Below are 121,896 nucleotides of genomic sequence, written 5' to 3'. Positions count from 1 at the left end.
GCAGTATGTAGGAACTACTGTTTTACTCATTTTTTTATGAAACTGCTCACAAACAAGGTGTGTGGATTATCTTGAGGAAAGACACACTGCTGTTGAACAAAACTATCGAGATAGATAAACAGAACTACAGGTCAGAGGAAAAATATCTATATTTGATGTTTGGGTGAAGTCTCCCTAAGGCTGATGGCAGTATGTTAGGAATAAAAACACTAGTGAATTTTCAGAAATATTGTAGTTTCTTGCAGTACTTGAACATTGAAGTGGCCCCTCTACGGGATTATAATACCATCAGTGGCCCCCAACCAATGTAACTTTGAGACCCCTGGTATAATGTGTTACCAGTAATACAATTTCAATTCAATTAACAAGAGCTTTATTGGCACTGGAAACAGACATTTACATTGCCAAAGCAAGTGTGAAGAGAACAAAAAACGAAACAAAACCACCACCACAACAAAAAAGTACATATTCAAAGTAAGTGTGACATTAAAAAAAAAAGCACAAAAAATATACAAAACAGTATTTCAAGTGATGTACCGGTGTGTGTTTCAAGTGAGTTGTAAAGCCCGGACAAAACTGGCTCGGATGGACATTCTTAACTGTAAAGCCCGTGAAAAATCGAAGCATAAATGAAACTTTATCTAACTTTTCCCCCCGTCTACAACTGCTGGATAGAGTTAGCCCGGCCCATCTGGTGCAGCAAATGGCCCAACTCACCAGGGAGCGAGGGGAGTGAGAGAGAGAGGAGGAGATGGTGGAGGGGGGGGAAGGAGAAAGAAAGAAGGGGGGTCGGATTGAAAACAGATCAGCAGCAGCCTGAAGATCTCAACACCACCGCATGTCTCTACCACGACCGCCGAGTGAAGCCGAGCCGCCTTCAGTTCCAAACTTTTTACGCGTAAAGTCGAGAAAAGAAAGAAACAAAGAGCGCTTTTACGCATCATGTTAGTTTGCTGAAAAGCGCGCAGAGCAGAGCGCAGCACCTCTCGGAGAAGATGGATTGTAAGAAAAAGTTCCACTCGACTTGTGCTCCGCTCTGAGTCGCTCTCCGGGACAAATGCCGTGCAAACTTTGAGTGTCTCCAAACTTTTCTCAACTCGGTTCATGGAGTTTCTCGTCGGTTTGCGCGCTGTTGTGCGTTCGACGGTGCCAGCTCGGTACTAGTTTACGGGAATCAGACTCCAGGCAAAGTTTTCCTCGGACAAAAAAAAAAGAGAGAGTGGAGAGAGAGGCTCCGGGTGTGGAAGTGAAAAGAGACGCAGCGAAAGGTAAGGACGGAAACTTTGTGGGGATGCTGACAGCAGCGGGTTTGGGAGCAGTCGCTTGAATTTTTTTTTGCTTCTTTGTGTTTCAGCTCTTGTGTTCACACTTCAGGGTTCCTCAGAGTGTTTTACTGCTTGGTTTCTCCTCCTTTCCTTTCCTTTCCTCTCCTCTCTCTTTTTCTGTCTCCTTGCGTGTCAGCGGCAGATGAGGCTCAGGGCAGCTTCACATCTCATTTGCACTTTGAACTTATCTGACACAGGAATCCAAAAAATTTTTCTCCTGCAACTTGATCCATATGGGAAGAGATGCGATCAGAATGCTCGGCGCCAAAGCCTCCACAGAACTTTTAACAGTTCAACATAAACTATTGTAGTGTTTCCCACTCGAGCCTGCAAAGACAAGCTGTTTTTACGCGTAAATCTCACGTAAAAATCCAATAAAAAAGCTTTAAATGCAACTTTAACATTTAAACACATGTCAACATGACGTGTAACACTTTCGATTATTTTTCCTTGTATAAAAAACTACTAAAACAATCACCCACATGCTTTCCTAACTGTAGTTTTTTAATCTCCTAATGCTACAAAGCAGAGAAACAAACATCAGCAGTAGCAGCATGGACACATGAGTGGCTGTGACAGGACTGTGGGAGATGTGTACTTATTGTTGAAAGATTCAAAGTTTACTGTTTGCTCTCCAGCCTGAGCAGTCAACAAACACTTGACGCCTTTGTGGGGCCCTTAAGCAGCTATATTTGCTGTTGGCTTTTACCCCTATCTAACAGGCACTGCTAATGATCTCCAAACTCATGCGTGCACTTATGAGCCCCACTTTTTTTTCTTTTGGTTGTTTTGGCCTACATATAACTGAAAAGAAGCTGGTTTTCTTAAGGCTTTTTCCAAATAATTCACAAAATCAAACGGGCGCCCTGCTTGGATGACATTTTTTTGCATGCTGATGAGACCTAGAAAAGTTTAAGAGCTATAAAAAATTTTTAAATGATAACAATATGTGTGATCTTTAATCGAGTGAGAGTGCATGCATGTGTGTTTTCCGCCTCACATGATAACAAGCCCCAGTCAGGGCTGAGGTGATTTGCATGAGAAAAAAAGCAAAAAGTTTTAGTGCATTTGGCCATTGTGAGGAATGAAGAGTTCCAACAGTTAGGGCCTACGGAGAGTGAAAGGAGTAAAGAATGGATGAGCCTATTCAGCTCATTCAGCCTCAGTTCAGGGGCTCCGCTCTGCAGCGTTCAGAGACCCATAGTGGCCATGTCACTTTCATCTCCACAGCCCCGGCCCCTGTACGCTGCTGTAGCCCCGTTTTCACACACACATACACACACATGCACACAGGCCCCACTTTATTGATCTGGCTCCTTTTTTTTCTGGAAGTCCGCAGAAAATTTAATGAACCAAATACTGGAAAAGGAGTGTGTGTTGTGTGTTGGAGGGGTATAGACTAAGGAGGAGGAGGAGGAGGAGGAGAGGGTGGGAGAGGGGGAGGAGGACGAGGGGGTGCAGCTTTTTTTGAAAGCAAATACCGATGAAGTCTAGCGTACAGGGACAGAGAGGAGGGTTGGAGGAGAGGGTGAAGAGGGTGAAGTCTGAGTGACTCTGAGGAGAAGGGGAGGGGGGGGGGGGCAGAGCACCCCACCACCAGCACCACCCTCCTCCACCACAACCACCCACTCCTGCTGAGTAAACTCAAAAGTTGGGGAAAAAAGACAGAGAATGGCTTCAGACACTGTACTGTACCGATGAAGCCATTCAGCCGCCTGTCACCTCAGACTGTAGCCCTCAGTGCGTGCGTGGGGATGCGGTAGGTAGGTGGGTAGGTGGGGCGTGGGGTGGTGCCTCTGAGGCCTTGGTGGTTCGGTTGAAAAATGTTTGCGCTGGAATTTAGTGGCTGGGGATGAAGGGGAGTTGCTGCCTCTTCTCTTAAGCACTGTGCAAACCTCCGAGCTGCTGCTAAACATGCTGCAGGGAAGAGTTAGAACTTATCAATATAGCAATATATCAATATTATATTATGATTAGGGTTGCATGATTCTTGCTAAAATGTGAATCACGATTTTTCTCCTTAAGAATCGAGGTCGAAATGTTTTAGATCTTAAATTTACAAGAACGTGCCTGAGATGCTTTCTGTCTAGAGGGGGCTTTAAACAGACAACATAATGAATGTGAAAGTGTCTTGCAATAAAAAAGAACCCCAAGTCTTTTTTCCTCTTACTTTACTAAAGGGGATAGTTCACACAAAAATGAAAATTCAGTCATTTTCTACTCACCCTCATGTCAATTAAAGGCCAAGTTTAGTTTTTTAGTCCACAAAACAGTGGTTTTCCTGTTTTACAGGAAAACAGTCTTGCAGAATTTCCCAAACAATTTAGTTTTCAAACAAAAGATAGCGACAGAATAAAAACATAAAATGCCTCCATACTGCTCGTCTGGTGAAATTCAGGTCTCCTAAAGCCCCAACATGCCAACTTGATTTTAAAGATGTCATTTACACCATGTTTTTTTAGCTTAAATCTTCACTGTAGATCCTTAACTTGAAGCCACATTCATGTGTACATGCTCACCATCTGAGCTGGTTGTGCACGCAAGTGAGCGGCATGTCGGGACTGTAGGAGGCTTGTATTACACCAGATGAGCAGTATGGAGGCATTTTGTTTTGTTATTTTATATTTAAAAACTGGTCACCATTCACTTAAATAGTTTGGAGGATTCTGCAACCCTGTTTTCCTTGTTGACTAAAAAACTAAACCTGACCTTCAATCAGCATGAGGGTGAGTAGATAACCAAATTTCCATTTTTTGGGTGAATTATCCCTTTAAATGCTGCTGAACATAAAAAAAATAAAATGCTAATCCACTGTATAACATTTGCGTTATTTTTGTTCTATAGGAACGTGTGAATCAGTGAGAGTGTTCTTATATTGTGTTATGGCATACGTGTTGTCTTTTCCTGGTTTTAAAGGCTGCATAAGTCTAAAGTGATGTAATTTTTTTGAACTTATATCACACTGTTCTAGCTGATCTATTATATGCCTTTACCCCGAAGTCATCATACCCACATTACTGATAATTATTAATCAGAAGATCTCACTGAGTTAACATTTTGTAGTCATTGTCACGATATTGACAGAGGTATTCAACTTCATTTATCACCTCAGCAGCTCACACCCTTCGGAGTGTACGATATATTATTAGTCACAGCCTACAGGATCAATAATTATCAATACTGATTGATATGAAACTTCACTATCGTGATAAGCTTAGTCAGGTTTCTACAATATACAACAAATAGAAAGTCTTATCACTGGTACACATTTATTCTCAAGTCTTGTCATCAGTGTGTTTGATAAAAGCTATCTTGTGATGAACTGTTGTTTTGGTGGACCAACCTCCAGGTAGTTGATTTCCGACTTTTCCCATAACTGAGTGACTGTATACAAAGCAGAGAATTGAGGTAGCTGGGGGCGTATGTACAGCAAGGGGTTTTTCAGTCTGAAACAAACAAGTGCCTCAAAGGTTTGCTGCAACGTGTCTTCTGGCTTGATGTAGAACTAAGCATCTCTTTGTGATCCAAGCAATTAACGAAAAATACCAAACCAATCCCTGTGAATTCACCACGGCCTTGCAGTTTTGTCTGATTGTTTCTGATTCTGCACTGCCTGTCGCTGTTTGAGAAAATGTGGTTTGCATTTTTACTCCATCTACTCTCTGGCAACTCTTTTTGTGTCCCAACCCTAAGTTCTGGAAACACTGGACAACAGGGCTGGGCAGTATATCAATACAATGTCGATATCATGGTATGAGACAAGATATCACTCTGGATTTTGGATGTATGGCATAAGATTTATCTCTTCCTGGTTTTAAAGGCTGTATCACAGTAAAAATTTCCTGAACTTATCAGACTGTTCTTGCTGTAATGTTATTTGCTTTTACCCACTTAGTTTTCTCAGTCAAAATCATCGTGTTATTGATGTCGAGGCATTTGGTCAAACATACTGTGATGCGTGATTTTGTCCATATCACCCAGCCCTCCTGCGTGGTAATATCAGTATCAGGAAATATCACAAGGTCTTGAAACTTTTGGTGTGTCAGTCTCTTTACTTTTAAGAAAAACACAATCCCGTACAATTCTTAAACACATCACTTAGAAATGTGTTTTGAGTGACATTGAACTCATTATGTATAGTGATAAGCTTTCTTACTGGTCATATTTGATGGTAAATAATGATTATTTTCTTTAAAAATCAATTTGATTCATGTAAATATTATTTTTATTCATTGTTTGATTTTTAAAATGACAATCAACAATTCCCCCAAATCTCATTAACATATTAGATGTCAGAAAACAGGGGTTCAAAGTTTCCCTGGTATTGTTTTCACAGTTAATTGTTTTCCCAACTAGAAGTCCAAAACTTATAAATATTTAATTGCAAATCATATAAAATCGAGAGACTCAAAGTGTCTTCTCTGCATTTTTGATTATGATGTGTCAAAATTGTTAATTTTCTGATGATTGACTGATCAGCTAATTTACTAATTGTAGTAATCTGTAATGCAGTGTTTAAAATTTATTCATTTTGTCTGACAATTAAATACACAGTGGTATTCAAATTAAAATATTAAGAAATTTAGCAAAGCAGAATAATAAAAACTGTAAGTGACAAATGTTTGATACTTTTACTCAATAATTGACTTTAACAAACAATAATTAATGCTAATAAATATTCGTCTATCATCAGGGATCAGAGTGGGACAGGCTGTCACGGTGTCCTCTTTGCTCTGTGAGGCCTGCAGCCCACAGAGGCGGGCTGAAACTGACTCATGTCCGGGGATGAATTGATGAGACTTTAATGGCCATTTAGGGGGCTGTAAAAAGGCAGCTATGTGTTGAGCGATGCCACCGCCATCCTTCACAGTCAGCCTGCACTTCAGATGGAGGGAGAAGAGATGGCCGCTTACATTCAGCTGTAGAGCCCTTCACTGAATCCCGTCTCCTTTGCTTTTGGCATGAGGACGGCACAGGACAATCCCCGCTTGTTTTAACGCCTCCTTGTTCCACTCCCCTCCAGGCGTCCTGTTCATTCTCCCTCAAGTGTGTGAGGTTAAATAGGCTCACATCATATCTGGGTTGCGGAGTGGAGGGGGGGGGTTGAACATTTCACCCCCTCCTGCCTCCACCTCTTTACACTAGAGCAGCTATGAGTGGGCACTCGAATCCCAGAACAGAAAGTGAGGTCACGCTGGATTGTACCACTGCCGTCAGAGGAACACGCTCACACCGTCTGGCTTCTAAAAACGCATCTGATGTGCATTTCACAAGCTACTTTAATGTGTGGACAGTTAAATGACTGACGAGCTCACTGCAGACACATTGACCTCACCAATCTTTGGAGGCGCTTTCCAATTGCAGCGGAAATCATGTCTCAGGAAAACTGTATTTCCAAGTCACGCAACAAGGTCTAACAACCCTCTTCCTACGCCCGCGACTCTGCCATTCTTAAAGGGACAGTTCACCCCAAAATCAACAAGGGCATATTCTTCCTTCTCCCCGTAATCTTTTTTTCCCCATCTAGATAGTTTTGCTGTAAGTTGCAGAGTTTTGGAGATAATGGATGTGGTTTGAAAATCCATGCAGAGGTAAGTGTTCATTTACTCATGAGAGACTGAGCTGAGGAGGACGCTGTTAATGTTTATATCCACGTTGTCACAAGCATGAGCCTCTTGTCCATGACTAGATGCGCACTTTCCTCTGTGTGGTGATACAATTGGTGGCTGCAGTTTGGTGGAACGTTGGCTGATATATTAAAACTGTCCAACCTGCTACTGTCAGCCCATCAAGTGGTCATTGCTGATATATTCGTGACACCCTCCCCCCTGAGAGTCAATACACACATCAGGAAAACATAATATCTGAATATTTTCTATATTTTCTTACACCCCTACCTCCGTCCTCCTCTCCTTCTACAGTCTCAGCTGGGAGATGTTACGTACACTTGCATTAGTCCCTCAAATGACTGAAATGTTCTGGCCAGCCAGTAATGATCCAACCTATGATGATTACTTGAAGAGTAAAAAACAGTTATAAAAGCCAAAACTCAAAGAAAATCAATCATAATATCACATTTGAGACAAATATTTGCTCCTTTTACTTCATAGAAATTCTCAAAACTGTTTTTTTCTGTTGGTGTTTAAGTAAGATCTATTTTTTATTTCCTCATCTTTCTCCTTTCCTTTCTTCTTCTTTTTTGTTTATTCATACTAACAAAAGAATAACTTGTATATGAATGAAACTAACAGTTACCCTTCATAGTATTTTCATTCATTGATTCATGCGTCAATTATTTCTCAATGAATGGTTGTTGTTTAGTCTGTGAAACGTAAGAAACATGAACTAAACTAAAGAAAACCAGCGATCATATATTTTTGAGAAGCTGAACTGGAGAATCAAATTATAAAATATTTTTCTCTAAAATTAATTAATTATCAAAAATGTTGCTGATTAAATTCCTGTTGTTTGACTAGATGATTAATTGACTAATCCACTGCAGTTCAAAAGTTGTGATTTCATTTAGAGATGTAACAATTAATCTGTTATGACTCAATAATTAGATTAATTGCCAACTATTTTGAAAATCGATTCATTGTTTTAAGTAATTGTTTAATTTTAAAAAATCTAAATGATCCAGTTGCTTGTGAATATTTTCTAGTTTTGTTTCTGTTCTATGACAGTAAACTAAAGATCTTTGGGTTGTGGGCAAAACAAGACATTTGAGGACATTATCTTGGACTTTGGGAAACAGATATTGACCATTTTCTGACATTTTGACTGATTGATTAATGGAGAAAATAATCACCAGATTAGTCAACAATGAAAATAATCATTTGCAGTTGCAGCCCTGGTTTCACTGCGTGTTCATTCAGTACAAAGAGGAAAATGGACACAATTTGCACCAACTGTCCTTCTGTTTCTGGTACATTTCAGTGGCCTTTCAGATTTAAAACAACAAACAACAGTAAGTTAACCACCACCTTAAGAGAGGTGAAGACAAATAAAAAGGTTCAAAGTGTTGGATTTAAAAAAAAAAAAAAAAAAGAAACAAGCTGTCACTCTCCATTGTGCAGAGAGTTTATCTTGTGTGGAGATAATGAAATTAGCTGCACCACCCCCCCCCCCCCTCCTACAAATGAACTGACCCCCCGTGACCTGGGCAGGGTTTCCCCAGAAGACCCCCGATCTACGACCACCATTGTTCCTTTGTGAGCCGATGGACAATGATGATGTTACTGCCGAAACGCTTTTGGGAAATTGGGTTTCCGATGAGTCAGTGTGTGAGTTGGGGAGTGTGTGAAGAGGTGATGGGAAGATCTGTGAACTGTGCTGCTGATGACACATCATGCATCACACACACAGTTCTCTGTATATAGAAGCCAATCTGTTGAAGCCTTCCTCCCTTTTGGAGATACCAGAGCCAGCTAAGGTCTCGTGCTGCTGCTTCTTCTGCAGTTTAAAGGGACAGTTTACAGATTTTTCCTCTTACTTGAAGTGCTGTGTCTTCATCTAAATAGTTTTTGTGTGAGCTGAGAGCTTTCCTCACTCCATCCTCTGCTAAATTACATCCTGGCTGGCTGTCGTAAAAAGATGATCAGCTGTTAGTGGAGATTTCCCTTCACTGTGTCATTATCACTTCCTCATCAAACACCAAACAGGCTGTTCTGTGTGACTGCAAGCTATTGAGATAGACTGACACAGACTCACAGACAATGGCGTATTGTCTGCGATGTTTGCCGCAGGCCCTAATCTGATGCAGAGGCAGGGACTGGGGTCTGCGCAGAGGCCACTGACAACAACATACAGAGAAAGAGGGAGGAGAGGGGAGTGGGATGTGTTTGTGTTTCCAACTTTGGGGTTTGTGTTGAGGGGAGGGGAGAGGGCGAGGAGTTTGTAAGTTATGATTTACGCTATAGGCCCTCCCATAGCTATAAAGTGGACGCAGCCTCAAGGGCAGGGCGGTTGGGCTCCTTTTCTTTCTTATGTTTCCATATGACGGGAGATATTAGATTCAAATCGCGCTGACTCCGTGCCAGGCCACTGTCTCCTCTCAGATAGAAGCTGGAGACGAGAGACAGAGAATCAGAGCTGAGCTTGGATATAGAGACATGTGGTTGTCTTTAGCAACAAGCTCCACGACCTTCCCCCTCCTCCTCCGCCTCCTTCCTCCTACATCACAACATGTCTGCTGCTGCCATCATCATCTCTCTCTTTCTTCTCCATCTCTGGCTGGGGGCCAAACTGATGGTTTGCTCATGTTTTGTAATCAGCTCATCAGAGAGAAAGTGGGATGAGTTTAGTTACGTGCAGGGCCATCTTCACTCGGCTGTTTCACGTGCAAGACTCGGTGATGTCAGGCTGCTCTCAGAGTGAACTCAGTGGTGTCAACAGGTGGTCATAGCGTAGCAAAGCATTCCAGGGACAAAAGATGGTGAAGACAGCAGAAAATCTACAGACATGTCGTTCTTACTCTCATTGAGGAACGCTGTTCATATGTTTTCTAGCAATGAGGGAAAGTTAAGTACAGAACTGCAGGTTGAAAGGTGCATGCTAAACATTTATCTGATCCTTGTATGTAGAAGTGGTTTTAATGCAGCTGCTGATTGATTTCATAATATTACCTCAAGCCACATGTTTCTGCTTAAGACCACCAAAACCAGCTGTATTAGAACATACAATTAAAGGGGCGCACTGCTGTTTTTTACAATTAAAGGCAGTTAGCAGCACCCTGATGTGTGATTCAGATTGCCACAACAGAAAGAAAATGTTTAGAAAAGTGTTACATTAAATTAAATAATTTATTAATATGTTAAATAAATACAATTTAAATGGTGCTATTCACTATACAGTTTCAACTGACAATTATGCTCATTGTCACTTTGCTTTACAAAATGTCAGATAATGGTAAAAAAAAAATATGTCACTCAGTGTTTCCCAAAGACCAAGCTGATGTCCTAAATGTCTTGTTTCGTTCACAACCCAAGGGTATTCAGTTCACTGTCATAAAAGAGTAAAGACATTCACATTTAAGAAGCTGAAATCACAGAAGTTTGACTTTTTTTTACTTTAAAAAATTACTTTAACTGATGAAGCAATTATCAAGATATTTGGAGATTAATTTAATGATCAGTTAATACTTGATCAATCAATTAAATTACTGCATAATAATATTTAATAATAATAATGTCCTAAATATGGCCCCCCCAAAAGGAAAACCCATCTCTGTTATGATTGCCATTAATTTGTTTTAATATGACCAATCTTGGGCTGTAAACTAGGTGAACTATATTTCCCACGCTGCTGCACTCAGATGTTGTTCAAACCTCAGTTTTATGACCTCATGGTGATGTGTATCACAAAATGAACAGAAATGCAGGTTAATGATAACACCTGCATAGTGTGATCAGTTATGCTGACATTTAAAATGAGTGATCACAGAGTGGGTTAACCCCAGCGTTAATTCTAGAGGGTTAGAGGTGGCAGATTGTCGTCTTCCTAACTTTACTGCTTCATAGCCGTAAACCTATCTGAGCAGGCTGGTGTTTCAAAATGTATCTGCCGGGATGAGAAAAATGGCAGCTTAGTGAAGACAAAAATGCAGAAAAAAAACAAAACATGCATTTTCAAAGGTATTTAGTTACCACAAGATCTCACCTGGTTACATGCTCTGACAGCTGCTACTGACAGCTTACAGGCCAACACTAACACACACATATACTGACATCCCCCCAGACCTCAAGGGAAGTCCCCCTCCTGTCACTAAAGGCCTGAGATGTGATTGGGCATAGCAGCAGCTGACTCGTATAAGCCAGCGACGTACGACCACAGACACAGACTGTCAACCATCATAAGCACTACTCCTGGAGCGCTGAACTCACCGCAACAATGTGGAAGTTGCACCACAGTGAAACCTGAGTGTAGGAAATGCCAACTTTGATTTGGCCAAATCTTTATACTCTGGCTTGTAGGTATATCCACTGTGGTTCTGCACAGGAACACACACAAACACACACACACACACACACACACACACACACACACACACACACACACACACACTACGCCTAAGTAGTTGCTGAGGTAATTGACAGCTGAAGCAGTCGGGAGTGAGTGCTAACAACACATTTAGGATGAATGACCCAGTCCAAATGCTTTAGAGAGGAAGCAGGCTCAACACAGCAGTGTGCAATGTGGCACTGGTGACAGCTGTGAGTTTTACACACACACACACACACACACACAGACACACACACACACACACACACACACACACCTCCATTACGTGCTTACAGGGTCACTTCTATGTTAATTCAGCTGTGATATGTCAGCAATAAAAACACTACAGTTTCAACTCAGGACTGTTTGTCCTCTACTGTTGTTATCAATAGGGCTTGATCAATACTGGATTTTGGGGTATTAGTAGTATTAATATTAATACTAATTACATAGTATTACTAGTTTTTTTTTTTTTTAATAATTACAAATAACACCAATAAAACAGCTTTTAAGAAAAAGGATCACATATAAAAATAAATAATAATCTGGATCATGTTCGGTGAGAGAATATCATACAACATATATCCAATACCAATGTAGATCATTACAGCCGAACTGGGCCAATAACATTGGCCTCTAATTATCATGGAATCTGCCTGGTAAAGTCCACAGAATTTGTCCAAGCCATTCGTAAACGCATCAGGATGTCAGATACCAATGTTTTAGGTTGGTGAAACGTCCCAAGCACAGCAAAACAATGAGAAAAACTGAGAAATTGAATGCAGAGGACAGTCTCTGCAGATTCAGTCACTACCACACACTTCTAGTCAGTCATAAATGATGATTGAAAGTTATTATGTAATCTGAGTATATACTTGTTTTTTTAGGAAAATGTTGCAGATTATACCTTTAAATTTCAGATAGTTCGGAATATTAAATGTTTGAAAATAGTAGAAAATGCACCTCAAACCTTCACAAAGCAAAGCTCACATATAGCTTGTTTTTCAGTTTACATTTAAGTCTGAGAAAAACAGCAAATGCTCACATTTAGCATATTTAGCTACGTTAACCACATAGCTCTACTCCACTTGGTTCCAGACTGTAATAATCAACTAATAGTGAAGAATTACTGGATGTATTTGCCATAAAATTTTGCACACAGCGTCATGGTTACCAGAGTTTAAAGCCCACTGACTTCGGAAATTCCCTGAAATTTTCTCTAGTCCCACCATGAGCACGATTTTCATGTTTCTAGATTATGATAATAATATAATATTATAATAATATATAATAGCATTCCCCTGAGTTTCAGATATGATTAGAATAATTTTTATAAGTCGTTTCTTAGTCCCACAATGGAGAAATTGCATTATCTCATGCTAACATTAACTTTACCCATTGCTATGGATAAGCATAGCATCATAGATATGCTTGTGTACAGCCATGTAAGAGTAATATCATCTTTCAGATATGATAGTTGTTTAGTGGTAATTAGCCAATATTAGCAACCTGAGATGTAAATGAAGATGGTGACCATGCTTAACATATGCTACCTGGCAAGTAGCATTGCTATTGTGAGCATTTTCCCATGCTAACAGTACAATTTAGCTTAGCCTGTAGCATACTCCCATCAGGATCTTGCATGGCTTTAGATTCAGTCTTGTTGCTCAATAACTGAACTCAAAAATAGACCTAACTTATCATCAAAGTCATTATCCTTTTTTTTTATGCTTAATTAATCAATTAATTTTTTTAACCAACTGTTCACACCTCCTCCTGTACCCATACACCTGTCTGAAATCTCCTCATTTGTAAGTTTATTCTACAGCCTTGCATCAGTGCGTGCTCATTCACTGTAGTTATTTGATTCTCTGAAGACAAAAAACCCAAATTGCATCCGTGTAGATTCCTCCCAGCCCGGGACTGTGTAGGCCATGAGCTCCACATCTGTTTTCTGTTGGTTGAGGGAGACGAAGAGATCAACCACAGGATATTGCCTTTACTAGCAGGAAAGGTCAGGTTCAGGGGTGGGGTAAGAACTCATCCACGGGGCTTTTCTCTGCTGTTTTAGATGCCTTTTATATTACATCAGTTGTTAGCTGCTCATTACTCTCTATCTTCTACAGTCCACTGGGTGGTTGGGTTTTGGTCAGGGATTTGAGTCCCCATGTGCAGTCTGTAGATTCTAATGGTTTGGATTGGACAGGGGATTAATAAAAATCTGGAATGTGGTGGAGAAAATCTTTGTTAAAAAGCCCTAATTTACGTGACTACATGATTAAAAAACAGGATTGATATGAGCAATCTCGGTTTAGGTCAATATGCTAAATCACTTGAAAATAACACAGGTTAAATTTCCCTTACTTTCTTATTTCCTTTAGTTGCTCAGCCAACTGAAGCACTTAAAAGACCCACCTAGAAAACCCGAACCTTGGTTTGAGAAAGCATATTGTGGCATTACTCACGTTCCCCGCTTGAGTGACCTGACTCTATACATGTGTGGCACCCTGTAGTGATGTTGTTTCAACCTCTGAATCAGACTAATGGCTAATGTGTTGCTGTCAGACCTCTCACAATCAACTTCATGACCTTCTAGACCTGAGTGTCAAATCCTCACAGGGAGACATTTCTCCAAAGACAAGTGATTCACCCATGGAGAATGTGCCCTGTCCTAGTCCAAACTTGTCTTTTCCCAGAGATCTCTTTGAAACCTGCCCTCTATTGCAAGTGTATCATCTGTCAACAAAAGCATTGCTTTGTGATGATACCATGCAAATTTTGCAGGATTTTTACATTTTAGAACTTTTTGAACATAAGAAGGCATCAAATTTTCTTTCCTTGCACTGAAGAATTTAGTATTTTTCACTAAAGGTCTTCAAGCCTGCAATAAGTCATTTTTTTGATGGCAGTGGAAACAAGCTGTAAACACAACATGGTATGTTGTCACCAATTGCATGAACTTTTTAAGCATACAATCAATACTTGTTTTAGTTGTTTTGTTTTCAAACTATCACTAACTTCTGAGGAGAATGTTTGGCTCTTAAGCTGCTAAATGCTCCTCTACATTCATCAGCTAGTTGCGAACATTGTCTGCCATTTGGTACATGAGCAGTGGGTTTTAAGAGTTGTTTCACTGAAAACAGCTGCCTGCTGGGGCTGAAAATGAGACTGTGGGATTAAAGTAAACTTGTGGGTCATAAAACCAAAACAGTTAGCTGAAAGATGCGAAAACGCTCCTTGGATCTAAAAGGAACTCCGCACGAGGGTGATAATTCTCTGGAGTTTGTTTCTATGAGCGACACCTTTCACATTGCACTTAATCATTTGATCCATTGTTATTAAAATGTTAAGTTAATAAATACTTATTGTAGTTGTTTTAAAGATATATTGCTTAAGCTAAAACTGTATTTTTTGTCAGGCAAATCCAAAGATACAAGTGTACTTGGTAAACTTCTTGGAATAAGCCCAATGTATGGGTGCAATAACATTAAATACGACATATGAAGGTGAAAAGACACTGCACACCAATTTTATCCCACAGTATAAACTTGAATGGAGTACCAAGAATGCACAGGATTAAGTAGTCTAATATAGGATCTTGGTTTGTAACCAGCTGCGTTACACTGATTTTAAAGTGATTAGAGCAGAGCTCTTGTAAGATCCTCTGAGTTTTGTTTCACCTCACTGTGACCCAAGACGCCTGTTAATATTTCTTCTCTTTATCCCTGACCAAAAAAATCCAGAAATCAAGAAGTTAAAACATTTAAATGAAAAGGAAGGAAGCTGGCAGGAATATGCCTTTAAATGTGGTAAACCAAAGGTGAAAATTTTCGAATGTGGCTTAAAACTAAAGAATGCAATTTCTTGGGAAATTGTGGTGTGAATGCTGGCGGCTGAATAGCTGACAGAGCTGAGCAGTATTGCTGAATGGAGCCGGGAGCTGAACTCCATTGCAAGAAAAGCCAGACTATAGGTGGACTGTATTGCTTTACCTGTATGAAGGAGCAGCTGCAGTAGTATTACTGGTAATTTCCACCAGGCGCGGTGGAAATCCTGGGTTAGGAGTTGGAATAATGGGAAGGGGATGACATGGTGTAAGCAAGTAAGCACTGCCATGTGCTGGAAGGGGATGAGGTAGTATGTATGTTTGAGTGTGTGTGTATAGAAAAAAAGTCATCCATGACATGCTTTGTCTGTGTGTGTTTCTGTGTGTGTGTGTGTGTGTGTGTGTGTCTGTATGTGTGTGTATAAACAAAAAAGTTAGTGAGATTTTTATTTTGAAAGCTTTCAGCATGCAATGAAGCCTTTAGGATCTTTTATTTTGAAAATCCAAGGTACCTCAGAGCCCCCTTGTAAGCTCCTGTTACTGTTGGAGGCTTTTGTTTTGAACACCTAGCTTATTCCAAAATTAGGTCCTTGTTCAGAACGTCCATGACATGCTTTGTCTGTGTGTGTTTTTGTGTGCTTGTGTGTGTGTGCGCGTGCATGTGTGTCACGTCAGTTAAGAATCCACCAGCTGCAGTTAACTGCCAAGTGACTCCTGGCTCAGACTGGTCACAAAGTAGAGATTAACATGAGAGGGAGGACTCGAACTGCAGCTCACCGCTCAGAGGAATACTTGATGAAACAATTTATTTTAGCAGTGAAAGGAGTTGACGGAGTTGTTGCAGGTTAAAACGTTTGTGGATAACACCTGTGTTGTGCTGCCTTGAAGCTGCTCAGAGATAAAGTGTGCAGCATGAGTTAACATGGAGTTAGTGGGGCACTTGGTACTCCTGTCACTTCTAGACTCATATACTGGGAAGTGTTTAAGTCTGTTTGCTTAGATAGTTACATTGTTTAAAAGTGCACAAATATTTCTAGATTTTGCTGTAAAGCTAGGTCTAAAATGAGCTGTGTTGTGTAAGGACGGAAGTATTTGGTTAGTGAATAGAGCTCCCATGGAGAGAACATTTGGGAAGTTAAATTAAAGGTTTCTCATGAAACTGTCGCAGAGGGCCCGGCCAAGGTGGTTAGGGCTGGCCATGAGAGGGAAAAAAACAGCTGTATTTTGTCTGAATTATGTGAGGAGCTCTCTGAATCTTGGTATAGTGAAGGTGCAACCGAGGCACAGAGAAAGAAGAAGCCTGTGTGGACACTCTCACACCTGTCCACCTGTAAATTAGATGTGACGTTTCCAGCATTCTTCCTCATTGTATCATTGTGTTTAACCTTTTGCCCACATAGGATGCATCTTCAGAACGGGTTAAAAGCCACAGCAGTGCATTAACTGGATGGCAAACAGTTTCAAGTCTGCCAGTTGGTGGTGTATTTACAACAAAAAGTACATTATGGCCCTTAACTTTAAAACCATAAGTCAAATCTATCCATATAAACCACACTAGTTTGCACCTAAATGGATTTTATGCTATTTTGAATTTTCACCAAATTTTTTTGCTACTCATGCAATTTTCAAGCAGTAATCTCCAATTTTTGTGCAGAGCATCTATGGACTGATCAGGAAAAAGTCACTTTTTCAGATTTTTTGTTATTCCATATTTTTGTCCCTCAGTGCTTGCTCAAATGCTGTCGACAGCGGTTATTGAACAAAAAGGTAATATATCCTGAATGCTTTGTGCTATTACAGTCTTATTTGATAGACAGTCTTATTCAATATGATGTCTGAGTGACCATTGCATATTTGTTGCCATTTGGCCAACAGGTGGCGTTGTAGCAGTATTATCTAACTATTAAGAAATTAATCTGTCAGTATGTAAGTGTGTATGACTGTCCTTCACATCTCTTGAGAACTGTTTGTTTGATCAACTTCACACTTGGCAGGTGTATTGCTGAAGGTCCAAGGGAGTGCAATGTTGAGTGTCAAGTTGACAGGATTAGTGGTTCTCGAGAACGCTGCAAGCAAATCAGAAGTTCTAGGGGTCACACAATCTGCGTTATTATAATATTATAATATTAAGATCAAGGGAATTTTAATACTTTATATCTACTGTTGGGTAGTTATAGTTAGCTGTCAGTTATAAAGTGAAAACTGTGATCTGCAAAGTAACAAGTAATTTAAGATAACAGATGAAAAGAAGAAATGTAAAAATATTTTCTTCTGAAACTGTGTTGAGGTACTGTCTCACTACAGCGCAAAATAATCTCTGGTAGCTCTGAAGCACACTGGAGAAAAAACAGTTGACAATACTATAAGCAGAACCCCCCAAAAAATCTTCACCAGGTCTCAAAAACAACATGTCAACATCATGTCTGTGATTAGGACACAAAAGTATGTAAAACAAACCATATTTTGACTTTTGGTGCTTGTTATGTTGACCTGCATGAGTGTCACCATCAGAAACTTGAGAAGAGAGGTCTGCAGGTGGCATAGGGGCAGGAGACCTCACCTATCTATCTCTCTTGTGTTTGCCAAGTGAGCAGAGTGAGGGACAGCAGTTGGTGAGCCTGTGTGCGAATTCACTGTGTGCACCCGTGTAAATGTGTGTGTGTGTGTGTGTGTGTGTGTGTGTGTGTGTGTGTGTGTGTGTGTGTGTGTGTGTGTGTGTGTGTGTGTGTGCTGCCAGGAAAGAGAGCCTACCAGCATACGGATCACATTGACTGAAAGATAGGAAGGAAGAAAGTAAGAAGAGCAAAGCCTGGAAATCTTCAAAATGAGAGGGCCTCTTTTGATGTGTGTTTGCATTCCTTTCAGTGTTGGTGAAAGGCGAGCTGTTGAACGGTAGTGGTGGAGAGGAACACTTGAAACTGATCGAGGCGCTAAGAAAAACACACACCGGGTCTCATAACAAAAGTCTGAGGTGGTGGGGGCTGAAGGTAAATTAATAGCGAGGGGAAGACGAGTTCAAAGAAAAGACCAGACAGGGAGGCTGTCTTCTTTAAATCCAAGTAAATCTGCAAATGGAGCAAGATAATTATTGAACTGAAACGTAAATTCATCAGTCAAGTGATTCTTGTTCCGATATAAAACCCCACAAACAAGTGACTCTGCTGAGGAGACAAGTGGAATTATCTGAACAGCTTTTGGTTTTAAGACTGACCCTGGCAGAAGAAAACATAACAGTGACTTTCCCCATTACCTCAGTCTTTTTCCCGTGCCTCGTGTGATTAAGTGGCATGAATGGTCGATCAGAGCGAGGGCTGGGGGAGGAAAATCAGGATGTACAATCTCTGCTGTAAACTGTACTCGTCCCTCGTTAATATCTGCCATCCTGTGCACTAACCCAGCCCAAAAAGCTTCCTATTTTATCTGAATCATTAAATATAACAATTTACACATGACTCAAATGAAACTTGAATTTATTAAATACAAGACATATTATTTAGCATCTGTGTTCACTTCCAGAACAGTCAAAGCGGAAGTCTTACACAAAAAAATAAACACATGGACACAGATTCTTCACCAAACCTCACTTTGAGTGTTTGTGAGATAATTCACTAAAGGCAAAGATATTTTTCAATGGAAAAAAACATCCAGTTTTGTGGCTGTGTGGCAGGAAGGAACAAGAACAAAGCAGCCTCACTGTAAAACTGGTTTCGGATATGGTTAGTCTAGCCTTACCCACGAAAAAAAAATCCAGTTTTGCATTGAAATGAGCTAAATAAATCATTTAAAGCCGCAATCTGTAAGATTCTTGTTTTGGGATTTTGGGTGCTTTTGCTCTGCACTTCCCAGAAATCATTTGGTAATCAAGCAGTAAAGCCGATCCTGGGCCATCTTTCTACTCAATCCCAAATGTTTTAACTTCTTCAAAAACCACTTCCTGTGCCTGGTCTTATTATCAAATCTGACATAAGATGGAAGATTTATTTATGTAAAAATGTAAAAATCATTTGATTTCTTGGTTTGTGTGGTGGCTGTGTGTGTTGTAAGTAGGGGGTAATCCTGCCCCGCTATCTGAAGTCCCCAGCCTGTGGTCACATGGCACAAGACGGTGGGGTAAGGAAAAGGGAGGTGTGGGGGTGCTTATCCTGTTCGTGCCGCAACGGGCTGCCCAGCCAACCAGAAGATGAGAAAAGAAGTGCACCCTTGTTGTTTGTTCGCCTTTGGCCCCTGCCATCTGTCCACTTGGTTCCTGACACCTGTACCAGCCTGTCAGAGCTGGGTTTCCCTGTCATCAGGGGCAACGTGGGTCTGGCCTGTAGGGAGACACCGGGGTAGAGGGGGGGTAATGTAGCAGCTCCTCAGAATTAAGGAAGGAGGTGGGTGGGGGTGTTAGGGTGAAGTTGGGGCCACTTTCTAAGAAATGGAGTCAAAGCTGGCAGTTTTACTTAGTTATTACTTAGAATATTAATATCAGTACATTTATATATGGCAGCATCAGACACACTGGCAGGGATCCCACAGCAGAAGAATTAGATCTCATTAGATCTTGGTACAAGTATGGTCCCTGCTTAATGGCTCACTGATGCTGATGAGATTCACTCCTTAGGTTTTGAAATTTGGTATTGAATGACAGGGCATTTTTCAATAATTGATAGTACTGAAGCATTTCTGTCTGTGCCATAAAAGTATCAAAGTTACCAGCCCTAGCTAAACGTGTGTTGCAGTATGAAGTTCCAGAAAAAGCAACATGATGTCCCACATCGACCCGCTATTCTGGTCACTTAAGTGGCTTCAAATGAGGCTTAATATTCACACAGTTTCTCCTGTGTCCCTCAATATTACAATATTAGTAAAAACATAAGAGTTTTCCAGCTGTTGTGGCGATTTATGTAGAAAAAAAAAAAAGTTAATCCATTGGGTTTTCATGTAATCAGATGCGGGAGTAATGTCAGATGAAAGCTTTTGTGTTGGTTCTTACAGCAAACAACAGAGAAACTGGCGCGCTTTGTTGGCACTGTTACCTTCCACATCTGTTACACAGTGTGCATCTTCTACCAGAGTCACGGTAGCAAAGAAAATAGTAGTTAATGGAAGAAACTCCAGGTCTGTGAATTGAGTAGAGGCCTCTACCTGCATGTTATCACACCTACAGTAAAGATCATTTGTTTTAAAATGCTAAAACGGTAATCATGGTAAGGACTAGGCTGTGTATCAGTGCTCAATACCTTTAAGGTATCAAGCGAAATATACCAAGAAGCACTGAAACTTCTCCAAGCAAACAATACCTGCATTCAACCCTTTTTGTACCCAGATCTACAAAAACCATACTATTTGTCAAGCTTTTTTTTTTCAGACTATCACCACAAGTGTTCAGCCAGCATGCAGAGATGCCACAAAAATGAAAGAAAAGGTGTCAGGTGAAGAACTGTGTATTGTGTATGTGTATTGGTATCAGTTTCACGTTAAGGGCACTGGTATCAGAATTTTTTACATGATACGCAGCCCTAGCAATGACGGTATTGCAAAATCCATGTAACGAGCAAACGTGTAACCAGTGATGTTGACGTCACTGATATACTGCTCAGCATTATAACAGTCCACTAACCTGCACCTGCTGATATTTTTTAATTTAAGGGTAAATGACCTTTACAGGTGCATGTACCCCAAACCTCTCTTCATCAAAATATTGGCTTGAGGTTCAGAGGCAATTGGAAAGCAAATAGTTGGCATGCTGTAAAAGCATGGAAACAGCTATTAATGTGGTGCCAGATGTTCATCAGACGCTGATGTTAAGGGGAGGATTCTCAGTTATTTTTAAGGGGCAGGCTGCTTGGAAGCCAAACTCCGTTGCTGTGAGCGCTGGTGTGTTCATGGGCACATCTTATCTGGGCCAAGAGGGTTCACTACCAAAAGAGAGCCTGTTTTCTGGCCAACTCTGAATAAGATAAAAGCCCATGAAAAAGCACATTAAATTCTATCACAAAGGTGATGTCAGAGTGACGGAGTTCTCCAAGACGAGACTCGAGGACATTTTGGCACCAGAAAAAAAAGAAACAGATGCAGCCTAAACCTGTTAGTCACCCACCTCTAATCGGCTTACATTGGCTCAGTGACAGGCGACTGGCACCTCCGAAGGGTCACAGACACGGCTGCTAATACACACACCTCACAATAAAGGATGACATGTTGGATATCCACATGAAACCAAAAACAGCACTTCACACATTCGGGTAGCGGTAACCAGATCACTGAAGAATTACCTTTTCCTTTCAATGACAGTATCAGTCTTAGCACAGTAATTGTGTATTTGCATATTCTCACACACCAGTATTACAAAGAGTGTGTTTTTTAATGGGTTCCTTTCATCCTTTAGAATTTTTTTGTGGTCTTTCTTACAGCCAAAAATCACATTTGTTTCCCTGTCTTGAGTGAGAATTAATTTCCGGATTGCTGTTTCTGGGTGTTGTTTGTATCCTTTGGGCACAAGTCAAGTCATAAACACTTTTGTTTTATAAGACTTGAAGCTGCAAAATTATTTCTTTGGTATGTTCGTGTAAAGTTTTAATCAACTGACTTCCCGTAGCTGCCAACAGGTGTGAGGACTGAACTGAAGAACTTCATTTGGATGCCCCAAAGCTTTCAGATGCATTCACAATGTTGTGTTTTTCACTTTCCCAAATATGGAAAGATGTCCTTTTCCTTTTGCACGTGTGAAATATGAAGTCACCCCGTCCGATTGCGTCCAGTTGCTCGGCTCTGCCATAATGTCATCTCAGCGTTCTGTCAAAGCGCACAGACATTTTCTCACCGGTGTCTGAAAGCAGGTGGAAAAGCGATGACCACAAGCCTGCGGGAGAGTGTGGAATGACCTCTCCTTCCTTCTCCAGGCTGAGGCAGCGCTTGTGTTTGTTCTTGCCGGAGGATGATCTTGTAGGTCCCACCAAGTCAAACAAGTGGCACGTTGCCAAGTCATCGAGCCATTCACGCAGACATGAGGAGGTATTGACACAGCGTGTGCGGCTAAAACCTCAGCGCTAAGAGCCACTCACATTTACAATTGGAACAGAAGGCCACTGTGAACTCATTACATCAAACTGAGAAACCTGTGTGTGTGTGTTTAGGGTCTGACCTGACATTACTTACACTGACAGAATAAATACATGCACACCTATGGAGAAATCACAGTTTAAACATTGTAATACACTGCAGTTTTTCTCACCAGGTCAGAAAAGATAATATGTACTTCTAAAATAGTTATTTGAAAAATCCTTAATTTAGTTTAAATGAGGACTGAGAAATGTGTAAAGATGCAAAATGGTGTGATATAAATTTTCTCTATTACCAGTTTTTGTCAAGATTCCTTGCTAAAACCTATATCAGGCATACAAATAATTTTGTGGCTGAAAAGCATAAAACCTACTAAATATTATTTCAAATGCAAGTTTGAAATACTATTGTGCAGCAATCCTAACTTTAAAGGTGCTGTATGTGACATTCACTTTTACTGGAGATTCCAGTACCAGGTATCAGCATTTCAGACCAAAACAAATGCAGTGAACACAAATTCCTCACAAAGCTCAGATCAAACTGTCAAAATAGTCAGTGTTGATCAAATATGGATGAAGATTATGTTACCACATGGCCTATTTCTCACCTAAAATGTTTTCATAAACATATTTTTGTAAGTATTCTGTAATATGAGGAAGATTGTGGCCATATGGCTGCTGTTTTGTGCCCAGCTTCCAATGGAGACTTTTGAAACTGTCAAACTAGGCAGTGCTGATCAAGTATAGATCAAGATTCTGTTACATATTTGAAAATGAAACATGTGCCTGGGGTTTGCTATGCCTCTCGAAAATAAAAAATTAAATGGTTCCTTTGTTAGCATGCAAAAAACTACAATTCCCATGAACCTTTACTAGTGTGTCCATGTGCCTACTTGTGTCATGATTACATTTTTTTTAAACACAAGGTTAACTGGGTAGTTAGGCACATGCATACATATACATATCTATATACACAGGATGACTTACATATTTGTTCAATATACAGGCAATTAAATGTCATAGTTACTTGGTTTATTCCATATCCATGATATCCACCAACACCATAATGTAACTTTTCCAACTTTATAGCGTTTCTTCCTGTTGCTACACTGATGTTATTGCAGTCATGTTCGACTAATCCTGGTCCCTTAACTCAAAGTCAAAGTGCAATTTTAAATGAACAAAAATATTAGATTATTATTTTCATGTCAGTCTTTATCAGGTCAGCAGGTGAACCACACAACACACTGGAAAGGCTGTTTTTCTGTAAGATGCATGATTACATATGTTAGTGTGAGTTTTTCTTTTCTTTTTCTACTTGTGGAACGCAACCACATTAGTTCTGTTGAGGTGATGCTCTTTGTTTAGACCTGTTGACAGTCACCACTACTAATAACTATTTATTTCTCACTCTAGTTGCCTCATATAAGCCTATAAACTGTTTTTTCTGCCTGAAATGTAAAACGCATTACTTTATTCGACTGCGCAGTCACAGCCAACATCAGATATTTAATCTCGCATTGGTGTCTCTCCAGGTTGTGACAGAAATTGGAGAGCAGCATGGATACTTCAGCTCCAACAGCCACTGAGAAGAAGGAGTGTAAGAGTTCAGGCCTGGATGGAAGCAGCTTCTCAGAAATCCCAAAGAAGCCCTCGCCCACCACTTTGACCAGAGGTACAGCTGTTTTCCAATGCTCTTCTTTTCATTTACCCCTTATACCAGATATTTGACACAGGCTGCATGTACAGTAGGTATTACACATCATCGCTGCAGAATATTATGGTCATGTTGTAATTTGATGAGCAACCAGCAGCACTTCAGTTCTGTTCAATGTAAATGCTAGTAGAAGAGAGCACTCTTTTGTTTTTCTGTAGGATCATGTACTCTGCAGTGCAGTGAACTGAAACATTATGGCTACTCACATAAGTAGCTGGGTGGCACATGAAAAGAGTTAGACCAAGAGATGGGGGCCGCATGTTTCAGAGATGTCAGAGAATGGGTGATGAAAAAATGTTATAATGAGGTCGAAAGACCTTGTTCTCACCTCCCGAGTGTAAATTTCATGAATTACTAAAAAGGGCTGGCGTAGCAGTGGACAACATGGTCTATCAGAGGCCCTGGATAAAGGCTGGGAGGAGGGAAGCACCTTTGAAATGCTAAGAAGATGTCGTATGACATTGTGGCGTTAGCGGTATTTCTGCTTAATGATGGGCTTGGTGGCCTGCCACGAGAGGAGCCATGAGCATTAATTGTTTAGGGATGCGGGGTGAGAAACTAGGACGTTTCAGTGCACCCTCCCTGGCACCTCCACAAAGAGGCCACAAGTTTTTCAAACCAGCAAAGAATTAAATATTGCACTTGCCATGACATGAATTATGCAGTCATTTACACAGTTATGACCATTGTGTGTCACATAGGCTGTGGGGGTAGACTGCACCAATCAGGGGTTATTTGTGCTTGTAAGGTAGCACACAGGGTGCAGGCTGTGCAAGATTTCTACTATAAAGGGGTCATAATTAAAAGATGAGAGCTCATGTTTTCGTTAGTGAATGTGTGATGAAGACTCCTCATAACGAGGTTTGAGGACCTTGTTCAGGCCTCTGAGGTATCCAGTGTTATAAATTACTAACGGCTGCTGGTGGAACCGGCTGGTGGACACTGAAACCCCTCAGGAAGACACACGCTGGCATCATCCAAGGGGCCACTGCAGGAACATATCATTCAAGTAGTTTTACTGTTTGATGAAGGGCCTGGTGGCCTGCCATCACAAAGCTCACATTGTCGCACGGGAACAGTAAAAGTAGGACGTTAGTGTGTCGTTAGATAGTTTTAATGCTCTGCTTTTGTTTTCAATTTGATTATTCCGCCTTTTCATTTGAACTGGTTCTCAAATTAGTATGCATGTGGAAACATGAATATGGGGCAAATGTGAATAAATCAAGTAGCCTGGAAACATTCTTTGTAAGATGTCACAAACTGGCTCACTTAAAGGTCCTCCTTTGTTACTATTTTTTAATTTGAAACAGAGTTGCAAAGTACTCCAAACCATGCAGACTGCGTAATCATTTTTTCAAAGCCTCTGGAAATTTGGCTTGAAATCATAAAAATGCATACATGATATCAAAGTTGAGTGTCTCATTAAGTGTCCATGAAAATCTGAGCTAAAACCCTAGTGCAGAAAACAGCACATTTTGCTGCATAGACCGTATCTCAAGACTGTTTTGGCATGGCGGATCACATTTTGACTGACATCTCCATCAGGAGTACCAGCAGGGAAGCTAAGCAATGTACCGCACTGGACAGCAGCAGTTTAAGTGTGGGCTATATTTAGGATATTTTTACTGCTTTACTTTGCCATCTTGTTTGGATGGGACAGTTGACATTGTGAATTTTTCTATGATTGCTTTATATTTTATATGCTATATTTTGTAATAAATGTCAGAGCATAAGCATGCCAAAGTCAAACTCAATATAAGTATAATAACAATATAATTTGATTAAAACTAATGAATTATAAAACTAATTCTAATACTTTCTGGATCCTTACTTTTATGTCCATAAGACCCTAAATGACACAATCACAAGGCTCTTGTGGATTTGGGTTTCCAGTGGCCTTAACATGACTATGAAACCACACAAAACAATAGTGTAACATAAGCAGAAACATCCTGAGAGCATCTTGTTCGCCCTAATCCTTTGTGTCAGCTGGCCCCGAATCTCATAACTTGTTTCATGAGAGCTCACTTTGCTTGAGTTTCATGGAGACATGCCTTGCCCTGTTGAACTCATCTGTGTCTCGGAGTGTGAAGACATAATGCGAGTCTGTCTGGCCGCTAATGCAGAGTTTGATTCAAGGTCCGAGGCGAAGTAAAGGAAAGAGGATGCAGGCGCAGGTCGGGTTCAGTCCACATGATAGCAATCAGGCTTCTTTCTCAGGACCTTGTTAATGGTTTTAAATGGGCACCCACATTCGGTGTGACAGCCTGCATCTGTCTCGCAGCTACAAGGCGTGCTTCCACAGGCTCGGCCCTTGCAACCCGACTCCCAGGCCCCCGGGATTTACGAGTCTGTGTCGGCTTGTGCTTTACCATGTCAGAGTAACATGTGTTCAGATTAGGTGCCCGCTACCAGGACTGTAAAACATCTCACAGTTTCAAAGGAATACCTGTGATTGATGCACCCCCTCCTCCTTACTTCACACCAGGACCTAAGCATATGGACGCTCAGATGTGCTGCCTTCCACTGGCCTCGACTGAGGAAGAGCGAAGGTTTCAAACACAGATCTGCCAACTTGTTGTTTTACGGCCCTTATTATATTCTGAGAAAGTTTGCCAAAGAGAATTTTTCCGTCATCCCTCACTTTGGTGTTGACTGTACGAGGCCAGTGGAGCAGACAAGCTCGGTAACACTGATTATTTCTGCCTAACCGGTGTGTTGTATTCATCTTTCTCAGGGTTTGGCCGTAGCTTGCGATCTCCCAACAAAGATTGATGTTCTTCAGCATAAAAAAACACGTTGTCCACAGATAGCTATTCACAGCTTTGATATATCAAAGGAGGAAGCCAATGGAGTTGCCACAAAAATACGTCATCACCTTTGTCAACACTAGCTTTCTCACTTGCATTCTAACGAGAACACAGCATTAAATCATCCGACCTCTAGCTTTTCCCCGTGCAAATGGATCTGCCGCAAGTCTGACTGCGAGTGGTCACTGTAGATGGATGAAGAAGAGGAGTCTGGTATAATTAGTCTTGCAGGGAGTAGAGCATGGCTTTGCGATAAGGAGCCAATGTTAATCATGGCCATCATGGGGAAGTCTTAGACGTAGTTAGAGCCTGAGGGGTCTCCAACGGGGTCTCTGCACTGGCCACAGGGCCTTTATTTTTTCTGGAGGGTGCTCTGGAGCGGGTCGTGCCTCCCCCTCCCCTGGCAGAGAAAAATGTCCCAGAGAAAAATAGACCCCCGCCTCTCCCAGCGGCCCTCCCCGTCCACAGGCCTACTCCAAAGGGACAGCCACTAATCTTCCTGAGAAAGAGATTTCTGCCTTTCTTTCTGTGTTCCTAAATGAGGCTCTTACGCTGCTGTGGTTCCACAGGCCGGGTGAGAGGTGGAGGAGGGGGCGGCGGGGGCTTGCTGGCCAGGGTTATGCAGTGATGACCGCATTCATGCCAGACCCCTGTGCCCCCTTTTTCGTTTAACTCTTTGGCCCTCCACCTTAAGTTGAAAGAATTCATCTCCTGATGCCTGAAGCAAAAAAAGAGGGTTTAAGTGTGCAGTGCAATGACACTTTATGTATCTTTCCTATTTAAAGAAATCCTGTAGATTAAGTTACAAGGCTGTACATACAAGAAACATCTCCCCTGGCTCCAAACCCTCCAAACATGTCATAGATTTCATTTTTAACAGCCCAAAGTACATATTCGTGTCCCTAGTGTTGAGAAAGGATCGGCTCTATCAGGTGTCATCTACAGTAACATTTTGTAACAGCATATCAATAATTCCTTTCCTGATACTTGAGAAGACCTGTGAGCAACAAGCTTACAGGAAGGCCTATTGACCAAGTCCCAATGTTGTTTATTTTACTGTCAGGGTCTATAGCTGCACACTATCAGGAACTTGCCGCTGTCCTCCAAGAATGACTTCAAGAGAGGCCGATATTGTTTCTGTCCCGGAATGACTTTCAATTCATGGCCTTCAGTTCTCAAACTTATAGCTTTATCATCTGCAGAGTCAGTTTACACCTAGATTCTGTGCTTGATATGCCAGTATGTGCCCAAACTTGGGACTGGACATGTCATGCAACATTACATCCTTTTTTGTTCATTTTTCTGGAGTGCACATCTGCACCTAGATGGGAACAGGCACATGGCAGCTATTTGGCTATTCATTCACCCCATGCTAACCCCCCACTAGTTTAGCTATAAAGAGTGACCAAGTTGTGTAGAATGACTCAAACACAGGACTCTCCCCAGGAGATAAATACATTGTAAGACTCATTTTAGTTATTATTTTCAGTTTGTTTGTTTTATCAGTATTATTTCCAGTTCTCTGTCTAAGTTTGGCTGGGTTCAGGAAACAAGACTACTTGAAAAGATTAGGGTTTGTCTCTGTCATGCAGGTGTAAATAGCCACACTGACTATTTACACCCTAGGGACAAAAAGCATTGTTGGCTATTGATACTTGGGTACTTGTCTCTGCCATGTAAGGCTGTATACACCTGGGCATAAATAGCCACACCACTGTAAAATTTAAAAAGTGGTGGAAACTCAAATTTTCAAGGCAATTTACTTCAATGGATTTTTGAGTTTTGAGTCCAACTCAAATTCTTAAATTTTGAAAAAGTTTTGCGAAATACAGATTTTTTGTTGAGATAATTTGATTTTCTTTTTTAGGTAAAGTCAAATCTTTGAATTTTCAAAACTAGCAACCCATTTACTTTTCGGGCAACTAATAATGTCCAATAAGGCTCATAGCTCACTGTGACCAATTGTTGAAATACACATTTTTTTTCTTGAGTTTCTAAACTTCAAAGATTTAAGTTTATCTAAAGAAGAAAAGAAAATGATCTCAACTAAAGACTATAGGTTTGATTTGTTGATTTGATTGTTTTTTTTTTCCTTTTAAGTTTATTTCAAAACTTTCGAGGTTGACTTTGGCTCAAAGCTCAAAAATCTGTTGCAGGAGGTTGTCTTGAAATTTTGAGTTGTTGTATCTTCTTTGTTTTTTCAGTGTGTGGCTACTCCACCCCAGGTACAAATAGCATCTGCTCTTTTTTTTATTTACATTGTCACATATTCTGAGCCAGCCTGTTGTATCTCGAATGGCTGACTGGCTATCTGTCTTCCAGTGCTTGCATTAATTCATGTGGCTTCTATAAACAGTTAACTTGGTCGCTTTCCAAGTCACCCCCAGCTTCCATCCGCACATCTCTTTCTCTGCTTGTCTTTCCCTCTGCCTTATCTCCAGTTCCATTTTGTCCACTGGCTGGCCAAGACTGGATTTAAAGATTAGATATGCTAAGTGAAAGCAGAAGGGGGACGTCTTGTTTTTTCATTGTTTTTTTTTTTTTTTTAGCCTGACTGATTGCTGTGTAAAAGCCAGAAACACAGGTTATTGAACCTCGTACTACTCGCTGAAGTTGCTGCCTTTATCATCACTCATTACGGGCCGTTCTCATCACAGAAGTGCTGGCCTACATACTAAGAGAGGAGGAGTGCAGCAGAAGGCAGTGCTCTTCTCCTCTAGTGATTGGTAGCAATTGTTCACAAGGGTTTAGGAGCGTAATATACTGTACATACATGTAGTATCATTACTTTTCTTAACATTTTATTTAAAACTGAATTATGCATAAGTTCCCTGGATTCTTTTTTATGTTTACTTTAAATCCGTAAGCAAAGAAACCCCAGGCTGAATCCAAGCATCGAGTTCAGAGGAATTCTTAACAAGTTGAAAGCACCATAGAGATTTGTCTTGCTAGTTTTGAAAAAGAATTTCTCAAGACAAATGTTTATTTTAGTGAATGCTTAGAAGACAGTCATGAAGGCAAATATTAAGCAGCCTAAGTCTTCAAATTGTATTTTCTGAGCCAGTCTTTCTGTCTATCAAATGCTGACTGAATGGAGGACTGACAGTCTTTGGCAGGTCTCTAATGTGGTTATGAAACATAAATCAGGCTCAAATGAGAGGACATTTCTGATATTGGTTGTTTCTTTGGAACGCTATGCCTTTGCTTCAAAGCCTCCAGAGTTAAAAAAGTAACATGGTATGCTTTGGGCAATGTCTGCAAGTATAAATCTCTCTGTACCAGAGGCGTCTACACACACAGGGCCCAAAGACAACATGTTACATTCCTCGCCGTTTACAAGCAGTGGGAGAGGAGGTGGAGGCAATATATGGATGCTTTAGGGGATTAAGCAACACCCCGTCAGCCAGCTTTCTCTCCCTATCCCTCGAGTCTCTCCCTTCTCCCTGGCTTGTACTTCCCTTTCTCTTTTTGTGCTTCATCCTCTCTTAAACAGAAAGCTCTTTCCCAGCATGCCGAGTGTAATCCATGCCCCTGCCTCTAAGACACTTCCTGCCTGTTTTGTTTGTTGGACTGATGGGAATCAGCCCAATAAGGTGCCTAGCGCTCTCCTCTTCTTTAAGGTGTCGCCTCAGGCAACCGCTTTCTTTTGACGGGAAGACGCTGCATGTTATTAAAGAACTTGTTGAGAGTCCATGCCTGTGCATTTCTGAGCTGCGAGCTCTCAATCTCCCTGACCCAGCGTAACCCTTGGTGTCCATCAGCCTCCAGCCACCAGTCCGCCAGCCTCGGCTACTTTCATCTGCTAATGTAGCCCCAACACTCACAGTTCAAGTGAAGCAAAATAAACGTACGAGGAGTTTAGACGTGGTAAAACAAAAATGTGTGCTAGCTGTAAACACGGGCGGGAGGCGCTTATGTAAACAGGCCTGGTTCCTATGGCTGAGTTGGTCTAGAGGCGGACAGTTTGTGGTCAGGCTCTTCCGGTTCGTATCCCCTCACCCCCACACACACACCACCACCACCACCACCCCTCTGCCTGCAGACACAGCTGTGGTCTGCCCTCGTAGGAACACTGCTGGAGGAAAAGAATTAATCACAGCGCTGCACAGAGCAAAAAAGCCCACTCACCCATGATGAGGAGTGCATGTCTGCAGTCACTCAGCATTCAGTCGAGAATATTTAAAACAATATACACAGGACTGCTGCTGACCATTTCAGTGCCCTAAGTGCAATAAGTATACCATGGCCATTTTCATGCTCAATTATGTCTCTTATGACTAAGTTTGGGTTGCTACCATTTATTCCACAGGCTTGGTGCAAATTTAACTATTTTGACTACTAAAGAATCGATAAAAAATAGTCAAAATCCCTACAAAATACCATATTAAGACACCATGTGGGACACCATAGAAAAAAGTCATGCAGTGATTACTATGAATATAGTTAAGGACCGCAGTATTAGGGCTGCATGATATAGTAAAAAAGTCATACTGCAATTATTTTGCAGTTTTAATTTGGATCTGGTTCTGCAATTTGGATATTTCTCTTGGCCATATTGTGATTATAATAATATTGCAATTAATTGTGCAGCCCTACCCAGGATGGAAAAAGCAGAGATCAGGCTTTGCCTTGGGTCTTGACTGCAGGTTTTAGTTGAAAGTTGTATATGCATGGTCTGATTTATTTGTTAAAACCATTAATGCCATTGGATGTAAAAGGTCCTGTCTCAAATGTAACCATATTGAATCATAACTAATTTGTTTCGCCCCACTTCACATGCACTCCAAGAAAGTGAAGAAATTGTCCAGCTAGCTATCTAACATATGTTAGTGCTTGTGATGGTGAGACGGGCCCTGTAGATAATATACATTAATGTTAGCTAATGTCAGCATCAACATAAACGCTACATGCTGTGGTCTTATTCTTGGTGTCACACTACCTTGGTCTTGGTCATGACTTGGTCACAACACATCAAAGTCTTAGTCTTGTCTTGCTTTTGATACAATTTGGTCTTGGTCTTGACTTGGCCTCAGTTTAGGTGGTCTGAATATACACCTTGAGAACTGTATCAACACATATTCCTCTTGGGAGAATGTTAGTGTGTTATGTTAAATGTTCTGGACCCGCAACACCTACAGTTCAGTTGTGTCTCAGCCTTGGTATGCCAGTGGACAATAGGTGTCTTTTCAATTAATGCCTTCTGTAACTGTGTTGTAGCTGCCCCAGAAAACAAGAGAAGGAAATTGATTTTTGCCATCAGTGAAATTCTTCCTGAGGGAAAACCCTGCTTCTTGTAATTACAGATCTAAGGTTTCACTCTCAGGCCTCTGCTAGCATTTAGCAATTAGCCCAGTCACTGAGAGCTCAGGGGCACAGTCACATAGAGCCAGACCTGTTCATACATATCACCTGCCAGCCAGTGTGTGACCTAACTTGGTTCAAACTTTTAAATAAAATGGTTGCAGCCAGAAACAATAGCAAATCCTGCCCAGTCAGTGGCTAAGCTTGCAGCAGAGGCGGAGGAATTCCATAAACATTTATGAAAAAATAAACTTTTACAATATATTTTCATGGCCACATCTCCAGGAGTCTGAGTCTTTCTCCAGACGGAGTGTGCGGCCGCGACACCGGCCATCCCTGATGGCCTCATTCCAGGGGCAGAATGCAGACGAGTCACAGTAAACCATGCGACCAGCAAAATAAGCAGATGAGGTTGCTTGAGTAAATACAGTGGACGCAGGTATAACAAACAAAAGCTGTCCCTGCCCACAGTTCGGTGGCTCTTGGAATATGTCCTAAAAACTGGATTAGAGAGGAAAAACTGAAAGGCTTCTCAAACAAATCCCACATAGCAAACTAGGTGTCATTTTTTCTTCCACTCATTTATTATTGAATGTCTAATAGGTAAATTTTACTACAATTTAAGCCTGTTATAAAATCAAAGATTAGAGGCAGAATGTATGACAAAATAATCTTATTTCAAAGATCAACACAGAGATTTTGACTGCATTTCACCGTCTTCTTCATCAAATTGAGCCCAGATTTCATCACATGACCTGTGGAATGTTGTCACATGATAACAAGGGGACACCAAAGTTCATGCTTGAACATTTTGGAAAATGTGCTTATTTGATTTCTGCCAGAGTCACATGAGAAAACTGATATCACTCTCATCTCTGTGTAAAGTATGAAGCTAGAGCCAGAGAGTGATCAGCCCAGCTAAGCATAAAAACTGAAAGCAGCAGGCAGCCTAGCTTTGTCTAAAGTTTAAAAAATACATCTACAGAAATGCAAAAACAACAATTTGTGGTTTTAGGGGGAGTTGTAAGTATTTCTAGCATACAACAGCCAGGCACAGTGACTCCAGGGGTCTTTGTCGTCACTGTGAGATTGCCAGGCAACTGGTGGCAACCACTGCAAAGAAATGGGGAGGCGGATGTTGTTAGTGGTCATGAGATACATGTTTATTAGTGAGCTTTAGAGGTGCTGGTAGGTGTATTTTTGAACAGAGTTAGTTGCCCCTTCCTCCAGTCTTAACTCCAGACATCAATATCACTCTCAGAAAGAAAGCCTTTCCTAAAATGTCCAACTTTAAGACTATATTGGACACCTTATGAAGATCATGAAATGCAGTTGAAAGCTCCAAAAAAAAGCTTTATTGAGATTATTTTGTCACACATAGAATAGAATAGAGTGCTGCAGGGATGATGCATTTTAGTAAATTAGCATCCCGCTCGTTCCCTCCACAAAAAGCCAATGGGATTTTTTCCACTGGATTTTGTTTTAGTGCAGAACTTAGCTCTGTGACAAGATAACCATCACAAGCGAACAGTTCTTTTATGATTTTTGAAACACAAATAAGACATTTAATGTCCACAACAACTTCTGACGTCTCAGTTTGCTACTTGTTAGCGACTGCCATTTTAAAGACTTTTTAAAGCTTCACAATTCACAAATTGGGTATTTACTGATGCATTTTATGTCATCATCACCAAATGTGAAATTTCAGACACCTCATTTCAGACATCTTAATGAAAAACCTATTCAAAAACCTCACAAACTTTGAAATAAGGGAAGTGCTAACTTGCTAACTCATTTTCTGGTATTAGGACTAATTCCTGCAGCACTCTTTCAATATCGCTAACAGTATGAAAAGAAAAGAAAAACATTTCAACCACATGTCATGGTCTTCCTCAGCGAATGGCTCTGCATAATGGTCTGCAGTGCATATTTGTTAAGTGACCAACATATCACATTTATGACACCCGATGAAGACTGTGAAATGTGCCTGCTAGCTCTGATAAGCTAGTAGTTTGTCAGACATGAAATGGATAGAATTGAGAAGGCATTGGAGTTGGAGGCTGTTTTTCCGACACAGTTCCTCTTGTACCCTTCTTTGCTCCGGGATAAAAAAGGATTTTCTGCCAGCCATAAGCATCCATTTGCTACAGCGTCATATTTTTTGTGAGAAAGTGCTTCAGGACTGCACTGCTATTAGTTACACTGCTCTGTAATCACAGCAAATCCTGTCATAAGGCCATTGTATGGTTGTCATGGTCCCACAAAAAAAAGCAAACAAAATGCTGCCATATGGAAAACTGATTTGTAATGTCATTCATCATACAGCTGCAGAAACTATGCCGGGAGAAACAGGAATAAAGACAGTCACTCTGTAACAGCTGGGTAGCAACAGATGATTGAGTGCTATCCCTGGCAGGCTTTGGCAGGGTAGTTTTTTTTTTTTTCAGGTTGAAAGAAGCCACTAGAAACAGGATGTCTGAGATTTGAATCTTAAATTCTCTTCATGTCACTTACACAAACATTACATTTGCCCCTTGGCTGATACTTTCACCTAAAGTGCTCTACAGTGCCATTTTTAGCCATTGGGTCTTTTTATGTTTTGGTCCAAGGGAGTCTTTGCACTCAAGACCCAAGTCAAGACAGGCAAGTCACAAGTCCTAAACCTTGAGTTCAGAACTTAAGAAGTCCACACAGATCTCACAAGATGTAAGAACACAGTTGAATAACGTTGTTTTTGTGATTACGTTTCCCATTGGTAAGGATATGTAAAGATGGAAATTGCCTCGTGAAATTAAAAGTAACACAAAGGGATAAATGTTGCAAAGAGGAAATTTGAACAGAGTAATAAAAAAGAGAAATCAGAAGTCTTTTCCCAAGGAACTGTAATATTTTGGTCTAGTTGCAGATGAGCATATGATATTTACAGTCATTCATCCATTCATAGGTACAAACAATGAAAATTCCCTCAAACCCTTTTCTGTCAAACAAACATCCACAACTGCTGAATTAAGGTTTTGCTCTATGAAGATATAATTATACTCCAAGCCGCAGCGCTTTGTTTTAACTTCATTACGTAAGTATAAGGATGTGGCTGTCTAATAAACATTCTACGTAGTTAAACGGTTTGTTGATTGAAAACCTATGTGTGTGCGAGTATGCATGTATGTGTGTGTGTTAGAGTAGCGTGTAAGCCTGTTGTCTTTTGTTTGCCAGGTGATTTCCCCGACGGTGTTAGCTAAGCCTAAGAATTTTTGGCTCCGTCTTCAAAGAGCAGCAGGGTCGCCCCCCTCGCTGCAGCGAATACAGACATGTTGACGGCAGACATGAATCTGACAGGCAGAGCACTGCAGAGAGACCATTTGTCAGCTTGACCACCGTCGTCCCGCATTTTGAATTTGTCCAGTGGTTTTTTATTTCAGAAAGAGGCTGTATGACATGTCTCAGCACTATAATATGGGCACTGAAATGAAAACCTATTCCTATCATTCCACTATTCCACATTTACTCTGTATTGTCCCATAATCCCATACACTTAATTGTCAGTAATTTACATTCAAGTCACTGTTCAAGCAAAAATGCCTAACTTTCTCCTGTTCTAGTCGCTCAAATGGGAGAATTAGCGCCCTCCCCTGTTTTCTTATCATTGTAAATTGAATGGTTTTTGGGTTTTCAACAGTCGAAAACAGTCGGGGTTCTAAAACAATTTTACTGGGGGGCGCTGAAATAGTAATAGCGCTGAAAAAAAACAATATAAAATGCTGTGATTGGTATTTGTTTCAGTAACAATCACAAATGGTCCAAACTCACTGTTACAGGGGCACAGGCCCCTGTTGGCCACCCCACCACCGCCGCTGGTCGAAAATAAAATGAAGCATTCAATATGAGACGCACTGGCTCTGGGAAACTGTGTTGGTAATTTTAAGATTACATCTTCAGAAGGGCATTTTCAGAACAGATTACTCAGTAATGAAAACTGTCATTAGTTTCAGCCCTATACTTACACTCAGACACATTCACAATGTACACAGTAATACCCTCTAAGAATACATTTACATTTGACACAAGGGGGTTGTAGCCTCTTGAGAGTACCACTGTGAGACTAAATGAATGTATTGCATGTGATCCAGCCATATTCTGCTTTAATTATATTCCCTACAGTAAATATTTTTGCATATTCTTGGAATAGTTCCCTTAATTGACTGCCATTCAAGACAGTCAATTAAGAGAACTAGGGGTCCTTTTACCATTTTGCATCTTAAAACACATTACAATAGGTGTTTGTTTTTGGGCCATGGACCACCATTAAGTTTCAGTTTTTTAGGGGGTGCAGCCCTCTCAGTTCAGTTTCGCCCCTCTGATTAAGCTCTGTGTATCTATAGAAAAAGAGCAAAAACATCAACATTACTGGCTACTCCCCTCGCCCTGATTTCATTCAAAAATCTGCTAGTGCTATGTTCTTATGTGAGTGCTCTCATTGATAAATATAGTCTTTGATTTTGAAACGGTAGCCTTATTGTGTTGTTATTTAGCCCTTCTCAGGCTGTTGCATGCTTAAATCAATAAATTTTATTTTATGAAAACAATCTACCCCTCACAGTTTTTAACAACCCCTCAGTCAGTTCATCCTGGCGTCAGGCCTGCCTCCAAGGAAAAAACTTTGGACACCCCTGCGTTACACCCAACTACAAATCTATCATCTTTTTCTCTTTAATTTTTGGCCTTCCATCCACACTAAGCCAACGTTTTTCCGATTTAACCATATGAGGTGCAGCAGAATACCTGGTGTGTCCCACTCCTTACCAGATGTGTGCTGTGATGCACAGTTTATTGGTCAGGCCTTTCAGTGTGGACAGAAGGCTTTATGACAGCAACCTGAAAGTGTAGTATGGATGGCGTCTTCAAATTAAGCCGACTTAGTGTGGATATATAGTCTCACAAACACCTCTTGACTCTGGTGGCTTAAAGCAGCCTGTCTCCAGATTGTTGTCTTATCAGAGATTATGAGGTTGGCATCAACTGTCATGGTAAAAGATTGTGCTGTCTGGCGTGTTGTGGCATGGTGTTTCTTCAGCAAACACAATCTAATTCCTACTTTTTCAAAAGCCTAAACACTTTTGATACCCACTTGGTCATTGGTCAGGTACATTTTATTATCATATTTATTTGCCACCATCTTGAGTTTACAATAAATGCAAAGCAGCGCAGTAGCATGTGTAGCTCAGCTTAAACTACTGAAAGTTTTATAAATGTGTGAACTGGTAAGAATGTGTGTCTATCTGTGTGTGCGTTTTGCATGAGTGCAGAGCACATTCTCTGATTGTTAGCTTTGGCAAAACAGGTTTGAGATGCTTAAGCAATAAAGGTACTGTAAATCCTCTTTATTCAGCGGAGTTGTAGTCTTAGAGAGAATCTGGCCCATCTGAAATTCCCACGGAACAAAGAGGGAGACGCAGGGGAGGGAGGGGGGGATGACGGAGATAGAGCGGGTACTCAGCTGAAGAGGGGGTATTGTTTACATATCAAGACACTTCCTCTAACTCCCAGGAAAAGCAGTAATTTACCTTGCAAGGTTTTACAGTTTAATTTCTCCATTGTGCAGGGGGATAACCCCTTAATTATAGAGGAGGAAGTAGGCCTAAGCCCCGGACAGAGGGCGAGGGCTCACAGAGAGCCTCAGCGAGTGTTGGACCCCCTCTTCGCCAGCCTCGATCTGGATTTCTCACTCCCCCTTTGCCGTGGCCATTTTCCCTGTTCATTAGCACTTGTGGGGTGTCTGGGTGCTTGCCAATTAGCGCTCAGCTCCGAATAATATTTCCTTCCGTGAGGCCAGACCAGCTCCGCCAATGGAGACTTATAGGCGTCTGGGCCCGGAGGATGGAAGACGAGGGGGGGTTGGGGGTTGGCACAAGCTGCCAAAACCATGTGGACCCTTTACAGACTGAAAATCACTTCATAAAGTCATCCAAACTTGTGGAACATTTAATGCAAAAACCATCTCGTAACAACCTTGGTAATTAACATCCAGACTGAGTGCTTGCACAGTCAGCCAAAGTGACAGACATGAGCAAACATTGACCTAAGTCATAAATGCTCCAAGAAATATGCAGGGTCAAATATATGGATACTGCAAAAATATCCATCAACAAGTTATTAAGTTGTGTGTTCAGTCTGGAGAAATGCAGAGGGTTTTGGCTTTTTTCACTTCCTTTGAATGCACTTAAAGCACAACTTAAAGTGACAAGTGGCAAAAAAAAAACCTTAATGGAAGTTCATTTTTCTCCATATGTTTTCACATGATTGAGGAGAAACTCTGACACTAGTTGGGTTTTATGGCAGACGAGAGGTAAAGGTCCAGTGTATAAGACCTATAGGGATTTATTGGCAGAATATGGCAGAAATGAAAAATAATATTCATGAGTATGTTTTCATTTGTGTATAATCACCTGAAATCGTTGTGTTTTTTGTTACCTTAGAATGAGCCGTTTAGATCCACAGAGGAAGCAGTTCCGCTTCCTCAGAGGCCGTCATGTTTCTCTCAATGTTTCTGAAGAAGCCCAGAATAGACGAACCAAACACTTGCTCGACAGGCGGCCTTTCACTTTTTCTTAAAGTTTCACAGCCCCCGTAGGTTATCTCATCTGCTTGGGAGGGGACAGTGAGGTGCTTGCAATTTGGTTGTTGTCTTGTTGGTTGTAACAAGCAATCTGAAAACATCATCTTGGCCTCAATATAATTGTGATGGGCATTTCTTACACTTTGTAGACCAGACAACTAATCGAGGAAGTAACAGATTAGTTGATTATGAAAATAATCATTAGTTCCTACCCAAACAAAATTATCTGTGATACCATTTTTTCCATCTAGAGCTCAGTTGTGTAATGGTAGGTCTTCATTAGCTGATTTGGGAAATGAAGGGAAATTAATTGATTTATGGATTCACACTTTTTAGTCTTTGCCTTTGAGATAAGGCATTGAGCTTCTGAAGTGAAGTTACAATATCTTTCTTTTGATTTTGTCAAATCTAGTCTTAAGTCATCAAATTTGTGACTGAAGTCCATCTCAAGTCCAAGTCATGTGGCCACACCTTTGGCATCTTGTAAGGCATGATATTGCATTGTCAGAATGCACTAAATCATACAAGGGAAACTGCAAGAGAGCTGTTTTTGCAGGTGTGCATTAAGTTAAGTCAATACTAGGCAGCTTGTGATTTTGTGAAATGAGCCCTGTGCATCTGTGTGTATGTGTGTTACACCGACTGGTTAGTGTTTAGCTTCAGCAGTTTGTCACAGCTGTAGAGACAGTGTAATTGCCCCAGAACTTGGCTGTGTGGCAGATGGAGTAACAACAATAATACAAGGTTTTCATTTTGGGTGACTCACCTCTCCTCACACTCGGACAGGCAACCAGAGCAGCTTGTAAAACTGACCTAGTTATGAATATTTATTCATCATTTCTTGCGGTATTTTGTGGAAAATTATATTTGTGTTTGAGCTTAACTGTTGCCTTTGCTACACACTTGTAACTCAATACTTTTTACACACTAGTAATTTGTGTTGATCTTTCCACTCCCAAAGAGTCTGTACTGGGAGATGGAACAATGCTTTTAGGTCCAGTGTTGAAGGCATTGTCAGATATTTTATTTAAAATCAAAACTTCCAAAGCATTTAATGCTAATGATTCATTGTTTCTTTATATGCTGCCAATGCAACACTATCCTTCCTTTGCTCTCTCCTCTACTTGTGCCTAATATAGACATTGCTACAACTCTGATCTTTGTGAAAGACAAGCATCTGTAAACTTATTAACCTCTGTCTTTCTCTTTCACTCTGTTAACATTCTCTCTTCCTCCTCCTCCCCTCCCTCTTCACTCTGCTGCCACACAGTTACTAGCACCATTAGACTGTCATAACACGGCACATATAACCTGAGGTGATTCCAGGACTGAGTGAACTGAGCGTCCCTGGGGTTCGAGGCGCTGCGGCGGCCAAACAGGATTGCTACCTCATGGTCTGGGGTGATGGGTACCACATGTAAGCAGAGGCAACCGCTGGACCTAATAGGAGCTGACAAGTGGCGGTCTGACAGGGGGAGATCAGATGTTGGGCCAGCCTATCGCTATAGAAACAGAGCTCCGTTTCTATAGGCCCTATGGCGGAGTGGTTTGCTTTAAATAGAGTCTTTGTACAGAAGAAACACTCAATCATGGCGCCCCTCCTGCTTGGTCTCTCCATCACTCTAGACCTACAGTGCCTTGATAGACACATGCTGGAATTCATGTGGCCCCTTGTCATTAACTAATCCTTTTAATTAAAGGCCCCAGTGGAGTTGTAGACCTCTAGTGAGGCTATGGAGCTGTTTTTCTATGAATAGGTCCCTCATTTTTTTTTATCTCGCACATTCACATTGCGTGACCCATACACCATCCTATCAGTGGTTTCACACTATCCACTAATCTACAGGTGGCAGTAACACACCAAGATGTGCAGCAATGGATGAACAAAAGCAGAGAAGAAGACTCTAAGCTTGTAAAGGTGGATGTAAATAGCACAAGATTTAAAACATTCAAAAAATATGCTTTGCAAATGTTTTTTTGAGGAATCCATGAATGTTTGTAAGACCTCAAGGTTATACACAAGGTCTTGTGGTGACTTGTAGCTGTTCTTCATCTCTGCCCAAGGCTAAATTAGCCACTACTAGCATAGCACACCTGAATCTCCAACTGAACTGTTGGCAATCAAGTTACATTGTGGGTAATGGAGGCATCAGATATGGCAATTAAGAATGAAAGAGAAAATCTGTTTTTACTGGATTGATTTTGATTTGACAGAAGTGTCCACTGCCATGAGTGCAATGCTAAATTGATTGCATCATCTTGTGAAAGGGCAAACACACCTGTTGTCACATAGATACGATGAACGCTGTTTGATGCTTGTCATGAACAACAAAGCCAACCAATGCATATGTCAGCAAGGCCACTGTATGATGCATTATAGCTACTGATGTCCTGGCGCCTGAGCTCAAGTCCCCCAAACCAAGCAACAAAATATGCCAAATGTTTTATATATTTTTTTTCTGATCTGGTTAAGGTTTGGTTAAGTTTAGACACTTCTTAGGGAATGATAGTGGTCATGGTTAAAAGAAACCAGATTTGACTGTTTTGATGAAATGGAAAATTAACAGTGGTCTCCAGTGTCCAAGTCATACACTGATCCATCCTGCACAACCAAGTTTTTCCATGTTCTTCCTTTGTCATTGTCACAGATTACATCACCATAAAAAGTCTTTGTCAGGCAAACATACGTAAGTCACACTAGGCAACAAATGACTAATGCTTCTCTTTCAAGGACAGTCTCGTCAGTTGTTCCCTCTTCTAAAGATAAAATCTATTTTTATACAATGTCACAGAAATGTCTTATTCTGAAAAGTTATCTTCATATTGCTGGGACTGTGGCAGATGCACATCCACTGAACTCAAATAAATGTTTCTTCTCACCCACAGTGACACCACACAAGAAGACATGCTATCACCAACCCACAGGGGAAAGTAAAAGACTCACAGCTTTTATAGAGTGTCAACTGGTATTGATGGCAGGAAATAGGACAGTGTTGCTTTCTGACATGGTGCATCTCATGAAAATGCACTTGGATGATGGTGTGTGGGCTCAGATTGGAAACAGTAGTATGTACAACGAATGTGTCATATGCAGCTGGTGCGTTTGAACCATAGACAGTACCACAGCTTGCTTCTTTTAAGGTGAACAACAGAAAAGATCTCATGTCCGAGATATGCAGGATGAACAATTGTGTTGAATTGTTGGTGGGTTTAGAGAGACGGGTGGAAAGTTAGTGGTTCCTTACTGGTTATGCATTCTCCCTCTGAAAATCTACGCTGGAGATGAAGCCGCCAACATCGCAACTGTCTTTATAGCCCTTTTCTGGGGTCATGATTCATCCCCCTTCTCCGAAAACCACAGCATACAGTCCCACTTCACATGTTTGTTGTGAGCGCTTAATGTGGTGCATTTAAAGAGAAGATTAAGAATAATTCAGTGGCAGCATGTGGCACTCTTTCCCCACAGCCAGAACAAGAGTTAGTTGATGAAGATCACAACTGTGCCACATGTGGATCATTATCAAGAGCCAGGCAGGGACTGTTACAGTAAAAAATCAATGTGCTCTTAGACTGGGGCTTTGAAGCAAGGCAAAGGGAAAATGCTTTCTAATCAAGGCCTTGCAAAAACAAAAGCCACAGTGCCTCAAGTCTAAAAGGACCATCTCCTGACAGACTGACATAGCCAGATGGTTTTTGTTTGTTTGTCTCTATTGAAAAGAAAACCAAGCTAAACAGTGAAAGAATTATATGATAAGTCAGACTGTAGTCATTTGTTTGTTTAGTACATAAAAGCTGAGCAAAAATTCCCTTTGGGGATTCTTTAAGACACATAAGACGACAACATTTTCTAGGTTTAATCAATGGAATTCAGTACTGGAAACAGACGGTAAAGAGAATTTACCAAGAGTCTTTGTTTCCCTTTTTGAACTGAGTCAAGATAAGTGTACAAGACTTTAGCCTGGATTTGCTCTGGAGCCTGGAGTTTGGCACCAGTCCACACTGTAATTGCTTCACCATGTCGCCACTCAATTGCGCCGTCACTAAGACTGAGATAGCATAGTATGGAACTCTCTCCCATTTTCAGGCGTCTCATTTTAACGTTGAAGGTTTGATGGAATCCCACTGTTATCATCACTGTTGTAGTCTGAGTAACTGACAGTGTCTTCAATTTATTCCCCAAATGTTTCATTTTGTGTGTTGATGGAGGCACTCTGGCAGTAGTTCAGTCTAGAAATGGGCTCAATGACAGAGTACACTTATACAGTACAAAAGCCTATGGTCAAAATTCTTAAGTATGGGTCACCAAATATGGGTATGTTATAATAATACAGTATAGATGTTATAATTAGAAAGTAAAAATGTTTGAGTTTTAATTGTCTGTGATATGATGGTGCAGATTCACATTAGGCCTAGAGGTCTGTAATTGTGTATAGGTGTGGTTGGCAATATGTAGAAGTTACGTGTGGTGATTTGCATAAAGAATGTCCGAGTTATTGCTATTTAAATATAACTTATAGACAGGGAACAAAAAAAAAATTTGAGCCATGTCTTTACTGAAAACAAGGATGTTTTCCAAAACTAGAAGGTGTTTCCTTTCAAATGAAGCTTCATATATGGTAGGCAAAAATCCAAAGACATTATGAAGTTACTCAGTATCTATGTCATAAAATACAATGGTCACAACAGGCTTAAAGGATCATTAGTATTTGTACTTCCATTAAGTTGGAGTACTCACAAAAGAGAGAAAAAAAGAGCGGTCGAAATCGATGCAATAGTTATCCTGATTCTAGTCCCTAACAGAGGCAAAAACAAAATCTCTAGATCCTACATTTCCCATAATGCAACTCAATAACATAGGCTATTTTAGTTAGACATAGTTAGCAGTAGAACTCAGGTTTCTCTGTCAATATGGCACACACTGACAAAAGTATTGCTTCAATTAACTACATTTACAACTCACACTGACTGGACATCCAAATGAAAAATCCCTTTAAAGCTTCTACAGAGCCACAGAAGACAATATTTACCACTGGTTGAGTGTTTCTCACAACTAGGAAACTGATCCTCAAGTTTAACATTGGTGCAATGCCCCTTCACACAATAGTATTCAAAATCAATTTTAGTGCTGTATACTGAAAATAAGACACCTGTCACTCACACTGAGATCAATCTTCCATGAGGAAAAACTGCCTGAATTTTCTTTTCACATGCACAAAAATTGTGCTTTCAACTTTGCTACAAATGAGGCCCTCATCTCAGTAATCACAGCTCAGCTGCCTGCTTCTCTTTTAGTCTCAGGTTGCATGGGGACCAGGGATATAGGGAGTTCAGACTTTAATCAAAACCTTGCATGCTTTAGCTACGTTTTCAACTACTTGATTGTATCGCTGTCATCGCCATTTCCATTCTATTTTTCATTTGCTTTGACCCCCCCGAAGCAGCCTTTCACTTTTTCATAGTATGCCTCAATGTGGAATTGGATTCTTTTATTTTGACATTTGCGTGTTTTGACATATTCGCTGAAACATTGTAAGGGTATATCTATGCCATTTAGAGCAAATGAACGCACAATGCAGTCCAGATGCAGAGGGCAAGTCTACTATGAGTCGGTGGGAATCCAGTGTATTCATATAAGAGTAAGCTCCTTTGTACTTGTTCCATATGAACAGTGGAAGCTGCCATATGACATAATCCTTATGCTTCTGAGCACTGACATGTTCAGAAGAGTAATTTCACCTGTCACTGTTATTGTTTAATACCCCAATTAAAGTCTGGTATGAGAATAGATCTTTTGTGATCATCAATGGTTTTTGATAACTTTGAGGGAGCCTACTGAACACTATGAATAGCTTCTGTACAGTCCACATTCTTGACATAATCTTCTCCAGGGACCTGATGTCCATCCGCACAGTTTCATTCTATGAATTATCATAAATTAGGACATTTATATCAAGGCTGATTTGGTTCCAATGCAGCACAGATATCTGACAAATTTAATATTGCAAATGTGTCTTCTGACTTGTACTCACTTTTGTGAATGAATCAACCATTTACATCAAACGGCTATACAGTTGTTAGAGGAGGCTCCTTAAAGAAGCTCTTACAGAATCCAAACAGCAAAGAGGAATTCTGCATTGAGGACTAATACCCTCTTTACAAACAATACATGAACATTATCTTTAAGTCAACAACACTAAAAGCTTAAAGGTAGAATCAGTTGGATTTGTCCAAGCCACTACCACATACTTCTAGTGGGTCATCAGTGATGATTGAAGGGGATTATATTTATATGAGTATATATATTATTTAGGAAAATGTTGCATATTACGCCTTTAACACATAAGGAGGGTGTTGAGGCCACCCCATCTTCCTCCTTATGTGTTGCAGCAAGCAATGACATTTATATTAGTGTATCAGCTTAGTGAAAGAAGTATTATACTAAGGATACAATTAATGTTTGTTTTCATTATTGATTAATTATTTTCACAATTGGTCATTCAGTCTGGAAACTGTCAAAAAATTGTGAAAAATCACAATTTCTAAGAGCCCAAAGTCACGTCTTCAAATTGCCTTTATTGTTCAATAGTCCAAACCCAAATGCTCTTTATTTACTATCATAAATGACAAAGAAAAGCAACAAATCCAAACAAATAGATTATCAAAATAGTTGGAAACCAATAATTAATCAACTAATCTTCGCAGCTCTAGTTAAAAATCATTATTTAGTAAAGGTGCAACCTAGCGGGTGCAAATATGAGTTTGCTTATATAATGGCAGTGTCCTGCTGAAAAACACTGTCTCACAGCAAGCTGAAGCAATGGAAATATTCTAGGTATAGAATACATTTACACTTGATTTTTTTAAGTACCTTTTGTTATTGACCCTGTCCACAGCAGTACATTGCTTTGCTTCCTACACTGGTACTCCTGCTGTTTCTACAGTCTGGGGATGTGTTGACCACCTATTACTGTAGGTAACGTCAAACTTCATACAACCTCACTTCAAATAATCTGGACTATGCCTTTAATAGTTAGATTATAGAATCACTTTAAATGACATGTGTAGTGCTAAATGTCTCTGAGATGCATGACCAAAATCTAGTTTAATTAAATCAACTTGTAGTATATTTTCTGTTAAATTTCTCTACTTGTTTGTTACTTTGTGTTTTCATTATTGCAGCAAAACCCTTATGAATATAAGTTACATTAAAAAGAAACTGCAGAGCAGCTTCTTTATGATTGAGAGCCCTTTCTGACCATATCCATAATAGTCTTTGTCAGATAAAGGAGATTCCCCCACTGGCTTACCCCGAGGTGACTCAACTCTCTCCGTGTCACACACAAGGGAAACGGCGTGTTGGCTAATTTTATCACACAATGCGTGCTGTTTGTCAGCGCGGCTCCGGTGACAAATGATTCCTTATCTTGAGGGCTGTTGTTTGTTGTTGCTGAGTAATGTCCTGGCCACTCGCTCCTGTCTCTGGAGCCTTCAGAGGCTTCAGCCGCCCTGCTGTCAACTGTCAGGAGCCACACTTGCATCACAGGCGTGTGCGCACATGTACACACCTGAGCACACACAAGCAAAGATGCACAGGAGTTCAAGCATGGCTCTGCAGAAAAACAAACTTTCTCTGCTTTGTACACAAACTCAGGTGTCATTTGTTTTCTACGTCTCAGCTTGATGACCTTAACATTCCCCTGCATGAAATCTAATGAAGACAGACATGTAGACTAACACAGAGCAAGCTGCTTTTCTCTTTCGATGTTGCAAATCCCTCTCCTTCATAAACGCTTCGACCCTATTGCCAGCGAGGGACTGATGAAAGCGACATGTGTTACTCATAGGGCCCCATGTTTATTTGACTTCCATACTTGCATTAAGGCCAAGTAAACACATCCACTGCCCTCCAGGCTGCTTTCACAGCGCCACCCCTACTGCCAAAGGTAGCTGCAAGGAGGAGAGACAGATTTCCCTGCCAATAAATGGATGCAGGGATACAAGGTTATTGATTTATCATTGAACAATACTGTTGTTTTAACTGATTAGTTGATCGGTAAAAGACAAATACTGAACGAATTAATTAATAAAGCGGAGGGTCAAGGATGAATAAAGCAGTCTCACAGCCTGAGGGAAGAAGCTGTGGTACAGCAGCGGATACTTCTGTATCTCCTGCCAGGCCGTGACTGGGGTGAGTGTTGTCTTTTAGTATCTTTTGGGCCCTTCACCTCATTTATATCACTGATGCTCGATAGATGGGTGCCCAGTGATGTTCTCAGCAGCTTTAACCACCTGCTATAGAGTTTTTCTGTCCTGGGCCGTGGACGTCCCATGCCAGTTTGTTTGCCAGTTTCCACTCGGGATGTTTTATATTATAATTATGCCTTCTTGAGTTTCCTTGAGAAATACAGCCATTTCAGAGCCATGTTTTTTTTTATCAGGTTGGAGGTGTGATGTGCAATGCCCATGACAGGTTTTCTGTGATGTTGATTTTCAGGAACCTGAGGCTGTTCACCTGCTCCACCTCAGTTCCACTGATGTAGACAGGGATGTGCATCTTTGCCTCCTTTCACCAAAAATCAACAATCAGTCACAATCAACAAACTATCAACTAACTATCAATAACCACTGATTAATGTCATTTACCACCGTTCGAGGGTAAAGGGTTTAGTGCAGAACATATAGTGATTTTTGTGTGCAAAAAAGCAGCTGCTCTGCCTGAGGGCCCTTTAGTCATCCTGGCAGCCCACAGCAGACAAACATTCAAATCATATGTTTTGTGACTTGGCAGATCCCAGAGGTGGTGGCCCTTAAAATTCATGACATTGTTGACATTGTGCCCTCTTTTTCTTCCTTCTTCCTTTCCTCTTCTCTTTGCTTATCACTCTATATGAGCTGACTCTCTTTACCTCAGTCTTGTTAACAACGCACACATTCACATTCATTAGTTGCAAACAGCTACATTTAGTACACTGTCCACCAATTAGGTTGGTTCTGTGGTGTATTAATGTAGTTGTATGTGTCGGTATTGTCTGGATTTTCTGATATGTACTGATATATAATTTTGACTGTTTTAAGACTAAAATCTTTGTTTATTTAAAGGAACAATATGTAACAATTGTGCATCCTAAAATTAGTACTGCAGTACTGCAAATTTCAAGTATTTCCATTTAGCATACTTCCTTAATCATTGATGGCATATCATGGTCGTTTTATGACATATTACTGTCAATATGTTACACAATTTGTCCTTTACAATAAGAGGTGAGTTCTGAGGCCATTCTGAATTCCTTATAACAAGCGGTGGTTTTACATCATATCTGGTTTGACACTTTTTCTAAAACTGACAGTGTTTTTAAAGTGATAGTTCACCCAAAAATTAAATTTCACTCAATATCTGCTCACCCCTGTGCTGATGTGAGGATGAGTGAAGATCTCCAGTTCACAAAACGCGTGAATGCGCGTAACAAGTCACTATTTCTGAGCAGATCTCTTTCTGCTGTCTGAGTCGATTCCAGGTAGCATGTAAACACAGATGTGAAGGTATCGCGAGATCTCAGCCAAGACACACTGCTGGTATGTGGATAAAGGCTTTAGGCTTTAGGATGCTCATTCTAACCAGAAGCCTTTTGAAAATATTAAATATCATACATAACAGCTGCAATCAACTGCATTTTTTCCTTGTAAAACATAGACCCTAAAATGGGGGTCACCCCACAAAAAGAGAAAAGGCAGGGCGGTGTTATCGGACTGGTGGAGGTGGGGGGGGACCAGTTGGTCGGAGGCCCTCTGACCTGCTTCACAGCTGTTTCTTGTTAGTGCTTTAAAACAAATTCCCAGAGTGAGATGGTTTCCACGCTGAATCCTGCCCTGAAGAAAGAGGCCAGACAAGAAGGGGGTTTATAAGACCCCGCCGCTGCATGTGTGTGTCTGTATGTGAGTGTGTGTGTGTGTATGTGTATAAACAGGCTGGTCTTAACGTTTTATCTTATCGGGATAGATGACCTGAGAGCGCAGGGGCCTGCACTTAAGATGCTCTGCCCTGTGTTATGAACGCCACCAACAGTCAGTTGAGCTTGTCTTGATTTTTTCAAAATCCAGCTTTAAAAGTATCAAGAGCCTCAATAACACTCAGAGGATGTTTACAGTCATTTAGTTAGAGCCAACCTTTGATTCAAACGTTGCTGAATTTAAACAAATGGAAGCCTTATCTTAGATGGTACAGTATACAGAGTATGGAAAAAAAATAGAATAAAATGCACTTAAGATTCATGTCTTAATGCAACGATATGGTGAAGCAAATGTTTTTGACAGTTTATTCTCACCTGTCAGCAGACTTTTAGAATACTAAGAGTTGGTCCGCTTTGTAATGCAAACACACACGAAGGGAAAGTTCTCTGTGTCCTGCAGTTAAGTCTGAAACGGGCCACATGTTCTTAGAGCTGTTGTAAACTTTGCTGCTATTAATGTCACAATGAAACTAATGGATATCAGTTGTTTATTTAATAAAACCTCCACACTGATGGTTATAAACATTTTCAGGGACATGAATTGTTTTAAACATGAATTATTTAAAGAAGAATTTAACTCCGGCCTTTTTAAGTCCATCTGTGCCTTAAAAAACCTTGGTGTCTTCAGGAAAATGTTGTGTATCATTCTGTGACCACAGACACATCATTTGATAGAGAACAGACCAGGTCCGTCTAGGAGATACTCCCCAGCGCTCTTGCTCCAGCCTGGGGAGCAGTCTCCCCGGGGGGGCGCCTCACCTCAGGGTGACCCCCAGCTGAGACGGCTTCAGATTGATGTGCGCTGCCTCCTTCTCCCACACATTGTGTGCTGTTTTGGGTATTTCCTCTGCAGTTCCTTTCGTTCCTTTAAAAAAAAAAAACCCTGTTTACAAGTCGGGGAGGTTGGGGGGGGAGTGCTGAGCTTGCGCTCAGGATGCCGTCATAGGGCGCTGAGGACGCTCTTTGTGTGAACTGGCAGCTACTCCGTCAGCTGTGTCTCAGAGGTTAAAGGCCTTGTGGAAGATAGAGGAAAGCTTCGAGTTCCCGCCGTTTGAAGTGATTTGGCTTGATTGGTGCATTTACACATGCCAGAAACTGAGAGAATGAGGAACAGATTGATGAAGTCACACATGAACTCAAATTTTTATGTGTTGTTTTGATGAGTGGGAACAGCAGAAAACATTTAACAGCAACAACCTAATATTCCAAGTCATATTGTCAAAAGTATGTTTTTCAATACCACATGTTTAAAGGGACAGTTCACCCCAAGTTCAAAAATACTATTTTTTCTCTTGGCCTGTAGTGCTATTTATCCATCTAGATTTTTTTGGTGTGAATTGTAGTTTTGGAGACATCGGCCATAGAGATGTCTGCCTTCACTCCAATATAATGATGTATAATGAAATTATAATGGATAACAGCAATGTTGCTTTCCAGAAATCATGACCTGGTTATTCAAAATAATCTACAGACGTTGTAGTGAGCAGTTTCATGTAGGATCTATTTTTTAGTAGTGGGAAGGAAATAGTTCCAATAGATTCAAAAGTAGTTCCGGTAGATTTTACTGCAGCAGCAAAGTAGATCATACATGAATCTGCTGTGTGGATTATCTCTAGCAAGTGGATCATGTCTTGGAGCTTTGAGAACCATGAGTGCCGTTTAGTTGAATTATATTGGAGAGAAGGCAGACATATCTATAGCTGGTATCTCCAAAATTCTGCAGCTCACACCAAGAAAATGTAGATGGATAAATATCACTGCAAGCCAATGCATTTACAGCATAATGGACACTGGGAACAGGGTTTTATCTGATTTTTTTTCTTTGTAGGGTTGTTACGATACCAGAATTTTAAACTTTGATACAATACTAATATAAGAAAAACACTCAACACCTCTTTTGACTTTTATAGTTCCACAGAAAGCCGGAAAAAAGTCCTGTATTCTCAAAAGTATCAAATCATTTATCAATTAACAACCTGCTCCCAGCACTGGAACAGAAACAGCGACCGAACACTCCTGTTTTTTCTGCTGCAAGGCAGGACAAAGAAACACTGAACTGAAATGAGGTCTTGAATGAGCACTTTGATCTACTTTTTTGCAATTTCTGTATTTTCGATTGTATCAAGTATTAGCATTGTATTGTTTTAAACGTGATACTGAGAAAGTTTTTGACAGCCTTATTTCTTTGCATCCTTCTGAACCTGCCACCAGTTTATTCTTTGCATCACGGCAACAGTGACAAACGCAGTGCATTAATTGTTTGATCAGGCCTACACCTGTGCTCCAAAGGGGCTCGGCGATAAATCAGAAGTCTGCACGGGAAGCTGATTATCCTGACACCTCATCAGTCTTCACAGAGAGGCCCTCTGCCTGCCTCAAGGAGAGGCTTGCTAAGCCAAGCTACCTGTATGCTAACATCACACACTCACACATGAAGGATACACCCAGCCCTGCTAAAAGCCTAACGCTCAGGCTGGGTGATGCATGGCGGTCGTTAGACAGCGATCCCCAGGTGCTGCTGCTGCTGGACAACAGTGATTACACCACTACCTCCAAGATGAAAACCTTGTAACTCCGATTTTTGTGATTATGGGTCTCAGAGGGCTGAGATCCAAAAATTTTGCTTGTGAGCTTTTGGAAAAAGAACTACAATATCTGAAATACAGTATAAGTTAAAGTCATTGACGTTTAGGAGGTACAAGCATCTGACAATAGCAAAGTCTCCTCATGCCTCGCTACTTCCCTTGGTACTTATTTTATCCTGAATGGATGTTAGCACCAACAGCTAATGGCAACCCAGGTGAGATAAGGTCTTGGTAGCATTCAGTCTTTAGAACAATTAGGCGAGGCGGTGCAGCACCTTGTAGCCCAGGTGATGGATCATGCTGGTGGTGGGTTCGTGGGGGTGACAGTCAGACTTAGGAATGATTGGCCGAGGCAGGTGTACAGATTTGACAGAGACTGATCGCAGAGTAGAGAGGCCAGCTGGGTCTGAGCAGGGATCTGTAAACAGGCCGGGACAGGAACGAAGGCAGCAGAGGCCCGAGCGGCTACACAACAGCCCCTGTGAGATGATACAACACGTCAGAGGGTTATGGGGTAGAGTGGATGAGGGCGTCATGGCAACCAAATGTAAACATAGGTGAAAGGCCTTCATAGTTACCCACTTGCTCAGATTTTAATCTCACTCTTACTCATATGCACGCAGTTCATCAGAAACCACTGCAAAAAGGGCTCTGTATCATCTGTTTTTTTTAAAGCTGTAGTAATTGGTATCTTTTTTAGTGTTTTATCAGTATTTTTTGGTTTGTAAGTCCACAAATTAAGTGTTTGGTTCAGTTCCTTTGCGTTCATCAATCCAGTTTCTAGTATCAGGCCTCAGGTTTTCAGTTTTAAAAAATTAGCGACAATCTGGTGAACATTGTGCAAATATCAAGCTAAAGACCCAGTTGCTATTCTCAGGAGTTGGTGGAGACCAAAACAGACCTAAAAGGAAAGTGAATAATCGACTTACCTGCATTAGGTTGCCAGAAACTTCAAATTATCGTCAATTATCGTTTTTTATTTACCACTGCATATTTTTTGCACACAAAAGAAATTATCTTTGATATCATTTTTTTTGGAGCTCAGTAACGTTTAAACGGTTTAAAAAAAATGTGGATATCAGGAACCAAGTGTTGCTGAGATCAGGTTGAGACCTGCTGAGAATAAATAATGTTTATAATAGCAGATTCTGGAAATGAAGGCAAATTAATTTATTTGTGTTGTCAAATAAGGGGTTTGCTGTTCAGCTTGTCGTGGAGCTGCCGCCAAGTGGGCAAGAGACGGATTAGTGCCGCTTTAATGGTAACTTAGTTTTAGCACTTCACTTTGAGGAATACAAACATGCTGGTATCAGAAAACTATTTCTCATTAGATAAGATTATAAAAGCAAACTTCTCAGATGTTACAAGATACCTTAACGAAGAAGCTCAAAACTGTCACAGTCAGTTTTTGGTTTTTGATATGTTCTATGGACATATTTCAGTCTGTACTATAAAAGTGTTGAGAGTAGGACCCAGCACTAGCCACAACTACTGACTAATGGACATTGTTATATTTGTAATATAAACATCTGATTTCACAATGTGCTATAAAGCAGTTACGAGCTTCAAGCCCCGTGCCTTCTTTACAGTGCTGACTCAACCCCTCTGGAAAACAACTGTATTAGTGTTCCCAGGGAGTGAGTGTTTGATGTGTACATCATAATATATACAGACTTTACACGAGTTCACAGGGACTAATGAATTTCCGCTCAAACCATCTTGTGTCATTACAGAGACCACTGGCCTAATCCACTTACCTTCTGCCCAAAATCCCCCTATCAATAAAAAAGGTATCATTTTACCCTCCCCGAGGGCTGTTAAAAGTAAAGAGTCACTCTGTTAAGACTTCCTTTCATAGATGGCAGTGGTTCCGTGCTCTCCTGTAAGCCTCTAATCCTTCTGTCGCCATCACTCGCCCATGTACTGCCCTGGAGGAAGCGACGTCTTGCAAACTAAACCTGCAGGTCTCATGTTGTGTGTGTAGCGCAGGATTCCCGGATTAGGCTAAACATACACTTTTTATTAACCTTGGGCATAACACTTGCTGCAGTGTGTTTTGTGCATGTGTGTGTTTGAGAAAGGCATTTCTGTTCAACCTCAAAGTAACACGCTTATGTTTGTCTCAGTCACTCTCGCAGAGAGTGAACTGCAGAACAAATCAGTGTCTGTGTGTGTAATTGTGAGTGTGTATGCATGCACATGAGCATTTGTGTATACCCGTTGGCACAGCGCTGTGTAGTTAGGACGCAGGCCAACTTTTTCTGCTGGAATTTCCTGTCTGAATTGAGCACCCCCACCTCTCCTACTCCTCTGCTCCTCACTTCTCTCTTTCTCTCTGCTTTCCTCTCTGTCTCTCTCACTGCCTCTTTCTCTCAAAGCACGACAAAGGCGTTTTTTTCTCCAAAATTATTCCTGGCCTGGCCTGGCCTCTCAGGGCATTATTATTATCGTTGAGTACTTCCTCGAAGACATGAGCCTACTCCACTCTCCACTTCAGCGTGGTCCTGATCCGAGGCTTCATTTGGACATAATGAGAGAGTGCTTTTCCTTCTTCTTTCTCTGAGTCATGAGACTCGGAGGGGCCTTTGTTAACATCGAACACCTGGCATTGTCTTTGGTGAGAGATCAAACCGGGGCTTTAAGATGCAAACTAAAAAGCAGGGGAAGATGTGGGGGCTCTAACCCCACTGCTTGGCAGGATGTTTGGCACGTCTGGAGCCTCATTATGGGGGCTAGGGGGCAAAGATACGTTCAGTCTTAAAACAAACACGTTATGAGAGATCAGAGCAGATACGGTGCCTGAGAACGACCACCAGTTAAAGGTTCCTGTGGGTTGGATTGATTTATGATATAAGATTACAGCCACACAAAAGCCCCTCAGTGTACCGTGCATACTGCACTTAACTGCATTTTGAGCCCTTGCCATAATTACAAAATGGACCAATGGACTGTTGGTGATAGTTTACATGATTATTAGGGCTGCCCTGGATCCATTTTTTGGGCTTCCAAGTTTCAGTGAGAAACACCTGCAAAAATTGTTGGGTATAGGGTTGTCAAAAGTATTGAAGTATTGATATTTTTTGAATACCACGTGTTCAAAACAATAAAACATACATTAATTATAGTATCAAAAGTGCTTATTTTAGTTCAATTCAGTCTTTAATGTCCTGACTGAAATATGGCTTGCAGTAAAACTAGGCAGTGTTCAGTGTTGTTTGATTTTTTTTTCTGCCCCAGCGCTGTCTTCAGGTAATTGAAAAAAGAAAAAATAATGTCAAAGTATTATTAGTATTCCCATAATGTCAAATACAGTTACATAAGTTTTGTATTGAAGTTTAAAATTATGGTATCGTTACAGTGACTCGTTACATTACAAGATTGCTGCTATTAAAAAGTAACTTGTTATGTTACAGTGCTACCTAGTGAGAACTGGAGTGCCTTTACGTCACCAAAAATCATAACCTCTCTGGAATTCTTTGTGCGTATTGGTTATGTTGTCCTGGCGATTTGACAGCAAACTGAGCAGAGGCATATAACACAGCTGAAAACAATAAAACACAGGCTCATATAGCCTACACTACATCATGGCTCAAAATGCAACTAATAAACCAGTTTCTCAAAACACATTCCTACAGAAAAAGTATAAAAGTGCACAGGCTTTTCAAATCACATACGAACCAGTGTTCTATGTAGTTTACTCTTGTATAAAGCAAGATAAGTTTTTCAAAAAACTCCAAGAAAAATCTGATCATAGGGAATTTATTATACATCCATCTTGAGATACTCCATGATGTCAGTGTCCACCAAGACAGTAGGCCATCTGTCCTCTGTGTCAAATGCAAAAAAGTCCCCTCAAGACAGGTCTTAACAGGTGCAGGTGGTGGTACTTCTTGTAGTGGTGAAAATGTAAAATTTTACAGTAACAGATTGCTTATTTGAAAACGTAATGAAATAACAGAGTCCTTCAAATGCTAAATTAACTGCAGACAAAGTACATCCTGTTGTATGCAGTATGCATACATTGAGACATACTACTTTGTCATAACAAATGACAATACATCCATCACAGTAAAATTTTCAGTACAATCTAAAAGTGTATGATTGGAAAGGAGTTAAATAGCCGTCATTTGTCTGTGCTCTCTCTGCAGCTCTGTGATTGTGATGTATCTTCCGCTGCAGAGGATTATGGGTCGGAATAGTCAGAAAAGTATGCTTTCTTGCATACTTCAAATTGCAGCTGGATGCTGTAGGTATTTGATATTTGTGGCATATTTCATTTGACATACTATGTCTTGGAACATTATACATCATTTTTTTCCTGGCATACGGAATAGTATGGTAGTAAGAGAATGCACCCTTAATGACTGAGTGAGTGTTGAAAAGTTGTGAGTGCGTACAGAGGGTCGAGCTTGTGCTCATCATGGCCCCATGCTCTTGCTGCCGCATTTGTGCATGCAGAGCAGAATTTGCTTATGGATGCTGTTTTGTGCGCTCATATTATGTGCACGCACCTGTACCTAATGTGTGCATGTTTTGAGATAACAAAATGCAATAAGAAATGCAGTATTTAAATATTGATTTGGATCTCAATTACCAAGGCAATAGTAAAAGTTTCGAACCGTCATAGCATTACTGTCAGCCCTAAGAATTACCTGTGTTAGCTAGTGACCTTTTCTAGGTGTCATGGTTATGATATCAAGCTTTTCCTAAGCAGTTGTTCAGATCCAAAATAACATTACAGTGAAAATACAAAGGGCTCATTGCACTATAAGACAGGACTATACAACTCTGGATGTTGGAACAAGTTGTGCTAATGTCAGTCTGAACAGTCCTCCACTCTGTTTTGGGTATTCAATATGAGGCCCAGGGTGGAGTAACCCTGCATGCCAACACACCCAAAGGAGACAGGAGGGCGGTAAATCAAGAAACTGCAGCGTGTGAATTGTCCAACCATGTACCTGTCTGTAGTTGTCCCTGCAGCCCAGGGAACAATGCAGCTGTCTGGGTGATGGAAGGGCCGGTTCAGCCCTTATCGCCCCCACATCCAGCAGCCCCAAGCTGGGAGGGGGTAGAGAGGATCAGCCTCTGGGGCCCTCTGCTTGGTACTGTTTATTTTAGTGTGTTTGCGTATGTGTTTTCACTAACGGACTAAGTATTATTTCTTAATAGTAACTTCAACAAAAAATCATTAGATTCATAATATAAAGAAATATAAAGAAATGCCATGTTTCAGCGTCAGTTTTCTTGAACTCCCTGGTTAGATTCAAGACAAAACTCTTCTAATATAACAGAGTTCATGTAGAACTTGGTTCTTGTTAGCGACCTGAGAAGATGGAAAGGTTCTGGATAGAACCTCTAGAGAGAGGGTTCTGGGCTGAAACCTTTCACATGATGGTTCTAGGATTTCCAAGTGCAACTTTTAGAAAAGGTCCTACCAGGAACCAAAAAGGATTCCCCTATAGGGGAACGCTATAGTCAAAGAACGCTATGTGGTTCTAGTCAACTCTCATGTCCAAGAGTGTATCCCTGCTGGAACAAGGTTGAAGGAGAGGAGAAGAAGTTTGATACCTGTGGAAACTGAAATGCTATCAAAAGAAAATGTAAGAAAGTACAAATTAAATCACAAGTGCAATGCAAAGTAATGCAGGCGTTTGTCAGAAAAAAAACAAACTAAAGAATCTAAGAATGGGGTACAGGTTTTACAGTTTAATTGATCACCTCTCCAATACGTCTCAAAGAAGCTACTGTGCTGCCCTGATTTCCAGCACAAGATGCCTGTCTTTGTCATCGCCTACTCGCCTTGTGCCGTGCCCTTCCCAGCCTCTCCACCAGAGATGTGCCAGGCAGCACAAGCAGGGGGCACCTCTCAAACAAAGCCCCAACTTCTGGCTCCACTTGTGAAACAAAGCTCAAACTCCTTTTCCCAGCTCTCACTCCCTCTCACTCATTTACTGGGTGCCTCTTTTGGCTTTGTAATACACAAGTTGACTCGGAATTGGCCGCCTGTCTCGCACACAAAAGCGAGGGAGGGTCGCTGGCGGAGATCCAGCGGCGTAGATCTTGATAGAAACACAGAGCCCTCGGCCCTCTGAGCTCAAAGACGAGAGGAGACACCAGACGCATTTTTACAACTCACTTTGGCTTCGCAGACGATTTTCACCACTCTGCGTGCGTGCAGTGGAGTGTTTTGAGTTTGTTTTAGCTGGGGGCATCTAGTAATCCTGAAAATACACATTCCTGCAGAAATAATTCTAACATGTTTTAAAGACATCGATCCTCTGGCACAGCAGCTCAGTCAGTGCTTCAAACTATGAGACCGTAGGTACCATCTAGTGTCATTTCTGGAGGACCATCTAGTGTTATGTTTTGACATTTCGTTGAAGTCAGGTGATGTACAATGTGAGCCAGAATAAGATAGCAGAACTCAAAAAAAGAAAAAAGGCAATCAGTTTTTTTTAGTTCAGAAACTGAAAAGTTGGAGGTTATCAGAGTATAAATATTTGGAGAGTCAACTTTTGAGTGCATGCAACTCTTGCATGTACTCAAAATAAACTTGCATTTACCCCCTCTCTTTGCAAATAAGATTAATCAAAACATTATGAGTTTAATAAAAAAAAAAGAAAGAAAAACTCAACATTTTTTAGTCAGTAGAACTTCTAAACAAATTTTAGGTTTTCACTGCTTACTACATTTAATCAATTTGAGCATTTAGTTTTAAAGTTCAGTGAAAAAGTCCACATAAGGAGAGAGTGGGTGCCTGGATGGGTCAAACAAACAGAATTTTAATTTCTTTTAACATCTATAATGTACGTAAGTTATTTACGCATGTTATGTATGTTACGTTACTTAAGTTACGTGGGTTGTGTAAGCTGCAAAACTGATGCTAGAGGCGTACCTACAGAGCCATAGTTTGAAGCATAAGGCCTCTGACCAAGCTGCTGTATTTGATGTGTTGGAGTGACGGCTTCTTGTCTGGCAGTACTCACTGTGTTGTAAGATGAACCTTAAAAATCAAGTGTTTTTATGGTTTGTGTGTTCTTCTACTGACAGACTTTTTCTGAAGACATCAGAATCTTCTCAGGAAGCGTTTACTATTTTTGCCATAGCCTTCATGTATGTTTTGCCTCATGAGATCAGGAATTAACGAGATTCAAAATTCCTATCTTAATCAGCTATGACTCACATTTCAGCAAGTTTCTTTACGGCGGTGCATCAGTAATGCGAGGCCCATGCAGACTGATCTTTCAAAGGGAAAACAATCATTGTTGGGTAATGCCTGTTCTTAAACAAATTCCACACCAGCCAAATGTTTCACAGTTCAGAGTTGCCTGCAGGGAAACTCTCCTCTCCCAGTCATGTGTAATCCCCTCACAATTAACTAAGAACAAGACGCTACAACGTCACGATGATTGCCTCAATCACAATAACAAAAGGCTCAATCAGGGTTAAGTCGCAGTAATGTCTGTCTTTGTAATCGGCATCACCTAAAAACAACATCCAGCATTCTGCCATAGCCCAGAGGCACAGGGTCCTGTTACACTTTGTTTTCACAGCGCGGGCTCGAGCGCATCAGGATCCCTGAGGCACGTCTCAGACAGGAAGAAATCCATGGGATGACAAACACTGGACTTTAATTGATTCTATGTATTAAAACAATACATGCTACATTTTCAAGCAGTAAAGCAGCAAGCAGATGTAGAAATACATGTCAGAGAACCAGACATTTAATTTAGAATAAGTGCACATTAGATAGGCCTTTATATCTTATTTCCCCTCTTCTTGGCAAATCCATTATAATCTACACTCACCAAATACTCATACTCGCAATTCTTGAATTGCGGTTTTTAGTCACTAATTATTTCCAGTCACTGCTACTTTTCACTTTTTGTTTTTCCAGATTGTTAAAACACACTTCCTGCAAAGATGTTTCACATTAAAAACTGTCCAATGCCTAAATGGACATAATCAATCCTTTTTCTCGCTGAATTTTAATGTGATTAACTATAGCACATTCTCTCAAGCACTCTAGTTAAGCATAATTTTGAGGTACTTTTACAGGAGTATTTCCATTTATGCTAGTTTATACTTCTTATCTTGAAGGAAATATTACGTGAAATGATACTTTCTACTCCACTACATTTTTTTGATAACTTTGGTTTGGTCTGGCAGGCAGAAGGCAGGTAGTCACTGAACTCCTGCTCTTGGAGCAAGGGGTTTTTGTTTTCAGGATAAATGGATTAGCTTTACATCCACAGACAACTAACAGCCAATCAGTTTACAGTGCAGGACTCGCCATTGCTTGTTAATGCCAATTTACAATGTTGTGCTCATCTTGTGCTCCTGCAGCCTGCCTGAGTCTCCTCGAGTCTTTGGACCGCAGCACTCATTTTTGGACGTGCAGTTGTTAGTGGATCTGAGTACTTCTTCCTCCCCTGTTAGCAGGTGGTGTTGGGTTTCATGACTGGGTTTTGTGAATGAAACTAATATTTTGTTTGTCAAAATGAAAGTGAAACAGAGTAAGAATAATTAGTATGACATGACTGTTGATTTACACATTGAGTCACTGTTGTACACGTTTACATTTTGTTGACTATACTACGTTGATATGCTGTCTATTAATTCTGGTAGTATGTCCTTTGGACTTAAACATCCTCATGCCATATTGGCATTACATTTGTGTGAAAAGACGCACCCGCTTCCCCGATATCACCCAGTCACAGTAGTGCTCTCAGGTAGAGATAATGATCTGCTCTCACTGAGCTTTGACCTTTAACCCTGGTGGTCTCTGCTCCCAGGTCATCCCAGGCTTACTGGACCGTGCAGCCAAAGAATCCTAATAGCAACCAGGGATCAACCCAAGGGATTTGCATTGCTCTCTGCTCTGTGTCTCTGTCTCTGTCCCTCCATTATGTGCACACACACACACACACACACACACACACACACAAACGAGAGTTTGTGCGCACAGAATTCTTGTGAAGGCATTTTGGGTTTCTGTTTTTGGTTTATTTTCCTTCAAACATGTGAAACTTCAACATATCAAACTAGAGAGGATTAGTAGGCTTTGTGTGTGATTAGAGCTCTCCTCCTCCTTCAATCAAGACAATAATCTTTCCTACTCAGCGGCTGTAATGACAGTAATTAATGAAGATCGGCTGTGTTGTCTTAATGAGATCTCCCTCAAGCCATCAGACCGTTTATGGCAGGAAATAGCGGATTCGTGCATTCTTTGTCTGACACATAAAAACACATTCATTGTTGTGTAAACCCTGCTTTGGTCTCATTGGATAGAGAGAGCCATTAATGAACATACAGTTCTGGAGGCGAAAGCCACAGACAGAGTAGAAGGTTTCAATTACTGCTGGATTACGGGAACTGTAAAATGGTACAGTTGCATCTCATGCTGCGATGCAGGAACTGTTAGTTCAGCCTTAATATTAGTTTGTCTCGCATTATTTCAGTGCTCTTCTTATTTCACCAGCTTTAAGAAAAGTTTCATTAGTCACTGCATTTGTTCTGTATTTGTGAGCTTTTCTCTTTTCTGTGTTCCTTCAGGTGCCCACCACCTCTTCCCCACGTTTCACACACCCATCCCAATTGACATGAGACACCACGAGGGCCGATACCATTATGAGCCACACCCACTCCACGCCATGCATGGGTAAGTATTATTAGACATCACTAGTCATTCTGACATAAATCATAGTAAAATCCAAAGTTTAGTTTCCCTAACAAACGTAGCCAGATTCTGCCATGCAACCAAATATTAGTCAAATCCTCTGAACTTTATTTTGAATCACAGCAAAGACACCAGATACATCGGGCTGAGCTTTGGGTAAAATGTGACTAAAATGATGCTTAAGAATAAGCTCTTGGTTTGACTACTTGATTTACTATAAAAATCATACAGCATCAAGAGGTGAGACATGTTGGTACAGAATATAATACACATATAACACAGTAAGGCAATGTGGAATACAATGATAATGATTCTACAATCTTGCTGCTAGATAAGGGAACTTATTTTTACAGGTTGATCAAATAAAGTATAGTAGAGTTCTGAGTTCTGAACATCGGTACTCCAAAATCATAAATAATCTTCAGTCATACTGGTCTGTGATTGTTTTACCAAGTTTTACCAACCAACAAACAAGGTTAGGTCAGATTACACTGAAATGTAGTCAGTTACTGAATAAAAAGTACCAAAAAGTAACTTTATAGGTAACTTTATGTAATATCATCTACTAATCTACTTGTGAATAACTTTTGGATTACCTAAAAATCAAACACTGAAAATATTGCATAGGGTTCTTCTTTTCATTCACTGAGTCCTCTACAAAGTGGAGCACTTTCCAGACACTTTTCATTCATTCATAGAGAACTGGTTATGTTGACAAAAGTTTAAAATTTTTATATCAATTTTATAGCAATCAAAACATAATAAAGCAATCCTTGACAATGTAGATATAATCATTTTTTTCAAATTCATTCACAAAGCTGATTACATGAAATCTGTTACTACCCAACCCTGCCAACAACAGAGTCATAAGATTCTCCTGTCAGCAGCACAGATGGACCACCCGTTTGTTGCAACACACCTTGGTGTTCAGTGCAAAGAATCAAGCACATTTTTATATAAAACAGTGGACAGTTGCACATTTTACTGCAGTAAATAATGTCTGAATTGCAAAAGTGGCTCGATGCGACTTGTGAAGGCCAGTTGTCACATTTCATTGCTTTCTATCTGAGAATTCCCGACAACTCATTCCTATTTGCTGGATCTGGAAAGTAAAAACCTCCACCCCTCTTTCTGAGCTCCGGTGACGGAGCCAAGTTCAGATGCATGAAAGCCAGACAAGATACACAGAGCAAGAGGGAGACAGAGATGAAGAGAGACAAGCCACATTAACACAATACAACAGACTGTTAACATTTCCTCTCCTATCTGCTCCCCTAAACCAAAACTGAGGAGCTCTGCCAAGAAACATCGTCTCCAGTAAAACAGCCTCGCAGAGAGAAAGCCCAGTGAAAGATTACATACTGTAGATGGTTCACTTAAGTGAAACTTGCAGCACTAATTCTTAATAGTAAAGTCCTTAGTACTGACTATGAAAGAAGACATAGAATTGATAGAATTTATTTTATGTGATTTCACTTTACAGTACAGTTCTGTTGTGATGTGTCCCTAATTTCCCCCTTGTAAAGTCTAATAAAGCTCTAATATTGTCTAATAAAGAACATATTATGTATAGTTTTTGCCTAATTTTATACAAAATACAGCTTGTTATGTCTTAAAGTGCGACCAAGCTTTCCATTTTAGAAGCGTTAACTCTAAGTATATTGGTTAAGATAAAACATTTGGCAAGCCAGTTGTGTGTCTGGTTTTGAAACTTGTATCCTAAGCTGACCTACAAAGAAACACTCATTTATTTTCTGACTTTATTAATGTGGCATTAACATAAAAGTCTGGCCTTGCTAACACTGCCAGGCCTCCTCTTGCTTATCTAAAATATTGGAATCCAGGAAGGGAACCCAGGAGGAAGATCAATAGAGGTTTTGCAAGAACTGTGCTGTTACATTTAAATTCAGCAAGATCAGGTGATACACAGCGCAGGCAGAGCTATTCATCACCTGCAAAGCGCGGGGAAGGAGCGGAGGAAAGTGTGGCTGTGCACCCGGTTTGTTTTGATTAATGTGATGTGACTCTGACAGAGTGCTCCCACTAATTCATCAAGACCTTGATATAGCTGTCTTTTCCCCAGCATGCGCCAAATTCACCTAATTACTGCGTGTCGTCCCAGCGAAATGGAGCAGGATGTCGGCGCAGGGCGCGTGGTGGCAGCACTTCGTCAGTGGCTGCAGGTTGCTGAGTGTCAGGGTTGTTCTTCCTGTCTGAAGGATCGGGGTAACTCCATATGGAGCGCCCGTCATCACTGTTTGCATGTAGCATAATGAGAGCTGCAGGTCATTCTGTCACAGCTGTCGTAATGCAGATCCTGCATACCACGCTGCTTTATTATCTGCCTCTCTCCCTGTCTGATGGAAAATTACACACATTCTTTACTCAAGTAGAATTGCAGATACCTGTGTAAAAGAAAAAAAAAGTAAAAGTACAGATTCAACTTCTTTACTCAAGTAAAAGTGAACAAGTACAAATTCTGAAATGCACTCAAAGTAAAAAATTGAAAAGTAGCTCTCAGAAAGACATTTCAACCAGCTGTTTCTGTGCAAAAGTTACTGAACCTCACCTTTTCTTTACGGTTGAGTCTCCCTCTCTGTCTCATTTGTCTTTTACATCTGTCGCACGTGATATGCACTGATGGATACACCAAGGAATCGTCTTGTCTGTGTGTTATTGTGTCATCCGTTTAGGGTGAAATCGGTCTTTATGTTGGGAAGACAGTGAACCACGATGCAAAAAAAAAGTAGCTCAACTCAACCCTGCTTTATTTATAGAGTACCTTTCATACACACATGCAGCCCCAAAGTGCTCCACATAGAAAAATTACAACAACACAGACGGGAAACAAATAAGAACAAAGAAATAAAAAATCACAACAATGAAACAATAAAATGTTTTAATAAAAGTTAGTAGAATGAAAGAAACACCCAGGATAAAAAATACTGTAAAAAAAAAAAAAAACAATGATTCAAGCTTAAAGTATTAAGGCTATAACATTATTCCACTAAGAAATTAAAATCCAGATTAAATAATAGCTAAATCCCCTCAAATGTATTAAAACTATGTACAGATAGTTGTTTTAAAAGGTCAGGATCAAAAGTTAGAATTTGTAAAGTAAATACTCAAGTAAAGTACAGATACTTCAGTGATTCATCATTTCCCTAAACATCCTTTCTGTGTGTTATCAATATATTCTGTTCACTTAAGCAAAAATACAAACTGTTTGGCATAATTTGTTTATTCTGTTGCATATGAGAATCTGGAGGAGTACTCCAACTTACCATGTTTCCTTGTTCTCTGATGACATATTGTGCTCGTTTTATGATGTATTACAGTAAATATATCACAGATTTCTCTTTAAAATTCAAGTGTTTGTTGGATTAGTTTACAATCACAAAGCTGTGGTTGGACAAAACAGTTTCTCACAGGAACATGAATCAAATTTATACTCATTACCCAGGGTTGCAGTGTCAGTACATCTTTGCATAAGTCACCGTTCAGCACATTTCTAAAAGCTTGATCCAAGATTTAAAAGTAGCAACCTTCCGGCTGTGGTCTCCCTGCCTTTCACGAACTTAGCATTCCAGAGAGAAGAAACATGCCATATCCGATCCGTCTGTGGAACACATTAGGAAGAGCCTCTTGTGGGATGACAGTATGGCTTGGCCTTACTGTAGAGACAGCACTTATGTGATGTTTGCTGCATATTGTGGAGTCGGGCATCTTTTGTGCTAACCCACAAGCCAGGAAAGCCAGCCAGCGTGCCAGCATGTTTGACCGGGTAATTAGCATCCGAAATCCAGCCTTCCGTTCCCAGAACCTCAACGACAACGCAACGGATGAGAAAAACAGATCCCCCGCTCATTCCACAACCCGTATTTATGCTTTTTGGGAAGCAGTCGGGGGGCAAATTGCAGCACTGAAAAGTTGAAATATGCCCAAGGTTTTTGTGTGGCAGAGCTGCGGCCTACACCGCCCCTGTACACAAACAGATGTGGTCCCGCTCACCAGGCAATCAGCCTGTTCAAGGCCCACAGCACGGAATGTGTTGATTAAATACAGTTTACACATCAGCCATTTAGGTTGATGTTGTTTTTTCCCTGCATTGTTTTGGTTTGGTTAACATGGAAAAGGGAAGGGTGGGGAGATGAGTGGAGGGTGGGAGGTATTTGGACCGTCCTAGCCGAGTCTGACGATTGGCTGTCAGTGGTTTTGACAGACATGTTGTTATCTTATGTTGTTGTTTGCTGGCTCCAGCCCTGGCTCATCGTCACGGCTAATGTTTGAATTTGGATGCTCCCCTGAGTTACAGCCAGGAATGTGCTGTTGAAAAGACAAGGGAGCCATCAATCAAAAGACTGCCGAGTCGCAAATCAATAGGCTGAAATTTTCACGGTTTATCGCATGGTCTCAACGTAATTTTCTCGCACTCAAAAAAGACTAAATGGTATGTGACAGCAAGGAAGCCGAATAATGGATAATTACCCTCTGTATAATCCTGTCTCATTTAAGGATATTATCCCATCATCTGGCATAGTTCTACTGGGCCCCTCCTTTGTACACGGTCCTTGCTTCTCAAGGAGTACAGTATCGAGTTGTGTCCAAATCCTCAGCATCCTGATCAGGGCCCCAAAAACAACTAAGGCAGGATCTTAGCATGTCCCCTGTGGGGCAGCACGGTGATTTATCTTGATCGCCTTGGCTGCCCAGAAGTACAGAAGGGAGTGTGTCACATCATAATTCATCCCACCCTGAGCCAGTAGGGAAAATGCCAGAGAGGCAAATTCTAACTTGTTGGTCAGCCAGGAGGGCAGGGAGGCAGGCAGACAGACAGAAAGGGAACTTGAAGTTGGAGTGTGGTGTCAAAGCCTCACCTCGAAAACAGGTTACATGGGCAGCATCGTGTGGCAGTGAAGATGGATCATTTTCAGATTCATCGCTTACAAAAAGGCCCATTCAGACTTTGTGAACTCATACTATAGTGAAAATAGAAAATGTATCTTTTTATTGCAAGTAAAGGGAGAGCTACTAAGGTGATAATTAGTGTACTGGAGATGGTGGTCGGCCAGTCCCCAGTTTGGAGAAGCAGCAGGAGTACTGGTGTATGGTCACCAGCAAAACACATTTAGACACCCCAAAAAATCTATATCAGTATAAGTGTATGCTATATTTAGAATATTTTCCCCTCTTTACCTTGCCATTTAACAGCCTTTTCAGGTGGGAAAAAAGGCTGTTATATAAGGCAATTTTCACTCTCTCTTGCTCAACCAAACTTCATTGTCAAAATCAGTAATTTTACCTTGCAGAAGACAGGAATTGGTAATCAACCGCTGCCTCGATCAGTTAGTTTAAAGATCAAGGCAGCGGCAGACCAGCAACTCCCATCTTCTGCAAGGTAAAATAACTGATTTCGACAATAGACTCTGGCTGAGTGATAGAAGGCAATATTTGACTTACATAACGAAGGTTTCTTGCTGTAAAAAGACTGTTGTTAAAACAGGGAGTAGTCTAAATAGTGTACACTTAAAATGATATAGATTTTTTTCAGATGGTTGAAATATGTTTTGCTGCAGGCCCTGTCCACAGCAGTAGATTGCTGGTATCCATCTCTGCTTGTCCAAACTGGGGGTGTGTTGACCACCATCTACGAAGGTAATACACGGACTATGGATAAGAACCTCATACAGCCCTACTTCAAATAATGGAAACTGCTCCTTTAAAGCTGGAATACTTTTGAAATGGACTCTTTTCGAATGGCCACACTCAAAGGCAGGTGAATACGGAGACAGACTAGATATGATGAATTGTATAAATGGCATTGATGGTGTTTCACAATTACAGAAATAGAGAGGTTCAAACCTTGCCTTTTTTCTCACCCTGCACACATGGCCATTGTTGATTTCAGAAAACTGTGAAAGAAAGATGAATGCAGCCCCCTAGAGCGTCAGATACTGTTTCATGATCCAATAGACACGTTGTTTGAAGCATTCCGAGTACATTTTTCTCTATAAACCAATACCAAAACTTTGTAATTTTCACCATTTCATTCTTGATGTGGGATTGCTGTGCTAAGACTCGGGAAGATGGTGTTATAATATCACATTTTTCTTCAACTCGCTACTAATCATGCTGCAATCTCCCGCCGCCAGCAATCTAATGTACATGTCCTCTGGTATGCACTTACTCATAGGGTTACTCATATGCTCAACAAGCTGTACCATGTCCAAATCACTTTTTCTCACAGCACAGTTTTAACAATGGAACAACAGAGAGCATGTAATCACATAGTACCGAACACAGAGACAAATAGCAATTACCTTGTTGAAAGCATGTCATCTACTGACTCGCGTTGGCTTCCCATCTCACTGCCTATCCTGATTTCTCCTCAAGTATCATCCTCACTGGGACAAATATTTTATTATTCGGTAGTAATGAAGAATTCTGCAGGTCCTGTTACCATTACCATTACATCAACTTTCAGCAGGGAAGCCACCCATAGTGTTCAGGCATGATGGAGGTTTCTTTAAATGGCAGCCGCTGATTAAGAGACAAGGCTGAGGCTCTCTGAGAGCTTCCCATTCAACCTCTGTGACTGAAGCCTGTGGAAAACACACAGGCTTCAAGTAACATCTTGTCAGAAAAAGGGTGGATCGACAAGGCTTCAATAATGGTACCTGCCAAACAGGACTGTTATTTGCAGCCTCCTGACAGGCAGCAGCAGTAAATTTTACCTTATTATCAAGGACTCATACACACTCCGGGTCGTTGGAGTGATTTACTGCAGCTAGAGCGATGTGTGTCGACACGCTGGTTTGTTGATAGATGTAGATAGCCTTGGCTTAAAGTGAAATGTTGCAAAATGATTTTTGGAGAGTGGCCATGCTGATTATAATGGACATTAATTAATATATTTTCAAAGCAAGTTCACACTTGAAGCTCTGATTATATTTTTGGTCATAATGCAATTCGGGTTTGGCTTCTATTGTCTATTGGCTGGTAATGTTCCATGTTTTTCTTAGTGTCAACAAATACCATGTGATTTTACTGTGCCAGCAGTTATTATTGCCCATATAGCAAAGGCATAAATCATCTGTGCCACAGAGATCTATTGTTGTTGTACATTGTTGTACTAACATTTCCCTTCATAACTCTGAACACACACGCTGTACACTGTAGTTTATTTTGACTAACTCTTACACTGACCCTCCTGCTGCCAAAATACTCAATAGAGCAGGCATTCTCAACCTTTTTAACTTCTAATTGTGAAATCATTTTCAAATCAATGAGAAGGCAAACATGAAAATAGTAGAAACAAAATGTCTAACATTATGAATCCAAATTTAATGTATTCAGGGTCAAATTTCAAAGGCTTGGATCACTGTGGATCCTTTGAAAGAGTGATCCATTTTGCACCACTGCATCCAAGGGAACGTGGTATTCAAACATATCTGATCATTTAAATTATGCATTTAAAATGTATGCATATGCATATTTAAATATAGAAATTACTAGCCAAACAGCATGTTTATTAATCTGCAGGTAATAATGATGATAACAACAATAATAATAATAATAATAATAATAATAATAATAATAATAATAATAATAAGAAGAAGAAGAAGAAGAAGAAGAAGAGCACCTAAAAAAACAGAGTTTTCAAAGTGCTTTGACAGACAAAGCAAATATAACAGAAAGCTGGACAGTAAGAGCAGACAAAACAAGACAAAGTTAAGTTAAAATTGAAGTAAAATTAACGACAAAGCAAAAGGTAAGAAAACAATAGAAAAAGAAGGAACAATGAAAGAGATAAGAATAAAAAAAACAAGAAAACATGTCAAAATAAATAAATAGTAAAAAACAGAACAAAAAATGTGAACAAATTCTGATTGATTTTATAGTGCAAAAAGAATAAAAAAGAAGACTTGACAATGCCATCTTGTAATAGAAATCAATAGAAATAAAAAGAAATGAAGAATAAAATGATGAAAAAGACATAACATAAAAGACAAAAAGTTTGTTTTAAGAAGTGATTTAAAAGATGAAGATCATTCTGTGAGCAATAACTCCTTGGGCAGGTTGTGCCAAAGCTGAGGGGCCCTGACTGCAAAAGCACAGTAACCTTAAAATTTAAGCCTTGACTTTGGAACAGCCAGGAGGGCCCCGCCCTTGGATTAAATGCTGCGAACTGTCTCATATGGGGTCCGCAAAAACACATTTACCCCCAATAACATTACACAAAATTTGCTACATCTATCAAAAATGCAGCACTTTTATGATGATAACCTTAGACCATGAACTATTCTCATTAAACTTAAATGAAACCCAGCATCAGTTGAGATCCATTATTAAATAAGCATCAATCCAGGATGGACGTAATGATAAAACAGGCTCCTGTGTTACACGAGGCAGGTGTTTTTAATATTCTGTCCATTCAGGAAACATACTAGACTATATTGCATTATGATTTTAGGCTTTAGTGAAACACTGGGAATCCCAGTTTGCGATTACTTCGAGGAGCTTTGACTCCCTCAGCCTGATAAGGAGAGCCAGCACCAGTGCCAGCTTACCCAGGTATCCCTCAGTGAAGCACTAATCTGAGGAGGCACTGCCAAGCTCTCTGTATGCCGCTGAGAGGCGGACCGAGGGAAGCGTGTTTTTGTGTATGGAGCGTCTGTTTCTTCTCACTTCTCCCCTCCCGGCCAGAACAGAGGGCTCTTTATGGTTGTTTGTAGGGGAAGAGTGGGCCTGACGGCAGAAAGTTGGCCCTCGGACAAGGCCAGCAGTCTGCAGGCGCTTACTGGAAATGGAGCGAGGGCCGAGGCTCTGGGTTGGTTGGCTCGGCCTGAGCTGGGCAGGGCCGGGCCGGGAGCAGGTTGGCGTCCGCACAGAGACACTGAATGAGAGACTGAGCAGGGAAACTCTGAAGGGAGGATGAGTGGATGAGGGGTGGGGGGATCTGCCAAGCATTCTCGCTCGGTCTCAGGCCCACCTTTCATAGCCAGAGCCAGTAACTTACAACCTGGACCAGTCACACACATTTTATCTGTCAAATGATTTGACACCCCCGACTGATTCCTTTCAGATGTAGCAACACCTAAACATATCATAATTTCAGTATTTACTTTTTTCATTGCTATTTACATACCTGAAAGCATTTACTTTAAAAATAACCTCAGTATTATTTTTGTAGTGTTTTGGCTTGCATTCAAGTGTACAGAAATATACAAAGATATACAAAGCTTTGAATGTAACACAGCCCCTTAGTCATAGACTAATCTCTATATCTAATTGAATAACATGAAAGGGTTAGGTTAGGGTCAGGTTATTTGAAGTGGGGTTGTATGAGGTCCTCATCTATAGTCAGTGTATTACCTATAGTAAATGGCGGTCTGCTCACCCCCAGTTTGGAGAAGCAGAGTGCCAGCAGCAAAAAATCGAGTGTAAGTGTACACTATGTTTAGAATATTTTCACTGCTTTACCTTGCTGTCAGACAGTCTTTTCTGACAGGAAACCACTGTTATATAAGTCAAATTCAGTGAGCCAAAGCTCTTTTCAAAGTAACAAGACTCTACTGGTGAAATCAGTGATTTTACTTCACAGAACACAGGAGTTGTTGGTCTATTGCTGCCTCAATCATACATTTTGTTTGCATTAATGTCTGACTCTGGTGAACGCAAACTAAGCTTTTAAAAAGCGGAAGTTACACAATGACACCAACAAACTGCTCAATCGATGCAGGAGTAGACCAGCAATTCCCTTGTTCCGTGAGATGAAATTATAGATTTTGCCAATGGAGTTTGGTTGGTATGGAGAGAGCAATATTTTGCTTATATAACAGCAGTTTTCCATCAGAAAAGGTTGTCTTCTAAATATATTCTAAATACAGCATACATACATTATTGATTGTTTTTAGGGGGCTAGAATAGGTTTTGCTGGTGACCACAGCAGTACGCTGCTTGACTGGGTGCATGTTGACTGCCATCTATTGTGGATAATACACTGACTATGGATAAGTAGCTCATACAACCCCACTTCAAATAATCCAAACTATCCCTTTAAATGAACCGTTCCTTACACCCATTTCTTACACATACGCACACATGCTGTGTACCCAGCATGCAGTTGATGCTGCCAAGAATCAAAACCACACATATAAACACTCATGTGTTCGCAGCAGCCATGCTTAAGTGTCAGCTTTAACAGTTTTTGCTCTCAGACTCTCATAAAGACTATTTTGTTATGTTTATTACATTGTTGTGGTGTAGCCCTGCGAGTGTCGCTGTGGTTGTATTCTACACAACAATCATCTGCTATTATGAGACCGATTGAAGTTTAGAGACTTAATGCTTTCCAACAGGGACAGCATAAACTCCCTAAACTTTAGCAAGGCTAAATGTTGCAGCAAAATGACCAAAGACTCAAATATGTATAATAAAAATGCTGAAGTGACAGTTAAGTGATCTCAAACCTAAAGTTCACTTTGAAAAGAGGTTTCAGTACCTAACATTTTACTCATCTGTTACTCAGGCTCATTGTGTAAGGCCCTTCTCTACCCCCACTGACAGCATTACAGTGAGTCATTAGTCTGGTCATTTTTACTAAATTGCCTTCAAAGTCTCCCTATTGCCTTCAGCCCTCTCCTTGTTTTATTTTCCATAGAGATTGACTTATAATTATACATCCATGAGAATGATATATTTATTTTGTAGTTATCCAATTCCATGAAGATAATGGCTTATGGGAAAAAGAAATGTTTAATGTATTCTATCCAGGGTTGAGTAAGTTACTTGCATATTAATAGTTAATTTCATTTGAAAGTAATAAATTACTTACAGTTTTACACTCTATGCACAGTAATGTGTTATTAGTACTGTTGTGTCACTTTCACCAAAACAATCACAGAAGAGTGACCACACATTATAAAATGACCCTAACCCTAACCCTAACCCAAGGTTGAAAAGTCACTGAATAAATATATTCATCTACATTTTGCAGCCTAGAAGAAGCAGAGTGTGCTGCTCTCTGGCTCTCTGCCCTTGTTTGTAATGAGGGCTAATATATCATAGTGTTGGCCCACATTTCCCATCATGCATATACACTTCAGTGATGAAACTGGCACTCTTGGTAATGTGTTAATTGACATAGTTACTGGAAACCTATTAACAGCACTTTAAATTACTTTCTTCCTGTTAAAGGCATTACTTTTGTAATAAATTACCTCCAACATTGTACCTATCCTAGTTAAATGAAGGATAATATAAAAAAATAATTTAAATATATAGTTTATCCATCAATATCAAACATGAGCTTTTTCCTCAGTGAGATTTCTGAACCATTCCTTCCTTAAGTGCATGCTTTCCTTCCCTTGGTTAACTTGTAAGCCATGTAAAGCACTGTAACCCACCTGTCTGTTCAGTCAGAGCACAGTTTCACCCTAAAGTCTATTCAACTTGAATCCCTCTAGCACTGTTTAAAACAGAGATGTAACTTCACTCTGTCATTCAGCCTTTTCTAAGTGTCTCTCTGTTCTGAGGGCTGACTTTCTACCAGGTGTTCTTACCACACACTGAGGGAGCGACAGGCCGCTTATCAGCACTGAAGCACATGAGGTCGACATAAGTACTAGTGCCCCCTCAAAGGGTTGTGCCACTGCCAGCGGCCAGCAGACGTTTTTTATCTAGAGTTCAGCCCCTCGGGGCAGTTGAGAATTACAACACCCACTTGTCTGTGTTTCTGCAAGCAGAGCTGCCAATTACCTGCCAGAGATGACAAATTTACTGTATAGCCTGATGTGACCGGCAGGCTTTTGGAGAACCTCAGACGGGACTTCTTCTTTTCTTGCCAAAGGTGGCTATAGGCAGCTACTTAAGGTTTTAAGCATCCGGTTGCGCTCTCTTATCACATGCCTTGTAATAGCTGATGTAAAAGAGACCCTGTAGTTCTGCCCACCCAAACAGACAGAAAATACTCTTCCTGGTAGCCGTGCAGTTGAAAGCCCTTGGTCTCGACTTGTCTGTAGCTCTGGGGCTTAATAGAAGAAGGCGAACAAAAGGGGATTATTATGTATTAGCTGTGAGACTGGGGAGGCGAAAGGGTGTAAGTGGATTGAGACTGCAGACACTTCAGTGCAGTAACAGAAGTTAAGGCTTGTCTATGAACATACCAATGTAGATCACTCATGATGATTAGCGAGCACAATACAAGTAATCAAATTAACGCAGACTCCACGCCCTCCATCTCCCACTATCCTCCATCCATTCCTCCTCCCACCACTTATTTTTCCTTCCTTCTTTGTCCCTTGTCTCTCCTTTCCTTCCTTTGACTCATTCATTGAAATGTATATATTTTTTACTCCCTCTTCGCAGACCTCCAGGACTGACAGGCAGTCCAGTCATCTCAGATATTTCCCTGATCCGTCTATCACCCCACGCAGCGCCCGGGACGGGTGAATCACCATTCAGCCCTCCACATCCCTACGTCAGCCCCCACATGGAGCACTACCTACGCTCAGTGCACGGCAGCCCCACCCTCTCCATGATCTCAGCGGCCCGAGGACTGAGCCCTGCTGAGGGTAAGATCTACCACAAATACCAGCTAAGACACTGACTATAATATTAATCTAATATCTACAAATTGATGTTGCTGATCTTGTCGCCACTTGTGATGGCGCGAACCTGTCACTCAAGCCATGCCCTGAATTATCCAGAAATTTAAGCCTTAATATAATTTGGTGAGTTATATAAAAATTCAACCCAGTACAGATGTCATGACAAGGCTTGTGTCATTCACGTGTGCTTGTATAGACCCAGGCACATGGGTTCATCCATAAACACTCTCACACTTGTTAGGTTACCAACACCATCATGCATTTGCAAGTTGGAAACACTCAGCTTTAGTCACCCTATGATGTATGCAATGTACACAATATGTATGAGAAACAAACTGCAAGTGATGTGGAAAATCTTGCACATGGCGGCCATTCTGCAGCTGCTTTGACCAGTAAACATTAAGAGGTGAGATTAGAGTTGAGCGGGTTTAGAATTTATGTATCCTGTTCACTATAAGCCTACTCTGTCTGCTTGGCCGCAGCTCACTGCATACATAGTTTACACAGTTGGTTATTTAACCAACAGTGATAATTACTCTTGCACCTTATATATTCCCCTCCATACGGTACTGAAACACACCTTTCATCAGGCATGCTGAGGTGTTTGCATGTGTGTGGATGCTGGTGATTTGCGGGTGTATCAGGCATATGCTTTGCGGTTCGTGAAACTTTGCTGCTCGTTTGTATATATGTTTAGGCAGGAGAAACCATGGAAATTAGCTCAGACGCAAGCATACGGTGCCCCTGAGCTATTGAGTTCACACGATGACAGACCTGTCCTCGCTACCCCCTTCAAACAACAGGTTGGAGAAGTGAGGAGTCACAGCCCTGCACCCGGCACCAATAAATCACCAAGCACGCGCCACTGGCAAGCAATGCCCCCCACCCACCCCTGCACCTTTCAAGAGAAGCAATGCGGAAGAGATGCTGTCACTGATAAAGTGGCAGGGAAGTATGGCACCAAATGGAGGGCACTCTGCAGCTCTGCAGAACATAAATAAAGTCTGTGGAAGCAAAGAGCTCAGTGGAGCATGTGTAAACCTCTGATAGGGATACCTGGGTGCCAGGCATGTGTTGAAGGTTGTTTGTGAAACCTTCGCTGCAAAAAGTATACTATATAAATTACCATGATCCCTTCTGTCATGCCATACTAATTCAATAAATCTAATTCAATCAGAATCAGAATCATGTTGTAAGACCTATATACACACTGCATATCTGACCAGTGTCAATTGAGAAGGTGCACCCACTTTTTCAATCTCAATAATGGTGTAGAAAATTATACAGGCATGTAATTGGTCAACTAGTTAACATAAATATACAACTTCTATTTATTCAAGTTAATTAAACTCACAGTTTTTGGTATTTAATTTCAGAACACTTCAGACCCCATAAACATGAGTCGATCTAACTTTAAGTCTCTTGACTTGAAATGATGAGTTGAATGAATGAACTGTACAGAGTTCAATCAAGTTTCTAAAAGAATATGTTATATGTTAATACATTAGCGAACAGGGTGGCACAGTGGTGCAGTGGTTAGCACTGCTGCCTCACAGCAAGAAGGTCCTGAATTCAAATCCCCCAGCTGGCTAAAGACGTGCATGCTAGGTTAATTGGTGATTGGTGATGAGTGTGAGTGGTTGTTTCTCTCGGGGTGTACTTCGCCTCTCGCCCAATGTCAGCTGGGATAGGCTCCAGCCCCCCGTGACCCTTCAGGAATAAGCGATTACAGAAAATGGATGGATATTAGCAAACATCCAGCATGCATTGTTTGAGAGTTAAAACTGTCCTTAGAAGTTTTTTATATTTTGAGGAAAACATATATGATGAAAACTTGCTGTGTGTCTGTAATAAGTAAAAAGATAAGGCTGCCTGTTGAAAACATTGCAATCCATGATGAAGATTAAATTTCGTCTCTGTCCCCTGCACTTTAACAAATTAACTGGGGTTAGTTTCACATATTGTCTTTATGCCAATGCTGGAACAAAGAAGCTCCAACAGGAGCAGCTGCCGCTGACAGTTCTTTGTGTGAAATGCAGAACTGACTCTTCAAACTGAGAATTTGTAAACAGAAATCAAATTTGTTTGTAATTGTTGTTGTTAATTCAATTTAATATTGTAAGCTTATTCAACATGTTTTCTCAAGTGCAACTGAATTAATATCAAATATCATATTGCATGAAATGTATGCACTGCACACTGTAACAACAAAAAAGTTGAGAAAACCCAGTGCTCAGTAAGTAGGGCAAACTTCAATAGATTTTTGAGTTTTTGAGCTTTAACAACTAATAATGTTTTGTTGAGATAATTTATTTTTCTTCTTCAGATAAACTTGAATCTTTTAGTTTTAGAAAACTAAAAAATTTATTTAAAAACCCACTGAAATGAAAGTGAGTAGTGGTTGATAATTTAATATTTTCAATTGCAACCATTAAATTTTCAAGCATCCAAATGGTTCACAGCTCACTATAACAATCTTTTGATACATTTTGGGGGGGACTTTTAAAACTTAAAGATTCACGTTTATCTAAAGAAGAAAAATAGATTATGTCAAAAAGCAAAACTTTGTTTAGTTTCAAAACTTTGTGTTTGTGTTTGATTCACAACTCACAAAAATGCAGTGAAAGCGGTTGTCTTGAAATTATGATTTTTTTTAACTGTGCATAGTGCCCTCAAATATTAATAGAAAGAAGTGTTGAACAAACATACCCACAACTCAACGTGTCATATTTTGTAGGAAATGACATCATGCCTATCATAATACAAAATAACAATTAATTTAGAGTTCAAAACTTCAGTTTACTTCTCCTGTAGACTTAGCTGCTGAGTTTTATAAAGGGAGTAATGAATGAGTGAACTCAGATACAGCCTGCAGTCTATGAAACTAGGCGTTGTGTTTGGAACACACTGCTACTTTTCACCAGCATTACTTTTTGTCTGGTTTTACTGGAACGAGCGGAAGTGCTATCTTTGTGTTCATAAGTGAGGTCACACACTAATGACACACTGACACAAAATGCAACTCTGCAGAGGTGGTAACGTGATCTGGCAGCCATGGAGAAACCAAAGGAATATGCCCTGGTCGCTGCTGCTGCAGCACAAACACTGCCTGCGGACTGTGACTACAGCCACGGCCTAATAGGTTCTGATGGATCCAGATTTTTGGTTTTCTGTGTGCGCGTATGTGTCTGTGTGCAGAGGGGTGGAGGGGAGAGGCCGTGGTTTTGCTCCCCCAATATCCCACTTGGCCCCCGCCCAGTGATCCCAACCCCCACGTCCCCCCAGTTTCCACCAGCATGCAAATTAATCCACCATCGGCCCACACCCCCACATCCCTACCCACAGGGGGAGGGAGGGCAGGAAATGGAGGAAAGGGGGGACAGAGGAACAGTTCGATGTAAGGAGGAAAAACCAATCCATCTCTCACTCTCACAGTTCCTGACACTTTTAAATGTGGCTTTACGGGGTGCAGGTGTTAACACATTTTACGTCAATATTACCTTTGCACATGCAGCGTTTAAGGCTTCCTCAGCACTATGAGCGTGTGTTTGCATGTGTGTGTTTCCTCTATGTGCACCTGCACACTTCATAAGACTTTAGCTTGTCAAACTTAATGCATACACAACACTAGAGAAGTGCAGGAATGTGGTATTCCTTCCCTCTGTAGCCCCCCTTCCACCCTCCATCTCTCCCTCTGCTTCATTTACTCCCTAGAGATATTTTCCCATAACCCAGCAAGCCTCAAAGACATCAGACATCTTTTATCAAAAGCCTCATGCCCCGGGGCAAGCACGCAAGCACAAATCTTCAAATCTGTAAAGCAGGGCACTCGTCTCCTTTGTTCAGTCCTTCTTGCAACCTTTCTGTTCTTGGCTTTGTTTTTGCCATTCTGTAAAGGGTTATGTTAAATAATGTCACTGAATATATCACTTCACTACTTGCGGGAAAATGAAATCAAAATTGATTTTGCTCAGCCCAACTGACCTGTCAAGATGTGTTTAGCATCACTTCATAGGTTATGACATCTGTACCGAAGCATTAGTAGGAATGGCAGCAGTCTTGACAGAGCTTGATGTAGATGTGCTAGATGTAAAAAAAACGTAACAACTAAAGACTAAGACCAAGACCAAAAATTATGGAATAGACCTAATAAGATGGAAGACATGCAACATGATGAAAAACTACATAAAAGACTTGACAAGATGAAAAAGGCTATAAAGGTTGAACAAGATGAAAACAAAGAAAAAGATGTAACAAAATGGCAAAAGATGTAAGAAGACTAAAAACGTAACAGGATAGAAGAGATGTAACAAGATGAAAAACAACATAAAATACATAATACGATGAATGGGGACAATTACACTTAGAAAGGATGAGTCTTTGGTATATCCATAAGACAAAAACAAAGTAAAAGACTCAGAGTTTAATCAGTGCATCCTCTTTTAACAGATTCACAAGAATCTATACCAGTACTTGACTAAAGAATGTGTGTACTTTTGCCACCTCTGTTCATTCTGCAACATTTTGTTATAGAACGAGTAGACAACAAGGTTATTTTTCTTTCAAAAAATAACTTCTCAGATTTGTTCCTCCCATTTCTGCTGCAGTGACCCATGAACATCTGAAGGACCGCGCCCTGTTCAGTCTCCCCCCTCCACCACCAGGGGCCAACCCCACCGAGTACTACCAGCTAATGGCCAGTGCCAGCCAGCGAAGCCCCTACGGTGACCTGCTGATGCAGAGCGGTGCAGCGGCGGCTGCAGCAGCAGCAGCGGCAGCAGCTCATCTACCAGACTACATCAGCCCCGTGGATGGTGAGGATCAGACATTTGGCTCTGTTGTCTTTTCACACAGAAATACAGTCCAGGGACTCCTGCCACAAGGCTCTAAGACAAAGAAGCTGAGTCAGATGAGTGTCTACAACAAAGTGTCAAGTGTCTACAACAAAGAGTTTGTGAGTTCTGAAAGAGGTGTTGCTTAAGCATAGAGGCATGGCTGAAGTAACAGGTCACCAATGAAAAATGAACTCTGCTTAGTCCAATGATGACTCCTACAAATGCCTAAAACAAACTTAATGAGTTATGAAATGGGCAAGGTTAAAGTATAGGGGTGGGGCCAACTCACAGAACTGAAATGGGAACTCTCTGCTGAGTGCAATGATGCTTTCAGGGTCCTTTCCCATCAAATTAGCTCTGGTTCCTGAACTGGCTTCATTCAAGATCCTTGGAACCTTGGTGCTATCTAGTGAGCCAGCCTGCATTTTCCACCACTTTAATCAAGGATGCCATCAGCAACAGAGGGCATTGTTCAATGCACAACAACCTGTAGAATATGACTGGTTTGGTTCCCAAGGAAAACCTGCTGTTTTTGGTTCCCAACTGGGAGCTTTTCTGGTTCCAAACCAGTTTATTTTTGGTGGAAATGCTCAGAATGGTGCAAACTTGGATCCTTAAACCTGAACAGGGTCGGTTCCATGTTGGTGGAAAAGGCCTGGCAGTGATATTTTCATGTAAAAAAAAAATGTAACTCCTATCCAAGTTATACTAAAGCATATGCATGTCCTCCATCCTTGATACAAGAGTAACAGCCAAGTTTTACAGCAATCATGCCCTTTGTTCTCAGCACCAGGCATGCTGATACCATCCTCTTATTCTTCCTCATGAGGCTTTTTCAGGGAAGAATTCACCACATCAAAGCTAGTGGAGCTTTTTAGAGTCTTGCATAGCATGGGGGCCGTGGCTAGTTGAGGGTGCATTAACACTAAAAGCCCCAAGGCCAGGAGCTCATAAAAATACATGTTACCTTGGAGTCTCTCATTCTGACAGTGTTTCAGGTGTGTTTGTACTGTTATTATGAGTAACATCCTACAAAACAAGTCCAGGATAACCGTAAAAGGGCAGCATGGAGGGAATTTGGCCTTGTGAGGCAGATGAGTGTTTTGCTGAGACCTTTGTGTATGCTCACTCTGTGTGGGGCAGTTAAGTCAGGGATTAACCTCATGGGCTGCATTCACTGTCCACTTAATGGCAGGGATGAGGCAGCTTTACACTGATACACACACACACACACACACAGTGGCACACAAAAATTTTAACAGCCAGGCAAATAGGCAGGCAAATGCTCACAAACTTGTACACGTGTTTGCACACAAACTCACAGAGACCAGCCTGTTCTTTCAGGCCAGCTAGAACCTCGGCCCTCTATCAAGATGACGGTCAGGCACCAGAACAGACGTTTGATTTCAGCAGCGGATTGCATCCAAGAAACCTTCAGCCCTCATGAATGGGGAATAGAAAGCTCACAGAGTGGAAAACTGTCCGTGAAAGTCAGCCTTTTCGATGCCTGATAATCAAGCACTCCCCTTGGCCCGCTCTGCTACAGGAGCCCTTGCTCGTTCTTTCATCCCGTCCAACCACCCACCCTGAAAAAAAAAATGCCCCACTGCTTTCGCTGCCACAGTGTCACGCTCCCCGAAGTCACTGCATGACACTAATGCAGGCATCCTCACGCACAGGTAGGAAAACACAACAGAGAGAGAAAAAAAATAAATCAGATACGGGATCGCTTGGCAATTAATCTTTTAAATGAGCTCAATCACTTAGCTAAACACGGCGGTGCTGAAAGGGAAGGGTGAGGAAGGTTAGGGGCCTCGCAGAAACTGTAGACCACCTCTTTCTCCTCCCTCCTCCTCCCCCGTTTTCTCCTCTACCTCCAACCACCTCAGTGACCGCCGCTGTGCTGCTGTGCCCACACTTGTTTGGCGAGGCTGTTTGCTCAAATAGCCACAAGCCCCCCCACCCCACCTCCGTAACCCCCACCGCCTGCTTCAACGCAGCATCCACACTTGCTGCCACCATCCCGGCAGCTTTTATTTAGTGTTCTACCATGCCGGGAGTGATGTGGTCAGGTTCGGGCCACTCTGCCAGTCTTGGAGGCTCTTCCATTGCGGCCTCCAGACACAGGGCCCATATTGACCAAGGCGGCCAGCTAATGGTCATCGCGGGCAGCCTTGGACTGAATCAAAGGCCTCATTTACTGCCAGAGCGTGGGAGGAGTAGTAGTGGCAGAGGTGGCAAATATGTGCTTCATCCCTTGCCGTTAGTTTTGGAAGGCAGTGCAGATAAAACCCATATTAAAAATCAATTTATGCACTAATATTCAGCAGACCCACCGCAAAAACTGGGAGCCCTCAGTGAACCCATAGTACGGCCTCTCACCCACCTCCCCCTCTGGATAAGTGAATTGTGAGGCTAACGGTTGAACCGTGAAACACTGGTGCTGTGAGGATGTGTGCTGGTGGAAAAGTTGCGGACGTGTGCGTCAGTAAAGGTTTTTCAACAGGGCAGCAGGTCGTGCCGTTATGAATTTTAGGATTAACTGTTGGGCACACCTCAAGCCAGACACTTCCACACAAGAATTTCTCTGCAGAATATGAGGAAGTAGGGTTGGGTACCAAACTCAGCATTTTCAGGGTATGTCTGTACTACAATTCATATTAAATCAGTCAGTGCCAAATATGAGTAGCTGAAGTCCATTTCCACCAAATTAGCTCTGGTTCTTGAAATGGTTCTGTTCAAGATTCTTGCAAAAACTGACCAGGACAACAGCCTGAAGATAAAGTCAAGTTCCCCACTATAGCCACAGTTAACATTAGCATGTCTGCAGCCAGTGCCTAAATAGAACCCTTCATGGATGAAACTTAAAGTGAGGCATCAGCAGCTTCATCTGCATCTTCAGGTGGTTTCACTGTCTTGGTTGACATTAGCTTAGTTAACATTTTGCTAGTATTAGCCAACACTCAGCCACTGGCTGCATCTGAAATTCTTTACCAACATGCTATTTAGAATGCTAAAACAGTGTGTGAGATTTTAGTATGTCGGAAACCTTAGTGTGAAACCAAAATTATCTGAATTGCATACTGTATGGGGGGAAATATTACAGTATGCAAACAATGTGATAGTAACGACAACAACACTACATGTGCTTCCTCTGAGACATTTTAAAATGATGATGTGATGTTTGAACTACAACTACAGACCACCACAGGCTTTGGAGGATTTCATGTCTCCAGTTAAAACAGAGACCTACCCAGTGTAATGGTTGTTGGATTGCTCTTGTTTTACTGTGTAAAGATCCATGAGCTGCTCACTGGGTTTTCCTCCCACAGAATTGCCACATGACAGTATGATGGACAGGGCTGCTAGATAAACAGGCTGTTAAGGCCTTGCTGGAACGCTTAGCTGCTTCTGTAAGTCAGCGTTGGGGTCTACAGTGTGTTTTTCACACATTAATCATCGTCCTTATCTGACAAGAGTGACATGGAGACTGAGAGCAACAGACTGGGCTGAAACAACAAAAACACATTTTGCTCCAAAGACTCTCCCTTAAACAAATATTAACAAGTTATTAAATCTAGTATTGTCTGCTCACTTTTTTTAAAACTGGCCCATGGTTTATTTCAGTTGGTTCAAATCTTCTTAGAAGATTTTAGTCTTGTTTTCATTTACGCACTGTATGTATTTAAAAAAAAAGCTTGATTTCTTTCAGACTTGACCAATTCTGTTTTCAGACATACTTCATTTCATGGGAAATCTTCTCCATATCAGGATGTAATAAATGGAGGGTTAATGATAGTAAGAGAGAACATGATAGTTTTGTTTTTTGAGATGGTGTCTGTATCACATTAGACTCAAAAATTCTTGCAGTGGTTTGGCACAGAGACCCCCACCTGATAGTCTGGTATCATCAGTCTAATCCACATATATGGATTAGTCTGGAATCTCTAAGTTAATTTTTGATTCCCAAGAGGCATAATCAACTGGTGCAGTACAAAGCGCATCTGCCAACTGACCCTGAAATCCCGCCCCTTTTTGCTCTGTGTGCCAATAACCGTTGAGCAACATTGTTTGCCTTTCTCCTTTTGTGTTTCCTGTACTTAACTAGATATGCTATGTTCTAGGCTTTGAAAGACAAGCACATATTTAAGATGGTTGCTGCGGGACCTGTACAAGCAACAGAACAGACACATCTTAAGTCAAGTAATGTTAACAAAACATTCTGCTAAAATCAGCTATCAGATGTAATCAGATGTTAGTAGCTAGTCAGCCAATATCTCTCGACTTGCTTAATGTACATAGGTGATCTGAAAAAAGGTGCCAGGGACCACTGTTCAACCCAGTAGCACCAGCAACATCATTAGCCTTTCGCTTCACCACTGCTACAGGAGAACACATCACAGAAATGGCGAAAGAAGGCTGTTTTGGTTAAAGCTTTCAGGACGTGTAATCTCCCCTGTAGGTGTGTGCACACTGTCTGCAACAATTAGTGTGTATTTGCATGCAGGTGTTATCATTGCTCTCCAACAAAAGTAAATGAGACAGAAACACAAATTCCAGCATTAATGAAAAGACATTTAAGCAAAGTTAGCATTAGCACTGGTACACCACCACTACTGTAAGTCTAAATAAAGTCACATTATGGTACTTCACATTGGGAGGCATTGAGAAGACTGTTTGTATATGAGTGAGCAGGTATGTAAGGGGTGGGTGGGCAGAGAAATATCAGAGCAGCTTGCGGGAAAAGGCTGAAGCTCCCACGACAAAAGCAGCGGCCAAAGTAAATGTGTGCCATCCTGAAGAAAACGATTTTAGTGTTGGTGCAGTGGAGGGAGCGAGGGACATAGATTTGTGTACTGATGTGGTGGTGAGGAGTGAGGGGGCTTGGGGGGTTGCGTTCCCCTCAGACTGCATACACAAACACTTAACTATATGTTGGTTCATGAGCACATGGGTGGAAGTGTGTGCATAAACACACACTGGCAAACACAACGGCGGCTTTGGGCTGGACACTGGGGGCTCATAGAGGATTCAGCGCGAGCCCCCTCGCTAATAAAATTCACAGTGTTAGTATTAGTGAGATTTAGCAGGGAAAATAAACATTCTCCCACTCCGGCTGGTCCGGGGGGTGGCTAGGCCGGCTGAAGATGTGGAGGCCCTGCTGGCACGAATTCAGGCTGCGGTGTGGTGGGGGGGTTTGCCCAGCATAGAGCAGCTCCCGTTCATCATGGAGGGGGACTTTGCTGAGGCCTGTTTCACCCCAGACAGGGTCAAGGTTGGCGAGGTAAAGATTATCCACTGAGGCTAACTGCTCTGGACCTTTCATCAGGTTTTTACTAACCATATTTATCTCTTCAGTATGATTTTACATTTCACGGAAACCATTTTTGGAAGAAATTTGAAAAAAAACATACTCTAAGACATGAGAGAGTTGTTTGTGAGGAGGAATTTATTATTTTACTAAAGTTGATGATCACCTGTAAAACCAATGTTGCTAACTTGATGTTCAGAGACCTCTTGCATGTTTTACCAGTGGTATATTGGTGCACACAAACCTGTGTTTGCATTTATCCTCAAAATCTCCCAGCAATGTACCCACCCCAACCTCCCTTCTACTCCAAAAATTCACATTTTTACTAGGGCTGGCCCCAGTTCAAGATTTTCTGAAGAAGAAGACGTCATTAGTTCAGGCCATTAGTTGACAAGCAGTTGCAGGTTTGTGATATTAATCTACTGATTGGAATATATATTTTTTGAGCATCAGAAAATTGAGTTCCAGTGCTGAGTAACAATGTGAACACTGCTACAAAACTGTAATAATGAGCCTTTCTAATATAAATTTTACAAGGGGCACAAAGTTAGGTGGCTGTTAAAGACAATGCTAACTGGCATAAATAACTTGAGACTTAAAAAAACAAATACTCACAGCCTTAACCCAATGCATGATGTATACTTTTCTCCTGTCCCCGAACCTGTTGTGCCTTCATCATCACTGTAGCATTAAATCACCTTGGTACTGTATTCCCTGTCTTCAAAGTGATCTCTGGTGGTCCCAGAGGATGTGTTCGGTCCCGGTCTGGCCATGGTCACCAGAAGGCTGCAGAGCCCGGTTCATTTGCCCACCCACCTGGCCCCAGTTCTGGTGGTCATTCCAGTGCAACCAGCATTCCCTACTAGATCCCTCAACCTGAAAACCTCTTCCTCCTGGCAGTCCAAAGTTCCACCCATGGTCCATGTTGCAAAGGAAAAGGTCCATATAGCAACAGTCCTCTGACACATATGTCCCTGGCCTAATGGCAAAGCGCAGCGCTTGAATGGAATGGAGATGTCTTTTGAAATTGAAAAACACAACTAAGACTCTTCTCACCAGCTAACAGTTGGTCAACTGTCAGGGGCCATACCTAGTTTATTACCAACTGCTTGTCAAGGGAGTTTGAAACAGTGGTAACACTGGTCTGAGTGGCACTGATCAACAATTCTTAAGAATCCCCACGATACCCACGGCAGCTGGTGTAATGTCTGCAACTCGTCAGCTTGTCATCACTTCCCATATTTGTCCTCCTTGCTGTATTAGGGAAGTATGTACATTGCCTGCAAGGAGGCATTACCTTAAAGGTTAAAGTCAAGGAACAAAAGTCTTATATGTACCACTGATTACATGAAAGATTGTAACATAAGTGGTTGCAGCCTTGTTCTGCAAGATGGACACTGACAACACATCTGCGGCTCTTTTTAGTTAGGTATAACCTATATGTATGTATATATATATATAGACATCGTACATCCCCTGGCAACAGTTGGATATACATGAAATTCTTGCATACTTGCAAAATCTATCCAAACTTAAACAAGATGATTAAAGGCAGAAAAACTTACTTTATAGTAAACCTGTCCAACTCTAAGAATAAAATACCATAAACTCCTAAAACACAGTGAGATCTCACTTTTAGGCCTGGCTTTATCGTGTGCACTCACTCAGAACAGATGTTAGCATTGTTTTCCAGTAAACTCAAGCACTTTTTTTTCTGTTAGAGTTCACGCATTCAAGGATGTTTTGAGGTTTGCATTTCTCACTACATGTCTGAGGACGTATTGGCACTAACTGACTGCTCATCATTCAGTTGTTGGTGTAATTCACTGTCTCAGTGAACTCAAGGAAAAGCCGGTGGATCATCAGAGAAGTGGAAACTGCTAGTGCTTTCATCATTCATGAATAGAGCAAAATCTGAAGTTGAAAGCTTCAGATTTTATTTTGCTTGTTTTAAAATCACTGTTAAGGCAACATACTGTTTCTTTGCAGAGCCTTACAGTGATCCTTCATGTGCTCTGGGCCAGGACAACACTGAGAGCTAGCTGCTTCTGGGGATTAGCACAACCCTCCAATTAAAGTGTTTTCATTTTCCACAAAGCCATTTCAGTTAAAACAGCACAGGCAAATGCTTAAAATAATCACACACACACACACACACGCACACACACGCACACACACGCACACACACACGCACACACTCTTCACTCTCATCCTTTTTAATATATTTTTTTCTCTTTACTGTATCGATGTGCACTGGAGTGCCTGTAATTATGACTCTCTATATAAATCCAGATCCCACAATTACAACCAGCCGACGATGCAGTCCCACAGAGCAGTGGCACACACATAGACACACACCCACACACACATTTGCACACATGCCATATTACCGCATACTGCCGCGCCGCCGTGGCCTGTGGAACATCTGTTTTCTCACTCCCTGCCGGAACCTGCTCACCCTTTCAATTATAGCCGCCACCTATAAAACACTCCTGTACCAAGTGGTGAGAGTTGTGTGTGAATATGTGCATTTGTGTGAAGTTTCTTGCATGTAAAATTAGACCAATGATATCCATTGGACAACATTGGGCTAAACAAAACTAGCTTGTCCTTAGCTTCAGAAGACCAAACTTTACAGACATTTTAAGTCTGTGTAAAGGAAATTTCTCCTCAAGACATTATACATATTAGAACCGTTAAACAGGACCTGAAATATGGCTCGGTGACGTGCCAGAGCCATGGTCCCCCAACACTATATAAGCCTCATGAACCGAATCATGAAGGACACTGTCCCCCAACCCTCCCCCTCGGTCAGTTACGAACATACCTTAAGCGACTCTTTCAGTCCAAATTAGCTGGCAGTTGCTGCTCACTTCGTCTTCTTTCTTTTTCTTCTTGTCTTTCACATTAAATAAAAAATGCCATCTTGTTGGAGACTGAGAAGAGAGAGTTGTTTCTGCAGTGAGTTGATAGGTCACTGTCCTCTGGTCCAGGTGGCTCAAACATGCCTGTACAAGTCCAGTAAAGCTGCTAGATGGAGCGTCCATGTTTCAGGTGGTTTTCAGGTCATAGTGGCATTTTACACTGGAGACAGTGGGGCAGACACACCCCCAGCGTTCCAGAGCACAGAAAACTGCCCTTTTTTTTTTTTTTGAGACCTAATTTTATATACTTAAATATACATTTCATACTTTTAATCATTTAAATTTGTTCTGGTGGTTAATAACATGTTCCTATGGTGTGACAAATTCAGAACACTTATGTATTATTGTTTTACTCAGACTTTAAGCTTTGCTGCTGGAGGCACTGAATTTTTCTGAGCTGAGGTCGAGGTATGGGTTGAGGGGGTGCTTTGACGATGGAGGTAGAGGGCGGTGTTTTGGGCACAGTGCCTAGAAGGGTGCGGCAGGCGCCAGGCTAGCAGGCCACCAGGCTGTGAGGCCTGTTTCCTGCTTTATAAAGGGGAATATTAATACACTTATCTCCTATTAAATCTGTTGGCAAGGCAGCGAGCTCGCCTCACTGCAAAAATAGCAAATCGTAGCAGCGGCATGGCCCGTATGGAGCAAAGCTTATCAGAATGAACTCCTTATTCAGTACGATTCTGGACTGCCTGCATCTCCACCCATTTCTTTCTATTCCTCCTCCCTTCTGAAAAAAGATGACACATTTATTTATTAGCCCTAAAGAGGCACATTCTTGAGGAGCGTTTGTTGTTTTTGCCAACTCTTTCATACGCATCTCTATCATCTCCACTAGTCTTTTTATTTCCAGGCCCCCAACTACTGTCGTCTGCTGTCTGAAGTTCCCGGGGGCCTTTTAACTAAGTGCATATGCCCCTACTTTACGACTCGCCACCTCCAAACATAATAGTTTTGGGAGTAACATCCTGGTTTATGGCTGCAGGTCTGGCGCAGTGATTATGGCGGTGCCTGGATTCATTTGGCTCGAGGCGTCGTGACTTCTAGCAGCAAAGAGTCGGCGATTGGTTTCATATTGACAGCAGTGGAGCTGACATGCAGCAAATGTGTGTGTAGGTGAGTCGTGATGGGCCTATTATGAGTTTCCTGCCTCTCGCGCCTCGGCTAATGTCCGCTGTAGGACCTAATTACACATGTGCTCAGAGACTCCCATGCCAGTGCCGCTGTCTGTCCCCTCACACTGCCCAGCAGCACCTGTTGGTCCCAAGCAAGTGATCTGTCTGTGTGTGTGTGTGTGTGGAGTGGGAGCTACAGGCCTCAGAAATGTAAAAGAAATAAATCATTCATTCTTGAGAATAAGGCCAAAACTGTTTTGCCGGGGACTGATTTACTCTTCAATTATGCTGGAAAATATATTTTAAACGATCAAACTCTTGTCTTTTAAACCCTGTAATGGGCTGGCTTTTTTATTAAAAAGTACTTTTTACAGCTGAAGACCTGAACTTTTTCAATTCCATCAGACACGTAAAAAGTCATAGTATTATTTTATGAAACATGTAGGAATGTTTTTTGTTGCATTCATTCAAGAAATAAATACCATTATAATGTTGCCCACTCACAATTACTGCTGATAATGTAATTTCTGTTTGTGATAAACAACATGTAGTATCCTTTATAACACAAAGAACACGCAATAAATGTATCATGGATTTTTTAGCTTTTTTAAACTTGCTAAGAATTCTCTCAATGCTAAACAAAATACAAAATTTTAAACCATAATTCTTATGTAGTGTTTGAGACACATCTGATGGCAATATTATTAAATAAATGTATCAAAAAATAGTAAGCTTACTAATCCTTGAGCAGTATTCCCGCCTTTTTGTAAACAAGGAAGGCTAATTAAATCATTTTCAGTAAATAAAACACAACACAACATTTTCATAAGAATATATATTTTTAAAACAAAGATGATTATAATAGTACATTTTATACCTATTTTATTATGAAGAAATATTTGAAGGCTTTTATTGTTTGAAGCTGTGAATTCTTGTCTGGGACAAGGGTGTTTTCTGGCATAGAGTAAGTTTAAAAATGAAACAATAAAGCATATCATATGCATTAATGCTTCAAAAGTTATTTTCACCCCATAAAAGGAATTAGAGTGTGGTAATTTTCAAAGTTGCTTTGGTTGGTTGATTTGTCCCAATTCTCAAGAATGGGTGAAATATACACGAATGATGGACTATCAGTACGTATGGAAAAATAAATAACCCTCTCTTCAAGTCTGTGGGAAAACGGTCTCCACAATTATTTTCCTGTAAGAAGAAGAAAATAGTGCAACAACCAGGTCTAACGGGAGGCCGTGAACCCTACCTTTGTGAGTCAGCCTTGTTCTTGTTCTTTTAATGGTATTCTGAGATCAATTTGTTTAAATTGCCTCCATTTAACTTGCCCAAGTACAGCGGTCTGAAAGAGATTGCTATCACGGTAATTACTGAGAATGATTGGAGGCGATTCATTATGCATAAGAGGATGCGAATGTTAAATAGAAGAGCTATGTGTGTGTGTGAGAGAGAAAGATGCAGGAGATAGAGTGTAGCTTAGCATGGCTGTGACCTCCACTAGAACGCTCTGGGCTTAATGTTTCTTCCTACATGGTCCAGGCTAACTGCTGGTTTCTACTGAGGCCAGGCCGAGATTTAATGGAATTGTGCGAATTTACATGAGTCCTGCAATATGAGCGATGACAGTAGCATCCGAGAGGTTCTTAACACTGCACATTACACATCATGCATACGTTTGCTAGCAAGATTTATTTTCAAATCATCGAAGTAGCAATTCCAATATGGCTGACATCGTCTCTCTGTTGTATCTGTTTTGTGTCCAGTATCACGTTTCTCCAGCCCACGTCTCACACCCCGTCTGAGCAGGAAGAGGGCGCTATCTATCTCACCACTGTCAGATGCCAGCATCGACCTGCAGACCATGATCCGTACCTCACCTAACTCCCTGGTGGCTTACATCAACAACTCCCGCTCCAGCTCGGCCGCCAGCAGCTCCTACGGGCACCTTTCAGTTGGAGGGATCAGGTAGTTACACAGTACACGTACACATATCTAGGAATAACAAACACACACACAATTACAGGCATACACTTGAGCATATAAACTAGTTGAGGTAAAATGTGTAACTACAGACTTTTTGTGATGCAGTGGATGAAAAAAGTACAAGTTGCAAAGTCTGACAGGGTTTGGAATAGTATTCAACAAACTTTGAGTATTAGAATTAGAATATTAGCCACCAGAGAAAAATCTCCATTCATATTTTCCATGAAATAACTTGTTTCCTTTCCCCTGCTGTTCAGTCCCTCTTTCAGCTTCCCTCCTCACATCAACCCTGTGGCGTATCAGCAGCTGTTGTCCCAGCAGAGGGGTCTCAATGCCTTCGGCCACACGCCTCCTCTCATTCAGCCATCGCCGTCCTCATTCTCTGCTCGCCAGCACCCCCTCACTGCTTCAGCTATGTCCACCTCCCACAACAGCTCCAACTCTGAGGCAAACCAGGTAGGGATGGTATCTCAGGGTGCTTTTCATATAAAGCAGGGTATGACTAAATTCTTTATAGTATTCAAGGGTATTTCTGATTAATGTGAACAAGTGCAAGCTGCATAAACTTCAATCGGAGCAAGACAAAAATATGCAAAACTCGATCCTTAGGCAGGAAACGGTAATGTGTAAAATGGATTTTTAATGACATGACAATATGAGGAGAAAAAACTGTTTTGCCCAGTGGCAGTTTGCCACAGCCTGATAGTCAGGATCAAGCTTTCTTCTTCACTCTGACTGAAGATGATGCCCTTATTCTAAATGCCACACACAAAACGCTGAAGAAAAAGTTGTCAGTGAGATTACTGTCAATTATTTAAACCAAAGAAAAATTGGAGATGCGAGCAGTGATTCAGTGGTTTTGAAAGTCTGGGCTACGTTTGGCATGGAAAATGATGAGACACAAAAATGGCAAAAAATATTATTAGTTTTGACAAGAACCAAAACTTAGTGCCCCATACTGAAGCTGAAAGTTATGTATGTTATGTAGCTATAACTTACACATTACTGTAGCATATATGAGCCTCCCCCCACCACCACCACCACCACTTTTGTCCAATAAATAGTACTAAAAACAATGTTTCTGATCTCAGAGTGAACTGTCCCTTTCAATTTATGATCTAAATTGTTGACAGTTTTCTGTCAATCAAATGACCGCCTAATTGTTTTGGCACTTTTTAAGAATTGAGGATGAAGTACTCTACTGTAAATGTACAAGCTGTCATGAATTAAGTATTTTTTGTAAATTGTCTCAGGTGGGAAATATGCAGGAGTCACCCAACAGCTCCATCTGTCTTACTTCCTCCTGTCTCCTCGCGCTCTCTTTATCAGCCCGCTGTATACACCACCGCCACTCCTAATGTAAACTTCCCACTCAGTGAATCACTCCTCACACTGTATCAGCTGCCTCCAGCTCTGTTTCAGCACATATTCTCACACACACCGAGAGTATCCAAGAGTGTATAGCTGCATCCTTTTGCATACATACACTCACACACACACAAACAAGACACAACCCCATGTGTGCACATACACTAACACACATCCAGCTTCATTTCAACAGTGATCAGAACCATATTGCCCTCTTGGTTTTCAGCCAACTGAATGAATCATCGAGGCCCCCAGAACTGAGCTGTAGCGTCTGGGTGGGATTAGGAGACCCCCCTCCAATGAACCTCAATTTACACACACATACACAATCATTTATCCGCTGCTTTATATTTTACGTCTTTCCTTTCTTTTCGTCTTCGTTAGAGCTTTAATAGGCCGCGTGTGTCTTACTGTCGTCTTCAGAATCTGTCGGCAGATCAAAGCCCCCGCCACCCCGCAAACACCGACCCTGCCGCCTTCCCCCTCTGTAGCGAGGGTAATAACTCCTCTTCTTTCATATTTCCTTGCGGCTTTGGCGATCATAAAGCAGTCTAAATTGTTTAGTCTCGGCGGCGGGTCCTGGTCTGACTTATGGGCCGCGGTGCCTGGCGCAACCAGGACTCCACACATCTCTTTGGACTGTCGAGCCAAAAACAATCGCCTGCTATCTCTGTGACTCTGTTATCTGATTCCCCTCCACCTCTCCCTGTGGTGACTGTGTGGAATCTGGTGGTTTAATAAACTGGATTCATAGGGGGAATGGACGGGTAGGTCGGTATGTGTTAGGACTGAATGATTCACTGTCAGATTATGAATGAGTGGGTTGATGGATTAGTGGATGACACCTCCTTTTTCTGCTTCAAAGAATGCCAGTGGAGACCCAGCAGTGAGCAGCACAGTCAACCCACTGACCACCAAGAGGTCAAAGGTTAAGACGGAAGCGGAGGGTCCGCTACCCATCTCACCGTCCTCTCAGGTAAGAAAATCAAAAAACTGTTGACATGAGTTGTGTTGGGTAATGAGCTTGTTACTTGGTTAAATTAATCGTAGCAATGTTGGTTAAACTTTCCAAAATATGATGTAGAAAACTTTTTTTGTTGGCATTGACTTAGCATTTTTTACCGTTAGCTAACACTCAGCCACTGGCTGTGTCCAAAATTCCTTACCAACACACTATTTAGGACACTAAAACAGTATGTGAGATTTATTAGTATGTGCAAAACCTTAGTATGAAACCAGTAATATGTGAATAGCATGTGGACAAATGCCCTGTGGACAGACTGACACGCTGCAGGTTGTAGTGATGGGTCTGAAAGGAGAGCGGGAGGTACAGAGGTATTTTGTGTGAAGTGTAAAATGTTCTAAACAGCATTGAAATTGACAAGGTTGGACTTATTTTTTATGACTGAAATTACATTTTTGGTATTACAGAGAGAGTAAAGGCACCTTTGGGGACCGGTACTGGCATCGGTTCAAATGTAAATAGTCTGGGACATAAGAAAATCTTGAATCCTGAAAAACAAATGCAACAATAGATGTTAGTTTTCTAGGTTGCACTACCCATTCCAAATCATTTTTGCTTTCCTTTTCTTGAATAATATGCTTCAGGACCTGCAATGACCTTAAAAAATCTAGTCAACTGCGTAGATTTATTTTCATTTGCAACTTAGCTATCTCCATCACAACTGCAGCTACTTACAGTGAGAAAGTAGTCCCCCACTTTACCTACAGTTGCTAATTTGCCTCTTATTGATTATTGGTAGGGAATAAATAGCAGCTTTAATCAATGACAAGAGGTGTTGTCATGCTTTGAGATCAAGCAACAACTCATTAGGATGAAGAAACAGATAAGATAAGAGAGATGCAAAACAGTGCAGAATGCTCCTTTAGCGTATTGACCACAGATTCAAAAGATGCAGCATGTTTTAATTCTGGTCATTTATAGTCGATACACACTGCTGTTTGTTAGCACCCTTCTGACACAGTGTCTCCTCTCTCCAGGACCATGGTGGGGGGATCTTGGACCTGAGTGAGGATCTGGATAAAGACGAGTGCAAACAGGAGCCTGAGGCCATATATGAGACAAACTGCCACTGGGAGGGCTGCACCAAGGAGTATGACACCCAGGACCAACTTGTTCATGTAAGTGATAGGCTTGTTGTCCTTATGGCCTTATTATTGAATGACAAACTTATTTTTTTATTATTTCAGCCCAAGGACTATAAACTGGGAATTATGCAGATTTTTACAGATTAATCCAGAATTACAGACTTTCCAACCTGAAAATGTGACCCATGAGGTGAATGTAACGGTTAATGTAAAAATAACTTAGAAATTAAATAAATATTCCCTTTTTATATTATTTTTCCCCTTTTGGGTCTGGATCTCCTGTCTGTGGGGTTTGGGGTTTGTATGTAAAGATAAACAAGTTCAGCGAAGTTATGTAGGTAAGAGACGAGGCAGGTTGCATCCTAAACTCCACCTGGTAAAGGTTTATAGATGTGATTTGTGATTTGTGCATGAGCTAATAGTTGTATCTAGTTCTATGTAATATCCAAATCAGTCTGAGTAAATCCTGAGATCTCTTATCTAAGTCCTAAATCAGTTTTGTCTTAGAGAAAATGTTAGAATGTTGCGTTCTAACAAAGTCAGTCTCTGTTTTTTGGGAACAACCCAAAAAACAAACAACATAGCCTGGCTATCAGAAGCCATGTATGCTAAGCTAGCAAATTGAATGTGTGAAAATGCTGTGAACACACAACCATGAAACTGATGTTTGATCATCTCACAGCTGGTACCCACGCCATGCAACGCTTCTTGGCTGCGAGTTAAATTGCCCTCAGTTTCTTACGCTGGTCATGAAAACGGTTATGGAAGTTAATAATACAGCAAGTGTTAACCATTCCACTGAGTTTTTAAGTTGTGTACAGTATAAACACTGCTGTAATGTTTTCGTCCACTATTACTGCTACCTAAAATCCCACAATGCCTTGCGTTGCTCACTGCCACTCAAGTCTTGATCCCACTCTCTATTAGCTTAATTCTGTTCTTTCTATCAGGGAAGCGAAGTCTGCCACACATATACAGCCGATGCTTTTGTGCATTTGTATTTATCACCACAGACATGGAGATGTTTCATGTGTTTAAAATATCATGAAATATGGTTTTGTACTTAATGGACATCATTGCTTATTGTTTAATTTAGCTAATTAATTTTCATATTTTTTATCCTATATTTCTGATGCTTGAAAGAACTAACATTTTCAAAAGACACATTTAAACTAGGGATGTTAATGATTAATTATTAATCAATTAATTGCCATTAATAATTTAAGTTATCAAAATGTATTAATTGATGCCATTAATTGCACCTCATTTGTTTTGTTTGACAGAGCCATGTCTTGGATGAGATAACTTAAAAATAAACTTAAAACGAGAAAAAATTAGACAAAAATGAAAATGAAGGGAAAAAAATGTTGTATTGTGTTATTAATGATACATTGATCAACCAGTTATTAGTGTTCTCATCGGTTAAGCAAAATGCACAAAATTTGCAACCCTGCAATTTAAACGCAGGCAACCATCTCCATACCTGTGGTGATAAATACACCACAGGTATCTGTGCTCTGTGTATTTTCCTGCTTTGTTGTCCTTTGTCATCACATGCCTGACAAACTTTCAAATGTCACGTCCTTCTCAGACATGTTTCATCTTGCTATTCTGGATGCTGTCATCAACATTATTTCTCTTCTTTGCTGTTGTGAAAGTAAATTCCAAACTTCCCCTTCATACACTGCATGTTGTTGTGTAAAAAGTGAAAAGTTCACACAACTCTTCTGCTCCTCATTAACTGCACACTGATTGAGTCTGGTCCGAAAGCTGTCCACTAACTGATCCTTTCCTGTTGGGCTGACACGCGCAGCCTTAATGAGCCTGCTGGCTCTCGCCAAATTCAAGCCCGAGCCCTGCAGCTGTGCCCCACCATCCCCTCAGCCCCATGACCCCTAACCCCTAACCTCTCACTCCCAGCAAACACCCCAGCCCCTGAAGCCCAGAGGGCCGACCATAAATCCATCGTCATGCCAGGAGCTCTGGAGTTGTGGAACCTCACGCTCCCCCACTTTTCCAGTCCAGCTTCTCTTCTTGCTTTATGCTTTCTGACTCTGTCAGTCATTTAAGTGCGGTAGTAGGAGGAGCAGCGTCAGGTCCACGTACCCAGAGACTCATGGGAGGCGGTGGTGAATGGGGTCGCTTTGGGCTGCTAACATGTCAGGACCAGAGTTACCTTTAAAAACTTCAGCTCCCAAGCCACAAAATGTGAGAGAGCTCGCCAGGATTTAGTGAGTGGGCTGCAGAGGATTGGTGGTTTGATCTCGGGTGTGGATGGACAATGTGAGGCCAACACATTCTTAGATTCTCACAGGACCAAGGATTTTCTTTATAAGTATCTGCTTTCTATCAATTTTATAAAAAAAAAAAAAACTGAAATACAGGTGTTGTTATAGATATTTTTTTCCTGCAAAAGCTCCTCTCCCTCAGCACATCCAGGGTTTCACACAAGCTTCTCTTAATATCAGCAAAAAAAACACACCTGTGGGTTTTTCTGGCTTTTGCTTAACCAAAGTAATCCTGTTTCAAGAGCCCCACAAATTATGGATTCACAGTAGTGTGTAACCTGAAAATAGAGGCCTCCACTTGTTTCCATTCCTCCTCCTTCACCCAAAATAGATCTCAGCAGAATCGTCGACCACTGAGCTTTTCTGCTGGTGAAGAAGTGGCCACATAAGTGGAGCGTTGTGGGCCTGGATGTCCTCAGGAAATGAAGTGGTTCCTCTGGCTGTGTGGATATTTGCATGTGGTGCACAGGATGAGAGTTTTTAAGTGTGTCTGTTCAGAAACATTGTGTGTGCGTGTGGGCACTGTAAGTGTGTGTTTATCTGTAGTGTAAATAATTCAAGTTTGATCAAACCTGTTGTGTCCGTTTCCAGCAGTGCAAATTATTTATTGAATAAAACTCTTTAAACATGATGAATTCCTACATGCTGAAGGTCTCTGGGATTTGTCATTAAAGCCTCAATTTGTAAAAATGCATATATGATATCAAAATTGAGTGTCTCATTATGCATCCACAAAAACCTGAGTGGGAAAAAAAGTAAAACTATTTCAAAAATAGTTCATTTTGATGTTTAGACCATTTCTTGAGACTGTGTGGGCGTTGCATATCACGTTTTAATTGATATCTCCCTCAGGACTATCAGCACAGTAAAAAATAATCAGTATCAGTGTAATTTTAAATTATATTAAGAAAGCCTAAAAGATTTTTCACACATTTATGATTATCTCCTCAAGGACCTCTCGTGGTTGTGGTAATTCACAATTTTTGAAAAATCTATACAAAACCCATAACATATACCAACTTGTAACTCAAGTCAGCTCTCATCAACAACTGCTAGGCTAAAAACAAGGCTTGCCTACTAGTAGTGTTTGGGAGTAACTATTTACAAAAGCTATTGCAGTCTTAAAATCACAATGCTGTGGAGTCCTCTAGTTTTATGATTGGTTCACGGGTTTATTTGCACACATGGATAAGCACACCCAATCCAAAACTGTACACTGTAAATGCAAACACTGTTGTCACGTAAATTATGTAGTGCCTTAACTTAATTTATACTAGTCTTCTAGTTTCCAGTACTTTTTGCCCTCATACTTTTATAATATTTAATTGTTTTTTCTGAGTGAGCTGGTGGCACTAACTTGACACAGTTAATTTACCAAAGTAAATGATTTCTAAATTTCTTTAAGTTAACATGTTAGAATTGACAGTGTAATGACAATATTTAGAATTTTGATTAAAACTAATATTTTGTAGATGCTTACTAATATGTAAATAAGTATAGATTAATGAGCCTAAATTACAAGAACAGAGAGCTGTTGTAGATTTTGATGTCCAGTGGCTTTAAGGTTTATAATTTCATTTGTCTGAAACTTATCAGATTAGTTCCTACAAAATGTATGTGAGCATCACACAGGAAGCTTTGTGCCCCACTCCTCCCTCCTCCCTCCCCCCATCAACTTCCTGATTCATCAAAAGTAAGAATAGAGGAAGATAAATACTCTTCCTGATCACTTTTACTAGGATCTGAGGAAGTCCCTCTTCCTTGAGAAACTAACACAAAGAAACACACACACACACACACACACACACACACACACACAGCCTGAAAAAACAGACAGTCCTTTTTTAGTTTTTGTCTCCTGTTGACAGATGCATAATAACTGTCAGCCATAATGGATGGCACCATCACACTCGCTGTGTGTGTGTGTGTGTGTGTGCACATATGCATGGGCACATGAAAGAGGCAGAATCTTCTGGTGGGAAAAAGACAAGAATTTGCTGACTCGTTTTTAGTAATACATACACACGCTCACACACACTCTCATTAGTGTCTAGTCACCATTTTAACATCGACCTGGTTGTCTCTATCATAGGCGTGCGTTGTGATACTTTGTGATGATTGACTTAAACTGAATTGTCTCCTCAGCACATCAACAACGACCACATCCATGGTGAGAAGAAGGAGTTTGTGTGTCGCTGGGAGGAGTGTTCGCGGGAGCAGAAGCCCTTCAAGGCTCAGTACATGCTGGTGGTCCACATGAGGCGTCACACAGGGGAGAAGCCGCATAAATGCACAGTAAGAACCTTGTATCCCTGGAAAGCACTGAAGTGAACTGATAGTAATTTGCAGGTTAAGTGATTGAGCACAGGATCATCTCATGTACTGTCTGACTGACTAACTGGTTTCTGAGGGAGCTGAGGGACTTAAAGGGATAGTTCGGATTATATGAATTGAAGTTGTATGTGGAATTTATCCATAGTCAGTGTATTACCTTCATTAGAAGGCAGTTGACATGCCCCCGGTTTGGAACAATAGCAGGATTACGTGTGTATGAGGCATTGTACTGCTGTGGACAGGGTCGGCGGCAAAACAGAAAAATCAGTTTAAGTGTGTGCTATATTTGGAATATTTTCATTAATTTACCTTGCCATCAGACAGGATACCGCTGTTATATAAGCCAAATATCACGCTCTCCAAAACAACAACACGAATTGCTGGTCTACAACTGCCTCAATTTGTTAGTTTGTTGTGTTTTTGTGTGACTCTAGTATGGTTGAGTGAGAAATAACAGCAGTTTCCTTTCAGAAAAGGCTGTCTGACAGCAAGGTAAAGTGGTGAAAGTACTCTAAATACAGCATACACCCAATACTGATAAACTGATAGTGAGTTTTTTTAAAAATCATTTTGCTGCCATCCCTGTCCACAGCAGTACATTGCTTAGCTGATGTGCTCCTCTCTGCTTCCACAAACTTCAAATAATCAGGACTATTCCTTTAAAACTGACTTTTCATCCAAAACACATCTGTATCTAATACCTGTATGTCCATGCATTTCAATATCAGTGTATAATGAAGGCTTTTTGTTATAAATTTAAAGTCTCAGACAAAAGAAATGTGTTTGATGTTATAATACTATGTGTTCCAAAAAGTTAACAATCTGATTTTAATATGTGGCTTAATCTTGGTATTATGCTGTGGTGTATAGGAATGTTTGAAAAAACAATCATGCATTAACTACTTGGTTAATTAACTACTGGAACTAGATGTTAAATGCTACTCAGCCAACTTAGCAGCCATGCAATATCCAGCCTACAAACCTTCTCTTTGCCTCAGAAAAAAAAGATTAAAAAACATTTTCTTTGTGCTGAGCACCAGTAATATTTTCCATGTTGATAAATCATGGGGTTTTTTATTGAAGCCTTCACTTGCTGTGTGAAGATCAAATCGAGGGCCTGTTTGCTCGGCTTCAAAGCCCACTCACAGGCTCTTGTGAATGCATTAAAACAGATGACTCGTGAAAGAGAGAGTTAAGAAAGCTGATTGACAGCGTGGGTGTGTAATTAAAATCTGCAGACGAGCAGGGGGCCATGGGTCCTTATTAAGACCACGCTGTATATTCTACACACAAATCCCACTTGCATCCTCTCCTAACACTCGAACTCCCCTTTAGTCTTGTCTTTTAAAGGAGAATCTTCTGACTTCTACGTCCAATTCCTGAGCTAGTCTGATGTGATTCTCTTTTAATTTCAAAGCCAATTACATTCACAATGACTGCTCAGAAGGAATACCAAATTATAGCTTGTACAGTACAAGTGAACACAAAGGCTAAACACAGACTTCTCTTTGTCTCAACAAAGCACAGCAGACAAAGGGCTCTACCACACCTCACACTTAGTTTAGATATTTCACATAATAGTCCTTTTTACCGAAGTGTAGCACTGCTTTGCTTTTGTGTGGCACGCCACAGTAGGTGGGCATGAGTCCAAGAGTAGATTACATTTGAAAACTGGAACACACGGAGCTCTTTTCTCTACCCAGCTGCCGACAAAACAACACAGCAGCACTCAGGCAGCCGGTCTCACTGTCTCTCTGTCTGTCTGTCTGTTTCTCTGTTTCTCTGCAGTTTGAGGGCTGCTCGAAAGCTTACTCCCGCCTGGAGAACCTAAAGACCCACCTCAGGTCCCACACAGGGGAGAAGCCATATGTGTGTGAACATGAAGGCTGCAACAAGGCCTTCTCCAATGCCTCCGACCGGGCCAAGCACCAGAACCGCACACACTCTAATGAGGTATGTTCAGACACACACATCAATCAACTGACTTACTCTGTGGGGTCTCGTGCTTTTGAGCCACCACCGGCTTAACTCTTAAATATAGTCATCACAAAGGGCCTCATGGAAGAACCAGTCATATGAACAGATTTGTATTTGAAGATGGAGTAAGGGACCCCAGGAGTTTCTCCAGAATTGCTTAGTCCACCTTTAAAGGTCTCTTCAAGTCAAAATCAGGGTGTAAGTGTTTTTATCAAATATGTATTGCACTATAGTCACCTATATGCCAGTGTCTGGCTCAACAATAACATCAAAGTCTTTTTGTAGGCATTCTCTGGTATTTTTAATGCCATTTCGGAGTTTGTCAGGCTGTTTTGGTCAGTCCAGCTGTGTTCACAGTGAGCTCTCAGACTGAGAAAAGTTCAGCTGTATTGGCTATACATTATGAACTACATAGGAATAGTAAGTATGAATAATCAAGCATGAGATATATTAGGAAATATGTAAAATTACAAATTAAGACAGATACTGGTATACTGGGGCATCGTCATGAAACAAGAAATATCAAATATAAATTCGGCCCTTTTTGATTCAGATTTTTTTCTCATTTTTTCAATTTGCCTCTTGACAGAAACCATATGTGTGTAAGATCCCGGGCTGCACCAAGCGCTACACAGACCCCAGCTCTCTCAGGAAGCATGTGAAGACAGTCCACGGACCCGAAGCCCACGTCACCAAGAAACAACGAGGCGACGCGCCCCCGAGACAGCAGCCACCCAAAGGCAACGGGGAGAATGAGGCGAATTCCAAGCTTGGTGCAAGAGGCATGGACGGCAAGATTGAGGCGAACAGCACCTCTAGAGGAATGGAAGACTGCCTACAGGTCAAATCTATCAAGACCGAGAACTCCATGGTGGGTCCTGATAAATTAAAAAAAAAAGTCATTCGACACAAAGCTCTTTTATAGTTCATAAAAGATTTGTGTGCAGGAAATCCTTTTCCAATCTTTGTTTTTCATTAAAATTGTTGGGTTTGAGTAACTGCATCTGTTAATAATAAGGGAATATGATTGCATGACTTTGTATCTTTAGGAAACAGCAAAGAGAAGGACTCACTAATCCTTTTCCTGTTTTCCACTTAACTAACACTGCTCTGAGGTTGAATGTTTACTGCTGATACTGTCTGCATCCTTCCTAACTCACTTCTCTGGTTGTTGCTTGAACTTGCTTCTCTCAAGTTAACCTTCCTAATGGACAGACTTCACTGAGGTGAGCGCTCAAACTGTCTCTGTGTCTTCTTGAAACTCGGCATGGGAGATGTGCGAACGTGTCCTCATATTGCGTGCTACATAGTTAGACTGGTGCATGATGTAAAATGTGCTTTTTGCATGATAATCAATTTCCACAGATTTAGGACATGCTCCTTTCTGTATGGGATGATCACATTTACATGTATAGAGAAGCACACTACCATTTAACTGGATTTTTTTTAGTCCATAAGACCACTGGCAGTAGCCTCTGCTGTCGGCCCATGATAAAAGTCATTGTCACATTAATATTCAAAGGCTGGGGCTGTTTTTGCGAGTGTGCTGAACAAATGGTGCCAGTATCAAGCTGTGATCAAGACTTTAGTTCATTTTTTGGCCAGTTTAAATTACTGTCGCCACTGTGCTGGATTGTTGCTCACAGAACTCATCTATTATCTACTTGTTTTCTTGTTGTAAATAAATCAAACTCATCTATAATTCATGCGATTATGGAACTATAGGCCTACATTAGTTATTACAAAACACCATTACAATCAGAATTTTTTAACTGTGGTAATTATTTAATATTGAAGAATACATAATGGAGTCCTCTGAACTTGGCATGAGACTACAGCTTTTATTATTTTATTTAAATCCTTTTTTTTCATTTATTTATTTATTCTTTCCACCATTTTGGCAGTTTCACAGAATATTTATTTACTAGTGGAAAATTGAATAATGCACTACTATTGTTAATAATAATAATAATAAAGCTTTAATAGTTTGATTCATTGCACTAACATAAAGTTCCTCCCTCCTGTAATCCTGCAGACATATCAGTCCAGTCCTGGCGGCCACTCATCATGTAGCAGCGAACCGTCGCCTCTCAGCAGCGCCAACAACGACAGTGGGGTAGAGATGGCCATGCACAGCGGGGGCAGCTTCGGGGACCTCAGTGCACAGGATGAGTGCCCCATGGTTGACTCCACTGTTCCCGCTGGGGGACAGCATGTCGGGGTGGGGCTTCAGTTGAGGAAAGCCGTGGGTCACGGTGGCGCGGTCACCATCAAGCTGGAGAACATCAAGAAGGAAAGGCTAAAGACAGTGAGGGACTCCTGCCCCTGGGTTAACTCTGCACCACAGCCTCTGCAGGGTCAACGCAACAGCATGAAGCTGCCTCCCATACCTGCAGTCGGTAAGTGTTTTTTAAGGCTAAATCCTTTACTGTGTGATTAGGGTGTGAGATGGCTAATTAATGCTCATTATTCTATAACTGAATAATTCACCCTTCCCTCCTGCCCCTTTTCAGTCCATGCTCCAATCACATGAGCTCCAGTACTGTTTCCAGTATGTGCTAGGCTTGTCTGTTGAAAATAAAACCAAATTTTGAAAACGGTTAAAAGACACTGGTTGGGTAACCGCAAAAAGTTACAATTTACATCTTAAGTTGGATAATGTTAGCAAATTGCCTGCTTACTAGCTAGCTAATCTACAGTGTTTTGCTAACATTAGCTAACTTAAGATGTGCCACTTTATAGAAAAGGAGAAAGTTGACCAAGGTATCAAGCTAGCTTAACTATTACTGGAGTGCCGAACAGAAAGGGGTGGGGGTTTAGGAAGGACCAATGGTAAATTAGCTGGTGTCACTATGTAATATTGTCCCTATAATATTGTCCCCATGCCAGGTTCCTTGCTGGAGAGCTCCAACATGATGAGTAACTCAAGCGGACTGTACCCTGGCCAACGCATGAGTGACCTATCTTCATGTGAAGTAACACTGCTGAACCAGCTGAATGAACGCCGTGACAGCACCACCAGCACCATCAGCTCAGCTTACACCATGAGTCGGCGCTCTTCCGGTATTTCACCCTGCTATTCCAGCCGCCGCTCCAGTGAGGCATCCCAGTTTGGTGCTAATCGGCACAACAATATCAGTTCTGCTGACTCCTATGACCCAATCTCCACGGATCTGTCTCGCCGCTCCAGCGAGGCCAGCCAGTGCGGAGGTGGCGGTGTTAGTGGAGGAGGTGCAGGAGGTCTCCCAAGCCTCCTTAGTCTGACGCCAGCTCAGCATTATCGCCTCAAGGCAAAGTACGCAGCTGCCATCGGTGGAGCTCCACCTACTCCTCTCCCCAATATGGATCGGATGAGCCTGAGGACCCGCATGGCACTCTACAGTGACTCCCAGGAAGGCTCATCGCATCCATTCCATCAGCCACCCTCTGGAACTGTGCCTCGCCGATGCAGCGATATTGGATATGGCACACAGAGCATGATGCCTCATGAGGTACCCACCAACCTTCCGCGCCGTGCCAGTGATCCAGTGCGTCGTCCCACACTGGACCCTCTTTCCTTTCCAAGGGTTCAGCGCTATAACAGCATGAACAGCATGAACCCCATGAATGGTTCATCAGCTGAACGCAACCAGGCCCTGGCTATGCAGGGATACACTCGCTCCGATGGCAGCCTGCAACGCTACCCATTTGCCCCCAGGCCACCTAGCATTTCTGAGAATGTAGCCATGGAGAACATGGCAGTAGATGGGATGATGATTGGGGGGGAGCAAAGTGGTGAGGATGATATGGTGCTTCCAGATGATGTGGTGCAGTACCTCAGGTCCCAGAATTCTGGCCCCTCGGGTCATAACTCGGGGCAAGTGGACTACCATTCCAACAATCAGACTCAAAGCTACCAGACAGGCATAGCTCCACCAGCATCATTTTATGCACAGAGGAGAATGGCCATGGTAGATGCCACAATGAGTCAGTCTGGTCAGGACATGCAGTCCTGTCAGATGGGTCCTGCTGGCTCACAGCAGCCCTTTTCTGCACCATCAGAAAACATAAACAAGAACAACATGCCAGTGCAGTGGAACGAGGTGAGCTCAGGGACTGTGGACACCACAACCAAGCTCTCCAAACAACATCCTCTTAGGGGGAACCTCGCTGTTGTTCAGCAGAGGCACAATTTTGGTTCCTTCCAGGGACAAGGTCAGGGCCTGGGCAGCAATCAGCAGGTCATGCCTATGAGTCAGAATATGTCTATGCAGGGATATGTGAACCACAACGGCCAGAGGCTGATGAACATCTCCCACCAGCAGCATCAGCAACAGAGGCAGTGCAACAATGTGAACTTTAGTGAGCAAATGAGTCCTCAGCAAGGGTTTGGACAAGAGGCAATCCCAAATTCTATATCTGGGAGCACTAGCATGAGACCTGCCCGGACCAGTATGGCAGATCCAGAACTGCAAAGTTACAGAGCAAGGACACAGGCTGATGGGTATTCTCATGTGAACCCAGTCGATCCACAGCAAAATTACAGTGTTCTTTCCCAGCAGCAGCACAATATCCATAATGGAGGCAGAGGAATGTTACAACCCAGGCCTCCCACGGAACCCAAGTCCACTGCCAGACAACATACAGGGTCTGGCATGATGCAAGCGAGCCGAATACCCAAGGCATCTGATTTGAGCCCCAGGTGTGGTACTGACACCTCAGAGGCAAGCCCAAAGAGGCCCAGTGGGTCAGCAGCCCACAACAGCAACTCTGAAAATCCAGACTCTGCTGTGTTCTACACAGGTCAAATTCATATGTTTGAGCCAGCCTCTGTCACCTTTGATGCTCCAATGTCCCCCTGTGTGGGCCAGGCTCCTGCCAGCAACACCACTGCTGCAACCAACATGGCCTCACCAGGAGTCAACCTGGTCTCCAGCAGTACGGTGGATTCTTCCACTGGTGGATCTGCTGGCACTGAGCATGCCCAGATCGACTTTGACACCATGCTAGATGATGGGGACCACTCCAGCCTAATGTCAGGCACCCTCAGTCCTGGCCTTCTGCAGAGCCTCTCCCAAAATTCCTCACGTCTCACCACCCCCCGCAACTCTGTCACTCTCGCATCTGTACCGGCAGGGATTGGCAACATGGCCATCGGTGACATGAACTCTATGCTCACAGCTTTGGCTGAAGAAAGCAAGTTCCTCAACATGATAAGCTGAGAGCAATCAAACACCTTATCATCCATCCAGTCTTAATTATGTCTACATCAGGAATATACGGACTACACAAGAAAGCACTGATTGAACAATGCAAAACTGGCTATTTGATACATTTTTCTTCCATAGTTATATGTTTATCTTGTAATATTTGCTTCAGATTATATGTTACATTAAAAACTTAATAGTAAGTATAACTTGAGTCAAGAACAATTTTCTATCATTATTTGTTAAAAAGCCATACATTTTACCTACAAATATATGATAGCCCAGGGTATATAAATGGATCTACAACCAATTGCCATTCAGTATTTGCTGGTAGCCCTTTACAAAGTGGTGCACTGAAAGCAGTCCACATAGTAACTTTCTGAGGACATCAAGGTTGAACATCTGAGTATGACATGAAAATGGAGTTACCAGGAAATGGACTAGATATGTATGTAGATAACAGATAATATTTTTCTCATGAAGACCTTTATGTGTATAGATTATACTGTATGGTACTTGCTTTAAGTTATACTACAGACTTTTGATGTTTAAACTAGGGCTGTCAAGGGTACAGTAACGTATGCACACCTGTTAATTCAAAAAGAATAATGAATTACACTTGACATTAGGTGCATTTTTCACAAATCACATGGCTCAGAAGAATACACATTGTAACGTGTATCCAGTTTTGAATTATCACAGAACTACAGTGACTTCAGGTATTCACTTCACTACTCAACAGTCAGCTATCTCCAGAATCACTTACTATACCTTTAAAGCACTGAGGTTAATGAACATAGTCCGAGCCCAACACCAAACCATGCATATCAAAATTGATACATGCCAATTATCTCAAAAAACATTGCCGTTATTACAGTATGTATTAAAAAGTCCAGCGTGTAAGACCTGCAGGGATATATTGGCAAAATATGGTAGAATTGGAACATCATTTTCATTAAGTTTTTATTAATGTATTACCCTTACATTTTTCACAAGTTTTGTGTACACTGTAGGTTTTCCTATATATTTGGAAGGGGAGGGAGAGTAGAGGTGTTTGCAATCTGCAAGCCCACCATTAAATGTCACTAAATCCAACACACTGGACCTTCAACTATCTTGAAGCATAAAGACTAAGCGAAAAAGTGTTATTGTAGCAACCTGTTTTGTGTACATGTTTTGTACTATTTTCAATGACACCTGGACTTTGGTTAATTGTGAATCTTGCTTACATTAGACGTGGTGAAAGTGAATGTTTTTTTAATGAAATTTCATGGAATTGAGAATTCAGTTAATACCGTTCAACAAGAAATTTGTGACTAATTGTAATTTGCAAAATTAAGAATTTGACAGCCCTAGCTTAAACACATGGTTGTGCAACATTAAGATCCACAGATATTAAGTGCTTTTTGATCATCGTCTGAGCTCTTGGGGATGGCACTGTAAAATCACATTTCCTTCTTTGCCCTCTGGATCAGAGGCATTAACTCTCCACGGTCCAATCTCACAAGGGTAAATGATTGAAGAGGACAAGGATACGCCTCTGTGTTAGTCTATCAGGGCACATGAACCCCCTTCGTCTGATGAGGATCATTCTCTAAAAGAATATACAAGTACCTCTGTGTGTTCTCAGCAGAGATCCAATCCTAATTAACACATTCATACCACCCCCCTTCACTGCACACAGTACTTCCCGTGGGCCCTGGATGAACTGCAGTCCAGGAAGGGACACAAGACTTTGATAATGAAATCCTGTTTCGGACAGGATCGGCCATCTAGCCCTGCAGATCCTCAGTTTTATTATGTTTGCTGAATTTCTAAGTAGCCTTTAAAATGTTTGTGTGTATGGTACCATTCACTTTTACTATGCTCAGTGTGTGTGGGTTTGTGTGAGTGTGTGTGTATATAGCTTTTGTACATTTCAAATAAACTATCTCCTTTTTTTTCTGTTTAAATCCCAGCCTTGTGTCGTCTTTGATATAACATGGTCTGTGGTCCCTGGAGGCCACATGAAAGTAGGGCTAGTATGCTACAAGTGAAATCATATTTGGCATGTTCTCAGACTGCTGTTGAGCACAGCTCTAAGGGCTAACACCAGTTTACTCACTGTATCTCCAGCAGCCATATGTGTGAAAGGTGCAGGCATAAAGAGAATTCTGAGCACCAGATATTAATGAAGACAACTTTGATTTGAAAACATGGTACTTAAACTGAACATTGTGCCAACACAATTAAAAATATATGATATTTTTAAAACAATGAATCTTGAAATGAATGCACAAATGATGCATTAGGACAGGTGACAGTTCACTCCAAAATCAAAAATACATATTTTTTCCCTTGGCTTGTAGTGGCACTTATCCATCTAGATTTTTTTTATTTTTTTTATTATTTTTTTATTTTTATTTTTTTTTGTGTATGAGCTGCAGAGTTTGTCTGCTTTCTCTCCAGGACACTGGGACTAAATGGCTGTCAGCATGTGGTGCACAAAGCACCAACAAATATACCTGAAAATTTCAAAAACTCTCCAAAAATCATGACCCTAGATAATCACAAAATGTTGTGTGCCCTTTCATGTAGGAACTACTTTCTTTCTGCGGTAGAATCTACTGGAACTGTGGATTATCTTGAGTAACAAGGTCATGATTTTTGGAAAGATACTCTGTTTTTGAATTTTTCAAACTTATTTTTGGTGTTATGAGCACCACAGGCTGAGTGCCATTTAGACCCACTATGAGACAGAAAGCAACATTTCTATGGCCAATATCTCCAAAACTCAGCAACTCACAACAAAAAAAAAAATGTAGATTTATTTTTAATTTTAGGTTTAACTGCATTAAATGTAATGCATTAAATCATTTTCTTACTTGCACAAAACACTGTCAGTTGCAGCATCATGGTACTGGTGGCTACTCCTGTCTAAAGTGCTTCTATCTGCAAACATTTACTGTAGCAGCTGGAAATGGATGATCTGCAATCTGTAGATAAAGAAGATACACTAATGAAAAAATACTTATTAATATTATACTCCATTTCTATCAGTCTGCCAATAAACCCTCATAAATCTTACACACTGGACCTTTAAAAATGATTGTTCAAACCTTCTTTTGTAAATATCTTTTGCAGAGCTATGTCTTCATTAAGATTTGTCAGATTGAAAAAACACATTTAACTTGGGTTTCTTTAACATAGATTTAATACTACAACTGATTTTGCACACAAGTCTCTTTAGATTGTTATAACTGCAGTGCATATGCGTCAATAAGAGAGGAGCAACATTTGTTTTACTTTGAAGCCCTGTCTCTCCGCTGCGAACATTTGTGTATTTTTCTTGATGCTCTGGTAATGAAAAGAAAATGTGTATGTGCTTTTTATCCACAATTATTCACTCTGCATACTGGAGCAAAAGATAAAGTCCAGTCTGAAAGCCCAGGTGGAAAGGGGTCCTCCATACGCACAAAATGCATACAGAGCACTTTCTAAAGTTAGATGGCATGTTGTCCAAAATGAACAGTGGCAGGCCAGCCCTGAAGAAACGGGTCTGAAAGCAACATAAAACAGGAAAGAAGAGACAGTAGAAAAGGTGGTGCATGAAAAAAGTGAGGAGAGGAAACAGCTACTGTAGCGTTGAACACAGGAAAGCTGCAAAGCTGGAGAGAGACTAGAGAAAAGGGAGGAGGTTATCAGAAAAGATGCAGAGTGTTAAAAGAAAGAGAACAAATCACTTTTAATTTGACAGCAGATTCAGCTGGGGACTGGAGAGAAGTGGAGTCCACTGATTGCTTTTGCCACTGGAATTCCTTATTCTCTTAGAGAGAGGACGGGAGAAAAATAGCCCCAGGGTAAGGAGTCTCACCAGAGAGGAGAACAAGAGGTTAGTGAGGCAGAAATGGATGATTAGACAAAGCACACAGATGAGGAGAGATGGTGTGTTCTGAAGCACACAGCTTCATACTGTAAACAGCGCTCAGAAATACAGTACAGTGCATTTATATGTGAAAGAGTAAACAAATCAACCTGTTTTCTTAAAACTAAATTTAGACTAAAGAAAGGAAGAATTTAACATATTATCATTAACATTTTTGTACACTTTCATGATTTTGGGTTTGAATTGGACATGGTTGTGTTCAGATGAAAATGTCTTAAAGCTATGACAAGGAACTTTCATATTTTGTTGATTGTGCAGACCCTTGTGGACAAAAGTGGTAGTGTTTCCACCAAAGAACCACAAAATATTAGGTCAAAAATAAAATTATCTAAATAAAAATCTTATCATGATTCTTTTTAACTGACTAAGATACTATTCACTGTAAATTTGACTATGAAAAGTTAAACAGGCTCGTATCATCTGATTTTTCATCTAAAGTTGCAGGCTAAAACCAAACCAAAACCAAAACAACAAGCTAAAAGATGCTAAAAAGCTCTGTAGAGCAGGCTTGTCACTATAGTGAAACCTATCACATTACACAGTCATTTCACCAGTATATAATATAAATATATTTATATGGGCAGCTTTAAAGATTCTGCTATGTGTATCACCTACACTCAGATAGGAATTTATTTATCACAAAAGTCAACCATTTAATTATTGGTGACCATAATATGATCTAGTGTCCAAGTCTCATTGTTATTGTCCAAGAGGAGGGTAAAGGGTAGGGTCCCCTTCGTATCAGTTCAGCTGTCCCTATTGGTCAACATCTCACTGTAAAGCTCTGAAGTGCTGCTGCCTGTTCAGAAGGCCTTCAGAAGACATCAGCTGTTGGTTGGTGACATTCACACCCTGCACCACGGCTGCTACCAGACAAAACAACACGCGTCAGAGGGGCAGAGGGTCAAGTGGATGAAAGATTGCTATCCTCAGCTGACTCACAGTGAAAGAACTGTAATCTGCAAAGCTTGAAAATACATTCTCCAGTGAAATCTCTTAAAGGGACAATTCACCCCAAATCAAAAATAGAGATATTTTTCCTCTTACTTGTGTATTAGTTATTCTTCTAAATTGGTTTGGTGTGAGTGTCCAAGACGATATCAGCTTAGATATGTCCAACTTATGAAGCTCAAAGCACCAACAAAGACATGCACATCTACTAATTGTGACAGCGGATGTGACAGCGTGGGATGTCAACATTAATGCTGTCCTCCTCAGCTGAGCTGTTAAGGTAGAACCACTAAAATAGTTATCAACTGTCAGCCTCAGCTACCTGTGTTTTGTGCCAAAAACAGCACAGTTTTAGCACGATGTTATTAGAAGCTAAAACGGTGAAAAAAAAAAAGTAATCTTTCCAAATTAATGTCACTTTAACATTATTAATCTAAGTATGTTAGCCTGGCAATGTTAGCTTTTAGCTCAAAATGCTTACATGCAGCAGGCACTAGCATGATTGTGAACTGTCAGTCATTTGAAAGTCATTGGTATGACTGCATTTCATGTCAGATAATCTGTCTCACTGTGTCTTAAGGTAGAGTTGAATATTGTGGTCACCAATAAATAAAGGTCAGACTGGGTGACTGAAGGGTTTTGCTCCTGATATTCTTTGAAAGCTGAATGTAGGTGACAGATAGTTGAATTGTCAAAGTTGTACTAGTCAATATTTTGATTTTAATATATTATATTATGTATATATACTATTATAATATTTTGAATTTCACTGAGAATTCTCACCAAATCTCCAGTTCCCCTCAGATTTACAGACCTTATAGCCTCTTAGCTCATTCTTTTAGTTTTACAGCCCACAACTTGCCTGTTAAGGCTCACCATCCTCTCAGGCAGTATTTCCTAAGCCCTTTTTACACTTGTCTAAAAACCCACTAACACCTACTAACATCTGGCTTTTGTCTTCAGTGTAAAAGGGAAGAATCAGCATTCAGTCCCAGGTCAAATAACTGTGCAGTGGTCACGGGTATTTATCGCCTCCAGCTCCAGTCGGCAGTGATGGAAATATCACACCCTAGTGGATGCACTAATTTTCACCCCTTTTCCAGTGGAAGCAATGAAGGTTTGTTATCTCCATTGGTATCTGCGACTTTTTTGGTCCCTTTTCATACACATGCTCTTCTTGGTTTGATTGACTAAGTGTGTCAGCCCAGCACAGCAGAGTTTACATCTTCTTGCAGGTGTGTATTTTACTGATGTGCACTTGTCTTTAGTCAAATGACTGAATGGTGCATAAACATCTTATTTCCTATAAATTCTTCACTATATCATGACATTCATCTCTTTTGGTGCTGTAAGGAAGTAGCATTATTCTGGATTAAAACTGAAAACTGTATTCTGCTTATAAACATTTTTTTTTCTTTGACCATCTTCGTCTGGTGATTTGAGGGATGAGGTTGAAAGAAAAGAAATGATCGACATCATCATTATGATGGGGGGAAAGCAAACATATTCAGAGCTAAAAGAGACAGCAACTAAATACTGAATGTGTCAAAACGTTTCTGAAGTATCTGTGGGTTCTCAAAAAGAATCGCAATACAAATAAGGAAGAGGATTTAATTTTTGGTTTTGAGCCAGGGTGAAGGCTAGAATAAAAACTAATTTAATCAATCAAAAGGATGTAAAGAGAGTATCCTTTGTTTGTGTGTACAAGACGTGTGTGAGAAGAAATATGAGAGAAAGAAATATGTGTCTACGTGCATATATCATTTATGAATGGGTGCATCAAGATATGTGTATTTAAATGCATGGCCACATTTGCATATTACATGTATATGAATTTATCCTTACATACAGCAGGAAGCTCTTTTATCAAATTTCTTTTTTTTTCTCCCTCCTTTCTCTCTCCTAACTTCATGTTTTGTTTTTTTGTTGTATTATTATTCTGTTTCTGTTTGTGTATGTACCCCTTTGACCTTGTGTAATAATAATTAACCTGCAGGTTTACCTGCATTAAAAAAACCTTTATATTTTCACTAATTTTGGTGTAAAAACAATATCAGCTCAGATTAACTCACATGCTAACACCAAATGGCAGACAGATAATGTTAGCAACTAGTAAGTAAGTAAACACAGTGGAGCATTTAGCAGCTAAAGAGTCAGGTACTTAGGAGCTGACAGTGAAACACTGCTAACATCATAAAAGGTTGATTACCACTAATGCCACTGATTTATCCACAAATCTGAATTTTTGATAATTTGGTGTCTGTTTGAAATGTATCCTGAATGTATTTGAGGGCATTTGAAGAAGTATCGGAGTGTGTCACATTTTGCTCTATGGCCTTCGAGGTCAGGTCATCATAATAAAGCAATTCACTGGCTACGGCTGTTGTGCCTCTCTCCCCAGGATTGGCTCAGTTTCTCATCAAAGGCTTCCTGCGTTGAGCTCTGTGCCTACTGAGATCAGAGGGACGTGACCCGTGTCTGAGTCAGGGTTACCTACTGCTCCTATAGAGCTTTGGCCCGTCCTGCTGCTGCTGGCCCAAGGGCAGAACGTGCCCTGCTAAACTCTGGAAGTGCAAGAATTATGATCAGCTCGCACAGAGCCTAGGGGATGTCTGTGATGAAGGCCAGCATTGTGGCCTTCCTCGGGGGTGTAGAGTCCGGGTCAGTCTCTAACCCAGATCATGACCTCTCCTAGGTTATCCTCTATTGCCAGTCAGACTGGAGGTCAGATGTCTGAGAGCTTCGTCATGAGTAGGCCGTTGAGAAATGCCATCGTTTGATTGAAGTCAGGGGGATCTTTTGATTAAAGACTTATGTGAGCGAGAGTGAGTGTAGGGAGTGGATGACCTTGTCTTAGCTCTTGGTCAGCAACGTTTTGAGCTCCTCTTTTATGCTTTTTCAACTTTTCCTTTTCCTGTTGTAACTGGCACAAAGAATGTACTCCCACTCATCTCCCTCACACAGTGCACTTTCCCTTTGAACTGAATGGTAAGAAATTCTGATTCTGAATTGTGCATTCGCTTCTCACTGCTGAAGACCATGCATTAGGAATAAAACATTAAAAATACAGTGCCATTTTACAATAACGCTACCCTTATACAGTAATCCATTTATAAATGGTTTATAATTAGGTTGTAAAGTAGGACTTGATGGTATGGATTTTTTCTTCCCATGGTGACAAAGCAACATAACCCCATGGGATGGCAGTTCATTGCAACTCCCTTAATAATTATGTTTTATTAGACTTTATTGAAGCATACCGTCATAACTGTAAAATTTGCAGTGATGACAGTAATGAGCTCAAACTGGTGGTAGGCACCACATGACCATGGTATTGCAATAATGCAGTTACATGTCACAACCCTGTTGTAAAGACTTTGCCAGACACTGAGCCTATATTTATCTGTACTGTTACATCTTAGATCTTATTCTTCACTGAGATTATTTTCTTTAATCCATCAACCCACATTTACATCTGTCAGTTTAATGAATTACAAGCATTTAACCACCGTCAGCATATCCTATAGTCAAAAAGTGTGTTTTGGCATCAAATTAACATATCAAATGACCAGACTGATACACTAAGACTATGACTTATACTACTACTATAATATTGTTAACCTTGCCATTTTCAGCATGCACCATTTTACACTTTACAACACTGCTCTTTTTTTATTATTGTTTATTAATGATGTATAAAGTGTTTATAACCTAATAACAATTTAAATAATTTATTATGGTAGTCTTATTGTAAAGCAGTACCAGAAATCCTTTAATATTCTTGCTTATATTAAAAAGTTAAAGATACATCTGTTATTGTGGCAAAGAAAAATGCACTGGGTCAAGACCACAGGGAGTAAGGGCAGTTCCGTTTTTGCTAATGTTCCTTTGGTTTGGCTTACTCGCATATTCTTCGGGCCACATTGACCCAAGTGCCTCCCCAGCACTGTGGAAACCCTCTCATCAGAGCTTTTTTTTTGCTCCTTTTGAGGCAAACACACTAATAGACCAAAGGAGCTTTCCCACCCCAAACCTGAACCCTTGACCTTGTTCAGGGGTTGGGAGACCTGGGCTGTAGCTGATGCTGCTACATAAAAGCTGGTGTGGATGGACTAGTATTTTCACATCCACAACACTGTAATTATGCAGTGGAAATGCCAACTAGAATGACAGTTTGCACAGCTGAGAGACAGTGGAATGACTAGGCTTTAAGAAGCCCTCTACAGCAGAATTTACCTGTGCAACCTTGCAAACAGACATTTTGGCATGTTTGTTGTCCTTAATCACACAGTCCTGGAATCCTTTAAAAGAGCTCAGCACTGAGATGATTTTCATACCATCATAAATCAGTGTGGAACGAAGGGGATGTTGGTGCCATAAGGCATTTTAGAGAAGCCTCAGAGCCACAGCACGAAAGGCTCTGGGGTCAGTTACCTTTAACTGCTGCAGAATCCCAGCTGGTGACTTGAGTTTAGCATGACCATCTCACAAGGATCATATATTCACCCTTCTTTTCCCCCAGGGCTGGAGGCAGGAAAGGGGGTCTGATGCAGCAAAAAAATCAGCCCAGACAAAACACAGATTGTTTCCTTCCATACAATGCACAATGGTCTACTTGCCAAATAAAGTTCCTCTTTTTAGCACACACAGCAGGTCTGTGTGGAATGGTAAACCACCGTGACCCTGTTAGAAGGAAGGAACAAGTATTGCATATATCCTGGACATAATGCCAGCACGTGGTGTGGTGATGTCTATTTTAAGGAGCTACTCCTTCCCTCATTCTCTGTCATCTTCTTGTGCCATTTAAACCACTAGAATCTGGTTGAACTTCATCTGAAAATGTAGAAAAAAGTTGCTCATCACAGTGGTCTTTAACTTTTGACTAACAGATGGTGACTGATGGATACAGTCACAGGCTCTCACACACTGAAGGATGGACACATGCCAAATACCTCTTCAAGTGCATATCAGCAGATTAAAACAGGCATTTTGACGTCAAGCCACCAGTCATTAGCAGAGATGGACACAAATATTAAAAAAAACTATCTTGTTATGAATTACAAATACTTGCTTATTAAATGCATTTAAATGAAAGACAAACAACTGGTACAGAAAATGTATTTAATGAAATACAATTTGTGATTTGAAAATACAAAAATACATTCTATAGCAACTGATAATATCACAATTTAGGTAGCCTCAGGATGGCTTGAACTCCCCCTACATTGACAAGATGAGTTCTAGTAATTTCCCACATCATAGATTTAAAGGGACCAATCAGCATATCTTGGTGCTCGGAGGCCACAAATTCAGTGGTGCGTGCTGGATGGTTTCAGCCCATCCTCCTCACCATAGATATAATATAAGAACCCAGATAGGGTGTTGCTTCTCAGCCTTGCTTCCAATTTCTTTTCCAGTGGTCACTCATGTTATTGCAGCGAAAAATTCCCCTGCGGCCCAAAAAGCGTTATAAAAGAGATGTTTCTCAAACTGTTGACAGGACACCACAAACTGCAAACAAGATTACTTATGAATATTTCTATTATGAATTTTTGATCGAGTTTTCATATTTGGAAAACGCTCCTCAAGCCAAGAAAAGCAATTTTAAAATCTCTGACTTTATCAGAATGTAAAGTCTATGAGCTGAGTGGGAACTCATGGACGGGGCAAGGGGGAAACACAAGTTTGCAGCAGGCAACTGAATGGGAGCCATCGTTGGTCCTGTCTATGGACCACAGAAGAAAAAAATACATATATACAGGTTGTTAACACAAGTAGTTTATTGACCTTAATTGTTAGGCTGCCGTATTCTGCCAACAAATCTCTAAATCTTACACACTGGATCTTTAAAACAAGAAAACCTAATATAGGATCCAATCCTCCATATATGAGTACTATGCATGTATTTTGTCCTTAGTAGCATCTTCACCAAATGTCTGAAGTAAAACCACTCACTACTTGGCTTTTAGTCTAACTCAGGTACAGTGCTAACGTCCTCGCTGATATCCCTGCTTTTAGCACTCCAAAGTGTCAAAACTTCCCATTTGAGGTGACAATGCATTATCACACATCTCATCTCTGGCTACATGGGTGGGGACGACTAAGAGCATCATTTTGACTGACAACAGGAGGCTCCTGCTAAATGCTCAAATATCAAACTTGCAGCTGCACAGCTATTCTGAGCCAACCATCACCCGTCATAGACTTGGATATGGAGCAGAGAGCAGTGATTTAAGTATAAATCACAATTGCAAAAGTATTTAGTTGTAGAGTCCTGGTTCTAGTCTTAGCCCAGGTCCTGCATAATCATTATGTAATCATAATCACTGAGTCATTATTACCTATATTCTATTACAAGTTACTTTTATTTTGAGTCAAACTTTGGTGCCATTATGGGAGGATGTGGCAGCTGCAACAGCTACATAAACAAATGGCAGTTTATATTTTAAACAGAATCAAGTGCCATTTCTGTTTTAGCCATGTTCAGTCCACCGCTTTCATCCAGACTGAAATATCTCAACTGTCTATTAGATGGATTGCCATGAAACTTTGTACAAACATTCACAATTCCCAGAGGATGAACCCTGCTGACTTTGCTGATCCCTTGACTTTTCCTCCAGCACCACCATGATAGTTTTGGTCCGGAGTGAAATGTCTCAACAGGTATTGGATTGATTGCCACAGAATTACACAGCAGAGTTGCTAACACAACTGTTTAGTCTTTTTAAATACAAAGTGTGTTCTCCAGCTGCAAAGCAGCATTACGACTGGATGACAGGAAGATTTCAGTCTGACCTTTTCCTCTCAGTCCACTGTTTGAACAAAGTCTCGAAGGAGGGGGGGGATTTTTGGTCCTGTGCCAGTTAGTCTGGGAAAAATGGACAGGGGCTTAATGAGAATAATAAGTTCATAAGAATGTCATAAGTGTTATTCACACAATATCTTTGTAATGACATGATTTCTTAGAAAATATTATGTAATTTGAGAAGCAAGTCAACTGATTATGTATGGTGCACCAGATAGTTCCCTGTAAAAAAAAACTTGTATGGTGGCATTCTTCCTATTTATTTTCTTATTTTTTTTCTTTTTCAGCATGTTTTCCTTTATCAATATTGCCGTTTTTTATAAATCCATGCCGCCACTGACTGACAGTCTTGATGGAGACGTCATGTGAGCTGGCAGCAGTACAAGGCCTCTGAGTGTAAAAGCTGTTCCCTCTGTTCAGAGTGAAAAACCTGCTTTGTGCTAAATCAAAAAGCCCTCGCTGGTTTTCCTATTCTCCTCTGGCTGCGGATCTCTGTTGCAGCGGTTCCAGGAGCCAGACCCTCGCCACCAGCACGCTTCCCAACCTCAAACCCCCTCCACTCTCCCCTCTCAGTTCTGTCCATTAGCAATCCAGAGGGGGAGGTTTTGCTCAAAACAAACAACAACAAACAAAAGACCAAAGTGGGGCGAGGAGTGCAGACGAGGGGGGGTGTAGAGGGAGAACTTCTGTGTGAAATAATTGCGAGGAACAATTTCAAACAGATGTCTGTTTGGACTTGGCCCTGGGCTCGTGTTCCCGTTAAATATAGTGATTTGATTGGAAAACAAGCAGTGCGAGATGGGCTGGCAGCCAACCGGACCATTCGGGGGCTCTCTAATGACCCCCCAGGGTCGAGGGGTCGTTGGAGTAAAAGCAGATCAGAGAGGATGTGGGGCCAGCGGCCAGGACAGGGCCCATAAATCTAGCCCATTCTCAGAGGAAGCTATCTTTTTTCACTTGCCATCAGAATTAAAATACAATCACAATCGTCACATTGTGCTCCCGCCAGTGTGCAAAGGTTATAATTCAAAGCTAGCAGACAGAGCTGGGAGGTTGGGCAGGGTGGTAGTGGACTTTTGGGAGAAAGGTCAACAGGGTCGTGTATTTTAGGCTCAATGAGAACCGCTGCTAATGGGGTTGTGGGAAACTGTTGTACAGGCCCACATGTTAAAATCTTTGATTAGCTGAAAAAGTGTGGCATTATTTAGCAAAAAGTAAGGATTTTTGAGGTGGCAGGTGCTCAGGAGATTCCTGGTTCAATCCTGGCTCCTCCAGTCAGAGTGTCTGTAGTTAGTGTGTGGGGATATGTTGATCTGATACTCAGTATTGGTATTAGTCTGATAATACCTGAAAACACTGGATTGGACATCAGAGGGGGGAAAAAAAAGTATAATCTTAAGGTATGAGCCAAAAACTTAACTAACTTAAAGCTAATACAAGGAACATTATATTTCAATGACTTTGGAGCCCCCCATGGACACAAGTTGTAGTGCTTCCACAGTAACAACCACAAAATATGACATAAAAAATAAAAGAATCTAAATAAAAAACTCCTCCTGCCTTATTTAAAGTTGCAAACGTACTATTCACTGTAACTCTGCATGGAAAAATTTAAACAAAGAATTGTTTCATCTGATTTCGAGGAGAATCTGACCCAGTGCAGGCATATAGAATAACTACAGAAACAGCCAACCTTCCCGCTGATGGTCTCGTTAACTTAGGGAGGCAATATAGAAGCATCGGTATTAAATTGAGACTGTTTCATAACCAGTTAAAAAGTCCTTGTAACAGCTTTAAACTCTGAGTGACATGCCCTCAAGGGAAACACATAATAGATAAGTAGCATCACGTGAGCAGTAGGTTGAGTGTGAGTTCAACCCGTCAGCAAATGACATGTCAGCTTTGTGGATTTAGTAGTTCCGACACAACAACTGCTCACAAGGTCTGAGGTCTGATTATCGAGTAACCGAGTCATTTTTTTGAAGAAAGACGTTGATTTTGAATTTTCCAAATGTATTTTCTTTGGTGCTTTGAGCACCACAAGCAAAGAGCCATTTAGTCCCATTATGCTGGAGACAAGGCAGTAATGTCACTGCAGCAAATATTGTGGCACATTTAAGCAGCAAAACTATAAAGTGAACTTATAAACTCAACAGGTCAGAGGAAACTCTCTAAAGGAAACAGAATTAAACAATTGCTGAAGTTGTGGTGCTGGGCCTTGTGCGTAAGTGCACACAAAGTGGTTGTCTTAATCTGGAGACACGTCACGATATTTCTGACCCATAAGCCATCCGCTGCTAATCAGTTGTATTTTTTTGGCTGTAACGGCAGTCCATGCATTTCCACTGGCTAGGTTAAGCAAAGTACATCAATACAGATGCATTATTAACAGCTTAATTTTTTAAGACGGGGACAAAGATGGTATCGGATCGCTATCTGCAGATACTCAAGGTTGCTGTATGAGTATCAGTCATGAAAAAGTGGCATTGAGCCATACCTACCCCTAACTGCTCCTGATGAGCAGGTTGGCCTCTTGCATGGTAGCCTCCGCCATCAGTGTATGAATGTGCATGTGAATGGATGAATGTTGGCATGCATTGTGAAGTGCTTTCAGTGGCCGTTAGACTATGAAAGTGCTATATAAATGCTGTCCATTTACCGTTTGCGGTCCATCTGCTATTCTGAAATGAATTTAAACCAACGAGTCATATAAATGTTTATTCAAATCCTCTAAACCCATTTGACAATCATAGCAATAATGTATCATGAATGGGATGCATTATTGCAGTAGGAACAACAAATCTCTGATGGCAGAGCTGACCGTGAGTTTTTCTTCCAATTTTCAGCCGGCTCAGCTTTTCACAGATGTGTTAATGTAGGGTGGACAGCTGCACTTTATGGCCGAATGGCGCAAGATGATCAGGATCATTTTCATCCCCACTGACCACTGAAGGAACATGCATGCTTTTCAGTTTGTCAAAAATAAAAACTGCATCAGGCTGCCAAAGGAAAACAGAGAGTGAAGAGAATTTTTATTTCTTTCCCGCAACAAACTTAGTCAGACTTGATGGTGAGCTGAGATCAGAGATACACAGCTCTGATACGCTCTCTACAGGGGAGGAGGTAATGTGTCAAAACCACTCCAACACACACACACAGAGGCCACGTTTTGTGCATGCTGAGTTTTAAGTTTAACAACTGAAAATTTCTTGACTGAATGTTCTCCCAAACTTGTGTTTACATTCTAATCCCTTTTTAGAAGTTCATTCACCGTATCAATAATGACTTGCAGACTGTACTGTATGGTTTATTGATTGGAAACAATGCTACTTTATGATTGACAAATTGACAGTATAAACAATTAGTGACTATATGACCACTCTTTCATATGAGGATCAGGGTGGCAATATTTGGTATTTCTGTTACTGTCAACAAATGCCATGAAATAACTAAAACTAACAATCAGCTATCCAGCGTCCCTAACCTGTCTGTGGTTAGGGTGACCAGGTGTCCCACTTTATATAGCACTGGACAGCATTTTTATCCCTTGTCCCATATCCCACTCTGTAAAATCTAATAAGTTGGGTGTACTCAAAAAAATATGCAAACAAAAAAGTCAAAGCTGAGGTTTTAAAGTAAAAATAACTTGTTTATTTTGAATCCAAATACACTAATTTGTGTATTTTAAGTTCAAAAGTTAGGCTAACTTGTTTACTTGATGTATCTATAACGTCACCTTGGCATTAGGGGACTTGGATTACACTAGACAAGCAGTATGTTTTGTTTTTTTTTAAGTCATCATTGACTTCAACCATTTGGGAGATTCTGCAACAATGTTTTCCTGTGAAACTCCAGAAGAAGAAGAAAAACTACACAAGACCTTCAATCAGCATGAGGCACGTAGATAATGACTGAATTATTTTTGGATGAACTGTCCCTTTAGGACAAACACAGAGTTAAAACCAAACATGAAATCAGTGGTCCTTAAGAACTGAAAATAAAATTACATTAGGGAAGCTAAAACATGTAACTATTCAAATAAAACTCAAAAGTCAAGCAACATACATAAATTCAAGCCAATAGTGCAGTACGGTCTAAAAGTTAAATGATTGTGAGTAAAGTTGCAGTAAATATATACATTTGTTTTAAAAAATTAATACAGTTTTAAATTATTCCTGCCCTCCACATCATTATTTCATCTTTGTCTTCTAAAATTATATGAAATATATCAGCTGAAATTCTTTGAGCAGCATATATACATTAACACACATTCTTTGATCCCTCAAAAGCGGTTATGACAAGTAATGGAGACATTATATTTTACTTTGTTCCAAATGATATCAGGAAAATAAAACCATAAAATTTAACTAGCATTTTTAATAATTATAAATAACTATGATTTACAAATGTAAATAGGACAAAACACATATATAATAAACCTGAATTAAGGAATAAGGATTGACTGTACACAGAATGCATTTGTAGGTTTGAAAATAATGCTAACCACAATAATAGTAATTATTTTCAAAAATATTGAATAACCCTGTGTTTCATAGTATTAAAAACAGCTTACCTGTGACAGCTGCTGACAAAGAGAAGAGGCCAGAGTCGGGCTGATTAAGTCAGTGACGTGAGTCTGCAGCACAGATCAACTGAAAGAATAGAAAATGTAGGTCAATAGAATAATGAATATAAGAAAACCAGTCTAAAAAAGATGAATGTGGGTAATTACATTTCTAATTGTAGGAAAAACTCTGTTCAATGAGGTCTAGTCTATAAAAAGATGTTTAGATCATGGTAGTTTGAGTAGCTGTCATTCATTACTTCCACCCCTGCTCACCATTTTCAAGTCAGTTCAATATAAATCAGTGAATTGATGGAACAATGAAAACCACATTTAACCAGAGAGAAAGTCATTTTCAATAAAGTCCAAAATAAATATATTCTCTGAAACTCTTAAGAGTTCAACATAGAAACACAACACTTCAGGTATTAGCAGTAAAAACTCAGTTTGTTCAAGATTTGGCCCGAGTAAACCCTCTTCACCAAAACAAATCAAATTAGGATCTGTGGGAAAGTTTTAGTGGTTCAGTTTATGTTTTACCCCAACGAGTAAATCACCTCCCCACCAACGTTAAAACACTCTCTGGCCAGGTTTCAGTTGTTTAGTTCAGTTTTAAAGGACATCAGAATGTTTCATCATTTTGTCATTTTCTTTTAATCCATGAAGCACTTAATAATTGACTTTGATTAGCTATAACAT

At 40.9% G+C, this 121,896-nt stretch overlaps 1 protein-coding gene across 1 annotated transcript; it reads left to right on the top strand.

Annotated features, from left to right (window-relative positions):
• The first annotated feature begins 547 nt into the window (after positions 1–547).
• On the top strand, positions 548–106,904 carry gli2a (GLI family zinc finger 2a). Its single transcript, XM_084724527.1, has 14 exons — positions 548–1,268; positions 23,729–23,868; positions 60,782–60,887; positions 73,275–73,480; positions 78,124–78,330; positions 89,471–89,672; positions 89,948–90,146; positions 91,924–92,034; positions 93,060–93,200; positions 97,601–97,750; positions 99,578–99,742; positions 100,356–100,637; positions 101,802–102,165; positions 102,656–106,904. Exons 2-14 carry the CDS (start codon positions 23,754–23,756, stop codon positions 104,965–104,967), a joined length of 4,560 nt encoding a protein of 1,519 aa, XP_084580653.1. The 5' UTR covers positions 548–1,268; positions 23,729–23,753; the 3' UTR covers positions 104,968–106,904.
• Positions 106,905–121,896: the final 14,992 nt, after the last annotated feature.

This window comes from Lutjanus erythropterus, chromosome 8 (genome assembly GCF_056507025.1).
Source record: "Lutjanus erythropterus isolate fLutEry1 chromosome 8, fLutEry1.hap2, whole genome shotgun sequence".
In the NCBI taxonomy this organism is placed as follows: Eukaryota; Metazoa; Chordata; class Actinopteri; order Lutjaniformes; family Lutjanidae; genus Lutjanus; species Lutjanus erythropterus.
This window is presented reverse-complemented; position numbering and strand designations above follow the sequence as displayed.

Bases quoted from the DNA above. Each gene is read 5' to 3' on its own strand.
- gli2a (XM_084724527.1), top strand. From the start codon at position 23,754: ATGGATACTTCAGCTCCAACAGCCACTGAGAAGAAGGAGTGTAAGAGT. The intron at 23,869-60,781 runs GTACAGCTGTTT...GTGTTCCTTCAG, and splicing joins GCCCACCACTTTGACCAGAG to GTGCCCACCACCTCTTCCCC. The intron at 102,166-102,655 runs GTAAGTGTTTTT...TCCCCATGCCAG, and splicing joins GCCTCCCATACCTGCAGTCG to GTTCCTTGCTGGAGAGCTCC.